At 33.4% G+C, this 132,667-nt stretch overlaps 18 protein-coding genes across 40 annotated transcripts in view; 10 read left to right on the top strand and 8 right to left on the bottom strand.

The window, feature by feature from the left end:
- Window positions 1-18,757: 18,757 nt before the first annotated feature.
- Window positions 18,758-24,774, bottom strand: LOC137834581 (uncharacterized). Of its 2 annotated transcripts, none has more exons than XM_068642623.1 (10): window positions 24,538-24,774; window positions 23,848-23,986; window positions 22,604-22,748; window positions 22,312-22,439; window positions 22,152-22,223; window positions 21,350-21,479; window positions 21,153-21,259; window positions 20,676-20,717; window positions 19,313-19,525; window positions 18,758-19,120 (listed from the first exon to the last, which is right to left on the bottom strand). In XM_068642623.1, the coding sequence occupies exons 1-10, from the start codon at window positions 24,639-24,641 to the stop codon at window positions 19,052-19,054; spliced, it is 1,149 nt and encodes a 382-aa protein (XP_068498724.1). In that variant the 5' UTR covers window positions 24,642-24,774; the 3' UTR covers window positions 18,758-19,051. The 2 variants fall into 2 exon arrangements, with proteins under 2 accessions (XP_068498724.1, XP_068498725.1); XM_068642624.1 differs by having other exon boundaries at window positions 23,848-23,981; window positions 24,538-24,701.
- A 692-nt stretch (window positions 24,775-25,466) lies between these two features.
- On the bottom strand, window positions 25,467-31,534 carry LOC137834577 (mitochondrial import inner membrane translocase subunit TIM44-2). Its single transcript, XM_068642619.1, has 14 exons — window positions 31,196-31,534; window positions 31,013-31,113; window positions 30,313-30,396; window positions 30,099-30,174; window positions 29,652-29,696; window positions 29,168-29,572; window positions 29,018-29,086; window positions 28,726-28,790; window positions 28,482-28,550; window positions 28,314-28,386; window positions 27,372-27,476; window positions 26,539-26,610; window positions 26,373-26,435; window positions 25,467-25,865 (listed from the first exon to the last, which is right to left on the bottom strand). Exons 1-14 carry the CDS (start codon window positions 31,274-31,276, stop codon window positions 25,734-25,736), a joined length of 1,440 nt encoding a protein of 479 aa, XP_068498720.1. The 5' UTR covers window positions 31,277-31,534; the 3' UTR covers window positions 25,467-25,733.
- A 1,272-nt stretch (window positions 31,535-32,806) lies between these two features.
- On the top strand, window positions 32,807-43,123 carry LOC137834579 (DNA mismatch repair protein MLH1). Its single transcript, XM_068642621.1, has 16 exons — window positions 32,807-33,100; window positions 33,195-33,367; window positions 33,818-33,890; window positions 34,484-34,618; window positions 34,713-34,923; window positions 35,573-35,721; window positions 36,605-36,703; window positions 37,108-37,177; window positions 37,278-37,413; window positions 38,715-38,809; window positions 38,904-39,012; window positions 39,113-39,278; window positions 39,892-40,053; window positions 40,385-40,553; window positions 41,787-41,947; window positions 42,822-43,123. Exons 1-16 carry the CDS (start codon window positions 32,900-32,902, stop codon window positions 42,864-42,866), a joined length of 2,154 nt encoding a protein of 717 aa, XP_068498722.1. The 5' UTR covers window positions 32,807-32,899; the 3' UTR covers window positions 42,867-43,123.
- Window positions 43,124-44,009: 886 nt separating this feature from the next.
- Window positions 44,010-44,343, bottom strand: LOC137834580 (dolichyl-diphosphooligosaccharide--protein glycosyltransferase subunit 4A). Its single transcript, XM_068642622.1, has one exon. It carries the CDS (start codon window positions 44,341-44,343, stop codon window positions 44,230-44,232), a length of 114 nt encoding a protein of 37 aa, XP_068498723.1. The 3' UTR covers window positions 44,010-44,229.
- A 2,840-nt stretch (window positions 44,344-47,183) lies between these two features.
- Window positions 47,184-49,231, bottom strand: LOC137834578 (uncharacterized). Its single transcript, XM_068642620.1, has 5 exons — window positions 48,995-49,231; window positions 48,719-48,918; window positions 48,540-48,641; window positions 47,645-47,696; window positions 47,184-47,549 (listed from the first exon to the last, which is right to left on the bottom strand). Exons 1-5 carry the CDS (start codon window positions 49,086-49,088, stop codon window positions 47,437-47,439), a joined length of 561 nt encoding a protein of 186 aa, XP_068498721.1. The 5' UTR covers window positions 49,089-49,231; the 3' UTR covers window positions 47,184-47,436.
- A 2,101-nt stretch (window positions 49,232-51,332) lies between these two features.
- Window positions 51,333-53,806, top strand: LOC137836181 (lysine histidine transporter-like 5). Its single transcript, XM_068645034.1, has 8 exons — window positions 51,333-51,383; window positions 51,500-51,675; window positions 52,042-52,425; window positions 52,512-52,911; window positions 53,000-53,105; window positions 53,201-53,292; window positions 53,395-53,463; window positions 53,554-53,806. The coding sequence occupies exons 1-8, from the start codon at window positions 51,381-51,383 to the stop codon at window positions 53,650-53,652; spliced, it is 1,329 nt and encodes a 442-aa protein (XP_068501135.1). The 5' UTR covers window positions 51,333-51,380; the 3' UTR covers window positions 53,653-53,806.
- Window positions 53,807-54,137: 331 nt separating this feature from the next.
- LOC137834574 (putative methyltransferase At1g22800, mitochondrial) lies at window positions 54,138-59,834 on the bottom strand. Of its 2 annotated transcripts, XM_068642614.1 has the most exons (11): window positions 59,695-59,834; window positions 59,203-59,484; window positions 59,047-59,134; window positions 58,767-58,908; window positions 58,381-58,450; window positions 56,611-56,675; window positions 56,449-56,527; window positions 55,281-55,368; window positions 54,697-54,761; window positions 54,486-54,575; window positions 54,138-54,389 (listed from the first exon to the last, which is right to left on the bottom strand). In XM_068642614.1, the coding sequence occupies exons 2-11, from the start codon at window positions 59,407-59,409 to the stop codon at window positions 54,276-54,278; spliced, it is 1,008 nt and encodes a 335-aa protein (XP_068498715.1). In that variant the 5' UTR covers window positions 59,410-59,484; window positions 59,695-59,834; the 3' UTR covers window positions 54,138-54,275. The 2 variants fall into 2 exon arrangements, with proteins under 2 accessions (XP_068498715.1, XP_068498714.1); XM_068642613.1 differs by lacking the exon at window positions 59,695-59,834 and having other exon boundaries at window positions 59,203-59,657.
- On the top strand, window positions 59,752-63,986 carry LOC137834575 (uncharacterized). Of its 3 annotated transcripts, XM_068642616.1 has the most exons (11): window positions 59,752-59,957; window positions 60,048-60,086; window positions 60,457-60,580; window positions 60,899-60,960; window positions 61,344-61,411; window positions 61,731-61,780; window positions 62,134-62,203; window positions 62,589-62,712; window positions 63,074-63,190; window positions 63,370-63,467; window positions 63,609-63,986. In XM_068642616.1, exons 1-10 carry the CDS (start codon window positions 59,763-59,765, stop codon window positions 63,385-63,387), a joined length of 867 nt encoding a protein of 288 aa, XP_068498717.1. In that variant the 5' UTR covers window positions 59,752-59,762; the 3' UTR covers window positions 63,388-63,467; window positions 63,609-63,986. The 3 variants fall into 3 exon arrangements, with proteins under 3 accessions (XP_068498717.1, XP_068498716.1, XP_068498718.1); XM_068642615.1 differs by lacking the exon at window positions 63,370-63,467; XM_068642617.1 differs by lacking the exons at window positions 63,074-63,190; window positions 63,370-63,467.
- Window positions 63,987-65,384: 1,398 nt separating this feature from the next.
- On the top strand, window positions 65,385-67,123 carry LOC137834576 (glucuronoxylan 4-O-methyltransferase 1-like). The gene is made up of 2 exons (XM_068642618.1): window positions 65,385-66,371; window positions 66,548-67,123. The coding sequence occupies exons 1-2, from the start codon at window positions 65,835-65,837 to the stop codon at window positions 66,941-66,943; spliced, it is 933 nt and encodes a 310-aa protein (XP_068498719.1). The 5' UTR covers window positions 65,385-65,834; the 3' UTR covers window positions 66,944-67,123.
- A 2,254-nt stretch (window positions 67,124-69,377) lies between these two features.
- LOC137834573 (splicing factor U2af large subunit B-like) lies at window positions 69,378-74,340 on the top strand. Of its 11 annotated transcripts, none has more exons than XM_068642604.1 (13): window positions 69,378-69,623; window positions 70,249-70,574; window positions 70,759-70,878; window positions 71,329-71,399; window positions 72,024-72,094; window positions 72,186-72,239; window positions 72,334-72,393; window positions 72,494-72,554; window positions 72,626-72,738; window positions 72,845-73,297; window positions 73,392-73,527; window positions 73,777-73,844; window positions 73,996-74,340. In XM_068642604.1, exons 1-13 carry the CDS (start codon window positions 69,495-69,497, stop codon window positions 74,131-74,133), a joined length of 1,800 nt encoding a protein of 599 aa, XP_068498705.1. In that variant the 5' UTR covers window positions 69,378-69,494; the 3' UTR covers window positions 74,134-74,340. The 11 variants fall into 11 exon arrangements, 9 of the variants coding, with proteins under 9 accessions (XP_068498705.1, XP_068498706.1, XP_068498708.1 ...); XR_011084924.1 differs by having other exon boundaries at window positions 69,387-69,623; window positions 72,192-72,239; window positions 73,627-73,844; XR_011084923.1 differs by having other exon boundaries at window positions 69,387-69,623; window positions 73,627-73,844.
- Window positions 74,341-76,653: 2,313 nt separating this feature from the next.
- On the top strand, window positions 76,654-79,014 carry LOC137834572 (GDSL esterase/lipase At1g33811). Its single transcript, XM_068642603.1, has 5 exons — window positions 76,654-77,094; window positions 77,430-77,554; window positions 77,664-77,912; window positions 78,217-78,475; window positions 78,570-79,014. Exons 1-5 carry the CDS (start codon window positions 76,830-76,832, stop codon window positions 78,785-78,787), a joined length of 1,116 nt encoding a protein of 371 aa, XP_068498704.1. The 5' UTR covers window positions 76,654-76,829; the 3' UTR covers window positions 78,788-79,014.
- An 894-nt stretch (window positions 79,015-79,908) lies between these two features.
- LOC137834571 (GDSL esterase/lipase At1g71691) lies at window positions 79,909-83,021 on the bottom strand. 3 transcript variants are annotated; one of them, XM_068642602.1, is made up of 6 exons: window positions 82,881-83,021; window positions 82,487-82,762; window positions 81,265-81,386; window positions 80,816-81,055; window positions 80,496-80,745; window positions 79,909-80,325 (listed from the first exon to the last, which is right to left on the bottom strand). In XM_068642602.1, the coding sequence occupies exons 2-6, from the start codon at window positions 82,731-82,733 to the stop codon at window positions 80,105-80,107; spliced, it is 1,080 nt and encodes a 359-aa protein (XP_068498703.1). In that variant the 5' UTR covers window positions 82,734-82,762; window positions 82,881-83,021; the 3' UTR covers window positions 79,909-80,104. The 3 variants fall into 3 exon arrangements, with proteins under 3 accessions (XP_068498703.1, XP_068498702.1, XP_068498701.1); XM_068642601.1 differs by having other exon boundaries at window positions 82,870-83,013; XM_068642600.1 differs by lacking the exon at window positions 82,881-83,021 and having other exon boundaries at window positions 82,487-82,806.
- A 2,952-nt stretch (window positions 83,022-85,973) lies between these two features.
- LOC137834570 (cellulose synthase-like protein G2) lies at window positions 85,974-90,507 on the bottom strand. The gene is made up of 8 exons (XM_068642599.1): window positions 89,778-90,507; window positions 89,459-89,551; window positions 87,939-88,040; window positions 87,643-87,855; window positions 87,432-87,534; window positions 87,145-87,323; window positions 86,674-87,021; window positions 85,974-86,538 (listed from the first exon to the last, which is right to left on the bottom strand). Exons 1-8 carry the CDS (start codon window positions 90,372-90,374, stop codon window positions 86,071-86,073), a joined length of 2,103 nt encoding a protein of 700 aa, XP_068498700.1. The 5' UTR covers window positions 90,375-90,507; the 3' UTR covers window positions 85,974-86,070.
- A 7,278-nt stretch (window positions 90,508-97,785) lies between these two features.
- Window positions 97,786-103,236, top strand: LOC137834569 (agamous-like MADS-box protein AGL11). Of its 4 annotated transcripts, none has more exons than XM_068642596.1 (9): window positions 97,786-97,915; window positions 98,746-98,934; window positions 101,931-102,012; window positions 102,097-102,158; window positions 102,252-102,351; window positions 102,472-102,513; window positions 102,598-102,639; window positions 102,717-102,871; window positions 102,986-103,236. In XM_068642596.1, exons 2-9 carry the CDS (start codon window positions 98,753-98,755, stop codon window positions 102,987-102,989), a joined length of 669 nt encoding a protein of 222 aa, XP_068498697.1. In that variant the 5' UTR covers window positions 97,786-97,915; window positions 98,746-98,752; the 3' UTR covers window positions 102,990-103,236. The 4 variants fall into 4 exon arrangements, with proteins under 4 accessions (XP_068498697.1, XP_068498696.1, XP_068498698.1 ...); XM_068642595.1 differs by having other exon boundaries at window positions 98,740-98,934; XM_068642597.1 differs by lacking the exon at window positions 97,786-97,915 and adding an exon at window positions 98,277-98,505 and having other exon boundaries at window positions 98,740-98,934.
- A 5,765-nt stretch (window positions 103,237-109,001) lies between these two features.
- On the top strand, window positions 109,002-118,072 carry LOC137834567 (regulator of nonsense transcripts UPF3). 4 transcript variants are annotated; one of them, XM_068642592.1, is made up of 14 exons: window positions 109,002-109,294; window positions 109,385-109,491; window positions 109,581-109,676; window positions 109,782-109,880; window positions 110,154-110,233; window positions 111,300-111,398; window positions 113,100-113,232; window positions 114,094-114,194; window positions 114,562-115,057; window positions 115,198-115,287; window positions 115,392-115,507; window positions 115,589-115,635; window positions 117,284-117,400; window positions 117,677-118,072. In XM_068642592.1, the coding sequence occupies exons 1-12, from the start codon at window positions 109,131-109,133 to the stop codon at window positions 115,625-115,627; spliced, it is 1,620 nt and encodes a 539-aa protein (XP_068498693.1). In that variant the 5' UTR covers window positions 109,002-109,130; the 3' UTR covers window positions 115,628-115,635; window positions 117,284-117,400; window positions 117,677-118,072. The 4 variants fall into 4 exon arrangements, with proteins under 4 accessions (XP_068498693.1, XP_068498690.1, XP_068498694.1 ...); XM_068642593.1 differs by having other exon boundaries at window positions 109,007-109,294; window positions 113,100-113,202; XM_068642589.1 differs by having other exon boundaries at window positions 109,003-109,294; window positions 115,392-115,635.
- A 1,216-nt stretch (window positions 118,073-119,288) lies between these two features.
- On the top strand, window positions 119,289-120,994 carry LOC137834568 (B3 domain-containing transcription factor VRN1-like). The gene is made up of 3 exons (XM_068642594.1): window positions 119,289-119,448; window positions 119,868-120,437; window positions 120,546-120,994. The coding sequence occupies exons 1-3, from the start codon at window positions 119,341-119,343 to the stop codon at window positions 120,810-120,812; spliced, it is 945 nt and encodes a 314-aa protein (XP_068498695.1). The 5' UTR covers window positions 119,289-119,340; the 3' UTR covers window positions 120,813-120,994.
- A 1,077-nt stretch (window positions 120,995-122,071) lies between these two features.
- On the bottom strand, window positions 122,072-126,340 carry LOC137834566 (putative methylesterase 12, chloroplastic). Its single transcript, XM_068642588.1, has 5 exons — window positions 125,607-126,340; window positions 124,577-124,816; window positions 124,342-124,485; window positions 123,889-124,023; window positions 122,072-122,598 (listed from the first exon to the last, which is right to left on the bottom strand). Exons 1-5 carry the CDS (start codon window positions 125,838-125,840, stop codon window positions 122,326-122,328), a joined length of 1,026 nt encoding a protein of 341 aa, XP_068498689.1. The 5' UTR covers window positions 125,841-126,340; the 3' UTR covers window positions 122,072-122,325.
- Window positions 126,341-131,524: 5,184 nt separating this feature from the next.
- Window positions 131,525-132,667, top strand: part of LOC137834565 (uncharacterized) — a 4,119-nt gene continuing 2,976 nt past the window's right edge. The window contains exon 1 of the mRNA XM_068642587.1: window positions 131,525-132,280. Within this exon, the coding sequence (XP_068498688.1) occupies window positions 131,711-132,280 (570 nt within the window). The 5' untranslated portion in view covers window positions 131,525-131,710. The remainder of the gene's footprint in view (window positions 132,281-132,667) is intronic.

The following is a 132,667-nucleotide window of genomic DNA, read 5'->3' as shown; positions in this document are numbered from 1 at the left end:
CTCAAATCTCATCCAAAAATCAATAGACACAGTGAGAAATGTGTGGTAAAAATTTGAGACCGAAATACCCAAGGAGTAAGGTGTAGTAAGTCCCAGACCGAGAGTGAACAAAAATGGTTTTCCAAAAACAAAACGTCCTGGCTTTTCTTCCCCGTATCTTCTTTTTGTGATCTGTTTATGGACGTGCCTCCTTACCTGGGTGCAAACAACATATGAAAGTACTTGTGCGAACTTTTTTAACGCAATACGCACCCAAATAAAATTGCAGAAAGTAGGGCGAATTTCACGAGTTTCGGTAGAAGATAGCCTTGGTTTTAAATAAAATTTCTGAAAAATTCTCCCGAAATAGTTTTTTCCTAAATTTCCACGTTAGAATCTCGATTGAATTTGGGACAGAACGCAACAAATTTCAGGTCAAACAGGTGAGTATTCAGCTAGGAAACAAAACAAACAGTTTAACACACAAACGAACCTTCCTTTCGGCCATGGCAGTGATGAATAAAAAAATTATTGCAAATCTTGTAGGACGAATTTAGGGCTCAAATCTTAGCCAAAAGTCAATAGAAACCGTGAGGAATGTCTGGTAAAAATTTCAGACCGAAATACCCAAGGAGTTAGGCGTAGTAAGTCTCAGACCGATAGTGAACAAAACTGGTTTTCCGAAAACAAAATGTCCTGGCTTTTGTTCCCCGTATCTTCTTTTTGTGATCTGTTTATGGACGTGCCTCCTTACTTGGGTGCAATCACATATGAAAGTAATTGTGTGGACTTTTTCAACGCAATATGCACCCAGAATAAAATTGCATAAAGTAGGGCGAAATTTTACGAGTTTCGGTAGAGGATAGCCTTGGTTTTCAATAAATTTTTTGAAAAATTCTCCCGAAGTAGTTTTTTTCCTGAAATTCCACGTAAGAATCTCGACTGAGTTTGGGACAGAATGCAAGAAATTTCAGTTCAACTGGATGAGTATTCACCTATGAAAAAAAATCAAACAACTTCACACACGAACGAACCTTCCTTTCGGTCCTAGCAGTGATGAATAAAAAATTTATTACAAATCCTGTGGGACGAATCTGGGGCTCAAATCTCAGACAAAACTCAACAGACACAGTGAGGAATGTCTGGTAAAAATTTCAGACCAAAATATCCAAGGAGTAAGGCAAAATAAGTCCGAGACCGTGCGAATTTTTTCAGCACAAACAACATATGAAAGTAGGGCAATGCGGACGCAGAATAAAAATTGCAGAAAGTAGGGCGAAATTTCACAAGTTTTGGTAGAGGATAGCCTTGGTTTGAGCGAAAATTTCTGAAAATTTCTCCTGAAATAGTTTTTTCCCGAAATTTCACGTAAGAATCTCCACTGAATTCGGGACAAAACGCGACAAATTTCAGGTCAAACAGATGAGTATTGACCACGAAAAAAATCAAACAGTTTCACACACGAACGAACCTTCCTTTCAGCCCTGGCAGTGATCAATAAAAAATTTATTGGCAATCTTGTGGGACGAATCTGGGGCTCAAATCTCAGCCAAAACTCAATAGACACAGTGACGAACGTCTGGTAAAAATTTCAGACCAAAACACCCAAGGAGTAAGGCGTAGTAAGTCCAAGACCGAGAGTGAACAAAACTGGGTTTCCGAAAACAAAACGTCCTGGCTTTTCTTCCCTGTATCTTCTTTTTGTGATTCGTTTATGGACGTGCCGCCTTACTTGGGTGCAAACAACCTATGAAAGTACTCGTGCGAATTTTTTCAGCGCAATACGGACGCAGAATAAAAATTGCAGAAAGTAGGGCGAAATTTCACAAGTTTTGGTAGAGGATAGCCTTGGTTTGAGCGAAAATTTCTGAAAAATTCTCCTGAAATAGTTTTTTCCCGAAATTTCACGTAAGAATCTCCACTGAATTCGGGACAAAACGCGACAAATTTCAGGTCAAACAGATGAGTATTGACCCACGAAAAAAATCAAACAGTTTCACACAAGAACGAACCTTCCTTTCAGCCCTGGCAGTGATCAATAAAAAATTTATTGGCAATCTTGTGGGACGAATCTGGGGCTCAAATCTCAGCCAAAACTCAATAGACACAGTGACGAACGTCTGGTAAAAATTTCAGACCAAAACACCCAAGGAGTAAGGCGTAGTAAGTCCAAGACCGAGAGTGAACAAAATTGGGTTTCCGAAAACAAAACGTCCTGGCTTTTCTTCCCTGTATCTTCTTTTTGTGATTCGTTTATGGACGTGCCGCCTTACCTGGGTGCAAACAACCTTTGAAAGTACTCGTGCGAATTTTTTCAGCGCAATACGGACGCAGAATAAAAATTGCAGAAAGTAGGGCGAAATTTCACAAGTTTTGGTAGATCACCTTTGTTTGAGGGAAAATTTCTGAAAAATTCTCCTGAAATATTTTTTTCCCGAAATTTCACGTAAGAATCTCCACTGAATTCGGGACAAAACGCGACAAATTTCAGGTCAAACGGATGAGTATTAACCCACAATAAAAATCAAACAGTTTCACACACGAACGAACCTTCCTTTCAGCCCTGGCAGTGATCAATAAAAAATTTATTGCCAATCTTGTGGGACGAATTTGGGGCTCAAATCTCAGCCAAAACTCAATAGACACAGTGACGAACGTCTGGTAAAAATTTAAGACCAAAATACCCAAGGAGTAAGGCAAAGTAAGTCCGAGACCGAGAGTGAACAAAATTGGTTTTCGAAAACAAAACGTCCTGGGTTTTCTTCCCCGTATCTTCTTTTTGTGATCTGTTTAAGGACGTGCCGTCCTTACCTGGGTGCAAACAACATATGAAAGTACTTGTGCGAACTTTTTCAACGCAATACGCACCCAAAATAAAATAGTAGAAAGTAGAGCGAAATTTGACGAGTTTCGGTAGAGGATAGCCTTGATTTTCAATAAATTTCTAAAAAATTCTCCCGAAATAGTTTTTTCCGGAAATTCCACGTAAGAATCTCCACTGAATTCGGGAAAAAACGCGACAAATTTCAGGTCAAACGGATGAGTATTGACCCACGAAAAAAATCAAAGAGTTTCACACAAGAACGAACTTTCCTTTCAGCCCTGGCAGTGATCAATAAAAAATTTATTGGAAATCTTGTGGGACGAGTCTGGGGCTCAAATCTAAGCCAAAACTCAATAGACACAGTGACGAACGTCTGGTAAAAATTTCAGAGCAAAACACCCAAGGAGTAAGGCGTAGTAAGTCCAAGACCGAGAGTGAACAAAACTGGGTTTCCAAAAACAAAACGTCCTGGCTTTTCTTCCCCGTATCTTCTTTTTGTGATTCGTTTATGGACGTGCCTCCTTACCTGGATGCAAACAACCTAAGAAAGTACTCGTGCGAATTTTTTCAGCGCAATACGGACGCAGAATAAATATTGCAGAAAGTAGGGCGAAATTTCACAAGTTTTGGTAGAGGATAGCCTTGGATTGAGGGAAAATTTCTGAAAAATTCTCCTGAAATAGTTTTTTCCCGAAATTTCACGTAAGAATCTCCACTGAATTCTGGACAAAACGCAACAAATTTCAGGTCAAACGGATGAGTATTGACCCACGAAAAAAATCAAACAGTTTCACACAAGAACGAACCTTCCTTTCAGCCCTGGCAGTGATCAATAAAAAATTTATTGCCAATCTTGTGGGAGGAATCTGGGGCTCAAATCTCAGCCAAAACTCAATAGACACAGTGAAGAACGTCTGGTAAAAATTTCAGACCAAAACACCCAAGGAGTAAGGCGTAGTAAGTCCATGACCGAGTGTGAACAAAACTGGGTTTCCGAAAAAAAAACGTCTTGGCTTTTGTTCCCCGTATCTTCTTTTTGTGATTCGTTTATGGACGTGCCTCCTTACCTGGGTGCAAAAAACCTCTGAAAGTACTCGTGCGAATTTTTTCAGCGCAATACAGACGCAGAATAAAAGTTGCAGAAAGTAGGGTGAAATTTCACAAGTTTTGGTAGAGGATAGCCTTGGTTTGAGCGAAAATTTCTGAAAAATTCTCCTGAAATAGTTTTTTTCCGAAATTTCACGTAAGAATCTCCACTGAATTCGGGACAAAACACGACAAATTTCAGGTCAAACGGATGAGTATTGACCCACGAAAAAAATCAAACAGTTTCACACACGAACGAACCTTCCTTTCAGCCCTGGCAGTGATCAATAAAAAATTTATTGCCAATCTTGTGGGACGAATCTGGGGCTCAAATCTCAGCCAAAACTCAATAGACACAGTGACGAACGTCTGGTAAAAATTTAAGACCAAAATACCCAAGGAGTAAGGCAAAGTAAGTCCGAGACCGAGAGTGAACAAAATTGGTTTTCGAAAACAAAACGTCATGGGTTTTCTTCCCCGTATCTTCTTTTTGTGATATGTTTAAGGACGTGCCCTCCTTACCTGGGTGCAAACAACATATGAAAGTACTTGTGCGAATTTTTTCAACGCAATACGCACCCAAAATAAAATAGTAGAAAGTAGGGCGAAATTTGACGAGTTTCGGTAGACGATAGCCTTGGTTTTTACAAAATTTCTCAAAAATTCTCCCGAAATGGTTTTTTCCTGAAATTCCGCGTAAGAATCTCCACTGAATTTGGGACAAAACGCGACAGATTTCAGGTCAAACGGATGAGTATTCACCCAGGAAAAAAATCAAACAGTTTCACACACGAACGAACCTTCCTTTCAGCCCGGGCAGTGATGAATAAAAAATTTATTGCGAATCTTGTGGGACGAGTCTGGGGTTCAAATCTCAGCCAAAACTCAATAGACATAGCGACTGATGTCTGGTAAAAATTTCAGACCAAAATACCCAAGGAGTAAGGCGCGGTAAGTCCCAGACCGAGAGTGAAGAAAACCGGTTTTCCGAAAACAAAACGTCCTGGCTTTTCTTCCCCGAATCTCCTTTCTGTGATCCGTTTATGGACGTGCCTCCTTACTTGGGTGCAAACAACACACGAAAGTACTTGCGTGAATTTTTTCAGCGCAATACGGACCCGGAAAAAAATTGCAGAAAGCAGGGCGAAATTTCACAAGTTTTGCTAAAGGATAGCCTTGGTTTTCACAAAATTTCTCAAAAATTCTCCCAAAATGGTTTTCTCCTGAAATTCCGCGTAAGAATCTCCACTGAATTTGGGACAAAACGCGACAGATTTCAGGTCAAACGGATGAGTATTCACCCAGGAAAAAAATCAAACAGTTTCACACACGAACGAACCTTCTTTTCAGCCCGGGCAGTGATGAATAAAAAATTTATTGCGAATCTTGTGGGACGAGTCTGGGGCTCAAATCTCAGCCAAAACTCAATAGGCACAGCGACGGATGTCTGGTAAAAATTTCAGTCCAAAATACCCAAGGAGTAAGGCGCGGTAAGTCCCAGACCGAGAGTGAACAAAACCGGTTTTCCGAAAACAAAACGTCCTGGCTTTTCTTCCCCGTAACTCCTTTCTGTGATCCGTTTATGGACGTGCCTCCTTACCTGGGTGCAAACAACACGCGAAAGTACTTGCGTGAATTTTTTCAGCGCAATACGAACCCGGAAAAAAATTGCCGAAAGTAGGGCGAAATTTCACAAGTTTTGCTAGAGGATAGCCTTGGTTTTCACAAAATTTCTCAAAAATTCTCCCGAAATGGTACATCAAATCTGTTGCATCTACACAAAATCCAATTAGTTAGGATACCCACACATTAATTTGCATGGATCTGCTGGTCAATAACCGTAAAAGCAGTCAACAATAAAGTGAGAGAGAGAAAAATAAATCTTTCTCTTTCCTAGTCACAGCTGTGATTTCTGAAACAGGGAACGAAACATGTTAAAACATAAAGCAACAGATTGAAATTTTCACTGCAGAGGACAATTCAAGCTAATTATACCCAGTTCATTTAAAAGAAAGTGAAACCTGTCTTTAGCAAGTGGTTTAGTGAATAAATCAGCTAATTGAAACTCAGTACCAATGAATTGTATATCACATGTTCCATTAGCTATATGTTCTCTTAAAAAGTGATGTCTAATTTCAATATGTTTAGTTCTAGAATGCATGACAGGATTCCTAGACAAATTTATGGCACTTGTATTATCACACTTTATAGGTATGTTATTTATCAGAATACCAAAATCACTTAGCTGCTGCCTTAGCCATAAGGTTTGAGCACAACAACTTCCAGCAGCTATGTATTTTGCTTCTGCTGTGGAGAGAGCAACACAAGCTTGCTTCTTGCAATGCCAAGAGATTAGACTTGATCCAAGCATGTGACAAGTCCCACTTGTGCTCTTCCTATCAACTTTGCAACCTGCAAAATCAGAATCTGAAAAACCAATCAAGTTCAAGGATACCTTGTTAGGATACCACAATCCAACATCCTTAGATCCTTGCAAATATTTCAGAATTCTCTTTGTTGCATTGTAGTGTGATTCCTTTGGATCAGATTGATATCTAGCACATAGACATACAGCAAACATAATGTCAGGCCTGCTGGCAGTTAGATATAATAGGGAACCAATTAAACCCCTATACTTAGTTTGGTCCACTGATTTTCCTGCAGAATCTTGATCCAGCTGACAATTTGTTGAAATAGGAGTGCTATTGCTTTGCATTGGTCCATATCAAACTTCTTGAGTAGTTCCTTGCAGTATTTTTCTTGGCTTATGAAAATCCCATCCTTGAGTTGCTTAACTTGTAGACCAAGGAAGAAATTCATTTCCCCTAACATTGACATCTCAAACTCACTTTTCATGGTTTTCACAAAGTCTTCACACATCTCTTCATTTGTGGATCCAAAGATAATATCATCTACATAGACTTGCACAAGTATGATATCTTCACTTTTCTTCTTTAGAAAGAGAGTTTTATCTGAATTGCCACGGCTATAACCTTGAGACAGCAGAAATTCACTTAGCCTTTCATACCATTGCCTAGGTGCTTGCTTTAATCCATATAAGGCTTTCTTAAGCCTGAACACATGTTCTGGATGCTTGTGATCTTCAAATCCTGGAGGCTGAGATACATACACTTCTTCATTGATGTAGCCATTTAGAAATGCACTATTGACATCCGTTTGAAATAGCTTGAAGCCTTGTATGCTGGAAAATGCTAGAAGAAGTCTGACAGCTTCAAGACGTGCTACTGGTGCATAGGTTTCACCAAAGTCAATACCTTCTTCTTGGTTATACCCTTTAGCAACCAGTCTTGCTTTATTTCTAGTGATAGCTCCATGTTCATCCATCTTGTTCCTGTACACCCACTTGGTTCCTATGATGTTCATCTCATGCTTCCTTGGAACCAAAGTCCACACTTCATTGTATTCAAACTGGTTCAGCTCTTCCTGCATTGCTGTTATCCAATTGCTGTCTTGCAGTGCTTCTTCCAGGCTTTTAGGTTCAATCTGAGACACAAAAGCTACTGTTCTGCAGAAGTTATTGAGTGAATTCCTTGTTGAGACTCCTTTCTCAATTTTACCAATCACATTGTCAAGAGTGAGATCCCTTGGAGTCTTCCATTCTTTAGGTAGTCCTGCATTCACAGTAGATTCTTTGACAGAATTTGGATTAGTAGCATCAAGCTCACTGGATTGATTCTGTTGCATAATTGTTCTTAAATCATCCATACCAGGTTCATCCACAACAGATTTGGGCACAGAAAAATCTGTTTCATCAAACACAACATGTATAGATTCTTCAACAGCAAGCAATCTTTTGTTATATACTCTATAAGCATGACCATTTATAGCATAACCAATGTGTATTCCTTCATCTGATTTAGGATCAAACTTCCCTAGATTATCCTTACCATTATTTAAAACAAAACATTTGCAGCCAAACACCCTAAGATGACTAATGTTAGGCTTCCTTCCTTTATACAATTCATAGGGAGTTTTCTTAAGGATTGGTCTAATCAATGTTCTGTTAAGCACATAAGAAGCAGTATATACAGCATCAGCCCAAAAATATTTAGGTAAACCAGATTCATTTAGCATAGTCCTAGCTAACTCTTCTAGAGATCTATTCTTTCTTTCAACAACACCATTTTGTTGGGGTGTCCTAGGAGCAGAATAACTATGTATGATCCCATGTTTTTCACAATATTTGTCAAACTTTGCATTTTGAAATTCTCCCCCATGATCACTACGAATCTGTTTTATCCTATTTTCATTCTCATTATGCAGAACCTTAGCAAGTTTCTTAAAGGCTTTATATGCATCATTTTTAGAAGCAAGAAACAAGGTCCATGTATATCTTGAAAAGTCATCAACAATCACCAAAGCATAGTAATTTCCAGCTAAGCTAGCAGTCCTAGATGGTCCAAACAAATCCATATGCAAAACATCCAAAGCTTTATTTGAGGAAACCATATCTTTTGATTTAAAAGAAGTTCTAATCTGTTTTCCCTTTACACAAGCATCACACAATCTGTTATTTTGAAACTTTATGTTTGGTAAGCCAGAAACAAGTTCCTTAGATTTTAGCATATTCAAGTGATTTGTGTGAATGTGAGCTAGTCTCCTATGCCACAGCCATGACTCATCATTTTTAGATAGCAAACACTCATTTTCAGAACAGCTCTTAATAATGTCTAGGAGATAAATGTTGTTTACCCTTTTTCCAGTGAACAGCACCTTACCAGAATTTTCATTTGCAATTGTACAAGTATTTGCTTCGAAATTGACCTTGTATCCCTTGTCACAGCTGGCTAATGCTTAGAAGACTATGTTTTAGCCCTTCAACATATAGAACATTCTCAATTGTAGTTGAGTCTTTAGTGCCAACATCTCCTCTTCCAAGAATTTTTCCTCTATTGTTATCTCCATATGTGACATGCCCTTCAGCTTTGAGTTTCAGATTTATAAACTGAGTCACATCACCAGTCATGTGCTTTGAGCAGCCACTGTCTAGATACCACTGGTTTCTCCTGCTGTTTTTCTGCAACAAAACAGATTTAGCACATATGGTACCTTTTTAGTCTAGGGTCCAGCATGATTAACACCTTTCCTTAGGAAGCCATTTGGCTAAACCTTTAGGAACAAAATATTTCCTAGCCTTACATGTTCTAGATACATGACCAGATTTCATACAATAAAAACATGTTGCAGTATGCATTGTTTTTGAATTACTAAAAGAGGAAAAACCTGTTTTGGAAGGAACAAAGAAACTTGACAGCTTTTTCACATTTCCTTTCATTCCAGGATTATATCCTAAACCATTTTTATTGAAAACAGCATTTTGCGAACCTAATAAGGTTTCAAGATTTTCTCTTCCCTTAGTGAAATTTGAAAGTGTTTTTAACAAATACTCAACCTGTTTTTCCAGCTTTTTGCAATTATCACAAGTTTTAATTGATGCATGCAAACATGTCAATTCAAGACTAATTAATTCAGTTTTAGCTTTGTGCAGTTCTTCTTCAAGAGTTTTAACCTTTGGTTCAAGTACCTTATTTACTTTATTTAATCTGTTGCACATAACAGCCAACCTGTTTGCTTCATCATGTGTTTCCCTAAAGGCTAATAGCAGTTGATCATAGTTTTCAGAATCAGTGGAGAAATTACTTACTGAGTCAGAGTTGGATCCCTCACCATTCACCATGAAGCAAAGATTTGCTTTTTCACTTTCAGTTGAAGAATCACTAGATGAGGATACATCATTTTCTTCCCATGAGATATATGCTCTTCTACCTTTCCCTTTGTCACTCCTCTTGCTTGCTGATTTTTCTTTACTTTGATTGTTTGGACAATCAGCTTTTATATGACCTGGTTTACCACATCCAAAACACGTGTAATTTGAAGAATTTGAATCAATAGGTTGTTTGGAATACCTCTTTCTCTGCTGAGTTCTGTCACGGTTTTTCTTTCTAAGAAATCTGCTGAATTTCCTGGTGAGCAGACTCACAGTCTCATCATGTTCTGGATCGCCTTCTTCCTCACTTGCATCATGTTCTATGGTAGTTTTTAGAGCAATTCATTTGGCCTTCTTTTCCACTGTTTCTTGTTCTTTCAATCTTTTCAGCTCAATTTCATGTTCTATCAGCTTTCCAAAAGTGCAGCAGTGGAGATCTTGGATAAATCTCTGGATTCTGAGATTGCTGTTACCTTAGGCTGCCAGCTCCTATCAAGGCATTTTAATACCTTTATGTTGAGCTCTTCCTTATCAAAGACTTTACCAAGGCCAATGAGGTGATTTACAATATGTGTAAATCGTTTCTGCACATCTGCAATACTTTCTTCAGATTGCATTCTGAATAGCTCATACTCCTGAATGAGTGAGTGCTTCCTTGCCCGTTTCACATCATCAGTTCCTTCATGAGTCACCTCTAGTACATCCCACATCTCCTTTGCTGAGTTACATTGAGAGACTCTAAAGAACTCATCCATATTCAGTGCAGAGGTGATGATATTCTTGGCTAAGGAGTCATATTGGGCCTTTTTCTTCTTAGTTTCACTCCATTCGGACCAAGGCTTCTTTATTGTTTCATCTTTGACAACCTGCATAGGTATAAAAGGTCCACTGACCACTGCATCCCAGATTCCCATGTCAATAGATTCCATAAAGATCTTCATCCTGATTTTCCAGAAAGCATAGTTAACACCACCAAACATAGGAGGTCTATTAATAGATGCACCTTCAGCAAAAGGCATTTTAAACTCAGACATCATACACACACTTGAGCAAAATACAAGCCCTAGCTCTTGATACCAATTGATGGGTCTATTAGTGTCTAAGTTCAAGAGGGGAGGGGTGAATTGAGCTTATAAAATTTTCGCAAGAACACACAATTTTTCAGTATTCCAGAGGCAAAAAGAACAGATTGTTTTTACATGAAACAGATTGATTTTTCAGAGCAGTATTGGCACAATCTGAATTTTGTTCACTGTAAAATTGTGATCAACAGAGAATCAGAACAGAACCAGATCAGCTTATTATTGTGAGGATAAAGGATATAGCTATGCTTAGAGATCAACCAAAATTACACAACACAAGATCTCAAGAAAAATGATCCTTTCACAGGTTTTAATGAATGGTCAGTTTGTTCACAATTCACTTAAGCCATTATATGCAGCAACCTTGTTTATGATCAGAAACCTTTAACAAGACAGGAAGAACAACTTTCACTTAACCCAGAATTAACAGATTCAATTTAAAAAGAACAGATTTAGTTCTTGACAGGATTAAGCAAAGACAGAAAAGAGTGCAGGGATGAGAATGCAAGATACACACGTTTTTATACTGGTTCACTCATACAGAGCTACATCCAGTCTCACCTTACCCCAAGGTGGAATTCACTAAAAAACAGTGCCAATTACTTACAAAACCAGCAGTTCTTGAACCTTACAAGAACACCACATACAATGCTGAAAAACCCTATTTCAGCACACCTTGCACTCCAAGAAACCCTATCAAGGAGTGACTAACACTTACACCTTTACAAAACAGAATAAAGGAAAGATTACACCTGAAAAGAAGATGCAAGAACTCAAAACCAGTAGTTCAATTTGCTGCAAAAACTGCACCAGCACCTTCACCAAGATTCAAGGTTTCCTAGAACAAGCACACTTGAAAATCTCTTTGGAAACCTTTCAAAAACTCTTTTCAATCCTTCTTCTCACATGGAAATTGTTTAATCTCTGTTAAAAGCGTAATTCCTCAGCACTTGTTCATGTGAGAGAGACATTGTTTATATAGAAAACAGTTTCTAACTTCTTTTCAAAAAACAGTTGAAAAGCAGTTAAGAAAACAACAGATTCAGTTTTGAACATAACAGATTTATTTTGTGAAATCTGCCAACTCAGCTTAACAGAAATAACTGTCTGAGTGGTACCTTTGGAGCCCTAACTAACTTGTGAAAAACCTTTCAACTCACCAAGGAATAAACCTGTTCTTTCACAGTAAAACAGATTGAAGTATCACACACAGGCCAGCTCAGCTTAACTGAAATAAAGAACTGAGCTTTCCCTTGGTGCCTTAACAGAAATTTAGAAAAGCCTTTTAACAGAGAAGAAATAAACAGATTCTTTCTCCATAAAACAGATTTATTTGTGTACTGTTTTAAAACTGTTAAAACCATTTTAAAAAGCTTTTCAAAAACCATTAAACGAAAGCCTTTTTAACAGAGAAGAAATAAACAGATTCTTTCTCCATAAAACAGATTTATTTGTGTACTGTTTTAAAACTTTTAAAAACATTTCAAAATACTTTTCAAAAACCATTTAACCACACCATGTGCTTGATCTAGACTTGGTTAGGCATCTAGGATAGGTTACACAGCAAAAGGCAATCATACACACTTACAAGCCTAATTACAAATGAATCTAAAAACCTATTACAATCTTCAAAGCACTCAAGCCATTTTCTTCATCAAACACACATCAAGCCTTGGTAAGGAAGAAGCTTCCTCCAGCTTCAACAGGAATAAGGCGTAGTAAGTCTCAGACCGAGAGTGAACCAAACTGGTTTTCCGAAAACAAAACGTCCTGGCTTTTCTTCCCCGTATCTTCTTTTTGTGATTCCTTTATGGACGTGCCTCCTTACTTGGGTGCAAACAACATATGAAAGTACTCGTGCGAATTTTTTCAGCGCAATACAGACGCAGAATAAAAATTGCAGAAAGTAGGGCGAAATTTCACAAGTTTTGCTAGAGGATAGCCTTGGTTTGCACAAAATTTCTGAAAAGTTCTCCCGAAATATTTTTCTCCTGAAATTCCACGTAAGAATCTCCACTGAATTCGGGACAAAACGCGACAAATTTCAGGTCAAACGGATGACTATTGACCCACGAAAAAAATCAAACAGTTTCACACACGAACGAACCTTCCTTTCAACCCTGGCAAGGATCAATAAAAAATTTATTGCCAATCTTGTGGGACGAATCTGGGGCTCAAATCTTAGCCAAAACTCAATAGACACAGTGACGAACGTCTGGTAAAAATTTCAGACCAAAACATCCTAGGAGTATGGCGTAGTAAGTCCCAGACCGAGAGTGAAGAAAACTGGTTTTCCGAAAACAAAATGTCCTTGCTTTTCTTCGCCGTATCCTCTTTTTGTGATTCGTTTATGGACGTGCCTCCTTAACTGAATGCAAACAACATATGAAAGGACTCGTGCGAATTTTTTCAGCGCAATACGGACGCAGAGTAAAAATTGCAGAATGTAGGGCGAAATTTCACATGTTTTGGTAGAGGATAGCCTTGGTTTGAGCGAAAGTTTCTGAAAAATTCTCCCGAAATAGTTTCTTCCTGAAAGTCCATGTAAGAATCTCCACTGAATTCGGGACAATATGCGACAAATTTCAGGTCAAACGGATGAGTATTGACCCACGCAAAAAATCAAACAGTTTCACACAAAAACGAACCTTCCTTTCAGCCCTGGCAGTGATCAATAAAAAATTTATTGTCAATCTTGTGGGACGAATCTGGAACTCAAATCTCAGCCAAAACTCAATAGACACAGTGATGAACGTCTGGTAAAAATTTCAGACCAAAACACCCAAGGAGTAAGGCGTAGTAATTCCCAGACCGAGAGTGAACAAAACTGGTTTTCCGAAAACAAAACATCCTAGCTTTTCTTCCCCGTATCTTCTTTTTGTGATCGTTTATGGACGTGCCTCCTTACCTGGGTGCAAACAACATATGAAAGTACTCGTGCGAATTTTTTCAGCGCAATACGGGCGCAGAATAAAAACTGCAGAAAGTGGGGCGAAATTTAACAAGTTTTGGTAGATAGCCTTCGTTTGAGCGAAAATTTCTGAAAAATTCTGCTGAAATAGTTTTTTCCTGAAATTCCACGTAAGAATCTCTATTGAATTCGGGACAAAACACGACAAATTTCAGGTCAAACGGATGAGTATTGACCCACGAAAAAAATCAAACAGTTTAACACACGAACGAACCGTCCTTTCAGCCCTGGCAGTGATCAATAAAAGATTTATTTTCAATCTTGTGGGACGAATCTGGGACTCAAATCTCAGCCAAAACTCAATAGACACAGTGACGAACGTCTGGTAAAAATTTCAGACCAAAACACCCATGGAGTAAGGTGTAGTAAGTCCCAGACCGAGAGTCAAAAAAACTGGTTTTCCGAAAACAAAACGTCCTGGCTTTTCTTCCCCGTATCTTCTTTTTGTGATTCTTTTATGGACGTGCCTCCTTACCTGGGTGCAAACAACATATGAAAGTACTCGTGCGAATTTTTTCATCGCAATACAGACGCAGAATAAAAATTGAAGAAAGTGAGGCGAAATTTCACAAGTTTTGGTAGAGGATAGCCTTGGTTTGAGCGAAAATTTCTGAAAAATTCTCCCGAAATAGTTTTTTTCCTGAAATTCCACGTAAAAATCTCCACTGAATTCGGGACAAAACGCGAAAAATTTCAGGTCAAACGGATGAGTATTGGCCCATGAAAGAAATGAAACAGTTTCACACACGAACGTACCTTCCTTTCAGCCCTGTCAGTGATCAATAAAAAAATTATTTTCAATCTTGTGGGACGAATCTGGGGCTCAAATCTCAGCCAAAACTCAATAGACACAGTGACGAACGTCTTGTAAAAATTTCAGACCAAAACACCCAAGGAGTAAGGCGTAGTAAGTCCTAGACCGAGAGTGAACAAAACTGATTTTGCAAAAATAAAACGTGCTGGCTTTTCTTCCCCGTATCTTCTTTTTGTGATTCGTTTATGGACGTGCCTCCTTACCTGGGTGCAAACAACATATGAAAGTACTCATGCGAATTTTTTTAGTGCAATACGGACACAATAAAAACTGCAAAAAGTGGGGCAAAATTTCACAAGTTTTGGTAGAGGATAGCCTTGGTTTGAGCGAAAATTTCTGAAAAATTCTCCCGAAATAGTTTTTTCCTGAAATTTCACGTAAGAATCTCCACTGAATTCGGGACAAAACGCGATAAATTTCAGGTCAAACAGATTAGTATTCACCTAGGAAAACCATGAAACAAAATCACACACAAACGAACCTTCCTTTCGGCCCTGGCAGTGATGAATAAAAAATTTATTACAAATCCTGTGGGACGAATTTGGGGCTCAAATATTAGCCAAAACTCAATAGACACAGTGAGGAATGTCTGGTAAAAATTTGAGACCGAAATACCGAAGGAGTAAGGCGTATATAAGTCCCGAACCGAGAGTAAACAAAACTGGTTTTCCGAAAACAAAACGTCTTTGGTTTTCTTTTCCGTATCTTCTTTATGTGATTTGTTTATGGACGTGCCTCCTTAGCTGGGTGCAAACAACATATGAAAGTACTTGTGCAAATTTTTCAATGCAATACGCACCCAGAATAAAATTGGAGAAAGTATGGTGAAATTTCACGAGTTTCGGTAGAGGATAGCCTTGGTTTTAAATAAAATTTATGAAAAATTCTCCCAAAATAGTTTTTTCCTGAAATTCCATATAAGAATCTCAACTGAATTTGGGACAAAACGCAACAAATTTCAGGTCAAACGAATGAGTATTCACCTAGGAAAAAAATCAAACAGTTTCACACACAAACGAACCTTCCTTTCGGCCCTGGCAGTGATGAATAAAAAATTTATTTCAAATCCTGTGGTTCAAAATTGGGACTCAAATCTTAGCCAAACCTCAATAGACACAGTTAGGGATGTCAATAGACACAATGAGGAATGTCTGGTAATAATTTGAGACCGAAATACCCAAGGAGTAAGGCGTAGTAAGTCCTAGACCGAGAGTGAAAAAACTTGGTTTTCTGAAAACAAAATGTTCTTGCTTTTCTTCCCCGTATCTTCTTTTTGTGATTTGTTTATGGTCGTGCCTCCTTACTTGGGTGCAAACAACATATGAAAGTACTTGTGCGAATTTTTTCAATGCAATACGCTCCCAGAATAAAATTGCAGAAAGTAGGACGAAATTTCACGAGTTTCGGTAGAGGATAGCCTTGGTTTTCAATAAAATTTCTGAAAAATTCTCCCGAAATAGTTTTTTTCCTGAAATTCCACTTAAGAATCTCGTCTGAATTTGGGACAAAACGCAACAAATTTCAGGTCTAACGGATGAGTATTCACCTAGAAAAAATATCAAACAGTTTCACACACAAACAAAACTTCTTTTCGACCCTGGCATAAAAAGTTTATTGCGAATCTTTTCTTTCGAATTTGGGACTCAAATCTTCGCCAAAACTCGATACACACAATGACGAATGTTTGTTAAAATTTTAAGACCAAAAGACTTAAGGAATAAGGCGTAGTAAGTCTCAGACTGAGAGTGAAGAAAACCTGTTTTCTGAAAAGAAAAAAAACGTCCTGAAATTTCTTCCCTATATCTCATTTTTGTGATTTGTTTATGTGCGTGCCTTCTTAGCTGGGTGAAAACATCATGTGAAAGTATTTGGATGATTTTTTTCAACTCAATATGGACGCAGAATAAAATTGCAGAAAGTATGGCGAAATTTCAAAATTTGTAGTAGAGGATAATAACCTTGGTTTGCAAAAAAAAAAAATCTGAAAAATTCTCTCGAAATGATTTTTTGTAGAAAATCCATGTAAGAATCTCGACTGAACTTGGGACAGAACGTGACAAATTTCAGGTCAAACAGATGAGTATTCACCTAGAAAAAAACCAAACAATTTCACACACAAACGAATCTCCCTTTTAGCCCTGACACTGATGAATAAAAAATTTATTGCAAATCTTGTGGGTGCGAATTTGGGGCTCAAATCTCAACCAAAACTCTAAACACACAATGTCGAATGCCTGATAAAAATTTCAGACCCAAAGAACAAAGGAATAAGGCATAGTAAGTCCCAGTTCGAGAGTGAACAAAACCGGTTTTTCGAGAAAAAACGTCCTGGCTTTTCTTCCCTGTATCTCCTTTTTGTGATTTGTTTATGGACGTGCCTCCTTAGCTAGGTGCAAACAACATGTAAAAGTACTTGTGTGAAACAAAATATGGACGCAGAATAAAATTGCATAAAATAGGGCAAAATTTGATAGAAAATGACCTTAGTTTGCACAAAATTTCTCAAAAAATTCTTCCGAAATGATTTTTCGTAGAAATTTCATGTAAGAATCTTGCGAGTGTCTTTATTGCTGTCAGTTTTCTCACTCTTTCACTTCATTTCTTGTTGTCTGCCCTTCATCATTTTGGGTATTCTATTCATAGTACTTTTACCATGCTTCAAAATTCTGGTACATTCTCAAGTGTTCCTTCAAGTCCAAAGAAGCCCCTCCATCCACACTTAGAAACAAAGTAGCATAGCAACAATAGTCATAGTGAACATTCATTCACTCATGTGTTCTTGTCTGACATAAATTGTACAAAATTAACAAAGACTTGTAATGCTGAGATTGATAACAATGTATCCTATCTGTAAACTATGGCTTTGTAAGGTATGTAATGTGAAGTTATTACCAAATATAGTATCTTGTTATCTCCTTCAAGTTGTAGTGTGTTTTACTAAGCCCCACCAATGTATAAGAAAAAAAGAAATCAACTTTGTTAGATAAAAGTTGTAAAAAGCTCAGAAAGATGTAAAGCATATGCATAATTTGTTTTTAAAATGTTCTAAAAATAGTTCTTTGTTTTGGGTGATTTTCCAACCAACATATCCAAATTCAGTAAAGCCACTTTTGTGTCAGAAGTTGGAATATGTTGTCACATTAATCTCTGGATTAAAAGAAATTAAGAAAAAAAATATTGTGAAAACATTTGTAGAGAATCATATTTGGTCTGAAATTATAAAAAAAAAAGGTTTTTCATTTAAAAGACTTATTAAACATTTTCTTAATTTTTAGAAGCTAATGTGATAACACTTATCACCTTTCAGAAACTTTGTTCACTTGAACGAGAACCCTTGATGAAGTCAAAGCTTACGGATTAATGATATAAATGTTCTCTATCTTTAATTTTAAGTATTATTTACATTATTGTGATGTTATCTCTATAAGGTGTCTTCAATAACTTTTTTTTTTCTTTTTTTTTTTTCTTTTTTTTACCAATAACTTAACATTCAATTATTCTTTGAAATATAAAATACAAAAAGTCAAGTAAAATAAAAGCATTTTCACGAAACGCTAAATAAATAATGAAAGAATAGATTAAGTATGTATTTCGTCTCACTATTATTGATTTTTGTTCTTATACAAACTTTAATAGACTTTCTATATAGTTTTACTAGTATTTCTAGAATCAATGAAATATTTTAAATCTTAGTCCACACTAAAGATATATGTTTGTAGTGTAAAAAAAATATATAAACGAAAAATATATTTAATCTTAAAAAAATTAAAATATTAATTAACTTGCAGGGTAAAAACAACTTTCAAAAAGATGAATTAAATATTAAAAGTGTCAACAAAATACTCTACTTTCAATCTTAACGTAAGTATCCATTATCTCAGTAAATAACGAAACTGATAATTTTCATTCATATTAATGACAGAAGTAATTAGAAACATGGAATTATTTCTTCCCTGCAATATGCTTTCATTATTTCTTTACAGAAAAGACCAAAAGTTAAACCATTGATATAACTTTGAAGTCAAAGCATAGAAAGAGTACGGAAATCAATTAACACTAAACCCTAAACCAATAATCACGGCAAAACATGTTTTCTAGTGCTCTAATTATAATATAACATCTTCATGTATTTCAGGTAACAATAAGCAAAATAGTATTAAGTTATTTTGTAACAAAATGCCAAGATTTTTTCCATTCTAAATCACAATTAGTCCTTCCTACAACTTAGAGTCATGCATTCCCAATCTCAATAATGGGATCCAAAATCAAACCATTACGTGTAATAAACATCATTATATCATATTAGTTGTCTGTATATAAATAGTAGCAAATAGAATTAGAAACTTTGTAAAATGGCATGCTGTAATATGCACTTTATTTGGTTTCCCACAACCCACTACTAAAGAACAATTGGTTAACCCCAACATAGAACAAGGAAATGGACAACACATAATATTGCCTCATCTCAATTTTCTTTTCAAAATGCAGTGTTTTGGCTGCTCAGAATTCTTCTTAGATTATAAAATTCAGGAAGTGGACCATAATGGAATGTTTTGTTTGCACTAAATCAATTAACTAACTCTATCCCTGTCAAAGGAACCCCAGCATGAAGCTGAAGAACAACATCACCAACAGCCTGCAATAGAACAACAGGCAAAAAAGTATCAGATTTGACAGGAGTTTATTGGTCCTCTCACTCTTTAATATATTCAATGGTAGCATATATAATTCAGAAAAATAAAAAATCAATGTGAGCATTGGGAAAATGACTTCTAATGGATTCAGATATACTTCAGAAGAAGGGCAAGTGTGAAATGGCTCCACACACCTTAGCCATGGATCTATAAGAATGTTCTGTGACGCCTGCAATGTGAGGAGTCATGATAACATTCTTAAATTTGAATATCTGGTCATCAGGGTTAAACGGCTCAGTCCAAGCAACATCAGTGCCTAACCCTCCTAAATGACCTGATTCAAGGTTGTTGATCACAGCCTCATACTCCACAAGACCACCTCTAGCAACATTCACCAGAAGGGCACCCTGAAATATACAATTGTATAATCACAAGGAAATTCATCAAAAGTTACAACTACCTAGCCAGTTAAACCAAAAGATATTTCATTAATGTTACATTTGCTTGTTTTCCTACAAATAATGTGGTGTTAGCAGGAAAACTGATAAATTTGTGATGACTTCACACTATCAGAAAACAAAACGAAAATGGTAAAAACAGTTGGAAAAAAAGGATCTGCAATAATCTTTCCCGCTATTTAAGACTATATGAGATAATTATTCACTTTTTCAACCATATATTCCAACTATGCATCCTCTCAGGTTAACATTTATTTCCCTTCCGTCAATCAAAAAACTCTTCTGTTACAATCTGCATTCCCTAGCCATCCTCTTTGCTTTACAGAACCCAACAAGAACAATTGATTGCTATGTGCCTCTTGTTGGGCTACCGTGTTGATTTCTGTGCTGCCCATCTAAAATTTTGAAAGGTTTTGATAAATTGACTTGACACTGAAGAAGTCTATTCTCATCTCCTTTGGGTTGCTCACAGGCTTTCTAGTTTCATTCAACCTTAATGGCTTGGACTAAACCATCTGCTATGATGAGTTCCATTTTCATCGGAGATAGTTCTCATCAATCATCAACAATCAAATAATCAAAACAATACCTTGCAAAAGTCTTTTTTGTTTAAAAAATGTTATTACGTTAACAATGTTATTACCCATTTGTCATTTGTGTAAGTCCTACTATTATAATTTATATTGCATACTGTTGTTAAGGAACTCACAAAAAGTAAAATAATTTATAATTTACAAATAAGTTTTATGATCAAGTTAGCAACTCAGAAAAAGAGAATGATAATTTCCACAAAATGATCAAGTAAACTCTTATTCTTCTCAAAATCCACTCTTCAGTCCAAAACTACACAGAGGACATTCATTATTGTTCCTTACTTTATTTACCACAGTCATTTAGCATAAAAAAGTAATAAGTCAGTGACATTAACAAAGTCAGGACTGAAGTGTGGGCTTTGAGAAGTCAGGGATTAGAATGGGGATTTACTTAAAAGAAGGAACAATACCCATCTCCCAAGATCTTGTACATGGATTATGAGCATAACTTCTATAAAAAGAAAAATAAGTAAATCAAAGAAGATCATCTGAAATGGTGAACACACCTTTTTCATAGAAGATACGAACTTATTGTTTATAATACCAGCCTGAAAAACATCATATCAAGTCAACAAGCATATACTGAAAAAAAAAGTCCATTAATATTATGCTTAGTTCACATAATGCATTTAAAAGCATTTAGAAAAAAGGCAGAACAAATGTCACTGAAGCTTTTAAGCACAAACAGATACATGCAATAATCAACTTAGATTCTGCATCAGTACATTGGTTACTGCTTAGGAAAAAGAAACAAGACTTTATAAATAATAACACATGTATCTAACCAAAAAAGGGAGAAGATAGGATAAAGAAATATACAAATAAAAAAATTGTTTACCCATTTGTCAACCATCTACCATAGGTTTTCACCAATCTCAAAAGCTTTAATAAAAAACAAAAAGGGAACCAAAGTAGCTAAAAGTAACTAAAGCAATGGAAGTTCAACAAAAACAAAATAAATGAAGGATTCTAAAAGGTCCAACCGTTTCATTGTTTAATCTTAGGCAGCAAACAACAATGTCAGCCTTCCTTGCAAAGTCATATATATCTTCATGACTACCCTTCACATCAACAAGATCATGTGCATCATCTTCAACAAATAATAAAAAACATGTTAAGAAATAGATAAACAAATGAGGCTTATAACAAGTATGTCCACAACAATTGGGAAGGAAAATACTTCTACTTAATTTGCTAGCCTCCTGTCCACATGAAGCCCAGCTACGCTTTGTAGCCATAACTTGTACACCAAATGGCTGCAAACGCTTTGCTAAATCCATTCCAATGTTCCCAAAGCCCAAAATGAATATCTACATTACCATTAAAAATTAGTTTTCTACCAACAGCACAGTCAATAATCACAAACATATCCTATAGAAATTCACTCTGGGAGGAAAACAAATGTAAAAGGACAAAATTTACTCACTTCATGATTGTTTTACCCTTGTACTGTTTAACATAACTGTATCACTTCAGCGTGTAGTACAGAAAATATTTGGTCTAGGAAGGAAACTGGGTATGACAATATACAAGTAAAAATGTAAGCAATTCTAGGGGGGTTCTAGGAAAGGACTCTCACTAGATACACAAAAACTGAAGTTTGAACTGAACATAATTTTCATAGCCCCTCAAATAGAACACCAATATTTATCATTATTGTTAACCCAATGCTATTTAACAAAATGAAACTTAATTCAATCAATTTTAGACTCCCAGAAAAGAAAATAGGTATCTATATACATGTTATCCATAATAATTTTATAAGCCCCAGGTAACATGTCAAATATATTGCATTGATCATCTATCCCCGTCTCCCGCTTTTAAAACTACAAGTCATAGCTCTTTTTTAGTTAGAATCGGCTGAGATTCATTTCTATTGAGGTATGTAACCATTACGAAAAACAATAACCAGGAACAAGAATAAAAAGTGGTTAGGATAACAGAATATTATTTTGTTTCCCAAAAAGAATCAATACACTCACAGTTTTCCCATATAAAGTTTCAGTAATTGGCTCTCCAAGCTTCTTCTGTTGTATGGAAAGTTGCAGTTCATTCTGCATGAACATTATTTTCTCTTCAAAAATAGAACAGCATTAATTTATAAAGAACGGAAACTTTTTATTTCAAATTGAAGTATCATACTTGCTTTCGGAGGAGACCTAGCATTAGATATATGGCCATTTCAGCACATGAAGCTGAATTTCCTGTAACGTCACTTGGGATCCTAGCAACTTTGATTCCATGCTTTGTTGCAGCATCAATATCAACACCTTGGAGAAAAAATCATGATTTATCAATTTGAAATTATGATGAGGTTTAACGGGACGGTAGGAACCAAAAAAATAAAATGCAAAATTACATCTACAATAAATAAGGAAAACATGAATCTTCCTTGAAATCCACATTCAACCTCAATTGACAGTAATAACAGTACCTTCCAGCCCAACACCATACTGCATTATAAGCTGCATCTGAACTGCACGAGAAATTATGTCTGAATTTAGCCTCATGCTTTTTACTATGCAGACATGATAGTTGGCAATATCCTTGGGCACATCTTCAAAAGAGAGAACATCAACCTAAAAACGCAACAGACAGCTTACTGATCTAAACTAAAATTAATGAGAACATTTTTCTCACTGTATTACAAAGATTGTATGACTGCCACGCTAGTAGTACTATCTAGAAATTTCATTAGCAGTTATCTTAAACCACAAGTAACTGTGGAGAAAAGAGTTACAATAATATAGAACAGATAGGGTAAAAACACAAACACAAGTTTTAGAAAGAAATAGAATGCTAAGGACACACTCATTTATTCAAGAAAGCTAAAAATCAAAGTACAAGGAACCAATGATTACTTCAAAGGTTTATTAATCTCCACCAATCTGGGCAAGTCTAAATCCCCTAAAATTTAATATATTCATTGCTCTTAGAAAGGAAATTCAGACATGTAGTCTCCATCCCATGCCAAAATTATTCTTATATATCGTCTGAAAGCAAGGTATCATGTTTTACCTATAAACTCTATCCTATATACTGCAAAATTTCAGAGGACTTGGAGATTCCTAAATGGGAAGAGACAACAATGGAAGAGATTAGAGCCTTGGAAAAGAATGAATCTTGGAGGTTATAGATCTACTGAGATGGAAGAGACCCAGTGGCTGCAAATGGTTTTCATATTGAAATACAAAGCTAGTATGAATTACATGTCATAGTACAATCTCACTTAAACTCTACTGAGACAAAGAAAAAAACAATCATATTTGTTACAATCCAGTTTAGCATGACTTGATCAATCACACAGAAATCGAAGGACATTTCATCAGCAAACTACAGTACAAACAAACATGTTCACCAAAGACGAGGAGCTATCTCAACAAAACTAGAGTAATTTAATTTGCTAGTTAAATACAACCAACATGCAGTATTGATTGCATTTTACCTTGTTAAATGAATGATTTTCAAAATACCATGCTGTATGTATATTTGTGCGAAGCAGGGAAGTGAGGTGCAAAAAACAGACCCAACAACAACAAAGTCTTGTCCCACTAGTGAGGTTGGCTAGATGGATCATTTGAAGCCATTCAACTTGGTTAAAAACACAGAACAGACAAAACCAGAGTAGTTCAATTGCTTTTTGGATATGATGAACACATCCTATCAATTCTATTTTACCTTGATATGGGCATGATTTTTCAAATACTCTATTGTATATTCATGAGAAGCAGGGAAATGGGGTCCACAAAACAAAACTCGAGTGGTTTGTTTCTCAACATGCTTTACCAAGTTCCCATTAATCTCCATGAGACCTGTCCTACAACATGAAGCAATATTGGAATAAGAAAATAATGAAATTCAAACACTGCAATAGAGTCAACTTTTTTGTATAGACTACAGGTATCCTGGACTGAAGACAATTCAACTCGAGTTGGATGAGTCCTGTATGCAACGGTGCGCAGCAAGTGGCATTGTGAAGGCAAACCAGTGTTTGAAAATCAAAATAAGTTAAGGAAATTACCACCAATTTACTGGGTTAAAAAATTGGAAATCATAAAAGATCTTTTTTTTTCTTTTGTAATTTAACAGTCACTCTGCACATGGAAGGTGGAATTAACTTGTTTCGAGGAAAAAGTCGCCATTTTTTGTAGTCCCAGAAAAGCATTTGAAGAACTACGATTCTCCTAAAAATTAATCTTTGGAAAACAACTGATATCTTGATTAATTGATGAGCAAACCCATTTAGTCAAACAGCAAGTCAATTTCATTTGGGAACCCTGGGACTGAGGTGAGTGTCAATTTCAAGGCATTTTAAGTTGGGAAAATCTGAATTGAAAATAGAAGGAAGGAGAGGAAGAAAGAACATACGAATGAAGGTATTGGGAAAATGATTTGGTTTCGGTGCGATGAAGATGATGGAAGTGTTGAGTTACCCTGGAAGAGCATGTGCGACCTAACAGAGCCCTCAACATAATATACCACTCTCCACATTAAAGTCTCTTTATCTGACTCTTTCTAGGATCAGAGTCCACTTTCTGTGCCGTTTTCTCTGTTCTTTTTAATCTTGTATACATATTTTAGGTCTCGTTAATATGATTTTATGTTATGCATACTTATGATTTGAATATTAATATAATTTAATGTAAATATTGCATTTTATTATATTAAATGAAATCTTCATCTTGTCTTTCAAGTAGAAACTAGAAAAGAAGGATTGAGAATAGCCTTTAGTTGAATTTCCCATGTTTGGTCGGAGGAGTTCATTCACGACATTGAGAGTGACCATGCAACTTACGTGTGGGATGTGTCAGAAACAGAGGATAGAGAAGCATTCAATTTTTCTGATAAAATTTAAATAATCTCAAAAGAAAGTAATACTATTATTAAGCCTATATTATTTCTGGTTGAATTATTAAGCATGCATTCGATTCGGTATTTCATTCTTTACATTAAAAGAAATTAAATAAAGGTGTTCTCCTAAAAGAAGTTTTACTGAAAAAACTAAGGCATAAATACGATATTTTTTTCATCTTTATTTTTTCTTTGTTTTAATTTTATTCTCATGTTACTTTTGCTCTATTTCTCCTACACCAAACAGCTGGAAAACCATGCAAGTGTCTTCTTGGTGTTCTACGCAGTGCTTTTATAATCACGAAATATATTTACAGTAAGAAAAAGTATACGATTCATGTTTTTATCTCGTTTAAAAATTGTAATTAAAAAATGGTTTCACTTTGCTTTTAATGTTGATTCTTAAATCAGATGAAATGTAGCAATAGTTATTTACAAATTCATAATTATTTAAAAAACAAAATAATTTGTCTCCACTATATTAACAATTTCTGGCTTGAGAGCAGAGCAAAAGCGTTGCCCAGCTCATGTATGTAACATACAACAACGAACTCAAAAGTACAAATTATTTGTCTAGTTAGTATGTAAAAGAACTAAAGGATTTAATCACCGGGATACAACAACTTGGCCCCAAGAAAAAATCAGAGAATATTGAGTGTAGAATATAAAGGCTCAATTATACAAATCCCTGGAAAAGGAAGTGATGTCAAAAACTAGATGAGGGCTTGGATGCCTTGCTGTTGCATCTCTCTTAGTCTCCACATTAGGTAAATGCCATCTTCTCCACGTTCTTCTTGATCCATCTGTTGTAATGCCCACAAATAGAATACAGTGTGGATTGTATCCTAGTAAAGAAATAAATCATAGTTAAAATTAGACAAATATGAAGACACCAAAAACCATAACCATAATCAAATATTTAGTATAGATAACAGAGCAGACAGCATTGAGACATGATAAGAGCCACAAGGAGAGATTGGGACAAGAGGTGTATAATTGTTACGCTATTTGCATGTCTTTCTCTATACAAAAAGAACATTTTATAACAGTGCAACTGTGAAACCAGCATTTCCACACAGTATACATTTAAATGTAAAAAATATACATCACACATCATTCACCTTAACTTGATACGTGCCTTCCATAACACCCAAGCATGGAATTGAATGATGAGATGGGATCGAATTACATCGAGATTATTAAGGGGAAAGGAAAGGCGAAATTTGTAAAGTAAAGTAGAAATGTTTACAGCATTAAGAGGTACCCACTCTCTCTTATGGGACGTAATAGCTTTTTCACATTGTACTTGTAGCAATTACAAAATATAAACCGTTAGAAAACACAGCTTTTACCTTGCCTCCTTCCGTAATTGCCCCATTCCTATCACGTACGCAATAGATTTGCTGTGTTTGAAACTGAAAATTCATTTGAACAGAATCATCCATGAAAGTTTTCATTCTACTTTATAAGAAATTTTATAAATTAGCAATGAACTTCTGGAAGTAATAATTTACATACCATTACAATGATTACTGGAGATGAACCCACCATCTTGGTCTCTCGTACATCCACCTCAGATACATGCAGAATCTGCATAAGTGTTAAATATTTAAAAAAACGAAATATCCTAGCAGGTACAGGAACCTAAACCATGTTTTGTTGCAGAAATAATTCTGTAGATTCGCAAGAGAACGTTGCACTATCTTAACTAAGATAAATTCGAATAAAAAAGGAAGTACTTAAACCAGAGTTGCACCATTTATGGGTAAAACTATGATCCAACCTTCAAAAAGTTTGCTTTTTTTTCCGAGCTTCATTTACATGAAGAGATAAAGGAGAAAACATCTGGAAAATAACTATTAACTTATGAAGGTTTGACACAAGATGAACGGAGTAAATAGTAGTACAACTATAGGCTTAACAACCACATTTCTACACTCGTCTAAATGGCACTTGGAGCACTTGTGCTGTTCTTCAGTGATAAAAACATATCTGTTTGATACCTCAGATTCCCAGTCCTTTTTCAGCTACAGCAATTAACTAAGTATAAATTATCATTTGCACACAAATCCATTACCTACATTATATTTATCAAGTTGATCAAGATTGAATTTTGGTTCAAAGCAAAGAAGACATGAAAGGTTATTTCATTCTATGAATTTTTTCCTTTACTTAAACCCTATGAAATATACTACCGAGACTTCAAGAAGTTGTGTTAAAAGGAAAAAACTTTTAGTTGGAACAATTTAACATGCTCAAAAATATATTATGATACAATCAACCTCATTCAAAACAAAAAGTCATCGAACAGAGAAAGCAAGATGAAAGATTAAAAAAATTGCAACTCTCACCTTGTTATCAAAGAATATGCCATTACTTTGGTAAGCATGACGCTCTGCTTTCAAGCGTTCAACCAGCTCAGGGCTACAATACTTCTTTAATGTTTCAACATCTCCCTGTACATATAATTAAAATCAAAGTCTGATTCATAAATCATAAACGAATCTGCCCAGCCAAAAAAATAGATTTAGAGTAAAGCTTAGACAAAAGTGTTTTATCCCTATCATGTTTTGTATTTAACAAGTGATACATGTAACAGTTTTTAACCACCTATCATTGATCAACTTCTTCTGCTTCAGTAGCCAACTTCTCCGACTTCAACTAACAACTGCCATTTTCAAACAACCATTTCATGCTAATGGACCCCCCCAAATCCAACCAGGCACATTGTTATCTTTCTTAACCCTAATTTGAAGACAATGCTTCACTTCTTTTTCACTAAAGTGATTCTCACTAAACATAGCATTAAATCCAAAGGTTTAACCTAATTGTTGGTTCCCCTTTTCAAAATGATTACTAAAAAAGTGTTCTTACCTGATGATGATTATTAAGACTCTTGTCAGTAACTGAGAAAATCTAGCAATTTAGTGTGCGTGTGTACATATTACTTAATTGTCTAAGATCTATAACTTAGAAATCAAACAGTATTAACCAATGCCACAAGTTATCATAATCATCATCCGGTTCTCCCTTTCTTATTTGATTACACTAGGCTTTCGGTTACAACTTACAACTGGTGATGATGTTGAGGATTTGTTCTAAAAGAAAGACAAGTGACCAGAGATGAACTAAAAATGAAATATAAAAGTGATTATAACTTTATAAGTCAAACATGTGTCACTTGTTAGAACAAGATAGCAAAAAAAATTATACCTAAGTATTATGCCTAATTCAAAAATGGAATGAAAAATCAATTGCACGTTTTAAGCATTCATGTTCAAACTATAACCAACCTTGATGTAAGCATTAAGCACTGGTTTTATTGCCTCCTGTACTTCCCCAATAAATTCTGGTAATGAGAAATAACTGGTCCATGTAACCAAATAAAAGAAAAGATGTTAGCAATTAAAATAACATAAAATGCTAAAACTAAAATAGAAACAAAAGTCATGATAGCCTACGGATCCCGTTGACGTATTTCCTTGTATGAAAGTGCAGCATCTGTTTCTTGAAACATGCTATCATTTATACTGAAAAATAAATGTGTAGCAAATTAGGGCTTAAATTTGCATCATACATTAATACTATTTAGACTATAATCAGACAAATGTAGCAGCATGCATAACTATTACCAGTAACCAATCATTTGATATATATAATTTCAAAAGAACAAGAATGAGTGCAAAGAGAAACTTGATGACATACTCCTGTATTTTGTGAACAATGGGGCTATCACTGGTCTCATATCTTTCCCGCAAGTCCTCTACTATCTGTCAATTCCAATAAATATATAAAACACCAACCCAAAAAATGTGATTTGGAAGTTAAACATGTAACATTTTCTCCATCCATAGTCATGAATTATCAAATAGGACACTAATGCTTAAGAATGCAAGTGAGACAAGCTGCATAATATATCATAATATAACAAAGCGCCATTAAAAAAATAATTGTTATAGTAGAATAAAGAACCCCAGGAGTCCAGAGTAGAACATACCTCCTGGCCCTTTGTCTTCACTGGGTCACTGTACTTAAGGAACCGCTTGGATACTGGATGACCTTTCACCTTTATGAAAAAGCAAAGAAGATAACTCAATGGAAAGTTTTTCAGGACAATCCAGTTAAAGAAGAACTACAACCAAGTTACCTTCTCCCTGAACTCATCAAACTTCTTACTCCACCAAGATTGTTGAGATGGCATAACAACAAGGTCTGTTCTTGTACTTGTTTCACCACTTGATGCGAAAGGAACACGCTTTCTCTTTGTTGGAGTACTGCTTAACTCCTCTTTTACTATGTCATAACTTTTCTTGGTTATGTCAACTAACTTTGCATCCTTTAATTTTTGGAAGGCAGCAGAAACATTTGGAGAGGAAATAGTTGATTTAAATTTCCCAAACAGAGAATCTGTAGCATTGCTAGATCCAGATTGCTGGTTTTTCTCTTCCTGAGATGATGTCTTGTTTCCTCCATTTACATCAGCACCCTGTTTGGTTGAAGAATCAGTTGACCCAGAAGAATCCTGCTTTCCTATCCCAAAAGTTCCCTTCACCTAATTTAAAAAGAGCAATATCAATAACCTATCAATTGTCAATCGCTTTCAACAACAAAGTTTTAAATCATGAACAGACCTCCTCAGTTGCAGCTGAAATCTTCTCTTTAACATTGTAAGAAACCTGCAAAACGTACAATTAAATTCCAGGAACATGTCAGCTTATTCAAAATAGATATATAGATACCAAGTTCCCATGACAAATTTAATAATAATGGCAATTAGCTGCACAAACAAAAAAGGGAAGAATGAGAACATAAATACAAAACTAACGTGCATCTTTTTACCTGACCAAAAAAAAAAACTATACCATGAAATTTGTATCAAGATCAGTGTAAGGTCACATTACACTTTCTACACAATTACACATCCAATGACTTCATACCCAATTAATGCATTGATGTATGTATATAGCATTGTCTGATAACACTACAGAGTATCAGAAGTGGAATCTTTTACTCCTTTTCTCATAACTAATTTCCATTACGAATCAAGAGTAGAAACTGAGGATGACCTTTGATTATACCTTCTTTGCCGCAGCTTCAGCTTCAGTCCAAACCTCATCCACTTGTTTGTACAGCTTCTCGGTTTTCTGCTTTGTTCTGTATTAGCCATTTAAGCATATCAGGCCTCCGTTGAAGAGTTGAGCCAGCCTTGACATACAATGGTACGTCTCAGCCTATTAATCAGTAACGCAAAAAACAAAACACTACGTCATGGTCACCACATACAACACTTACCTTTCTTTCAGCTCTTCTTTTACCCCTTTAAGCTCATCGGCTTTTTCCTTCAGCTCCTTGACAGACTGTTGGAATTCTTGGTTTCTGCAACCATCAAAGAAAAGAAACTGATAATGCAGACAGTAACACTCGTAACATAATATAAAACCTCAGAAAGAATCAACAGAACAAAACATACAAGGATTATATCAAAAGGTTAAGTCTATTTTTTCATTCAGTTTCAGGAAAGTGACTTGCATATAACCGCTACTGTCCCAACAAGCATTACAAAGGAATTAAATGGACCAGATTAGAACATACAATCCCATTGCCTATTATGTACAATTCTAACAATTATAAATTCTCTAGTAAGGTCAGGTGTCTCGGTATGTGTATGTGTGTGAGCGTGTATGTTCTAACATACTACACAAGTACATCAATATGGTAGCTAACGCCCATACCACATGTTTGCTTTAATTCCTTCTTTCTATGTCGCATGCTATAGTTTTGCCACATGTAGGTCCGAATTTATTGAGACTTCGGCATCTTCTATGATTAAATAATAAAAACTAAGAACATTGTTTAGGTAAAATCATGTTAAAACTAAGATTTAAAATACTCTATTATATTAATAAGCTCATTCGATTCACTAACCTAACGCGTTGGATTCGAACAGAGCAGTTATAAGTGTTACAGTGCAATTCAATTGAGAGAGGAATACCTAACAGCTTCGCCTTTAATCTTCTTGGAGAATTCATTGAAGACGCTGTAGCTACGCCTATCTTCCCAGTCCAAAGGAAACCTTCTACTCCTATTCCAAACCTATCGACGCAACAAATAGCAGCAATGATAAGTACACAAATAAACAATTTACAGAGAGATGAATTTGGGAAATGGAAGGAACCTTGTGGCGGTGGTGAGGGGAAGGAAGAAGAAGCGATCGTTCGGAGAGGAAGAAATCGCGAATCAGCTTTCGCGTGGCCATTGGAGTGAGGTATGAGAAAAGTTGCGTGTGATTCTTTCGTGAATTTTTCTCTTGCTTTGGTTTTGGTATTTATCTGTAATGAAGAGTGTTGAGGTGATTGAGGAAGAAGAAACGACGGTGCAAATTGGAATAGGAATGAAGAAACGAAACAGCTACATTCAAATACAATTACAACAATAGATTGAGTTCACACACTCAGAAAGGGATTCAATATTCTACTTTCTACGCCCATGCACACGCCAATGAACACCACTCTCTGCATCCTGCTTCTTGGGCTTAGGGTTCCTCTTATTGGGCCTACTGTTTTTTCTTTCCTTTTGCTAACTGCACCCATCAATTTAGACTGTTTATTCCTGCACCTCCATCACTTCTTCAGCCACTAAAAAGATAAAAAAAAAATAGAAGCAATGTTTTACACTACTGATTAACTAATCCGAAACTTATTTAAGAAAATAAACCTACCTGGACTTTGGAGGGGAGGTGGGCGCATAATCTGGAAGTGATAATTTTTTAGTTATGAATTACGTAACTATTGAGTGTTTAGTTAGGTTCCCGATTACAAAATCTAGTAAATTTATTTTTTTAAATAAGATTTTGATTACATAATTCGGTATTGTTAATTGTTAAATACGTTATGGATTACGTAGTCTAAAAGTGGTAATTTTTTACTTCCAAATTATGTAATCTGGTAGGTTTATTTTCTTAAATAAGAATTGGATTACATAATCCGATATTGTGAGTTATTAAATAGGTTTCAAATTACATAATCTAAAAATGGTAATTTTTTACTTTTGGATTACGTAATTTGATAGGTTTATTTTCTTAAATAAGTTATGGCTTACGTAATTGTGAGTTGTTAAATAAGTTTCAAATTACGTAATCAAAAAATTGTAATTTTTTAGTTCTAGATTTGGTAATCCGTTATGTAAAACATTGTTTCTATTTTTATCTCTTTGCTAAAAGGTAATTTTGAGAATTTTAAAATTTATGGAGGTGCCTTAAGAAATGATGGAGGTGCATGAAGAAGTAGTCGTCAAATTAATATTCTTCAGAAGCAAATACATTGTAGTTTTACTATTCCAATTATTCATAAACAAAGCTAATACCGAGAGTGGTAGATTCAACTATGGTTTATTTTTTAAGTTCAAGTGGTGATTTGCCTTTAATCTTACTCGTTATATTGTGATTTTTTTATTCTATTTAGACACTCACCAAATGATTACTCGTTATATTGCTTAAACACCTCCTAATCCAAAACTACCCAAAAAATTTAAATGTAATTTAGGTATTTTGAAAAAAAAATAGAAGTGCAAGAAGAAGAAGAATGCATGTAGGAAAGAAACACCCATCTATGTTTTATACACAAGATCTCAAATGAAAAAAATATATATAACAAATATAAGATTTTCTCTAAAATATACGAAGAATATTATCATAAGTGTTCTATGGAATAAATTTTAAATTTTAATTATGTTTGAATGTTAATTGCGAAACCAAATTAATTTAGTACATGTGATATTATTATGTTGGTAGCTTAAAATTGTAAACTATAAATACCTTTTGAGTAGAGTGAATTTGGCGTTTGGTTAAACCGGCGCCAACGAAGCAAGAGAAATTGAGCGCATGGAGCCTCCCAAAATCAAACGCCTAACTGAATCCGTTGTCAACCGGATCGCCGCCGGCGAGGTCATCCAGCGCCCTGTCTCCGCCGTCAAGGAGCTCCTGGAGAACAGCCTCGACGCCTCCGCCTCCTCCGTCAATCTCCTCATCAAGGATGGCGGCCTCAAGCTCATCCAAGTCTCCGACGACGGCCACGGAATCCGAGTAAGTCACTCGCTGTTCAATCTTCCGTTTATTTTTCATTCACTCGTCGTGTCATTTCACAATGCGCTCGCGTTTTGATTCCGCTCGTGTGCAGTTCGAGGACTTGCCGATTCTGTGCGAGCGCCACACCACGTCCAAGCTCTCCGCGTTTGAGGACCTGCAGAGCATCAAGTCCATGGGATTTCGCGGCGAGGCTCTCGCCAGCATGACGTACGTCGGTCACGTCACCGTCACCACCATTACCAAAGACCAGTTGCACGGTTACAGGTACTCGCTTCTTCTTGTTTTTATCCATCTCCCTACTTTTTTAGTGTGTTTTTGGTTATATATTAGCGCTTCAGGCGAAAAATGTTAGAAACAAACATTAAATAAACTTTTCCATTAAAATCATCTTTCAGAGAAGCTAATTTTAGCTTACATAGAAATTTATATTATTTTTCCTTTTTATTTTTTATTTCTTTCCTAGTAGTATTTACCGAGAAGTTTATCCTAACAGATACATGTATAATTGATTAAGATTCGATTAGATAAATACTTCCGGCAGAAGAAAATAAGAAAAAAAAATGGAACAAACTCATCTGTAAGTTTAGCTTAGATTATGTACATTTTTATTTATTTATTCTTAAAAATGCTTAACAAAGAGTTTATCCAAACAAACCTTAATAATAAGTTTGTTTCTTATATATGATATAATTGATTTACACTTCCGTGGTTCAGGGTGTCCTATAGAGATGGTGTCATGGAGCACGAACCCAGGCCATGTGCTGCTGTTAAAGGAACACAGATAATGGTTGGTAAAAGAATGCCTTCTCCATGGCTTCTTCTTTTGTTTCATTGTGATTTGTTTTCATGTAAATATTTATGTAATAAAGTAATGACATTGTCATTAATATGTGATATTATTAATGGTCTATTTATGTGTGAACAAAACTATGCATATTTTGTCTCGTTATTATTATGACTTGACCAATTTGATCTCTCCATCTTATTTTTGGCAAATTTTGATCTTGCTATTTGAATTATACAATTTTGGTTCACCTATTGATGTTAACTTGATACCTAATATTACAGAGATGTTGATGTGGCAGTAACATGACACTCTACTGTAGTCTAATTTCAGCACATCTGTGCTGACATGACAGGTCTTGCTTAGTTAAAATAGCGGGAACCAAGTGTGTGAAAAATAGCAGTAACGGGCCAAAATTGCAACTAAGTCATTTTTGTGTATATTTTAATTATTAATGGTCTGTAATGAAGCTGATTAGGATGTTGCTTTCTGATTACCTGAAGGCAAGACCTGTTACTAGGACTTGTTGGAGTTCTGAACTGGCATGTTCTTATGCTTTTGTTAATAAGCATTTGGCATTGTGAATCTGTTGACAGGTTGAGAATCTGTTCTATAACATGACTGCAAGGAGGAAGACACTGCAGAATTCTTCTGATGATTATTCAAAGATTGTAGACTTAGTAAGCCGGTTTGCTATTCATCATACAAAAGTTAGTTTCTCTTGCAGAAAGGTTGGTCTCTTGAGCAGCAAAACATATTTGCTACAGCATAGCTAGCTGCATTGTAAATTACATATGTTAATTTTTCGTTGGATGCTGCAATCAGCATGGAGCTGTTAGAGCTGATGTTCACACTGTTGCCACATCTTCAAGGCTCGATGCCATCAAATCTGTTTATGGGGTCTCAGTTGTTCGCAATTTGATTGAAATTGAAGCTTCGGATGATGATCCATCTTCTTCGGTTTTTGAGATGCATGGCTACATGTCCAATGCGAATTATGCTGCAAAGAAAATCACAATGGTGCTTTTCATCAATGGTATACATGAATTGTACAAACATTAACTATGGTGCTTTTAAAATTTTGAAGGTGTTTTCTAGTAGATTAATGCTACTGTATACATAAAATAGTATACACTGGTGCTAGAAGGATCTTCACCTTGCAAAGGTTTTCGGAAGGGTTATTTAATGCATCCTTATCCTTGCAACAGCAAAGAGGATTTTCCCAGAAAATGTAAAAAAATGTTCAGTTTTTATTTTTTACTTGCATCTGCTTGTCTCTTTCCCTCAAGTAATTGGACGTTCAACATCCTTATACTAATTCATGGGTGGGTGCACATGGAAACTTTAAATATGGAGTTTCACTTTCAATTTTAGCCAGTTTTGTGTGGTATATTATTTTGTTTAGAGTTTAATGGATATATACTTCTAGTGTAAATTATTTTTACACTGTCAATTAATTGAAATTCATCTTTGGTGGGACTATTGTGGTGTTTATTAGTCAAAGTAAACAAACTGACCACATATAGTCGTTTGTGATTAGATGACACTGTAAAAAAATATTGAATTGTCAGTGAATATTCCTCCCTCTTTTGTTAAGTGCTTATCTTTATTTACTTCAAATTTCTCATTATTCCACGCGATAATTGTTTATAGATTCTCATGAAAATCTTGTATATGTTCTTCAGATAGACTGGTTGAGTGCTCTGCACTGAAGAGAGCTATTGAGATTGTTTATGCAGCAACATTACCAAAAGCATCTAAGCCCTTCATATATATCTCAATTGTTTTACCACCAGAGAATATGGATGTCAATGTACATCCGACAAAGAGGGAGGTAAAAACCTAGTTATGAATATGCATGTTAGTGATTCTTTATGATTATTACTGCTAAAGTCATTGACTCAAGGTTCTGTGTTACTACTGGCAAAAAAACTTAGTTCTGAAGGTAGAAAATTGGTGGGTTAAAGTGTCTTAGATTATGTGTAGTCTTTTGGCTATTTGGGTGTGGTAAATATTGGCAATGAAATTATAATTTGGGGTTGGATGGTTCTGAACAGAATTGATGAAAGAATCGAATAAGCTTTTGATGTGTGATTGAATCATGATGTTTGCTAAGGAAATTGAATGTTGATGGTGTCATGAACCAACTAGCTCAAAAGCTTAAGTTGTAACTAGAAGATATATCAATATTTTGGTATCTAACATGACACCTTGCACAAGAGTCCTTTGAGCTTGAAACATGGACTATGCATGGGCTAACGACAATACATTGTGCTGAAATTCAATTTACATTTAGAAGAATGAGGATGGCATGGATTGAACTTCTAACCTCATGGTCATAGAGACTCTGATATCATGTCTTGAACTAACTTTCCAATTGGTAAAAATTCACGATGAGTTGTATTTCTAACATCTCCTCAGATAAATAAGAGCACTCTGAGCTTGAAATGCAGAAAGTATGCAGTCTCACTTTACCTTGTGTGGAAATTCAAGTTTATGTTTAGATGAATAACGATGGCAGGGATTGAATTTTTACGTCTTTGACACAGACACTTTAATAAAAGGATCATCAGTGGTAGTTGATGAACAAACTAGGAAGCTATTTTATTTAAGTTGTGTGGACTGGATGAAACTTCTATCCCTAGTAAATTATACCATCATGATACCCTATTTCTTCATTCTCTGATGTTGAAAATAGTGCATTTGTTTGCATACAGGTGAGTCTTTTAAATCAGGAAGTCATCATTGAGAAGATACAGTTGGTGGTTGAATCAACATTGAGGAGTTCCAATGAGACACGAACATTTCAAGAACAAGTATGTTTGCTACTTAATGCTTAATGTTTTTGGTTCATGTTTTAAGTATTTGATACATTCTTAGTATATTGTTTTTTGCTCCATCAATTGAATTCATAGATAGGAAAGGCAGGTGACAATATGTTGTTTTCATATAAAATTGGCAGTAAATGAAATTTTCTTAGAATTGTGCAGATTGACTCTTACAATTGTTCCAACGAGTTCTTAAATGAGTATTCATTTATCAAGTTATCCCCTCCTTTATCTCATGAACATATCCCATATCAACTTGAAATTCCAACATATCTCTTCATTTTTAGTAATTAACAGTTTATGCTATAACATGAATCTAGATTCTGCTCTGCATCATAAATTTTATCATACTAATACAAGCACTTTCTTTGCATATTTTTTTATTATGGCAGACTACCGTGCAATCCCCACTGCCTCGTATTAATATAAGTAAGGAGGTTAACCTCAGCCCTATGCCAACAGGTTTGAGGATTTTTCTTGTCTCTTATGTTGCATGCCTTTTGTTTCTGGCTTGTACTCTTAATTCATTTAATTTATCTTCTAATAACCTTTATGATGATAGGTTCAAGATCATTGAAAGTGCCTGTACATAAGATGGTTAGAACAGATTCATCAGATCCTGCTGGAAGATTACACGCCTACACGAAAATTACGTCTGATAGAAATCTTGAAAAGAGTGCTAGTTTGAATGCAGTAAGGTGGTTCCCATATATTTCATTTACGCTTTTGTATCTACTAAGCTAAAACTCATAATTTTAGTGTGTTTCAATAAGCAGTAAATTCTTAGTTATTTTAGTATGTTTTATTCAAGTTTTTTTATCTTGTTTTTGTTACTGTATGTATTTCTTGTGTTTTCTTTAGGATGAGTATGAACATATCCACCTCGTTCTATATATCTCCTTGTTTTAAATTACTAAAATACTCAGTTTGTTTTGTACTCTATTTTGAAATTTTGAAATTTATGCAATTATAATTTTTCATTGTTATTTGACATTGAAGAGAAGAAATTATGTCTTGTTGGCATTGAGTTCTTGATTATATCCGTCGGGAATTGATAACAGAGACGAGGATAAACTTTTACATCAGGGACAAAAAATTTATAGTCAAACCTACACCTGCCCTGCCTTTTTCTATACCTAAATGTAAAGTCTACCAAGTATCTAGAACTTATAAATTTTAGCAGGTAAACTACATCTATCCATTATCCATCGTCCATCTCTTGATTAAAATTTGTGGAAAATGATTTCAAATCTGAATTTGGGTTATCTCGACACCAAGAATAGAAGCATTGCATTTCCATACCCACCATGCTCATGAATGTATATTGGACCTTATGAATGAATCAATCTTTGAAATTTTCAGCCCTAGCAATCCAGCCAATTGGGGGTGTGCCTCAATAAACGCCAAAAGCTCTCTTTCTTGACCACATCGGCTATAAGTGAGTGCAAACCTCAACTCACAAGCCAATTTTGTGAGGTTAAGTCAGGATTAAAATCCATTTTCTAAGATAGTATCAAAGCCTATAGTGAAATTTGTTGGACTTATCATGCCAATTGTTATCAAACTGTTATCAAACCACCTACATTTATCTCGTATCATACTCGAGATGTCTAGTCTTCGAGGTGAGGAGGTGTGTTGGAGATCCCATATTGACTTTAGGTGAGTAAGTGCTAATCTCACCTTACAAATTGTGAAGCTGGGTTAGACTTAAAGTTCTTTCTAAGACATGTCTTTTATTTAATATAATCAAATCATATCTCTAACAACTATTAATGATTTGGATTTGATTTGTATGCTTTTTGGTATAGTTTCCTATTTGTCTTGTTTCCTAAACATTGTGGTTGTATTGCATGTTTAATGATTCTGAGGGTTTGTTTAAGCAATTTGGAATTTTTTTTATCTCTTTTCAAGTATATGTGGCTGTTAGAAGTTTGCAATTGTTAGATACCTGTTAATGACTGGAAAATATATATTGGTAATTTGCTTTGTCACTTACCAGGTCTTCCGTTAGACAAAGAAGGAACCCAAAAGATTCTTTGGAACTCACTAGTGTTCAAGAACTTCTTGATGAAATTAATAGCAACTGTGACCCTGGTATGATTCTAGTCTACTGATAATGAAGATTCTGTTCTGTGACCTACCAATGTAGGTTGATTTGGAAAATTTCCTACTGACCTCTATGGTGTAGGCATGATGGACATTGTAAGGCATTGCACATATGTTGGAATGGCAGATGATGTTTTCGCTTTGCTTCAACATAATACGTGTCTTTATCTTGCAAATGTTGTGAACTTGAGGTAGATATTATGTTTTTGTTAGTTTAAGCTATGAAATATTTAATGCAAAATTCTATAACAAAGGTTCCCAATTGACATTCTATCCTTAATTTATTTGTAGCAAAGAACTCATGTATCAGCAAGTTCTCAGCCGTTTTGGCCATTTCAATGCCATTCAACTAAATGATCCAGTCCCCCTGAAAGACTTGATTATATTGGCCCTGAAGGAAGAGGATGTAGATTCAACATGTAGTGATGATGACGTATTAAAAGAGAAGATTGCAGAAGTAATCTCCCTCTGGCCTTAAATAACTGATAGTTTTACTTGAATATTTGGTATCTTCAATAATTATAGCTTCTGTTTTCATTGGGTTAGTGTTATTGAAGCATAGTTGTATAGCTTTTGTTTACTAACATTTTATTTTACTTGTGCAGTACACACCAGTTCAATAGGTTTACGAGGTCTTTGACTGTTTAGTTCTCTAACAAACTGGGTTTTTTAGGGTCTGTCAATTGTTAGAATCCATTGCAAAACCCTTTTTTACAAAAGATATATTTGTGTCTTCATAGGATTTCATTGGCTATATTAGATTTTGAATTGGAGTAGGGGACTAAATAATGCATTTTTTATATAGTCAATATGACAAATTTAACTTCGTCTATAGTTGTATATGACTTGAACTATGTAAGGAAGTGAAGAATTATTTTATTAATAACAATCACACAACCTACATTCTCGTCACCTTTATTTGTTAACAATCAAGCTCTCTAAATAAAGAAATAAGAATATAAGATTCTAAAGATATTCTTCCCTTAATTATTGAGGATTTTTTTATCCTAATATTGCTTTTGAATTTCACATTTTAATATTTACAGATATTTTTTTTTACTTTTCCCCAGATGAATACAGAACTCCTGATACAAAAGACTGAAATGCTGGAGGAATATTTCGGCATTCATATTGATGAACATGGAAATGTCTCTAGACTTCCTGTGATACTTGATCAATACACTCCTGACATGGATCGGGTCCCAGAGTTTGCTCTTTGTTTGGGAAATGATGTTAGTTATAAATCTCTTGTTCTTTTTCTCTTCACCTTGCAGGAATGTCTGTTATTTTTTGTGTGCATATAGCTACTAAGAGTTATATTTTTGTTGCCTGAATTCATTTCATGTTCTATGGTCATAATAACATTTGTGCATTTTTTTTGTTTCTTGTTTACAGCTTGAGTAAGTACCATCTTGTTTATTCAGCTGTTATTCCATTGAGTTCATTGCCATTGAATATTCAAGGGCATGCTTATTTTATTAATAATTACAAATGCTTCATAATGTTTTGTGATCTCATCATTTTGCTTCACTGTTGAAAGATTGTGATTCGTTTTTATGATAGGTTGACTGGGAAGATGAAAGGAAATGCATTCAAACAATTTCAGCTGCTCTGGGAAACTTCTATGCTATGCATCCATTGATGTTACCCAATCCATCTGGTGAAGGATTTCTTTTTTACAAGAGAAAATTGATGGATGACTATGTTGAAGAGAACAACCATGATAATATTGGTATGGACTCATGCTTGTTTACCATGTTTATTTATAATTCTTGATACATGGAGAAATATAGAGGTATTACAGGGATATGCTTTTGGGAAAGGGAAAGATTGTGTTCCTAGCTGCAATCTGGGCCATATTAGAGAGAGTCCTAACAGGTTGTACAGGTTGGTGAGAATAGATAATTATTACTAGTTAGAGAACATAAATAAACTTCTCCCAATTATTTTAGTCATTGTTGACTTGTTTATTATATATCAAATTCAGTGGAACAATTGACAACGTAATGGATTAGGCACAGGATGTCAGTTGGGAACCTTGATTGTTTATAATAGAAGCAATTCCAATACCTGTCAATTGACAGTTTCAAATGATTAATTTGTGGTTTCCGTATTCGCAAGGAGTTCAATGTTTGAACAAGGGAAATGTCCAAATGGAGGGAGAGCATATCTGGGTCTTAGGAGGAGTAAGAGTGGGTAAATGTTATTGCTAAAGATTTCACTCTTTTAAGAGGTAGCCCACACCATTTTGGATGCAGAACTAATCCTTGCTTTGGGTTTTAGACTACATAAAAATATTTTATCATAGTTTAGAATATCCTAAATTATCCTTTAGGATTAACTTCTCTATGTCATCTTTATCTTTTTAGTGTAGTTATCATTTTTCTTATCATGTTTGTTTTCGAAATTAGTACAAGTAACAGTACAGTAAGTTTTATTTGTATAATATATATCTGTCTATCTATCTATCCATCAATGCAATGTAAACCATTTCTTACTTAGGCTGCCCTTCCTCACGTGTTTTGCATGGGCTTAAACTGATGTATTTGTAGAAATCTCTCAACTGCTGCGCTAAAAATTGTGCAATCCCTTTTGCCACACTAGACTATATCATTCTTCCCTCACTATTGTATTACAATATACGATGATACTTTAGGCTTATTATTTTGGATTAGAACACTTTCTATACTTCTAGTTATTGCTTATACTTTTTGTTTTAAGTGCAGCATGCTATTTTATTGTTCAACTTAAATCTACTTAAAGCTCATTGGGATTATTTCTACTAAAAATTCTACTTGATTCCATTTTTTTACCATGCTATTATTTCTACTAGAAAGATGAGGGGGTGGAGCTGGTTCTTGATTGGCAAGAAAAATAAAAAAGGAAACTGGTATTGAGAAAAAAAAAATATCATCGTGGTGGTGTTATATAATATAATAAACTTGACTGAGTTAGTTGTCTTCAGGGAGTGAAGTGATTGACAATAAGGTTGAACATGAACTGCTTTCTGAAGCTGAGACTGCTTGGGCGCAGCGTGAATGGTCAATACAACATGTGCTTTTTCCTTCTATGAGACTCTTTTTCAAACCACCTGCTTCTATGGCTACTGATGGAACCTTTGTACAGGTAATGATATACTTTAATCAACCTGGGAAGCTTACCTTTCTCTCCATGAAAATCTCATCCTTCGTATTCTCTCTCTATTATGAATGACAATTCTTAACTGTTTTATTTGCGTATTTGTATATGTTGGCTTGCCTGATTAAGAGTGCATGAAGACTAGAGTTTCTCAGTTATTCACAAAAAAGTCTAATTATATCTCTCTCCCTCCCTCTCTGGTTACAGAGGACGTCATAAAAAAGGGTGAGGAGAGGAGAAAATCTAGGCTATATTTGAGCATTGAATCTCTATCTAGCTCGTCAAATAATTATCCTGGACCTGTCCATGACAGTAGCTAGTAACTAAGAACTACGGATCTATAGCAGATAGTTGCTAGAAATTTAAGGGTTTTCGTAGTTGTGTTGTGGGTCGTAGTTGAGGGACACACCAAGAGATTTATATATTGAGAGAGAGAAAGAAAGTTTTCTTAATAATAATACCAAGTCCCTTAAATTTCAGAAGGTACCATAATTTTCTAATATAGTTTTGGTGGAATGGGGAGGAGGGTATATGTTCTTCCGAGGTGTGGAAGAGGAAAACTTCCTATTCCAGCTCTTTGGATGACCTGTGGAAGAATTCTGAATTGTAGTTGTCTAGAGAGAGGTTACTAAGATTTTTTTTATTATAGAAAATAGGTATTGATGTGTATTTATAGGTTCCGATAATAGGACTAAGTGTGTATATATATATATATATATATATATATATATATATATATATATATATATATATATATAAATCCGAGAATATGAGAGGAGGGTAGATATTCAATATTATCCTGGAGAAAGTATTTTAGCAGTTGCATCATTAATTTCTTCATTTTTAAATTGTTTTTTTACAGGTAACTTCGCTGGAGAAACTGTATAAGATTTTTGAAAGATGCTAGGCAATCATATGAACAGATGGGTCTGGACATTTTGGGTTTGGGATTAATTGTGTTCCATGATCCTTCTTTTTGTATTCTCTGTAAATACGTATCTAGGTTATTCAGGTGTTAGAGGAATTCTCGGTGTAGTGATTCGTCAAGTTGTTCCTTCGAAAGTGTTTTCAAATGTATAGGCATTACGTAAATGATGCGCACGTATTTTTCCAGAAACTGATGAAAGTGTACATTCTAACTTTTGAGTTGTGACATTTTTCTCACGAATCTTGCATCTGGCGTTTCTTAGAATCTCTTCACATGGCTCATCTGAGCGAAAGATGAAGTTTGATAAGCGTAAAATTGTATTGAAATTTTGTAGATGGATTTTGTTGGGTTCGGTTCGAGTATGATGTCAAGATTTCTCATATTTCTCACCTTTGAAATGGAGTGTAATTATCCTATTAGTCACTTCCAAGATCAGCATTATTTGCAATTGACACATCTCAAAGATGAAAGTGTTCTTCAAAAAGTTTAAGGAGGCAAAAGAAAAAAAAAAAGTGATTTTGTCACAGCATTGTCTCCTGTAACATTTCTCAGTCACAATATCTATGTCCCAATCAAATTTGAAACCGGAAACTATTTTATTTTCGCAAGTTGCAGGTATCATGCAACAGTCGTTAATCCAATGACATTTTGAATTCGATAGAAGTTTAGCAGTTTTACAGATACCTATTCCATATTCTGTGTTCCGGATCAAGGTTTTCAAAAAATTTAATTTTCATAACAGGTTTTTCAGGATATATTTTAAACTAATTGCGGAAACGTTATTCCAGAATTAAAAACATACATTATGCATGTTTCTGGAATGATCATGTCATCCAAATATATTTTGTCAGGGTGAAAATGAAAGAGCTACTTATATAGGAGAATCCTCAAGTCAAACAAACTTCAAAACAGTGTTTTTGTAAAGATGAAGCTACGTACTGACAGAAAATCTAGCAACATGACTACGAATTAACCATAATATGTATACAATATGTGCATAAATTCATCCAATTAAAAAGGTGGATCCAACTCCAACACATGATGTTTCAAGCATCCAAAGAAGAAAATTCAATACTTCATGTAGCATCCACCATGATTCTTCAAGGAACATCAAGAAAAATCTTCTAATCTCAAAATAAATTCAGTATTTTCATTACTTTTTCAATCAAAGTTCCATAAAAACAAAACAAAACTTACGGTAACGCACATAACTATAGCAAGAAACCTCTAGCATTAAGATTCGCATTCCCAAAGTAGAGAGTTCTTGATTGCATCAAATATCCATTTGCAATGCATCTCAGTCTACAACATGAAAATTACATCATTAACTTGAAAAGCTTTCCTAGTTTCCTTCAAACTTGGGGTCAGCCATAACAAAATGGTATGCTATCACCAGCACAAAGATGAAGACGCCAAGAAAATTGGCAAAGAAACCCAGATCTTGATCATCAATCATCTGCAACATCGCAGAAAACAAAATCAATACATGGCAGTACCCTGATTTGGGATATCAGAAAGAGGATTCACAACACAAACCTGAAATCTAAAAATTTGATTTTGTCATGGCAAAACAGTGCACAGTAAAAAAACACCAAGATTGAACAAAATGGGATGGTTGAATTTGATCGGAAAAGCAAAAAAGAAGCATGCGAAAGGGGAAAATGAAATTGAGAAATGGGTAATTGGGGATCGATCTGATGAAAGGGGAAATTGAAAAGAATGAGATTACCTTCGGTCGACGCGGTGGCAGTTGCTGTCACTTTTCTCTGTGCTCTCTCCCTTCTTCTCCCTCCGCAGCTCCCCACACTCCCTCTTTTCCAACACAAATAAGAACCCCACTATTCACTTCTTTTACCATTTTGCCCATCACTATTTTCCAAATCCCCAAATAATAATATAAAAAAATAATTTAAAATGTTATTTATAAAATCAACACATTCCAAAAATATGATATATTAAAAATAAAAGTACTATATCAATAAAATATACAAAACGATAATTTTATTTTCTTGATTTTTAATTTATACAATACAAGAAAATTATTAAATAATAAATAAATTTAGAGATAAAAAAAATTAATTATTATATTAATTAAATTATATACTAATTTATAAACTAAAAAAATTATTTTTATCTAAATAGTTTCTATTATTAATAAAAAATTATAAAATAAATTTTAAATTGGTATTTAAATTAGATATCTAGATTTTAGTTACTAATTTTAAATTATTTTTTAAAAGATTAATTTAAAATATAAAGTAATGAGTAACTGAGAATTATATCAATTTAAAATTATTTTATAAATTTTTATTTAGAAATTATTTAGAAATAAAAAATAAAAAATATATTTAATTTATAAAATATTTTTTACTTTAATCAATTAATTATTTTGGTTCAAGGCTTATCAACTCAAGTGCCCATCCTCACCAAAAATTGCCTACTCAGACTTTGACCAAAGAGTCAACCTTCTAATCACTTCAAAAAGTTATGACACTCAAAAAATATGAAGACTGCACTTGTGGTTTGTTCCAAAGATGATGTGATGTGATGTGATGGCAGTATCTCCTAGGGCACCCTAATTTTGGTTAATTGGAAAACTTGTTTCCCTCTTTATTTCATAAAAATTGAGGTATGTGAGAAGGGCAAACATGTTAAATCTCATTATTTCTCAGATTAACCATGTGTCTATTGAGAGGTTGTCACAGGAGTGCAGGGCTTTTGTCACCACCTTGGACTGCACCAATATATCTCAAAACTTCCATGAAGCAAATCAAGTACCTGAAGGCTGTGCTGAAGAACAAATCAAGGCTTTGGAGAAGAATGAGACTTGGAAGCTCTCAAAATTATTGCCAGAAGGAAAGAATATATAATGCTCCTTACTGAGATAGACATGCACAAATCAAGTTGTTGCAGGTTCATCATGTTATACATCACTGAATATAGGCACCACACATCATTAGTTTAAAGAGTTTCCCTGTTTCCTATTGAGAATTGAGCTCCTGTTACAAAGGGTAGGTAACAATCATCTCCTTTGCTGCACCACCCTGGAAAAAGTGGTGCTACAGCCGCATAGCATGAACTCTGAGGCACCTTAGTCTGTCTATGGGCTGCTTTTGCAACATCCCTCACTGCAAAATATATGTTTCTGTGTCTTCATAGGATTTCACTGTCTCTATTAGATTTTGAAATAGAGTAGGGGACTATATACTGCAATTTTTATCTGCCAATGTCACAAATTGAACTTCCTGTATGTGCACATATTCACTTGATAGTTTCTTTTTGGATTTTGCTTTTTGATATTTACGGGTATTTCTTTTGCTATTCCCAAGATGAACACAGAACTGCTGAAACAAAAGGCTGAAATGGTGGAGGAATATTTCGGCATTCATATAGATGAGCGTGGAAATGTCTCTAGACTTCCTGGTGATACTCCTGACAAGGATCGTGTCCTGGAGTTTTCTCTTTGTTTAGGTAATGATGTTAGTTATAAATCTCTTTGTTCTTTCTCTCTTTACCTATTTGCAGAAATGTCTGTTAATTTTTTTCCCGTTTAGATCTGACTCGTTGGTAATATTGTTAATATATATGTATATTTGCGTTGCCTGAATTCAGTTCGTGTACTATGATTAATATGGTCATTACATTTTATCATTTTTTGTGGATCTTGCTTATACTTAAGTAGCATCCTTTTTACTCAGTTGGTGTTTTGTTGAATTCATTGCCACTAAATATTCATGGACATGCTTCTTAATAGTTGTGAATGCTTCATAATGCTTTCTGATCACATCCTTTTTTGCTTTACTGTTGAAAGATTGTGAATCATTTTATGGTAGGTGGATTGGAAAGATGAAAAAAATTGCATTTAAAAATTTCAGCTGCTCTGTGAAACTTCTATCCTCTGCATTCATTTTACAGTGGAAAAATGAGGAATGGTATGGAATACTCATGATAATAATGCTGGTATGGAATTATGCTGGTTACTTTCTGGATCATTCATACCCACACATGTGCTGATATATCCTCACTTACCACTACAACACACACTTCTAATGTAAAGAAAAGTAAAAATCTGCCCAATGGGGTTTTGTCTGTGACAGAATGAAGTTTTGAAATTATTCTTGTTAAGGTTAGGGAAGCATTTAAGCTCAAATATTTCGTGCTATATCATGATACTTTCCAGCGATTACCCAAATTCTCAAAAGAAAACAAAATATGAAAGGGTAAAAAAAAGGCAAAACAGGTTGTGCTTGAAGAAAAAAAGGCATTTTAGCAAGTCATGGTAGGCAAGAGAAGAAATGCACAACGAAACAAAATGCTCATTGGTGTTTCCTAGTTGAAATTGTGTGATTCTTTTAGCCAGGCCAGTAGTATCCTTTTGTTCTGGTCAGCACCAATATTTTGACAACTTTTTTCTCAACAACTTTTCCATTACTAACTCCACTATTTGAAATTGAACTTGTCTATGTACATAAGAAACAAAGTAGAGTTCATCTTTAAATCCACATCAGGGCAACAACATGTTCAGGGATTGTAAATTTGTAGGACATGTTCAGGAACCTCCATGACGGAGGTAGAGAACTGATCTATAAAGGGCAGCAACATGTAGGAAGCAGATGAGCCCAATTAAGACATCATCTAAGAGACCAACTATTCCTAATACTCCTGGAACAAATATCAAAAAAAGAGAAAGACAGTTACTGTGAGAAATATTATACAAATTCCAACCAAAAAAGAAAATGGGTACAGTAACTACCTACCTTCAGGAATGAAGTCAATTGGGCTGAGGATGTATAGAAAACTTGCTATCATCTGTAAATAAAGGACCCATGCTCAAAGACAAACCAATATGACCCTTCTCTTACATATTAATATAAAATGATAAATTTATCAAGATTGTTAGAAAACTAAATTACAACAAATCTGGCATCTAAAAGGATCTTCCTTAATTTTAAAAGGAAAACACAAACAAAGAAAGGGAAAGCAAACTTCACCAATGTATGGACCCCAAAACACTTGACACACTTCATTCTTTTCTCTTTTCTTGTCACAGCACTTTTTTCTATTCTATCTTTGAGTAAGTGAGCCAAACACTACCCTGTCCCTTCTTAACATGTTTGATGTGTCTGATTGAGAATTTATTGGAGATCTTCAACTAGAAATTAATACGTGAGTACAAATCTCACCTTATAAACCAGTATTATTATGAGGTTGAGTTGTACTTAAAATTCATTTCTTAATAGAATTTGTCATCACCTTCTCTACGCTATCAGTGAAAAGCACCATTAACACATGTTTTCTAATATAAGTGAAACTCTATGGTACTTGTTATTGAGAATTTAATTGGTTTAGTCCTATTATTGGGAATTTCCTCGTTCTCTCCTCCCCTTAGCCTGCTTAAACTCATATTCAACAATTAGCCCAGTACCAAAACCCTTAAATTTGAAAGGGTACCATAAAAACAATCTTATTAGTAGTATCCCATGTCATGAGTTTTTAACTGCTAAAGAAAAAGTTATGAAACAAACATACCCAAAACCTAAATTATCAGTTTCATCAAAATTGAAGAGCATATAAGAAAATAAGGGACAATCGGTTGAGGAAGGTAGTTAGGGCAGACAGCAAGAAATGAAGTGAAAGAGTGAGGAAACTGACAGCAATAAAGACACGGGCACGGACGACAAGAGGAAGGGATCTGTGAGGGTCGAGGAACTCCCGCAAGAGCCTGTGCAGCAGAAAAGGAAGATCTTGCAGTCTCTGCAATGACCCTTTGGAATGAATTTGGCAGAAGAGTGATGAAAGGGAAGAAAGCAAGAAAGAAATAGGATGGGTACCTGAAAAAAAGAGGAGGGTTGGCCACCGAAGACACGGTTGTAAGCATGAATTTTGGAGAGAATCTGAGCAACTTCAGGGTCGTGACGCTGCCTGAGAGAGTGTTCGGTGGGGACTAAGAGAGTGATGGGTCGCCGACAAAGAGGGCATTTGCAAGAGCTTGTCCCTGATCCGTGCTGCCACACCAGCATGATGCAATTTGCTGCAAGAATGAAAAGGTTGAGAATTGAAGAAGGGTGTTGAGAGAGAGAGAGAGAAAGAGAATTGATGAACTTTACCACAAAACCAGTGAGAGCAATTGGCTTGGCAGGGAAGGTGAAAGTTGCCATGACACACTGAACACAGATCGTTGGAAGGAGGAGCAGCCTCCATTGCCACTCCTTTTTCTTCTTCTTGTTCTTCTTTTTCTTCCTCCTCTTCTTCTTACATTCACTTTGCTTCCTAATTTTATGAATTTTTTCTCTTTATATATCATTGCTTCATTTTTTGGCGATTTCACCCAACACTATGTCATTTAACACATATCTTTTAACGCACAATACAAAATTTAAAATTCACATTGCTACTTATTTTTTTTACATTTTTTTTCTTAATGTAGAAATCTATATATTTTGGATTTTTATATTCTAAAAATCATTTCCGTATTTTATTTAAGTTTTCGAATGTTTATATCTAGAAGTAAGTTATTAATTTTGGATTTTTATATCAAAATGTTATTATTGATGATTGAAATTTAGAATTTATTTATGTTTTTCTATGGATATTAGCGTCCGAATTATATTATTTAGGTAAACTTCTGAATGCAAAATCCAAAAATCACATATTTATTTTGTAATTCAGAATTTTCTGACTGACTTATGAATATAAATATGTGAAAGACAAAAAAATTTAAATCACAAAACAGACATAGTGTTGGTGCATATTTGGACTAATATGGTACCAGGAGAATCAACCTATTTTTTAATCTAAAATTCCAACTTACATTTTTCAACCATCTTTCTCTCAAATTTCTTTCCATATAAATAAATAAAAACTTAACTTTATTAATGAATAAATCAACATGTTTAAAGAGTATGAGCTAGGAACTAATAACAATTTGTAATAAGAAATAATATATAAATAATAGAACAAAACATATTTAATATAAGAATTGAATTTAACTTATTTAGTAACTAGTTCCAACAGTATATTTTCAACCAAATCCATGATTAATAAATTAAAATATCCTCCAACTACTTTAGATATATTTACTTAAATAATATAAATTCAGTTTTAATCAGATAAATGTAGTGTTCTTAAATTAATCATTTTTAGAATAATTAATTAATTTTGGGTTCCTTAGTTATTTTCCATCCAAATTATAACAATCCTCGTTGTTATTCCTTATTGTTAAGTGTTAATTTGGCAGTAAAATTGCTAAATCACAATATTTTTTTTTGAAGTTTTTGTGTTATGAAAGAGGAATGTGATGAGGACTGAAACTGCTTGAAAAAGACAAAGCATTTCAAAGATTCAGTCTTTTTCTTTTGTTTGGTCTGCTCTGTAAAGTTGTGAAGGTTAAGTTTTATCGTTGATAGTAATTTTTGATGAAGTTTTTGTGTGAAACTATCTAATAAACACTACAAGAAAATCATGAAATAGAAATCAACTTGTAGAAATCAAAATAATTAGTTGCAATAGTAACTAAATTAGAGACCATTTTAGAAACTAAAAAAAAATTGGTTTCTAAATTAGTTTATATTAGTTTCTATTATTGTTAAATAGTTTCTAAATTGGTATCTAATTAGCAACCAAGGTTTTTCTTACCAAATTTAGAAACCAAATAATTGGTAGTTAAAACCTTAGTTGTTAATTAGATACCAATTTAGAAACTATTTAACAATAATAGAAACTAATTTAGAAACCAATTTTTTGTTTAGTTTCTAAAATGGTCTCTATTTAGTTTTTATTGTACCTGATTATTTTGGTATCTAAAAATTGGTTTCTATTTCATGATTGTCTTGTGAAATAATATTAATCTATAGAAAACAACAAAGACATTTATATAATTTGATGCTCATATTATATCAACAATTAAAACTTCTAAAAAATATCTGAAAAATTAAAAGTAAAATATACATTTCACACCAATAATCATAAACTTATTTTTCTGATGTATAAAATATGAAATTATTTACATATAACGTAACATTGTGGAAGTTTTAGAACAACTCATGGTGAATCTATTTTTGGGTAAACACATTTGTAGTGATAACTGTTATTCCCTTAGTTTAGGATGTTGCAGATGACCAAAGTATATGTTGAATATATGACTATTTTGTTTCCAAGATTCAGCTTCTGAATTATTTCACAGTAACTGGTTTGTGGCCATTTGAAAATAGAGATATTAGTTAGTTTTATGAAAGAAAAAGAATGATAAAAGATGGCATAAATAAAAAGGGAGTGAAATGTGGAAGAAGTAGGCAAATAAGGTAAGGAAAAGAGAGAAAAAGTCTCTGTTGAATTTTCTTGCCCTAAACGTCCTCTCCTTAAGATTCGGACTTGATGCCATGACTGATCCAGCAAGAACCATCTCACTAATATATATATCTTTATATAAACTTAGTAAACACCTTCATTAAAAAAAAAAAAAAGGAGTTCACATCCTTTACAACCTTAGCGAAAATGGTATGTGTGCATGCATGCATGCAAAGCAAGCAAGCTAAGCTACACTCTCATAATCACCATCTTCTGAATTACTTCATGTGATGTGATGTGTGTTCCATTGATTGATGTTGTTTCAGGAGCACGCCGATTGGAATGGTGGAAGGTCACCAATGGAAACTCAGAAAGTTGAAAATTGGATGCCCGTAGAAACATCTAGGGAGGCAAAGTGGTGGTATTCATCTTTCCACAATGTCACGGCTATGGTGGGTGCTGGCGTGCTTGGATTACCTTATGCTCTTGCCCAACTTGGATGGTTCGTGCGTGTTTGGTTTAGTTCTGTTTGCCGGCAAATAATGAGTTTAGTTGTTGTTGAACTTTTGTATCTTCTCTTGAAAAAGTGTTTATGTAATTGTATATTGATGTGTTTGTGTATTTATGTTATGTTAATGTAGTTGATGTATTGTAATGTCTGTCGGATCACGTTAGGTTAAGGGATAAGGGATAAGAAGTTTATGTTGAGATTATTTGTATAAGAGTTACGTCCCCTAAAGTGTTTGAAGATCAGTGTCATTGTTGTAGGTAACATGAGATCATCAAGACTCAGTTTTTTTAAGCAAAATCTGATGTTGACAGATACCCTTTTGTGTTGTGTTGTGTGATTGATGGATGTTTTTTACAGGGTTCCAGGTATTGTAATGCTGGTGATTTCATGGCTTCTGACATTTTACACGTTGTGGCAACTTGTTGAGATGCATGAGATGGATGGGAAGAGGTTTGATCGATACTTTGAAATGGGAGAGCACGTTTATGGTCCCAAGAAAGGGGTTTGGATGGTGATGCCACAGCAGCTAACGGTTCAGGTGGCTTCCACCATTGTTTACAGTGTGACTGGTGGGAAATCCCTCAAGAAGTTCTTCCAAATACTCAGTGTTCGTGGCCTCAGTGACATCAAACAAACATATTACATTCTAGTATTTGTAATCATACAGTTGTTGCTTTCCCAAACTCCTAACTTCCACAAACTGAAAGCAGTTTCTTCTCTCGCAGCCGTCATGTCAATCTGGTACGTATGTTCCTTTCTTTGGTTTCAGATTGTTATGTAATTGTGTTGAAATTTAACATGGTGTGTGTGTGTGTGGATGCATGCAGCTATTCAATGGTGGCATTTGTCATGTCTGCTGTGGAGGGGTCGAAGCTGCATTATCCTAGGAACTATGGAGTTCGATCTCACACACCTGCAGGGATAACTTTTGATGCTTTCACTGCCCTTGGAACCGTGGCATTTGCCTTTGCTGGGCACAGTGTTGTCTCGGAGATTCAAGCCACATTGCCCTCAACAGAAGAAAAACCTTCAAAGGTTCCAATGTGGCAAGGTGTGGTGGTGGCATACTTCATAGTCATTTTCTGCTATATGACAGTTGCAGTAACTGGATTCTGGGCATTTGGAAACGCTGTTGAGGATGATGTCCTTATCACACTCGAACACCCCTATTGGCTCATTGCCATTGCTAACTTAATGGTCTTTATTCATGTCGTGGGAAGCTTCCAGGTATATATATATATACGAAAATTTGTTCATGCATACCTAAATCAAAATCAAAATCAAAAGTTGTTTCCTTAATCTGTTTCTTGTGAAGGTTTTTGCCATGCCTGTGTTTGATATAATAGAGACAACTTTGGTGAAAAAACTCAATTGTTCTCCCTCAAAGATCCTTCGCATGGCTAGTCGAAGCGCTTTTGTTTGTAAGAATTGATAGTCTCAAACGGCTTTTGAGTTCTTAACTGTTTCTTTTGATTATATATTACAGGTATAATCTGTGTCTAAAATTTGGTTGCAGGTTTGGTGGGATTTATTGGCATGTGCGTTCCATTTTTTGGAGGACTCTTGGGGTTTTTTGGAGGACTTGCTTTCACGTCAACATCATATATTGTAAGATCTGAAATTATGCTATGAACCATGTTTGAATCTGAAGAAGAAGAAGAAGAAGAAGAAGAAGAAGTAGGCTAACAAGTTTGAAACGTTTGATTGCAGATTCCTAGTGTGTTATGGCTTGGGTCATCAAAACCTAAAAGATGGAGTTTCCATTGGTTTGCATCATGGGTATGTATGTTTGGATCATGTTAATTGATGAAGTGATTGAAACACAAGTTTAATGTTTGGATTGATTTATGTTTGTGAATTTTGTTACAGGCGAGCATCACAGTTGGACTTATAATAGCAGCTCTTGCTCCGATTGGAGGAATACGAACAATTGTGGTTTCCGCAAAGACTTACAAATTATTTTCCTAATGGAAGATTTGTGTTGTTAATATGTTAAACACATTGATTCCTTGTTCTGATTTGTAGAAGATTTTGCGATGAAGTTTTACTAGAGTTAGCTATTAGTTGCCAAATTATTCGCATTTATTAATGCGCGACTAAGGTCTTTAGGATAAACAATTTTGTCCAACAGGAGTGTATTTACTTCCCAATTTACTATAATTATTGTAATCAATATATTTGCACTTCTGTTTCTTGGTATCCAAAAGCCTTCTATGTATATATATTAATGTATGTATGTATATATATTCATGTATAAATAGCCTTATGGAATTTTTTATTTTACAAATATAATTGAATTTATTGTAATTAATAAAAGAACTAAATTACTTATATTCATTTCATTTTATTTACTACTATCATTAATTTTCATATTAGGTAATAATATGCTGTCTATTATATAATTTTGATGTATAAATATTTATATTAATATTTCTTATATAAAAATGGACATCTCATCGAATAGAATAATAATAATAATAAGCAAGAAATGAAAATTATACATTTGAATAATTCAACAGTACTTTAGTTTTAAAATAAGTAATGATAAAAAGTAAGAAATGAATTGTTATTTTATATAATGATATAGTTAATCAACTTTGGCTTCCAAATTGCTTCTGAATATCCTTGAAAGATACAGTGGCTGATCCTCTTCGTTTTGCTTTCTGCTGAGAAGAATGTTCCCTCCAACCCGTCATGTATATAACCTATGAAGGAAGAATCACCATACAACATGTGACCACAGTTTTCATATAAACTACACTGCTGGTTTTCTTATAAAATGATTCCTCCATTTTCATTACCTGGAAGGTTGCAGGTACAGTTCCATCTTCTGAAGAAAACATTGAATCATAAATAGCTGCAGTTGCTAAAGCAGTGTCCCTCTTTAGGATCTGTTCATATATGCATAACCCTTTTGTCAAAAATGTAATGCAACATCCATGGCTCAACATTTTATAAAGGGAATTTTATTTAATATCTATTGGTATGAAAAAAGAAAAAAAAATACTTTACATTGTTCATTTGAGAAAGAGCATTTGTTTCACCCATTGCACGGAGATGTTCTATAAGCTCTAGAGCTGCACAAAACATAGACAAGAATCACCGTGACGAAAATGTATCAGAAGAGCTGAGGTAAGAAATTCACATTATTCAATGAACAAGTGACAACTTGTTGAAACAACTTAAAATGGAAATTCAATTATAAAAAAAGGAAACCACTATTTCTCTCAACTTTTGCCACCCCTCCTCACTCTCTTCTTTTGAAGATTTTCGGTGAAAAAATTCAAACCATCTTCACTCCTTCCGGTCAAGCGGAAATTTTGTTATTCTAGCATTGGATATTCTTTTAGCCAGCAAATTGTCTATGAGGTGATATGGTTTTTGTGGCTTTTACTTACTACACCCTAACAGTGAACAATAAAAAGTCACCATGCTCATCTCAGCAGATTTCTTATCTGCCTTTGGTCATCTACCAGAACTGAAATTCCAAACTAAGGAAGAATAAATCTAAAACAAATTAGGGAGAAGTCATAACTAAATTAATTCACATGTATATGTGGAATAATTCAATTGTTAAACCAAATGAAAATTCTTACCACTTTCATATTTAACTATGTATTCATCAACATCAACACCTGGAAGGGTGAAACCTGCCCTGGTCAAAAGATTCCCAGCATCTCGAACCTGGAAATGGAGGACAAAAGAACTTCTCAATTCCATCTTTATCATTCTATTTGGACAAAATACACGTCTTCATTACAAGACTTAAAGTTACAACAAGCCACCAGATCAACTAACTGATATTTTAAAAATGCCTCCTTGCTTTAAATTAACCACGAACAATGATGGGGCGTTACTTTCAAACAAAATAACAGATTTCATTATTGAATTGCCACAAGACAATGACTACTGTTAGAAAACCACCTTAATTGTGGTCACCTCTAGCCCACCTTAGTTTACTCTCACATCGACTAGAGATACGACATACATAAAGGTTACAAAGCTTGAACAATTCTAATCTTACAAGTTGGTTTTATAAAATTGAGTTATACTCTATGCTTTAATTCTATGATAGTATTTGAGTATATCTTAGATCCATTATTGAACTACCTACCATATTAGTTATGTACAAAACCCAATAGTGTTGGGCATGAACTGGTTAATTAGGAAAACAAGTCTTACATTTACTAGAATCAGCTTCAAAATAACATATACAAGTGGGGACCAACCCCACCCTATGAACGAGTTTTTGGGTTGAGTTAAATCTAAACCCAAATTCTAAAAACAGGTAACATGAAACCACATGATCCTATTCAAAAGTGACAGTGAAGCATTCATTCAAAATAAGGTGATATTAACTATTGAATATCTCACATTTATTAGAGATATGATCAAACTTTAGTATATTGATAGATGTAAACCTCACCTTGCAAGCTAGTTTTGTAGGGTTAAGTTACACTTAAAGTTCACTTTCTAAGATAGTATTAAAATCTATTCCTAACTAGGTTTGTTGAGTCTATCATATCATACTCTACTGGACCTCCTACAAAATCTCTACTCCCATGCTTGAGATGTTCAATCGTTGGCAGGAAAACACATTTATTCGAGATATGATCGAACTGTAGTATATTAGTGGTTGCCGATGCAAACCTCACTTTTCAAACTGGTTTTGTTGGTTTGAGCTAGACTAGACTTAAAGTCCACTTTCTAAGATTAACTAATTAATATAAAAATTTAAAATAATACTTTTGCAATAACACATGCCTGTGCCAAAGGTGATACTCGGGGACTGATCCCTCCTTCCCGCTCCATTTGTGCTAACGTACAAGCTATTCTGAGCTCCCTGGTACCAAAACAAATATCATTAAAATGCTCCATCAATTTTTGTTGCAAAGAAACCTTAAAAAACAAAAATAGCATTGTCACTTTAATGTTTCTCCACCAAGAATAGCTGCTAAAAATAAGCCATCAGGCTTCAATGCCAATCTAGACTGCAAAACATTAAAAAAATTAGATAATAAAAAATTATATTAAAACTGGCATTTTGATAAGGATAAAGACATATGATTTGCACATTGAAGTTTTCTCTATGTTGGCAAAGCAAATATTCCAACATTATTGATAACTATAAATCAATTATAATCCAAATAAATTAGCCATAAATTACAATTAGGCCCTTCACAACTAAGAGGCTTTAACTAATTCTTTTTGGTTTCTTCTTTTACTCAATCATTTGAAGATGTTATGAATGTAAACATAGTTGAGCACAGAACCCAGTCAGTAATGTTGCTATTATAGGGTTTAGAAAGGAAAGGAAAAAAACAGAGAGAAACATAGCTCATAATACTATAATATACTGTTAATAGCTAGTTCTAACAATTAGACTAACAACCGTAATATTCTAACAAGTAGTTATCGGGTGTGGTCCCCAAACTCATTTCAAGATCCATTATCAAGTTCATGTTAATCTCCATTTAGACACAATATAGCATTTACTTTTATTGAATTCATGTTCAGCGCATATCACAATTTCAACATCTTGCAATTTAATCTATCTACTCAAATTTCAAAAGCCAACTCAAGGATAACTATAATTCAACATGCACCAAAACCTTAGCCAAAGTACCATGAAAGTTCAATTTTCATAAATGCAACCAAATAACCATCCTTCCAATTAAAATATCCAATCTATTTCCAACAACAGAAGATCATTTTCCTTACCTGAAATTCTTGCTACTCCAACAAGTTCTGGTTTAACACATGAAGCTTACACAATAGTGCAACATCATAGATGGGAGCACTAAGTGCCTACGCTCCTGCTCACAAATAGTGCTTCAATACTCTTTCTACAAACATTACTTTGACCCATACTAAGAGGTCTTTTGATGACTTCCCATGTCATCTATTGTTGAGTGGGTTGTATTTGTAGCTTTGAAAGAGTAATGAACTAGCTCATTACTCATGACTTTAGCAAGGATCAATCTTTTGCTCCTCAAGTCAGACTAACTTCCAGAATTCCTAGGCAATATCATGATCCATTATAACTAGATTACAATTGTTAAGTGTTACAAAGAGGTTTACTACTTGCACATAGGGAATATCCGGTAGGGAAAAAGCCCCTAGAAGGCACAAGCCTACACTTGAGTATGTTATGCTATGAAATACTTCCCTCATCATTTTTATTAGTTGCTCTGGGTATTATTTAACTTAGAGAAATATTATGACCAAATGACACAGAGGACATAAAAGGAAGGAATTAAAGCATAAACATGTAACTGTATGATTTGATTACATTAAATAAGAAAATATGATATAATTTGATTATGTCAAATAGGGGAAATATCTTAGCAAATATTTCTCACTTTAATTGTTGATTTTGTTCCTTATTACTGGGTCTTTTATTTATTATAAGTAAGAATGTGTGTACACAACATACAGTTACAAGCAATCCTTCAATACTACTCAGCTATGCTATAGAACCTGTGAACTGCATAAACTTCTCTAATAGTTTTCTTTCCACTAAGCATATAAATCTAAGTCATTTAAAATGTTCAGTATTGTAAATATCTAAACAAATGTACCAAACAATTTGCAATCACTTTATGCTTTTTCTGTGAACATTAACTTTTGTTGAACACACCATTAGAAAAGAACCAACTTAGACACAAAGAAGCCACAAACAAGAGGAATAAAAACCTGTATCATTGCTCCAGGAAGATCATTAGTCCAGTGTAGTCCCAAGCAACTAACAACCAAATCCACAGAGCTGCAAACCAATATCAATAATAATTCAAACAATAAAAAAAACAGAAAACCCTGACATATGAAATAAACAAGACAAATGCCCAATTGGATAGATAATGTGCAAGCCACGATCAATTAGTCCATAAAAGAACAAATAATAAGATTTAGTCCCAATTTGACACGACAATTTGTCTTTAAGCTATAATATCCAGAAACTAATTATATTTTTTAAGTAATCAGTAACTAAATCAGGTTTTTCGTTCTTTGAAGAACTAAATTGACAGCCTACCACAAGTTGAGAAACCAAAAAAATAAATAAGAATCGAAAATTGGATCACCTCTCTTTAATAGGCAGGAACTCTTCGTCAGCAACCAGAAATTCTGTCTTGACGGCATTGTCGGATGAGGCACGGCGAGTATTCCTACAAGCTTGAACCATATCATAGGAGGCATCCATGACAATAAGCTTTTCCACGCCACCTGAGACGAAGCAATGAATGATGAATGAAGCAACGAATGAGGAATGAAGCAATGAATGAGGAATGAAGCAATGAATGAAGAATGAAGCAATGCAACTTAACAGGATGTCAAGAGAGTGATGGATCGTTAAATTGCTACCGTTAACCGGAGGAGTGGAAAGAGAGCTGACGATAGGTTGCAAGGAGCCTCCCAAACACAGTGCGGTTGGAAAAGTCTTCTTGCAGTCCTGAAGAAAGAGAATCGGAATCGGAATTGAAATCGGAAAGAGAATGTGACCACCAACCTTAACCTCACCTGCAAGCGATCCACGAGGTTCTGAGAGACGGAGTGAAGGAGAGGATCCTGTGCCGGCGAAAACCACGCGGCTCGGTCGCGCTGTGCGCGCTTCCGTTGGCGATCGAAGATTTGGAGCTTGGAAGCGGAATCGGCGACGAATGTGCGACTGCAACATCGACATGCCAATGAAAACGGTTGTTTCCGCCAGAGACTCACTGCTCTCATCTTCTCAACTCAGTAACTGATTCACATAATACTCACTCCGTTCAGCCTTTCACTCACCAGACTCCAACAAACACACTGACCAAATCAAAGTATCCACATGAACACTATTTTTAATATAATTAATAATTAATTAATATAATTTATTTCTTAATTTCAAAATTTCATTCTATATTTACTTTATAAACTATATTTAAACTATGTGAGAGTTTTAACCAACTCAATAATCACAGAAGATTTTAATTTCACATTGGATAAGGTAAAAATAAGTGTTTAAATAACTAAAACCTAAGAAGCAGAATATTATTTTGGGCAGTGTGGGACATAAGTTGGGTGTGGTGAAGAGAAGCAGAGGCATGTCGCTGGGCTCCGTTCTCCCACTGTTCATCTCCACACCTTCAACCACTGCCAAGAGCCTTCAATGGGGGAATAGGAATTGGGCCTCGCAGAGACTCAGAATCGTTGCAAAATCAAAATCAGATGCGTCGCCATCATCGTCTACACCCACCTCCCTTCTTTCTTTTCTCTGTCCCCTACTCACGCTCTTCTCTGTATGCATACTAATTCACTTTTTCTATGCTTTTCTCTACCAGTTATGATTGACAGTTCACAATGGCTTCTTTATTTATTGATTCTGGCAGGGAAAGGATCCTTCTCAACCACGCAATCTCCCTTTCGAGGTGATTTCTCAGAGGTCTTAAGTAGCAGTAATTGCCTTAAAATCATTAAGTCCGTGTAAAAATTGTTAAAAATTTAACAAATATTTTTAAATTCTACATTTTTCGGATATGATTCCACGAGTGTCAGTGTGTTTGATAAGTGTGTCCGACATTTAAAGTGTAAGTGTGTTTGATAAGTGTGTCCGACATTTAAGAAACCTATCCGAGTCTAGGAGGTATATGAAAAATTATATGAAAACAATCATTGTCCCTGTGATGTGGAGCTGGGGGCCATGTAATGAAGTCTCTGACAAATTTATGCAAATCATTCTTTAGATTCTGCATGCACCTCATATCAGACTTACCTTTACGTTTTGTTGATGAATGGTAGCTAGCGACATCTTCCTTGGCTAGCTTGTCAAGGTTTGCATGGGGAAACAAATCCATAGCTGAGACTTCACTCTGCAAAGAAATCACTTCAGAACATCCTTTTAGTTTGCAGCTTTTTGAATTTGGTACGCCTCTTCCACTCTAGAAAGGTTTAGGAAGAACCCTTGATGATGCTATTGCTTTTGTTAATAATAGGCAAACGTATGTTTCTTCTTTGACTTAATTATTGAAATTGATTAACATCCACAAGTTTATTTATTTTAAGTCTATTACTATTACTATTGCTAAAGCACCATGTGGCCTCAATTTTATTAACACTATTCATACTATGATTCTCAAACATGTTTTGGTTTTTGATCACTTACATATTGCTCTGATTTTATTTTATTGTTGAATTTTGTGATTGTCCCATCTTAAATCTTTTAAACATTATTTTTTAACAGAGGCGTGCCCCTTTTGTAGAAGGGTCCGAGAAGCTTTGACTGAACTAGATCTTTCTGTAGAGGTTAGCTATGAATGCTTCACACACACACACTTACCACCACATTCAGTATCCAATACTCCCTTCCCTAGACTGAGTTTTTTCTGTTTCAATGGAGTGCTATTTTTTGTTACCAATAAGGTATACTCCTACAAATTTGGGGTCTATGTCTACTCTCTTCCATAGTTGAGTTTTAGAATGCTGAATTACAAGAAAGTGCTGAATGGCAGTATGGCTTGCATTGAACTTTGCTAAAGTTCAAGGGAAAAGATTTTATTTTGTATGAAAATTAATGTTAATCATTCAGTAATATACTCAGTTATGATAAGAGATTGTGAGAAACTGATTTCTGGTTGATTTTTGTGAATCGGCTCTCCTAATATTACTCCTGTGGGTGTCATCGACAGGTTTATCCATGTCCTAAGGGTTCTGTAAGACACAGAGAGGTGGTCAGCATAACAGGTGGCAAAGAACAGTACGCAGCTCTCCATCATATATTGTTTCTTTGATATGTGAATGAATTTTCTTGCAGTAGTACGGAACTTTGAAAATTTAAAATCAGTTTTTTGGTATCATGTCTCAATTTTGTCAGTATATCACTTGTTGTATTATATGCCGATTAATCCTGATGAAGAAGCAATTGCTACAAGACAGATTTCATTTTCTTTTACATTTTTTTTTTTCTTATTTGTATCTTGCAACATGTTTAATACTAGTGAAATAGTTTGATGTTGTGCTTGTCTTTTCAAATGTTATTTCTATTTAAAATATGTTGCAATGATGTTCTTTTGCAGGTTTCCTTTCCTCATTGATAAAAAAAAGGGTATTTCTATGTATGAAAGTGGTAAGCAAGCAAGTCTCTCGCTGCTCTTTCTCCAAATGGTTTCTGATTGTCCTGTTTTGAGGCAATGACATAAATAAGCACCATTTTTATAGTTGTTTACTGGTTTAGGTTGATTCATGTTAAAGGTTTATTACTCCTATCTGCATTTTCTTACCTAAACTTCCATTTTGTTCTGTTTCAGTTGTGTTAGTAAAGGATTTTAACTAGTTCATTTTCAATCCTTTAATGTTGTGAACTAGAGTTTGTCATTTAAATAGTAAATGCAATTGTAGTCTTAATTCCAACCTCTAAACTAATGCTGATTGTGTGTTTCCCCCTCTTCAATCTTTCTACTCTTTGGTGTCTTACTGCAGGTGATATTGTAAAATACTTGTTTGAGCAATACGGAGAAGGCAGAAGTCCATCATCAGGACTTTTAGAGAGGTATTAGATGCAAATCACTTTTTTGATGAGCATGTAAAATATTATTTATCACATCGTGGGAGGGAAATTCGATTTCCATCTTCACCATACAAAATTGCTGCATTTATTGGTTAGGTGGAAAGGAACCATAATCCTTTCATGAAAGCATGTTAGCATTTAAACAAATTGTATATGATTCCTGCGACACAAACAGTGTGCTACTCATCTTAGGGTGACTCAGAAAGTGATTGTTAAGGAACAGTGAAACATATACAAAAGATTATTGAGAGTCATGTGTGGCAGAGATCACTAAATAAAGAATGTCTACTGGTTGTTCCATAATTTATGATTTCGACTAGGAGACACTTTGAAATTAATGTGTTCTTTACATCCCATTTCTGTGCAGCACTATTTTTACTGGATGGATGCCAACAATCCTTCGAGCAGGTAGAGGAATGACCCGGTGGGTTTATTCCAGGCCTGACCCTCCTCCAGGAAAGTTGGAGCTCTTCTCATATGAAAATAATCCTGTAAGATAATGTTTTTTTTTTATATAAGTTTTCATGTTAGGTGTCACTATGCAACTTGACATCTCAGCTAAGTTAACACCTCAAGTAACAACAATCTGTAAGATAATGCTTAACATTTAGACAACATTACATGTCTACTCAACCTACTTTCAGTTTTCAGTTGGCCTAAATCGTAGTCTGAAAAGAGAAGCAGCTTGGTATTTTTTTCCTTCAAATTCAATCTTTATTGGAAGATGAAATTCACATAATATATATGCTGAAACCACTCTTTTATTTTCAAGTATCATACACATACTATTCCACTAAGTGATTGGGCATATTTCTTCTACTGACTTCATAGATTTCAAATTCCACTTTTCAGAAAGCACGAATAGTCCGTGAGGCATTATGTGAATTGGAACTTCCTTACATTCTTCAAAACGTAGGAGAAGGGTCTCATCGAATGAACTTACTCTTGGATGCTTCTGGATCTAAAGAGGTTAGAATTTTGTGGTACATTCAAAGCTTCATCAAAGTTTTATTAAAATGAAATGGGTTTGCTATACATCTTAAGTAGGATTTGACTTTTATAAACTAAGAGAATTTGGTAATTAAATACCTGAACCTGCATAACAAGCTCAGAAATTGTTAAAATCCCCTCCTTGTTCTCCCATGCAGGAAGACTATGAGCATTAATAATAATAATGTATAAAAGCAAAATAGTAGGTTCATGTGATGGCAGATGATTGTTGTTACTTGAGGTGTCAGCCTAGCTGGTATGTCTAACATGAAAGTTTTTATAAAAAAAATTAGTAGGAGTTGAAGTTTTTATTTATATGTTGGTTGATATTTTGTTTTTTGATTATTTAATGGTTTATCAAAACAAATCCTTGTATGAATAAAGTTGTCCTCTACAGGTTCCTTTCTTTATTGATCACAGCACCGGATTTCAATCTGGAGACTGCACAACAATCTTATCGTATTTGTTCGAAACCTATTCAACAGTTATTTTATAACTTCCACATTCTGTAAATGAAAACTTGTGGTTTGAAATCACTACAGAGAGTGCTTATTGTCAGATATTGTGCTATGAACCAAGGCCCTTGGTATATGCTAGACCACTAGAGAAAATAGTAAAAAATTAATGGAACAAAGTAGTTAAGTCCACTGAATCTGTTGACATTGTTTCAAGATATTGTGATTGGATTATTATGTCACTTGCACAAGTTAAACTTTCTGATTAATGGAAACTATTGTGCCAAAATGAAGAAAATGTACTTCAACTTTTGTTTTCACTATTCTGCAGAACTTTGTTCAACTTGTTTATTTCCTTTATCATTACAGTAGCAGGATCTCTTCTTTGCAAGCTGCTTCCACAAATATTACAAAAAATTTGGCTGCAAAAAGTAATTCTTACATTTTTTCACCTTGCACACTAATCATCTGGTATATATGTTAAAATCATCATCTATTCAACTGGTATTTTTAACAAATTGAAATTTTCAAACTGACATTTTGATGGAAAAATTACTCAAAAATATGAAAAATTGAATATTGTAAAAAGCAACAAGAGATCACCACAAAAGGCAACAAGGATTTTGTTTGAGGTACATAGCCAATCCTAAGCAGGGGAAAACCACTTTGTTGTTGTAAGGATAACAAGTGATTGAGGAGAAAAATCAATTTGATAAGTGTAATTAACCATTTAAGTTAATAATAAAGTTGAAATATTATATATTGACAAAGGAATAACTAAATAAATATCTTTTATGTATTTTTGTTTTCAAAGTCATTGAAACTAATTATAATACCATAATGTGTTTGGACAAAATTAAAAATATTTTTTTAAGAAAAATTATAAAATATTTTTCTTAAGAAAAATTATAAAATATCTTTTACAGCTAAGCTTATACATAAATTAATATTTAACAAATAAGTTCATTTTATTTTATTATATATGTCCATCCAAGCTTGTTATTGTAAAAAATATAATGAAGAATTTAAGCTTGCACATATTTCTATTATTATTAAACAAATAATGTAATGATAAAAAAACAAATCTTGTGTTTTTTTTAATTCTCTCTTTACATATATTAATATAATTTAACCACTCTGCTTTATTTATTTTTTGGTAGTTGAATTAAGATATGATTATCAATGTGAAGACGACAAAATTATTCTTAAACATCAACTTTGGACCCCATTTCAGTTCTACCAACTCTAACAAATACATAATTAGCTCCAAAAGTTGCTTCAGTAGCTCTTTTGTCAACATCATTGCTCCAAATTTCTTCCTCTCTACCTTCTTTATACAACTAATGCATGTTTCCAAAAATCATAACCTATAAAGCTAGGATATTTTTTTAAAATGATGTGTCAAACACAAGTATCAGATATCAACACTCGTAAAACACGTATCAGTGTAATGTCCAATTCAAAAAATATTTATTAGATTTTTGACAAAATCTAATATAATTTTAAAAATGATAAATACATTATTATGATTATAAAAATAAGTAACAAATGTGTTTAAACAAGTCATACAACATATTTTTCTACTAAAAAACTGAAACATTCTTAATATAAATAAATCTTTATTGTCAATTTATATAAATCATAATTATATAATATATAGATCCGTATTTCCGTATTCTACATTTTATGATGTCGTATGAGTATTTTAATCTGTTTCTAACAACATCAATGATCACCATTTCTGTCACTTATTTCCTTCCCTTCTTCTAGACTTCAACAAAAATATATACACTTATCTCAATTCTGAAGATACCATGTCTGTGTAACCCCAACAACCCCACAACAAACGGTTGGTGATCTCACCAAATCATTCCCTCAGTAGGTACTAAATAAAGATTAAATGTTTGCCACCTCAACACTAAATTGACCACAAATCTTGTTCACAAACTGTTGCTGCTTTTCTCTTTCTCTTTTAATATCAGTTGACTTCACTTTACTCTCAAGCAAATTCAGAACTCCAACACAACTTTTCCCCCATAAATGTCCAAATTCCTGTTCAGGTGAATCTGGTGTCTTCCTTCAGTTAAGATCTCATCACCCTCTTCCCATCTTTCTTGCTCCTGAGAAAGATCAAAAGAAAAAGCATCAGCTTTCTGCATAAACCAACCATGAGGTCCAAAACCCAGTTCACATGCAGCCTCAAGGTAGCCATTCTCTCCATTGCCTTTCTCTGCCTCTTCATCTTGCTGTTCCGGTCATCCATATTCTCTCTGTCTCCCCAACTCATCCCACAAACAAACTTGTCAAACTCAAATGCAGTAGCAGTAGAAGAATCTCATCACCCCACAACAGAAACACCAGAAACAACAGAAACTGCAGCTACACCATCATCATGCCCTCCAATCCCTCTCAACCCCACATGCAACAAGGCCCCTCCTTCTTTATCCAATGCTCTCATCCACTATGTCACCACCAACATCACCCCTCAGCAGACCCTCCGTGAGATCTCAGTCTCAGCAAGGGTCCTTCAGAAGAAGTCACCCTGCAACTTCCTTGTGTTTGGCCTTGGCCATGACAGCCTCATGTGGACATCTCTCAACTATGGTGGCCGCACTGTCTTCCTTGAGGAGGACAAGTCCTGGATCGACCAAATCCAACAGAAGATACCCTCTTTGGAGTCCTACCATGTCATGTATGACACACAGGTTCTGATTCTGTAAACAGAGAATATAACTTTTATTTCACTGTTATTTTTCAAATGATCTAACAATAGACTTATCTTGTCAGATTCTACCTTCTCTTTCATAAAACTTATCTTGAGTTTAATGCTAACAGGTTTTCAAAATAAGACTGATGATGGTTTTGAGTTTAATGCTAACAGGTTCACCAGGCTGAGGAGCTCTTGAAGGTCGGAATGGAAGCAGACTGCAAAAAAGTGAGTGATCCAAGATTTTCTCAGTGCCAACTAGCACACAAGGGGTTCCCAAGTGAGGTTTATGACATAGATTGGGATGTGATCATGGTGGATGCCCCCACAGGGTACTTTGAAGGTGCACCAGGGAGGATGACTGCAATCTACACTGCAGGGTTGATTGCTAGGAACAAAGGGCATGGTGAAACTGATGTGTTTGTGCACGATGTGGATAGGGATGTGGAGGACAAGTTCTCTAAGGCTTTTCTGTGTGAAGGGTATTTGAAGGAACAAGAAGGGAGGATCAGGCACTTCAACATTCCAAGCCACAGGTCTCGTTTATGGAGGCCATTTTGCCCACACTAGTTCATCCACCACAATAATTTCTTCCCTTTACATCACCCATTTACACTTGTTATATCAATCATTGTCAAGGAAACTCATACAATTCCCAACATTAGTACATTATTCCTCTGATGTGTGAACTCCTATTTTTTGCCATTCATCATTCTGATTTATATACAACTCTGCTGTTGATTTTTTCAATTGATTCTGATTTATATACAACTCATCATTCCCATTGCTGTTTTCAATAAGAGATATCAATGGAGAGAAGGATTTAAGTTTAATGATCTGCATAATCAATAGTGCTTATAAAATGTTAGCAACCTTAAACACTGTAATGATTTTTTTCCTAAACTAAATTATAAATAGAAAATGATAGTTTTACTAAACTCTTAAAATGGTATACAATTCTTAATATAATAAATTTATAAATAAATATATATAATAAAAGATAAATTTGTAGTTAAATGATATAAAAATATTAAAATAATAGCATTGAATATAAATTAAATAAGTCAACTGACTCCTATTTCTATGCAAAGGTAAAACTGTTTATTGAAAAATTCAGTAAAAAAACTTTGAAAACCATTTCTACATGGAGCTGTAGAATATAAAGAGAACGGTGATTTTAATCTCACCTTGAATATTTTTGTCCACTTACTTTTTTGCAATTTTTTTGCAATTTTTTTCTACTCTTAAATTTTCATATATTTCACTCAGATCAACATGAAATGTCACATTAATAATTTCCGTATATTCTCACGTAAATATAAAAAACTAATTGTGTAAAAATAAAAAGAGGGGTAGACGTGAGAAAAAAAAAATATTTGTAGCAAAATTCATAATGAAAGTTAGGATTTTTCTCCCGTATATATCTTTTTTTAATTTGTTCAATTAAACTTTTTATCAGTTTATTTATTTATCTAGATCGATTCACTTTAAAAAGTAATTATTTTTACATCTCATGATTTCTTCCTTCATCTTCGTGGATATTTTGAAAAGCTTAAAATATCCATATTTTATATTTTTATATTATAAAATTTGAAAACATGTTCTAGACTACTTAGTTTGAAAATATATTTGCGATTGCATAGTTTAAAAATGTATTATACGTTACTAAACTTTTGATATATGGTCAAGTTATGGGGGTTTATTAGATGATCTCGTCATTCATAAGACGATTTTGGCGGAGACATCTATTAGACGCATGCCAAAAGTGTCCACTATACGGTATAGCCAAGAGCATTATCATACGGTTTTGCATGAACGTTTTATGTTTTTTGTTCTTTTGTCACTTTGTGTTTTTTCATTTATTTATTTTGTGACACTTATACTTTTCAAGTTAATGAATGAGAATTTCATCTTTCTTTATTTTCTCGATTCTTTCTTTCTATTCTCTTATTTCCGACATATAATGATTGTATGAGAATAGTGAATGTACCTATGAAATTAATTTTTATTTGAACTAATTCATGGATGACTTACCTTGAGGTGAATGTTGATATTTTATTTTAATGACTTATTTTCGATCATAGTAATATTCTTGTGTGACATTTTGGAATAGGTCAACTAAAATATAAGTTTATTAGAACATTATTGTTCTTTAAGTTAAAAGTAATTGCATTTTATGTTGTAACTAGGGCCTTAACCAATGGTAACAAGCCTAAAACATCATTTTTATTGACCTAAAACTTGTTATTTTACGTAGTAACTATTAGGAATTTGACTAATTACAATACCTTGAACATAACCATCAAGAAAAACTATTTTTATATTTGAAGTCATGGAATTGGAACTTTGCAAAGAGTTTGTAATAGGTGACAATGTTAAAGAAAATAAGATATTGCATTGCTCTAAATGTTTGTGTGTATACTAATAGCATTCATGACTTATTATAGATAAAGTGAGACGACACTAATTATTCATTTGTACATTGAGAAATAATAATTAAGAGAATAATTCATTATGAAATAATATTGTTTTGAATTGTGACAAAGATTCTCTCGTTTGTATTAAGTTCATCACACTAATCAAAACATTGAAGTGAAATTTCTCACTTATGAATAGAAAATTCATGGGATACAATTCATTAATGGCCAACACATATATCCATAAAAGATGGTCAACTACTTTGTTATGCCATAAATGATGATTTTTTGCATTTTAACATAAAACTTCCAATTTCTTCCATAGTGATGAGTGTTGAACACTACACACAAAAAAATGTTTAGCTTAGAAATAAAAAACCAAACAACTTTCCTTCTTCACACTTTACCAAAAGATTAACTTACTAATATTAAAAAAATGAAATCAATGTTTTGAAAGTTTATAATTTAGCATTAACAATGGAAGTGTGTGGGGGTGCAGGAAGTAAAAGGAGGAATGGGCCGAAAATGGGAATGGAGCAATGGGTTATTGGGCCAGAGAGGAGAGGAATAAGAAGAAAAGAAAAGGGTATTTGAGCAGAGAATGGTGGTGCTGTGACACATTCACATCACAGACATTACACACACTCTCTCTCCCATTTCATATCCATCATTCCACAGAGAAAAGCACAGAGAAAGTGAAGAAAATGGCTGAATACGATGAAAGATACGAAGGCAACGGAGAAGAAGAAGACCTTCACAATTCCCATCCTCATCCTCATCTCGATTCCTCTCCTCAGCCCACTCACGACGATCTCATCGATTCCAAATCTCACGTATGTTTTCTCTCTCTTTCTGCTCCACCACTCTCTCTTTTCTTTCCAATTAAGGTTTTTTCCACTGCTTTTTCTCTTTCCCCAAACTGGGGTTTCAAGGGTTTTTCTCTTTCCCAACCTTAACACCACAAATCTTCTGTCTGCCTTTTCGTTCCACTGTTCCCTCTGAAACTAACTACGCCTCTGTTAGTTATGGCGAGATTCCGGGTTGGATTTTGTTTCGTGTTTCCCCCTTTTTGTAATTCCCGCTTCACTTTGTAATTAGAGATGCTTAGGTTTTCGCTAGGTATTTTCTATGTTGCTGTATTTTTTCCTGCCAAGCTATCACTGAATCTTGATGCTTTGCCATGGTTTTATGCGGTGCTCTCTCGTGTTTCTTTTAAAATGTTATATAAATATTTTGAAAAGGGGGTTTTGAATTTGCCTGCTTTTCGGGTTTTTTTTTTATGTGTGATTGTGATTATTCTTTGGAGGTTGTTTTGTGAAGTGTTTTTTTGATCTTGTGTGTGCTGAGTGTGAAGTATATTGTTTGAACTATGATTGCTTTTTACCTTACTTTCACATGCATCGTTGCCTGTTAAGCTTGAAGATGTGGCCCTGTTAACTTTTGATTGTCTTTTGGCAGCATGGATCTCGTGATTACGACAGAGAATCTTCCAGAAGCAGAGATAAGGAGCGGGAGAAAGGGAGAGACCGTGAGAGAAAAAGGGAAAAGGGGAGGGAAAGGGAGAGAAGTAGGGATAGAGATTCGGAGAGAAGCAGGGACAAGGACAGAGATAGGGAGAGAAGCAAAGACATGGAGCGGGACCGAGAGCGTGATGGTGAGAAGGAAAGGGACCGTGATAGGGACCGCCACCACAGAGATCGCCACAGGGATCGTGGTGAACGGAGGGAAAGGACAAGGGATAGAGGAGACGAAGATGATTTTTACAGAAGCCGTGACTTTGACAGGTAAAATTGTCTGGGATCTTACTGCCTTGTATTCGAGTTGGAGCTTGAGGATTTTCATCAGCATTTGATTTTCAGTTCCATGCGATGCATTACATTAATTCTGAATTCGTTCTAAGCTACATTTTTTAAGTAACGTTTTTCCTGTTCTTTTTCTATTTTTATCTGAAATTATGTGAATTTACAGAAGAAGGGATTTTGAAAGAGACGATAGGCATAGGCGCAGGTCTCGGTCTAGATCTCAATCCAGGTCAGGGGGTAGGTCTGAGCATAGATCAAAGTCGCGTTCTCGCTCACGCTCAAAGAGGTAAATCCTGGAAAGATCCTTAACATACAGTATATAGATGCCTGCTAAACATATAATGTATATGGCTTTCTTTTGTAAATTCTGTTTTGTCTATAAAATAAAATAGTTGGTGGATGTGCAAGTGGAACTAGTATAATATTGTGAATACATAATTTGGATAGATAATTAAAAATCCATTTTAATTCAGTTCGGATACGCCCTAAATGATTTAAGTTTGAGGAAATAACAATTGGATAACCTAATATGGCCATATCATAGGGGACATCTATCATTGTTTATAATTTTATTGGTGGCAGGGCACCCCTTGCTCTTCATTCATAATTTCAGAACTTCTTGTTTTAAGAATTTTGATAGTCGTGTTTGATTTTTACTTAAGTTCATCAATTGATACATGTTATTGGTTTGAAAAGTAGCATTCATTATTTTATAACTAATTCAACTCACTTACAGCAAAAGGACTAGTGGTTTTGATATGGCTCCCCCTGCCTCTGCTATGTTGGCTGGTGCTTCTGCTGTTACAGGTACATTTACACATGTATATTTTATGAAATTTCTCATCTTAACTGTTTTTTTCCTTTTGTTTGTCCTAGTATGGAAAATTCATATCAAATTGCATGGTGTTAACTTGGTAAGCTTTGTTCAGTTACTATCTGAGTATATAGCCTTTGAGGACTGGTTTCCCATGGTGTGTAATTTTGTCTTTCTTTTTACTTAGATATAATTCTGGAACTAAAAGATGCTTTGGTTTTTTGTCTTGTGTTTGGTGTTTGTTTGTTTTGTTTCTATGTCTTGTCATATGTTCTAAGAAGGCAATGTTGGGCTACTAGCCCCACTGTGCTGACAATGGGCGTGAGCCGACATCTGTAGCTTTTATGTCCACGGAGGAATCAATGCACCTGTTTTTGGTGGGTCTTGTTCGTCTTCAACTGGAAACTATTACCTACTTTGGTAGACACAAATATTATCTCTAAAGCTTGTTTACAATGCTCCTTTAATATTATTGATACAATATATGCCACGAGGTATAATTACACTTAAGCTCGAGCCAATTGGAGTAAAAGGAGGCATTTGATTCTTATGTACTATGGTTGCGAAAAGTGAAAACAATGAGCTTGTTCTGAGACGCAATATTCCTTTATTTGCAGGTCAGATCACTGGTGCAAATCCTGCAATTCCTGGAATGTTTCCAAATATGTTTCCATTGGCTACAAGCCAGGTATTTTTTTATTCCTTTTTCTCCAGCAGTTGTTGTGCAATTTGAGGTTAATATTAATTTCTCTTTATTCTTGTTTCTTTCTTTTTTTAAGTTGCAGCCGTTCAGTGCTCTCCCTGTCATGCCAGTTCAGGCTATGACACAACAGGTAAAAATGCTTTTCAGTGAGATGAAATTACATTCTTTACTCTTTAACATGACTTTCCTTGATTATGGATTGTCTGGATGTACTGAATTTACAGGCTACACGACATGCTAGGCGGGTGTATGTTGGGGGCCTTCCTCCTACAGCCAATGAGCAGGTAATAAGAATATCATGATTTCTTGCTCAGAAGGTTAAGTTAAGTCTTTTAGATGGTTGTGACAATTTAGCTCGTTTTTTCTATTTTTGTTATACTGCAGTCAGTTGCAACTTTCTTCAGTCAAGTTATGGCTAAGATCGGGGGAAACACTGCTGGCCCAGGTACATAATAACTTCAGTGAATTGTGCCAGTGTGCTGACATTATAACGGGGCTAATTTAGTTTGTGTGCAGGTGATGCTGTGGTCAATGTTTACATTAACCATGACAAGAAGTTTGCTTTTGTGGAGATGAGGTCTGTTGAGGAAGCAAGCAACGCAATGGCCTTAGATGGGATTATTTTCGAGGTATCTTTTTGACTGTTATAAAAACGCCTGGGTTCCTTTTCTCATTTTGTTGTTCAAGAAAATGAGTATATCCATTGGCGCTAATCCAAATTTCTTTTTTTACTAGGGGGCACCTGTTAAGGTCAGGAGACCCACTGATTATAATCCTTCCTTAGCTGCTACCCTAGGCCCAAGCCAGCCTAACCCAAACCTTAATCTGGCTGCTGTTGGCTTGACACCTGGGTCTGCTGGTGGACTTGATGGTCCAGATCGAATTTTTGTTGGTGGACTTCCTTATTACTTTACAGAAACACAGATCAGAGAGCTTTTAGAGACTTTTGGTCCTCTAAGGGGTTTTGATCTAGTGAAAGATAGAGAAACGGGAAACTCTAAGGGTTATGCATTTTGTGTTTACCAGGATCTTGCAGTTACTGATATTGCATGTGCTGCTCTGAATGGAATAAAAATGGGAGACAAGACTCTCACAGTTAGACGAGCTAATCAAGGTGCAAACCCACAACAGCCTAAACCTGAACAAGAGAGCATCTTAATGCATGCACAGCAGCAGATTGCACTGCAGGTTTGATGGATTGTCCCTTGAATTGTTTTTGTTTCCATGATCATCCGTGCACGTGTTTAAAACTCTAACTGCTAGAGGCCTTTGATTTTTGTAGAAACTTATGTTGCAGCCAGCTTTAGTGGCAACGAAGGTGGTGTGCTTAACTCACGCAGTTTCTGCTGATGAGCTCAAAGATGATGAAGACTATGAAGAAATTGTTGATGATATGAGACAAGAGTGCTCCAAATTTGGTAATTTCGGATTTATTTTGCTTGTCTATCTCTCTAAACGAGAACACATCCATATTAATTTTATGGCTTATCTGTTTTCCTGTCTTATTTGTTTTACAGCCATTTGTAGTCCCACATTCTCATATAGAGAATCAGGCCTAAATTACAGACTGAAGTCTCCATAACCTTCTTTGTCCTCACATGTTTGTTCATTGCATGTCTATGAAAATTCCATTGCATAATTCACTGTTTTCTTTTCACTTTATGCAGGTACTTTGGTGAATGTGGTTATCCCACGTCCACCGCATGATGGTGAACCTGCGGCTGGAGTTGGAAAGGTATATATATTTATTTTTATCAGTTGAAATTAAGAACACAGATTTTGTTCACTTCCCTCCTTTTTCAATGCCATTGGTGCACGTGCATCTGTGCCAATTTGCTCTGTTTTTAGTGTGTATATGGTATAAAGTGTAAGTGTTGTATTTGCAGGTGTTTTTGGAGTATGTTGACGTGGATGGTGCTACAAAAGCTCGTGCTGGATTGAATGGACGAAAATTTGATGGGAACCAAGTGGTAGCAGTTTTCTACCCAGAGAACAAATTTGCGCAGGGAGATTATGAAGGCTAATCTGGTTTTATTTGGTTTTTACTTTGTTTAGCGATATCTTAGTAAGGATTATCTTTTGTATTAATCATAAACTTGTAAGCTAGAGTTGTGGTCATAATAGTACAGAAACTGTTCTATTTAGATGCGAGTAGTAGCAATAGTGATCATGGATAATTTGTTGAGAAATTCTTTATCTGCATTAATCAAATTATAGCTTCTTGCTGGACATCCCCCACATTTTTTACATCAATTTCTGTTTTTCTTTTTATTTTCTCTTCTCTCCTTTCTCACATGTCTTTATTGGAGACTATTAATGTTGATAGGTTAGTTGTTGGTCAGAGAGAAACAATAATTCAAAAATTATATAGTCATAATCATATATATCTTCAATCAAATGAAATCTTTTTTTTTTGGTAAATTAAAATATAATACTATTATTCTTTGCGTACGAATTTATTTTAATTTACAAAAGAGCATAGCATATTGAAACTTCAAAGCATTCTTAGATGACTACAGAAGAAGGAATAACAGAAGTAGAGACCCTAAGAATAACTAAAGAGAATTTTTAATGACTATTTTATTCTCAAATTTTATATATAAAATATTTATATGAAGAAGGAAGGTTAATTAAAGTCTTGCAATAAGAACAAACATAAGTTCCCAAACTATCTTTAGCCTTTTAGCCTTTGTAATTGTATAATGGTGAGGAAGAACCCTATTTGTGTTCTATAGTATCCTAAAAAAGTGTACAAGTCTTGTATCCGTCGTATGCCAAGTAATCGTGAACTCAGATCAATTTCTTTGTGAATCTTTTTGTTTTAAACAGTAGCTATTGTCAAAAGAACGCTTGTATTTATCCAAGACTCGATTGTTTCAGAGAATACTTATGATTGAATGCACTGCAAATAATACTCTAATACTTGTGATTTTTAACTTAATATTTTGAACTAAGGTCTAAATAATATTTTGACTTGTGTTTAAAAATACTCGTTTGTATTTTTACAACATTAGTTTGTCAATTTATTATATACTAATGAACTAGTATAAAAATATTTAGAATAATTTTTTTTTCTCTTAAATACTTTTATATTGTAGGTTTGCGAACTTAAATAAGTTACATCACAAAATACAAGTTTTGAAAAACTAATACTTTAAAAAAAATACAAATTAATTTCTCAAAACAATTATTCAATATTTAATATTTCTCTTACCAATAACTTTATTTTGATAACTTGATTTTTTAAATACAAATAAAGTTTACTAACAAGTACTTACCTTTTTAATAAATGAATAATTAAAATAGTCTTACTCTTTACCTAATATATTCATTAAAAACGTCTATTTAGTATTAACATAGTTCTACTCATTACCTACTATATTCATCTATTTAGTATTATTAGTTACATATTTTACCCACAAAATTTCATCGATACGATTATTTTTTGTCATCGATGCATATACCTTAAAAAAAATTATCAATATTTGCAAAAGCGAAAACATGTGATTTTGCTTATGCACCATTTGTATTACATTTCAAACATATAAAATTTTCTAATAATGATATTAAAATGTTAAAATAATAGAGTTTATAAATACATAAATTTTATAAAAATAATATTAAAATAATATAGTTGTCATTTTTAAGGAAATAAATAATGTAATTAAATAAAGAAATTGTTCAATTGCTTATGTTATTAAATAAAGACATTATTTGTATTCATTAAAAGATAAATTTCCTAAATAAAATATGATACCAATAAAGAGTTATCAAAATGTGTAATTATTTGATAACCTTAATATTTAGAGTCTCTTTTTTTGTTAGTGTTTATAAAAAAAACATGGTTTGCGCCTTCACTCTGACTCGTAATACCTTGGATTCGTTACTAAAAATGTTAGTTTTTTTTTTTCTTACAAACTGTTAGTAGTTTTTTTTTTTTAAATATATGAATAAACGACTTTATTACATTTTAATAGATATTTTAATTTTATAAAATTTGATAAAAAAATTTGAAGTAAAGTAAAATATATACTTATATATTCGTTGAAGACATCTCTGTTTTACATCCAGATCAATACATTTTAATAGAATTTATTATCTGAAACTACTATTGAATATTCGATATTGATTTGAGTGTTAGAGGACCTTTTTACAAATGACTTCAGATAAAGAGACTTGTTTGAAGTAAAGATCAAGGAGACTAAGGTAAATGAGAATCCAAAATTAGATAACTTCCTAACTTATACAATAACAATTTTAACAGTTATGAATTGTGTATGGTGCAAGATGAAATTTCAGAATGGCAGAAATGTATGGTATCAGTTTTGTTAAAAAACAACAACTTAAATGTTGCAACTACTTCATAATTAACTTGGCAAAATAACACAACTTAGTAAGTGTATCTCATGCATTTGTGGAAAGTGTCTTAGCATGTTCTAGTAAGTATGTGGATGAGATCCAGTTGTTGGTCACGAGATGAGGCTCCATTCACCGATGATAAAGGACCTCTCATACATATGTGAGGTAAAAGGCATTAATACTCTACCAAAAAGCCTCTTTCTCATTGTCTCACTTACCCAACAAATCATCAAATAGGCCAATACTAGACCTATCTCATGAATGCCATAAATATGCTCACACAACTATGTCTAAGAAGAAGAATATAAGAAGGCATGTCCATAAGAGCCATTTTTGTAAGAAAAATAGTAGTGAGTGAGTGATGAAGATGAAGCATTTGGTTTTGACACTGACATGGATGTTGTGGCTGAGCCTATGTGGCAGATGCTTGTCTCAGGTGCAGCCAAGGCTTCCTCCGGGGCAACAGGTGCCATGCTTCTTCATATTTGGTGACTCTTTGGTTGACAATGGAAACAACAATGGGATCCTAACCCTTGCCAGGGCCAACTACAGGCCTTATGGCATAGACTTCCCAGGGGGTGCCACTGGTCGCTTCACCAATGGCAGAACTTATGTTGATGCCTTAGGTATAATTCTATACTTCCTTCATTCCATCATTAAGTTAGCACTACTAATAAGGGATATGCTGATATTTTAGTTCCATCATATTAAAAATCTAGATTTTGGGGATTTGAATACAAGTAGTACAAAGAAAATGTTCCATACTTCTGTTACATGCTTACTCCTACCTACCATTAGGATTTATTTTGTAGCTAACAACTGTAAAAATAGCAATATACTGAGTTTTTGTTTGGTTCTAACTTGTGTGTTATTTGCACCATTTGATGTAGTTTTGTTGAAAGTTTTATATACCACTTGACTATAGCTGTATTACTCAAGACTACAATGTTGAAAATTGCAGCTCAGCTTCTAGGTTTCCCAACATATATTCCTCCAAACTCAAGAGCAAGGGGTTTGGAACTTTTAAGAGGAGCTAACTATGCATCTGGAGCTGCAGGCATTAGAGACGAAACAGGCAATAACCTTGTATGTATGCACTCACATATGTTGAAGATTCTTTTGAGAAAACACATATTATTGTACATGTTATTCCTGTGCTTTGGCTACCTCCTCTGATTTTCTTATTTGCTTTCAGGGTGGTCATACTTCAATGAATGATCAAGTGGCAAACTTTGGCAACACAGTACAGCAGCTGAGAAGGTTCTTCAGAGGAGACAATGACTCACTTAATAGCTACCTAAGCAAATGTCTATTCTTTTCAGGGATGGGAAGCAATGATTACCTGAATAACTACTTTATGCCAGATTTTTATTCAACTAGCTCAGATTTTACAGTTAAAGCTTTTGCATCTGCCCTTCTTCAAGATTATTCTCGCCAGCTATCTGTATGTTCACATCTAATTCTAAATCACTCTACATATTGCTACTGCATTACTACAATCATTTCATTCCTATGAACACAATGTTGTGACAAGGTAAATTGAGGATCTAATGTGGTTCAAACCCAACCATTTTTGACAAAATATGGTGACCTTTTATGCACAAGTTAGTTTAAATTAAAAAAGGTGCTTGTAATTGTAACAACCGATTCCATGATAACTAATTTGCAATAACATTTAGCTATGCGGTTTCTCTATTGTTGTTTCTCTCATCAGACATTATTAATGCTTTTCACTTCAAATTGTGAAGCAATTATATTCACTAGGAGCACGAAAAGTGATGGTCACAGCAGTTGGTCAAATTGGCTGCATACCATATCAACTAGCCCGTTTTCATGGTAACAGCACCAAATGCAATGAAAAGATCAACAGTGCCATCTTGCTATTTAATTCAGGCCTTAAGAAAATGGTTCAAAACTTCAACGGAGGGCAGCTTCCAGGAGCAAAGTTTGTGTTTCTTGATTTTTATCAGAGCAGTTCAGATTTATCTTCAAATGGAACATCATATGGTAATTATCTTTTCTTTAGACATGCCCTTTATTCATGATAAAGCACATGCTTTCAGAAGCTGATTTTGCACTCTATATATATTGTTTCACATAGGATTTGATGTGATGGACAAGGGCTGCTGTGGAGTTGGCAAGAACAATGGACAAATTACTTGCCTTCCTCTGCAACAACCATGTGAGAATCGTCAGAAGTACTTGTTCTGGGATGCTTTCCACCCTACTGAGGTGGCCAATATTTTACTAGCGAAGGCAACATACAGTTCACAATCATACACTTATCCCATTAATATTCAACAATTGGCAACCCAGTAAAAGTTTAGTTTATGTTGGATTTTGTCTGTTTCTGTGGCATTTATGCAGTGCATGCACTCTGCTGATTGATCAGTGTTCATAATCTTGTGCTGTAAGAATGCGTTGTTGTTGCTTAATCCATTTGATTTCCTTTGTACACCTGTGATTCCATTGTGTAGGAATAATATTACATTAAGGATGCTTCATTCTAAACATATATGAAACACCTCAGGCTGCTTTTGATTTTATTTTATTTTGTGCATTTTTCTTCCTTCTCCAGTATTTAATTTGTGTCAGTTATGGTTCATAAATTATTATTGCTGCAGCAGAAAGTAGTATCTAATATATTGAATTAGATTAATGTTTAGCTAAAAAATACTATGTGTGGTTTAAACCAAAATATATGTTGGTTGGAAAGGATTTAAAGAGTAGAAATGTGCACCATGTCTTTGAAATGTGGATATACATTTTTTTAGGCTTAATTCACTCTCAGAACCAATGATCAGACTTGGATTGATTTTACAAAGAATTTCTTTGAGAGAATTCCCTTCTAAATACAATGAAGATCCTTAAGTATCTCTTGCACTAGTAAAACTCAAGCAATGACTGATGGTTATTTTAAAACACTGTTGGTTGGTGTTGAGGAATAAAAGGTAGACAGCAAAATAAAGGAATAAAATACTAAAGAAAAAAATATATTAAGTGAAACAAAACAAAACAAGATATTCTTGTGAATAAAGAATATAACTTTTATTCAAGTGTTACTTTTCAAATGAGAATACAATCTCTCTTAATAGTCTTACAATAGACTTCTCAAATTCTACCTTCTCTTTCATAAAACTATACTATAAATTACATTTAAAATCATAATATAAATGACATTAAAAAACTAGAATTAAAGATAATAACTATTGACTATTCAATTTCAAAATAAAACTGATGACGGCTTTGAGTTTAATGCTAACAAGCACGTGTACTACTAAAATTACCAAAGATAACGATGGAAAGCCTATACATTTGTCTAGGAAGCTAATTTCAACACACTGTTCCAGTGATCATCAAGAATATATAAATCTGGTTAAAATGTCTGAAGAAAAGAGCAATATTCAATTACCATATTATAATAAAAATAGACAAAAAGAGAAGGTAAGCACTAATTCATATGACAGTTGTGATTGTAAATGTAGGTAGCAGTACATTGAAGCCATTCTGACTATCATATAGATTCCTATACTAAATTTGTTGTTCCACACACTTCTAGTAATTAATAATGTAAACTTGATCATTGAAGCTATAAGGGACAGTGACATGGCGAGATTCCCACTTAAGAGGCTCAATTCATAGCTCAGCAAGTTGCCTTACATTTATTGGATAAACAAAATTGAGGTTCCCATCGAAAGCCATTCTTCCCATCAGAATGTTCACTGCTTCTGTTGGGTGGAATGCATCCCAGAACACATACTGATTTCTGTTAGGGCATGGTGTTTGGAATGGAAGACATGTTATTTGGCCTCTATTTCTTCCAATGCCACAGCACCCTCTATTTACAACACTAAACCCTACACAGAAGGCAAGTTAACTATGAGTCTCATCATGAAAGACATGTTGAAAATGTTCATTGAAAAGAGCTAAACTAGACCAATTATAAGAGCAAAAGAATGAACACCACTAAGTTTTATTTCTGTGATTTTGTGCTGCAATGCAGTATTGTGTTTTGGTTCATTCATACCGTAAGATCTTGCATTGAGAAGGATGTCCTGGAACATGCGGGAACTGTCAGCAAATATGAATCTGGCACCAGGTAGATTAGCATTGAAATTTCCCAAGATGGTCTTCAAATTTTCATTGAAGGGTTGCACTAGCATGTTCACTTCTTCAGAGCAGCTTCCTGTCGTGCTTTGAGCCAGAATGCTTGGAATGCACCCCATTTTCCCCAGTCCAGCAATCACAAATTTCCTTGCTCCAAGATTGTAAAGCCTCTATAACACATGTCATCATGAACAATTAATTGTTTCTCAAAATTAACTGACAAAAACTAAGAAATCTTACTGTGAGCTGGTGGCTATATGTTTGAACCAAGAGATCAGCATACTGCTGTCCATTGTACTGATTTCTGGTGGGGTAATTAGGCATAAGGTAGTTGTTAAGGTAGTCATTGCTGCCCATTCCAACAAAGAATATGCATCGTGCAAGCTCTGTAGCCATATTGTCTGGTCCAATATTCCCAGTTATTTGATTTAATGTGTTCTGAAAGTTGTTTATTTGCTGATCAAATGGTATCCGCCCAACCTGCTCAAAGAGAATCCATTCTAATTCAGCCTCTACCTATTGTGTTTTAATCAATGAGTTGGAAAGTGAAAATAGAAAAAACAACTCTAAAATTGAGGTTTTGATGTTTCTTTAAAATACTGAAAAGCAGCTGAATGTCAATTATCATAAAAAGACAATTAGTAGCTAAATGACAATTAGTAGCTAAATGATGAATGGATGTTACACACAAAGTTTCTGCCAGTGGCATCAAGGATTCCAGCAGCAGCTGAAGCATAGTTTACTCCATGAAGCACTTGATTCCCCGAGGCTTCTGAGTATGCAGGAATCAAGGGAAGTCCAAGCAGTTCAGCTGCATTAATATGAACACATCAGACTCAAATTCAGTTGAAATTGTACATATTATTCAAAATCACTAGGGATACTGTTAAGGTAAATCATATGAGTGCTTAACAAGAATATCTTAATTACAGTCTAGTGAGAAAAACTTGTAGGTTCTGTCTACACAAGATAGGTGAGAGGATATATTCCTCAAGTCTACTTAACACTAATTATTTATCATGTTACACTAACAAAGGTTTATATTACTATTATTAAGTAGGAGGTGACAATGTGTTATTGATTGGTTTAATCTACCAACTTGGGTAGGCTGAGAGTCTGTCCACACAAGTATTTTTCTGGTTCAAGGGATGTGTGTGTAGCTAAAAGTATAGGAGGAGCCTTCATATCCTCTTTAATGCATCATTACTGCAAGAAAATTCCATGACACAAGTTTATCTACCCTTTTTGCTACATACACCAACCACATACAAAGTAGAATTCCCATTGTAGGAGAAAATAGAAATTTACAGCAAGCAATTACTTCATGTAATTAATAGCCTGTAGCCAAGACATAGGTCGTTAGGTGTATAGCAGTTATTCACCTCATTGATGGTAGCCTTGGTAGGCTTCCCAAGTAAGAAGTTCATGGCAAAGGTGATAAAATTGGCAGCATGTCCTCAAAAGACAATTTTGTGCCAAAAAGATAATGGAAAAGAAAATGAACAATTCAACTGCTTTACTTTATCTTTCGAAATCTGTCTCAACAATCGGTTATAAAGAGAGGAATCTGAAATTTGTGATTAACTAGTCAAATTAAGCACGTACTTTAAGCCTAACTCAACATGAACATGACTGACTGATATATATAATTTTCCTTGTAGAAAATTATGCTTCATTCCAAAAGCTTTTGCTCTTAATTCCTATGCTTGCAAGAGTAGTCAATGCCAAGAGAAGAGGGTGCAATAATTTGTGAATAGTGAGTAGTCTCATACTCTTATTAGAAAATGACACTAATGCATATTCTATTTGCTTGGACTCAAACGAACTAACCACATAATCTAGTTTTGCTTTTGTCATGTGACTTGCAGTTGGAAAAAGAAAAAAAGAGTTGATAAGGGAGAGAGGGTATACCTATTTCATCAACCATGGTGTAGCCATTTGAGAAGCGACCAGTAGGGCCTCCATTGAAGTCGATGCCATAAGGGTAATAGTTGGCCTTAGCTAAGGAAGGAATGTTATTGTTGTTGCCATTGTCAATGAGAGAGTCACCAAATATGAACATGGCAGGCACCATTTCTCTCCCACTCCCATTTTGGCCTATCACTGCACTAAGCAACATGAAAAGCACCAAGAATGGGGACAGTCCAAACTTAGCCATAAAAGTGTGAGAGAGTGAAGAGAGGGTATCTGTAAGAAAGAACAGAAACAAGTTGACATGGCTTTGAAAGGAGAGGGAAGAGGATTTAATACATGATGGCAAATGGCGGTGGTTGAAACACAATCAATACATTCACCTGCTCTCTACCTTGCAGTAATTATGCATACATATTGAAGCATCCAACATTGTTGCAGGCCATTTCAAACACTCAACTGGTACCATTTATTTACTACTTTCATGAATTTTCCACACACATTCAAGCACCCTCTCTCACTATTTTTCCGTGACTGTCTCTGTGGGGACTTGAGGATAATGTATATAAAAACTTTACTTAGAATTGTTTCCCATGTGAACTACATGTTTGCAGAAGATAAAGTCAAACCAGTTATTACTGCATTTGTTCATGATTTTTTTTATATACATAATGTGTATTTTTTTTAAAATTATCCTTAAAAATGTATATCTATGATAAAGTTTAAGTTTTGATGCATAGGAAAGTAGAATTTTTTCTTTGAAACAATGGAAGGAAATCCAAAGTATGGTATTAATAATTGGAAGTTTGTGGTTATGGTTGGTGAAATGAAGTTTCATCACATTCCCAATTCTTCATCCATCAATTCTTGTCATTTATTTATCAGCTTACTCAGTTGTTTCTGCTATTATCACAACATGCTTCTTCTTCTCCTAATTCATCTACCTTTTCTCTATTCATTCCAAAACTAACTTCATTGGACTGTCATTACTTAATGCTATTAATTCAAGAACTTCAAATCATATAAATTTTAAATAAAACTCTAAGCCATAACAATAAAAGATCTTTTTTCTATCTTAAAAATAATTATTCCCAACAAATTCAGAGAGAAAAAAGTTCATAGAAATCTTAAAACAGATATAACACAATAATGAAATAAAAAAAATTGAAATTTTATTTGATGGCCCTACTAATTTTAATGAAATTAGTTATAGGTGAATTCTCCCTAAACATTCATACCTTCTCCCTACACCTCCATATATTTTTTTACTTCCAATCCTAGATTTTTCGTTCACTTTTTTTTTTCTCTTAAAACCTGTAACATTTCTTACTATAATATTTATTATGCATTGTACAATCTAGAAGATAAGTCAGGATTTGAAAATATCTTATGGATTGTACAATCCTTACATTTTTAAATTACATTATGGATTGTACAATCTAAAAGGTATTTTTGGATCCAGAAATACTTTCTAGATTGTACAATCTGGAATGCATATTATAGTAGGAGTATTATGGATTGTACATTTTGGAAGATCCGAAATTACCTTCCAGATCTATAGAATTCAGAAGTTATTTTCGTATCCAGAAATACTTTTTGAATTGTAGAATCCAGGAGGTGTAAATAGAAAAAAAAATACTTTTAGATTGTAGATTCCTAAAGTATTTTTTTAAGGACAAAATAGTTTTTTCACCTAACCTATAGAGATGCCTGGTAAAATATGGAGGTGCAAGAAGAAAGAACCTATCCTTAATTTTACTGCAAGTAAAAACTTATTATTGAACCAGAAAATCATTCTTAATTTTACTGCCAGTAAAAACTTACTATTTAACTAGAAAATCATTCTACTTTTCCAAAAATATCAATATACACATAAATCATAGTGATTCTCATATTCGCATATTTCATAGAAATTAGAGTTTTTATTCATACATATATTCCTCAAATTTTTCTAAAAATTCAACAAATATTTCAAATTCATACACCACAATTACAAGAAACGTGCGAAATTAACAAAGAGGATTTGACACAATTAATATTACGATAAAATTTATTCTAAGATAATAATTAATGCAAATATAATTTTTATGAGATAAACAGATTTTATTAAAAACATAAACTCATATTTCAAGAAGTAAATTAATTTTATGAGGAAATTAAATTATTTTAAGCAACACTTCAAAACAAAAAGTAGACTCCATAAAAGTTTTGTACTGAAATTAGTTACTCTAATTGATTATTTTGGTTTAAACTAACTAAATTTGTCATTAAATTTCTGTTTTTTTTTCTCAGATTGGCCAAAAGACATATATAACAAACAGCGATTGAGTCTTATTAGAAAAAAAGTGAAAATTGCGCTGAACTTGCTCAAGTAATGCTAAATGTCACAACTTTTTAATTTTAAAATATACATTAAAAATTCTCATTTATATTTTTTAATAAAATGATATTGAATTATATTTTTTAATACATTCTCATTCTCATTTATAATAATTGAATACTTAACAAAATTTTAATTTGGAGTTTCTGTTGTAATTTCTCAACTTTGTTTTAAATTCTTCTAATTCATTAAATAATTTGACAAGTGAATTCATAAGCCTATTTCTACTATTTGGAAAGGCAAAGAAAGACACACGTGAATGCAATTACTGTGTGGTCATCTTCTCCCAACAAATGCCATTCAAATTTTGTGTTGTTAACCATTTTCATAGGTATGTTCAGTATAAAATGCTTCAAGATTTCTTAAAAGTTACGTAATAAAATAATATCTTTGATAAAAATGGCATATCAATGGTATTGGTGTATTTGCAACATTTTTACACAAAACAAATTCTCTTCTAGTTTTTATAGACACTTGTTTTAGAGCTAGTCAATCACTTGTATAGTATACCAATTACACTTCTTCTACTTTTATTTATTATTAAAAATAATAATTAAAATTTTAAAATCCACAAAAATGTATTGGGAAAATATAGAAGACACCAAGTTTAAGTATAATTTTTTTTTTGATGTAGAGTCCTTGGATGTTCGTTTGAGGAGTGCTTGACTCATGGTTCAATCGAAACTAGGAGGAGGAGTGTTTGATTCTTTACTTAGTCTGAACTTGAAAACAACCTCATATCGAAAGGATTGAATGAAAGAAAGGATAAGAGTGCATGTAAAAATCTTGTACACTGATCGAACACCATACTAAATAATCATCCTATATATGAAGGACTATCAAGAAAAAAGTGAAATAACCACCATCGTAAGAGGGAATACCCGATAGAAAAAGAAAGAAAAACAAAAAATAAGAATAAATTTTCAAATTTTGTAAAAACCCTTTATTCATTTTCATTAAAATGTCACTCATATTTATTAAAAAATAATAATCATGTCAAAGCTCATTATTGATAGTGCTAGAAAGAGGGTTGTTAAGGTAGCAAGATTCTTCTAGAAAAATAATGGTGACACTTAGTCATTGGTAACTAAGCAATAAACTAGTAGATTAATCTAGAGTGAGAAGATGTTATTAAGCAATTTGATTACAAGATACAAATGCAACATAGACTCTTGAATGAGGCTATTATTATGACAAAATTTCACTACTCACTCTTGCTTTTCATGGTTACTATGCCCTCAAAAATGGGATAACTGAGAAGCATTACATAAGTGACTAGGAAAAGTTGAGCAAACATTTCTTGAAAATCCTTCTCATTGAACACTCTCCATATCCCACCAAAGAACCCAACAATGTTGATTATGAGTAACAGAACCATTGGAGCCATGAACACAGCTGCACCTTGGAAATCGAACTTACCTTCCTCGTACTTCTTCACCTTCTCTTCGTCCACTACTTTGTTTGACAAGGAGAACTTCACCTTGTTCAGCCCCAACCACTTCTTCACTGCATCTATGATTGCAAATATGCTAGTCACTGACTTCAGAATCCAAATTCTTTGTTCATCCCACCACATTGCCACAGACCCTTCCCCAGAAACAACCTCAACCAAATGCTGAACCTGAGTGGATACATACACAAATGCAAACACTGCAAACCAAGGCTCTGTCACCTGTCATAACATCAGCAAATCAAACCATCTCATTTTTCACAACTTCACATCTGAATCTCAAGTAAAAACAATCATCTATCATCACATGGACTGATATCTTCGTTATGTTACATATTATTGGTATAGGAAATATACCTTTGGGAAGAGAGAGATTCCTTTGAGGAGGCATATTTGAGGTACAATGCCGTATATGATGAAGACAATAGCATATAAGGATGACATTGTGATGAAGCAATAAGTGAAGGAATGGATTATGGACATGCTTGCAAATCCATGAGTGAAAGGGCTGTATTTGGAGAAACCAAGCAAGAGAAGTTCAGACAGCCACTTGACCAGTTGAAGCATGCCTTCCTTGATGTCAGTGGGGGCACATCCTAAGAAACATGGTGTTTTGGGGTAAAGATAAACTGATCTCCATCCTCTGGTGTGAAGAATATACCCTGTTGCACTACTCTCTAGTAAGATTGCATATGAGAATCCCACCTGCATGTACCAACCAAATCATCAATAATCATAACTAATTCTCCCTCTTTAATATAGATATAAAATGTACACTTGTGGATAAAAGATAATGACGAGAATTTTATGCATATCATCAACACTTGCCTCTGTACCCCATTTTGTGTTGTTTTCGTAGGAACAGGAGCACACTGCAAGAGCTTCTCTTAACATTTCTTCCCTTGAAATGCTCTTTTTGCTAGTTTTCTGTCCACGCATCACCTTCATTGTTTCAATGAGCCCAGTAGAGTTGCCAAAGTACTTTTCTGCATCTGCCAAATAGTCATCTGCAATCATAGATTAAAAAACAACACACAAACTGCAAAATTAGATCAAATTTCTTTAGTGGAATGTGACATAAAAAGTTAAACCTTGTAGAGGCCATAATTACGTACTCTTTTGGTTAGGACTTCCAAATAATAACGAACTTTTACTCAAGTAATTGCCACTGCCAGAAAGACCAGGACCTCTTAGTCCATCCATGCCTTGCCACATTGTCTAAAAGAAAGTACAGAATTTCACTACACAAGTGATGAAACAAAAGGGAACAAAGGAAATCAAAAGGGCCTAATGGTTTTTTTGTTTGTTTGTATGTGTGATTATTACCTTAAAAGCAGTTCTGGTTTGACTGTCATAGATGTCCTTTTTGCTAAGGTTGTGAAACATTTGAGGGAATTGAACAAATGAAGTGTCTTTGGAGGTTTGAGGATCAAGGAAGAAGCACATGGCTTGTTTGGCAGATGTTGGATCATTGCAATACATATCACAATCCACTACCAGAAAATAAGGTGCATTACTGATAAAACCAGAGACTCTGAGCTGCAAAACCACAGTTGAAATTAATGAAGCAAGAAACTGATAAAAGAGAAGAGATGATGAAATTGAATTAGTAGACTACACACCAATGTGTTGAGAGCTCCTCCTTTGAATTTGTGAGGAAGAGATGGTCTTCTTTCCCGAGACACATAAACAAGAAGTGGCAATCCTGGTTCCTCATTTATGATCTGATGAACACAACACATACTCATTAGTTTTTTCTGTTTCTCTTCCACTAACAACCAAAACTTTGATCATGTTCTATCATTCATTGCAAAGGCTGCATATTCAACCACTCAAAACCATAACTTGCATATCCTCTGGTTCACTCAATCTATCATTCAAGAAATCTTTCACAAACCAATGGTTGCATCAACTGAGATTATTCAGTAAACAATTTTTACTGGAATTAAGCCATCCAACAAATTTTTTTTTAAAATAAATATAAAAATAATAATTAATCATTATATTAACTAAATTAAATATTATTTTAGATACTAAAAAAATTATTAATAATATTTATTTTTAATAAAAAATTATAAAATGATTTATAACACTACAAGGAAATCATCAAATAAAAATCAATTTTAGAGACAAAAAGTAATTAGTCGTTAGAGTGACTAAATTAAAGACCATTTAGAAACTAAAAAAAAAATAGTTATGTTTTTAAATTAATTTCTATTATTGATAAATAGTTTTTAAATTGGTATCTAATTAGTTACCAATGTTTTAACTATCCATTATTTATTATTTAGATTCTAAATTTGATAAAAAAAAATCTTAATAGCTAATTAGATACCAATTTAAAAACTATTTATAAGTAATGGAAATTTAAAAACTAATTTAGCAACCAATAATTTTTTTTTTCTGATGGTAGCTTAACATTTTTTAATTAAAAAAATAATAAACTAAATGAGTATACCTCCTCATACAATAATATTAAATTAGATCTGATAGATGTTAGAGAGCTCTCAAAGCAAGTGTCAACCTTTATTTTTAAGAAGTTTTAAGTCTTAATACTATACTTTTATCACTAGATTTCCATTAATTTATGACTTTTTATGTTATTATACCATAAAAATTTTAATTTTCACATTTTGACCAATCTCTTCAATTTCCAATAGAGTAATGAAATTTCAAAAAAAAAATCTAAAATGTATTATTCTATCATAAACTTTTAGGGAAGACATTTTGATTTTAATTTTTAAAATTTTATTTTTTTATCGATTTGTAACTTGAAGAACCAGTAAAGTAAAGGACACAAAAATTAAGAGTAAAATGGATGAAAAATTTATATAAACCGTAAAACATAATATCTATATATGGTGGTTAAATGTAAAATATGTAGTAATTAAGTGTGGTTTAAATTATGTAAGTATATGTTGAAAAGTCAAAGCCAAATCACATATCACAAAAGTAGTGAAGTGATCTATGCAAATTTTCCCTCACACCATACCAATAAGCACCCAATTTGTCATTAAAAATAATAAAAATAATCTTAAATAAAAATAATTTTCAGAATTTTTTATTCGAACATATTTTGGATTTAAATTTTGGGAACACGTATTTTAATTGTAGAACAGAGTTTGGAGGAGAAGGATTATACCTCAATAAGTGGGGCCCTGTCGCTCACAATACGAACATTGTTTGGGTCTGAACCAAATTTGTCGATATTGTTCTGCATTTTCTCGTATTTACCCTGAAAAACAACAGTACCAAACAAACACACCCTTCAGCTCAATACTATTTCAGCAGCACTAAACCAAGAAACAAACAACACTCTAAGTTCATGTCCAACTCATGAAATTCAAAGTGACGTATACGTGATGTTGATCTCCGAGGAAAGCGAAGAGTGAGAAGAAGAAGAAGAAGAAGAAGAAGAAGATGATGAAGAAGAAGAAGAAGAAGAAGAAGAAGATGGGTACCTCGATGAGGTCACGATGAGCCTTGAATCCTGCATCTTGGTGAAGAAGGTGTTCATCATCTTCTCCCATGGGAGAGAAGAACACCCTGGGACACCTCAACTTCACCCCATACTTTCGGCAGAAGGGAACCCACTCCCGAGCGAATGCACCCGCCTCTCTCATGGCGTACAGCGTCACCGGACAACCACCGTCGTCGGAGAGATACACGGCCAGCTTATCAGAGGGGTAGTCCATGGCAATGGCGGAGACAACCGTGTCGATGACCTGCAGCGTGGGCTCCTTCTCGGGGTCGAGAGTGCAGACGAAGATGTCGAGGCCCGGCAGTTTGTCCTCCCGCGGGAGCTTGTCGGTGAAGGGAGTCCGGGAGACGGGGCGCCAGCGGAAGGCCTGGTTGAAGAACCAGAGCACGGAGAGAAGAACCTCGGCGGCAGTGATGAGTATCCACGGCGGTGACGGTGGGTGGAGGAAGAGGTGCGATATGCGGTAGTAACAGAGGAAGAGAACTCCGATGAAGTGTATGAGTATGTGAATTCTGGTGAGTGGCAACCATTCTTGAAGCGTTTCCTTGTGGTAAGTGTATGTGTAGCTTCTTCCCATCTTTCTTCTTCACTCTTCTTCTTCTTCACTCTCCATGCTTCCATTCCTTTATATACTCCATCTTATTTTCATCTTCAATTTTATTCAAATTAAAAAACATTTTTATTTTTGGAAAAGAGTAATGATATTTTCACAAATCAATAAGTTTAAAAATAAATATATATAATAAAAATAAATTTATAATTAAATGATGAGATATAAATAATAGTATTAAGAGTTATTTTTTAATACTTAATATATCAGACTAATATATATTGACAATCATATTTTTTTTATACAATCACATATAACCTTCAATACTATTATTTTAATATTTTTTTATATTATTTAATTACAAATATTACAACCTCCAATACTATTATTTTAATATTTTTTCATATAATTTAATTACAAAAATTACAATCTACAATACTATTATTTTAATAGTTTTCATATCATTTAATTACAAATTTAATTGTTATATATAAATCAAATCACACTATACATTTGTCATATTTCTCTAAATATATCATGTGATGTGATTTGTAAGGTAAATAGGAAGTTTATGCACGAACCAATATACCAAGAAAAACATTTAATAATATGTTAAAAAGTGTTGGAAATTCATGAAAATTAAAGACTAATATTTTATATACGTGAGTATAATTTTCTAAAAGTATTAAAAATTTATAAAAAATTAAGATTAATATTTTATAATATATAAATGAGGATAAACTTTTAAAATAATAAATATTTTATAATATATAACTAAGTCTCTAATCTTCATGAATTCCAATACTATATTGTTAAGTGTTTTTGTTCGTATATAGGTTGAACTCAGAGTGCATAAACTTCCTACTTGCAAATCACATCATCATATGATATATTAAGTATTAAAACACATGGGTATTTAAAATTTATTATTTAATATAACATTAAATCATTAATATTATTTTCTTGAAATTAAAATAGTTAGTGTGATTTAGTTGGTTGAGTCCCCAATAGTAATGTGCGTGGAACAAAAAAAAAACATTATTTTGGAAGGCATCGCGAGGGCCTCGTTTCACCATTATTTAAATCTGACTCACAAATGTGGATGTCGCGTGGCCCTTTTTTTATATCACTATTTCTTGACCATCAAATCCAAACTCTAGGGTTAGGTAACAACATTATCCCACATTATTCTTGCACACTCAATGCCAAACTCACATCTTCAATCTTCAGTGATGATATATTAACAATTAAGACTGAATTGCTTCAAATTATAATGGTTAAAGAAAAAAAAAATCTATGAATTTATGTAAAAAATGAAGAAATTTTGAAATCAAAAGAAGTATTCAACTTTTTCGATTGGTCAGCTAACTCTTCTTACATCTCATCTTTTTCATTCTGAACTCCAGCTTCGGATGGTACTTACAAAAGGTACTCCGACGTTCAAGTTAAACTTTGGCACTCCGACATTCAAGTCAAACTTCAACATTTGATACTCAATATGTTTAGTACTAGATGATGACGTACCCGATCCTTTAAGATTTGTGTTTATTTATATAATTATTGTGAACTCTTTGTTATTGGGTCTTATTAAAGATTTAATCTGTAATTAAAAATACATTATTTAATGTTTAATCTTTGATTAGTCATTAATCATCTGTTTATGTGTTATGGTCTCGGTCGAGAAATAGAGCTGTCTTTTCATATAGACATCCCTTCAACACAACATAGGTCATCAAAGAATCTCGAAGACCCACCAACGCACGAAAGCTGGGATCGGTCTTGACCGAAACTGTAACAACAAACTGACCGGTACAGATAAACTTAAATAACAGCATAAAAACACTTTAATGAAAAAGAAAATTTGAAAGATTGTAAATTGGTGGAGTTTTGACTAAGAGAATAAAAACACGATAACGCATAGTGAAAGAAAGAGAGTGAGTTGTAGAATTAGAGTGATGAAGTTATGGATAATGTGAAGTTACAAATATATGCTTAAAATCACCTAAGAGGTTTCCACTTTCTTATGGAAGTACTCTCCTTCGAGTTCTGTGTGTGAAGGTTACAAATGTTTAACTTGTTAGAGTGAAGATAAGAGTTTTCATAATTTTTCCATTTTATTTCTTTTCATCATTCACAACTACTCTTTTTATTCTACAATTAACTCTTAGCCCTTAATAAATATTCATATTTAATTCATTTATTTCTTTTTATTCATTTTACTTATGTCAACAGTTTTCGCAACTATCAATGAGAGTATGTTTAATTATTCAAAAAATATATAAATTAATATATATTTAAATTAACTTAGTTATACCTTGAAAGTAATACACCTTCATACTATATATATAAATTTACCTTTAAAGAGAACTAATAATTCTTGTTAAAAGAATAGCTTAAGCCTGAAATTTTTCTTATCAATTAATTAATCTCAAAATTTAAGCTTTTTCTTGTTTTAATTATTGTTTCTCTTTGAATTATTTCTTTATAAATCAATCCTCAAAGTTAATTATTCTTGCGGTTGTTTTAACTTTGCATTATTGTGGTGATTATAAATTAAAAAAAAAAAAATTGGTCCTTAAGAATTCAATCTTTATTACTTGACGATGTTATGCATTTGTGATTTTCTCACAAGAAGTTTATGGCTTCATTTTTGCGGATAGAACTAGTCCTCGTGAGAGAGAAAAATACTTACCATTATGCTATGCAATTGAGCAAAAGTTAGTGCTCATAACACATGCAGAAAATTTGAAAAAAAAAATATTTTTTATGGCTAAAATATATCACAACAACAAAAGTGAGAGAAGATTAAAATTGTTACCAGCTGTTATGTTGGAGATCCACATATATAAGTGGGTGCAAACCTCAACCTCATGAGTCGGTTTTATGGGGTTAAGTTAGGCTTAAAGTCCACTTTGTAATATGGTATCATAGTCATTTCGATCATATCCTAGCGAGTGTTTGTGTTGAACTTATCGTGTCACCCGTTATCGGGCCGCTATCGGACCACCCATAATATATACTCCCACGCACGAGTTGGCAGTCTCGGTGTGAGGGAGTGTGTTGGAGATCCCACATATATAAGTGGGTGCAAACCTCAACCTTATGAGCCAGTTTTATGGGGTTGAGTTAGACTTAAAGTCCACTTTGTAATATGAAAAAAACAAGTCAAGTCAGGTTTACTCATTTAAATTATACAGTATGAAATTGGTAATTCATTTTGTAATAGGATTTACGGATTAGACGGACCAAACCAATATAACTTGACGGATTTAAAAAATTGACCTGCTCTATCTAAATGATGAAAGGTTGACGGACCGACCACCAAATCTAATACTCTCACCCTAACTTTTTGAGGAGTGAACAATTAAAAAAAAAAACTTTATAATTTTTTTTATCCAAAATGAATTATGAAATAATTAATATGGATTTTTTTTTCAGCGTAATTAACATGGAGTGGAGTGACATTGGTGTTCCTTTTAAATAGAAAACAATTTTGAGCAAAATTTTGATCCTTCAAGTTCAAGTTGCAAACTTGGGCTACAAAAATAAGCATAATAGTATTTTCATATCCTCCCTTTTGAAAATTTGCTTCCAATCCTTCAAAATTTTACGAAGAGATTTTGTGTATTTAATTTGGAGAAACGTTGTACAATATGGGTTAATTTCAAGGAGATATTAGTAGATAATCATGAATAATTTTATATAATGAACTCTTTGTGATTTTTGCAAAGTAGAATTGAACTTAGTTTTGGATGAATTAGTATAAAAGAATGACATTTATCTTGAAAAAACAATCAACAAAAAATATTTACTCTCTTTCATTTGATCTCTAAGTTAAAGTGTTATAATAGATTATTGTTAAGCTCTAATAATTTGACACCTTATATAATACCAATGAATAAATTAAGAAGCTAATTTCTTTTTTCATTAATTTTTCTTACCAAGTTCTTAATTTTTTTAGAACTCAAAACTCCTTACCAAAATTGATGGATTTTGTTTTGATTAATCATTAATCCAACTATGTAATCACATTGAGTGTCAATTCAACTAGTTTTTTTTTGAGACATTAGGGTTCAAAATTAAATTTATTATTACAATCTAATATGAAAAGAATGTATTATCTTTATTGTTGAGACTTTTCTTAAAGTAGCAGATGAAGGTCCACACAGAGAGTAATCAAGGAACATGTCAAATTAATAATTGAATGAAACAATAAATATAAAGAAGAATTTTTCATTTAAAATTGGATCTTGGAGTATATATTAAAAGAGTATAATATTTTTATATATTAAAAAATAAAACTATATATTTACAAAAACCACTTTTGAAAAGCATAATAAGTAAGCAATCCTCTCTTGTAGCAGAAACACATTAAAGAGTGGGCAGGCCCAGGCCCAGGCCCATTGGAGTATTTGGTCGGTTGTAATATGATTATGAGTGTGGCACTTTCCACCAACCACACAGCAACACTTGTGCACTCAATTTCCCACTACATTCATCAAATCTCTACCTTTAGGAACTCCTTTTCCACTATGTAACTATTTCTTATCATTCAACCTTCTAGATTCAATAACCAACTATCATTTATAATATAGGGCTAATGTACTCATGCTTTGGGTAATCATTTCATTTCAGAATCAAAATGTTTTATATATGTATATATATATCCACTCTCCTTACAAGAGGAATGGAGAATGCATCTTAGACTCCATAGGGAAATGGAGAATGCATCTTAGACTCCATAGGGAAGAAGAACAACACATATATCATATGAGAGAAGGTATTCTAGAGTAATCTTCGTCTTTATAAAAATCATTAACATCCACCATGAAGTCTCTAAGTGAATTCTCAAATATTATATGGTATAAATCAAAGAACATAATGAGCAACAAACGACAACAATTACTTGTTATACAAGAGAACCACGCAAGTGAGACAATATTACTGGTTGAACTTAGAAATGAGTTAGTTGCACTCAAGAAATGAAGCGAAGAGAAGATGAACACAATAAAGTGGTAAAATCTCCAAATAAAGATAAAGTTAGATAAAGAATCCAAACACCTTGTATGAGCCAAGTTGTCTCTCAGGGGAGATAGAAACTCCAAGCTACTCTCGACCGACACCACTGTCTCCATCCCTTATGTTTATAGGGCGTAAAGGTCAGCAATAGTCAAAAGATCGGATCATATGACTACATTTTAGTTCATACTCAAGTAACTACAAGAGGATCTCCTCGATACTCCTTTGGAGATGAGATTATGGAAATTCCATCTCTAAATTGAAAAAACTTATCAATTAATGAAGATTAAAGATAAATATAATAGTCTTATATTTTAAGTCAATATATGATTTATACTTGAGAAAAATATTCAAAATACAGTTACCTTTTAAAAATAAAAATTGTGATATATTTGAAAATACTAAAGATAAAAAAAACAATAAAACTCTACTCGGAGCACCTACTTATTCCACTTACACCCCCACATCGTATAAGAGGTTTTCCTATACATCAAAACCTGATACAAAGTATTTTAGGATTATTTTATCTAAGATAAAGTTAAAATATTTAACATTTTCTTTAAAAATACAATTATTTGCATATATATGGTGAGTCTTCTCTTGGTTTTACTAACTTTCGTAAGAAAAAAAATACAATTATATATTTTCAAGTATTTATTATAAGTTTAATACTAATTCGATGGCTGATAAGAAATAATTGTTGGTAGGCTTTTTAAGATAATTACAACAAAAGTTAATCAACCACTTTTCAGGATAATTTGTAATTTAATGATAATGTAAATTTTTTTTTCATTTGGAGAGTTTCACTTTTTAGTGTCTAATGATTATGCATTGGTGAATGTGGGTTGATAAAAAATTGGTGCATAGAAATAATATTAATTGTTTTAATAGTTAATAAAAAATAAATCTTACATATATATTGATAAAAAAAAATAGCTTGATATAAAAGTTTGTAAACATATCTCTCGAATATGGGTTGATACCCTTATATAATTATATATTTGTCGTTTTTTTCCGATAAGAAGAAAAAACAAAAGAATGAGATTTCAAAATTAATATATGGGAATGTCCAACTTTATTAGTAAATATGTACTTTCAAAGTATAAAATAATAATAATATAATTTTATATCCTTTCTTTTGTTATTTTTTCCCTCTCTTTTTTCTTGTAAAATTATCCTTATTTTACGATCAATCTTTATATAATATATAGCTAATTATTTTTTATAAATTAAAAACATACTTATTAATTCAAATTTTTGTTCCCGTATTTTATAAAATTGGCAATTTCGGTTCTTAACATTGTTTCTCTGTAATTTTAATTCCTAATTTTTAATTTAAGTATAATTTTGTTTTATGCAATTTTGATACTTTAAGTTTTAATTTTTCATAATTTTATGTTTTTAAAAATATATTGAATCAATCTCAAATTATATTTGTAACACTAACCATGCAATTATTATCATTTTCAATGATATAGAAAAGCTGTAAGTAATCATATGTTTTTCATCTCTATAATGTCTAAAAAATTTTATTTTTTTTACAAATAACTGAACTAAAAATTGAATAAAATTACGAATAATTAAAAGTTAGATCATCAAAATTTTATTAAAAAGTTATAAATAACTAAAATCACAAGAATTTTACAAAATATGGAACTAAAATTACAAATCATCCTTGAAAATATTAGTTAGTAAAAATTGAGTGATACAACAAATTTCTGCACCTTGTAGGATTGTCTGTGTTATGTGTTCAAATTTTCAAATTAACCCTAAAAATTGTATTATATTCCGAATATTTGGCACCTACAGAATTTATTAGACTGAAAATGATAGATTCTCTAGATCTGTAGGGCCTGTTAGTTGTCAAACCTAGAAAACTTTTAATAGAAAAATTTCCTATTATATATCAGATAAAAAAAAACTCTCAGTTATCTCAAATTATCTTTTTTTTTTAAATTTTTTATCTTAACTGTTTCTCTCTTTCAACCTACTTTCTTTTAACATTTATGATTAATTAATGTTGATAAATAATGTTATATTAAGTGGTATATATATATATATATATGGAGTGTGGTGGAGACAGAAGAGAAGAGAAGAGAGTAGAAATTTAGAGTAACAGTGAAAGGTTAAAATGTTGATGATGATGGAGGAGAGAAGAGGAGAGGGGATTTTACTGAATGGCCCTTGAAGTTGAGGGTTTCATTTTTACTACGTCATGGTGAGAGAGGTGGAGAAAATTGAAAATGTAAAAGCAAAACAAAAGTTGCTGTTTATGGTGGTAATTTGCACCTGGAAAGATGCATTGTTTAGCTAAAACATCGATGTCGAGTGCATGGTTTGGGCAAAAAACCATTCCAGCTTAGCTCCTCCTTTTTCCTTCTTCACACCTTCTCTCTCTCTCTCTCTCATGCACTCCTTTCAAACATACACAAACAAAGAAAGGGCTATAAATAGGAGGGGATGGAAGTGGAACAAAGTCTATAGTGCAGTTTGATTTCTTTGGGATTACAAATTTTTCCGAAAGCTGAACTTGCCGGAGTGAGACACAGGTTAGCCACCTCTCTGCTTCTTTTCTCATTTTATTATTTTCATTCTCTTTTCTCTTCTTCATATAACCAACCCTTCTTTTTTCTCACAACCACATCACTTTCCAAGTTTTCTTTCTGCTTCACAGAAGAAAAAAAATGGAATATTTCATCTCTCAAGGGTCATCTATTCTTCTGCATATTTTTGTGTTTCAAGAAAAGGGTCTCTTTGTGAGTTGAGAAGATCCACCTCACAAATCACAAGGGTTTCTTTCTGCTTGCTTGCTCCTGGAGGGAGTGGGTGGATTTTGTTGTTTTTCATATATAGGCAAAGAAAGAGAGGAACACTGACACATACATATACATAGATACAAACAAAAACACCGATGAAGGAAAAGTCTTGTAACTTAACCTGCTCTTTCATCAAAGGGGCTACACCTGCACCATCTCCAAATCTTGTTCATTATCTTAGATCTTGCTCTTCATTTTCATCTCAAACTAAAACAATATACATCTGCCTTTACCCTATTTAGCCACATGGTATATTTACAAATATAAACCACACACAACTTCTCATATATCATATGTGTTTCTCTAGTTTTTGGACGGGTTAGGTATGTATAAGGGTTGCTGATCTTTATTTCTTTATTCTTTCTTACTGATAGATAAAAAAATATGTATTTCTCTAAGTTATATATAATTCCTTAATTTTGAAGTTTTGTGGAAGTAAGATCTAACCTGGATTTGATCAGATCTAGTTTTGTAGGAGGTGTTTGATGTTATAAAGATATGATCTGGTGTTTAAGTTTATATATAAGTTGATGATTCCCTTGGTTTGTTTTGAGAAGGAACAGTTGAAGAATGGGGAGAGGAAAGATTGAAATCAAAAGGATTGAGAACACCACAAATCGGCAGGTAACCTTCTGCAAGAGAAGAAACGGGCTTCTGAAGAAAGCTTATGAGTTATCAGTGCTGTGTGATGCAGAAGTGGCTCTCATTGTCTTCTCCAGCCGTGGCAGACTCTATGAGTATTCAAACAACAAGTCAGTGTTTTACCTTCTTCTTCCCTCCATTTTCTCTTCCTTTATCATTATATACATGTCTACACTTTGCATGACTTTGCAGATTCTTCTTTTTCTCTGTGAAGCTCAACTATAATAATTGGAACTATCTGTTGTAATTAAAATGCTTAATTAATGATTCCATTAGTACAATAACTTGCATTATTGCTGTCAGACTGCGTAGATCTGCAAAATTCAAACGTGACCCAGTGAAACAATGACACCCCTAAACAACATTTTTACAAAATAGGAAAAATAAAAAACTTAAAATATTTAGGTTTAGGAAATTAATTAGGGTTTATGCTAACTGGTGGTTAAGGGTTAAGCGTATTTAATATTCTGTATACGTTCCTTAACTAATGCATTAAAAGCACTCATTACTATAAGGTTAACTTATTATCTCTTATTATTATAATTAGAAGCTTCTAATTTGTAACCTTTAATGTTCATTTTCAGGCAAATGCTTCTTCCAAAATCTTGTTAATCATGTGTATTAGTAGCCAATAAATATTAGGGTATATACTTTACCATAGTTTATTCACCTTCCATTTGTTGAAGTCATACGTAAATCAATACCAGTAATATGTATTTGTGTATCAGTTTTACGTTGTTATGAAAAAAAACTCTATAACTAAATTATTAAGCATATTAAGAACATTCTAAAACGATAATCTATGAAATCCAAAGTGCAAACATGCGTATATTTAAACCAGAATAAATAGTTATTAAAGGGTTTCACTGCAACCAGCTCAGAGAATTAAGTGATCCACCCCATTAATGTTTGTAAAAGCTTGAAATGAAGAAGGAATTAAAGAGAGAAATGGCTATGGAGCATGCATGTGTAGTATAGTGATGATTTAATGATAAGGTGGACCTGCAACTTCAGTCCCTTGTAAGTAACCAAAGACTCAGAGCAGACCTTGTAACGGTACACTTACTTTCTTTTCTTCTTGTACTTGTGGAGATATCATAACTTGTCTTTCCTTCTTCTCTGTTCATGTTGAAGTGACAGAGAGTGATTCTTTCAGTTCCCCTTAGTTAGGGTTTGCTTCTCTCTCAAACCTTATACCTTTTTCCCTTTGCATCAAAATAGTCAAACACTGTACTTTCCTTAGATTTCCAACACAACCATTATAATTTCACATCTAATATTAATATTATTTTATTTTAAAATTCTGGTGCATGGTAAAATATTATTATTTTAATTATATTTCTTTTATTTTTTTAATATAAATTAGGTTCTACAGTGGAACTTGAAACTATAGTTTATTTTTCAGTAACACTGTTTACAGCTTATACTACTACACACTATCACATATTTGAAAACACTACTAGCATTACTATTCTAGACTATGAATTTATGTTTGATGCACCATATTGGTTCTTAAAAGTAATTAGTTGTTGTAACTTTACACCATCCATAACAATTAATGATGAAGATGATAATGGGTGTGAGCATTATATTAATTATGTGTATAATTGGACTCACCTACTATGCTGGCCAACAAAGTTGTAAGAGACACTGAGTTTGTATCAGTGAGTCAGATGAGATCCAATGAGCCAACCTCTGCTTCACAATGCTCATCTATTTCTTTCCTTTTGAGTGATAACACATCAGAATCTGTGCATGCATGCATGTGTATATGTATGTATATATATATATATATATATATATATATGCATAGAGAGAGAGAGAGAGAAAAGTGAATGAAAAAGTTTGGGTCAATAAATCAGTTGTGCTCGATTCAAATTTCTCTGATATCCAATTTGCTTCCTCAAACTTCTTTGCCTTCTTCAGTGAAAGCAACTCACTTTTTTCTCTTCTCTTTTATCCACACACTCTCTGTCCCTTCATGTATTTTTCTACCTTTTAGTTTCACTCCCTCGTCAGGTTAAGTTCTGAAAGGAAGACAAGAAAAAAGCGAGTTTCATGTGCAGATGATTGTACGTTTGTCCCCTACAAGTTTTTTTTCATCTATTCTCTTCAAAATATAAAGATTCCAAGTTTCTTTTCAAAGATATGATGAACTTAAAAAGTAAAGAAGTTGCAGCTTAAGATCTTGATACGCATAGTTAGTATATATATAGATAGATAGATAGATATATTTTGTTTTGTTGTGATTGTTAAGAATATCATAGCTAAATACAATAACAAACTATGAGTGAAACTTCCCTTTAGGGTGAGACATTAACTGCGTACGGATCAAACAAAATTGCATGAAAAGGAACAAATAAAAAGAGAAAAACAGTAATGAAGTGGAACGTGACCATTCTACTTACATTAGAGGTGGTATTCAAATTAGAGAAGAAAAACATTAAAATCACTAAGAGAAAATATGCTTTTGAAAATTCTGATATAACTCTATAACTCAGTTTAGATATAAATATATATAATAAATGATAAATTTATAATTAAATAATATGATTAAAATAATAATATTAGTGATTGTATTGTAGTTGTATAAAAAATGTGGATTGTTATTATGTATGTTTGTTTTCGGCTCGAACACGAAATCCTTTATTCTCCATCAGATCATCAGAATAATAAGCACACACCATTGTTCAACCATCACCTGTGTTCTTGTGCACATCACGAAGTCTTTCTAGGGTTTATAACGTTGTGAAATGGAATTTGAAGCACGTTGTTAGGGTCTTTAAAATTGGAGTGTTATATTGTTTTAAAGTTAACATATATTCATAACGTATTGTTATGAAAGATGTGATATTTTCAGACTGATTATTAGCATGTACTTTATTTAGTGTAACCAATTAGTGATCATAATTAGTGAATCAGATTAGTGAAGTTGAAAAAAACTTCCCTTATTAAAGGAATTTAATATAATTATAGTTGAATGAGCAAATCAGGTCTAAAAATGTCTGAAAACAAGAATCTGTGAATGTAGAAAAATGAATTATGCAGCATAAGATCAACTCCTAGTACATGATTTTTTTTTGTATGTTGGCGTTTGTGATTGCAGCATAAGATCAACAATTGAGAGGTACAAAAAGGCATGTTCAGATCATTCAAGCACCAGCACTACGACAGAAATCAATGCTCAGGTAGTTTCATGCACTTTTCATCTCATTAATATCACTGTTAATGAAATTGAATTACTTATAGTCTTGTGTGTCATTGTAAAACAGTATTATCAACAAGAATCTGCAAAGCTGAGACAGCAAATACAGATGCTGCAAAATTCAAACAGGTGATTTTTTATTATTATCATCTCTCTTCTTCTCTTAATCAAATGACATGTATGTTGTTTGATTCATTGATCCACACATGACATATTTTGCAGGCACCTAATGGGTGATGCTTTAAGCACATTGACTGTGAAGGAACTTAAGCAGTTGGAGAATAGACTTGAAAGAGGAATCACTAGAATCAGATCTAAGAAAGTAAGATTAATCTTAAGCTTCTCATAGTGATTATTATGCATAGAGTGATCGAATCTTGTTGCCCTCTCTATTTGCTAATAATGTCTTGTTACTTTCTTCCCTTTTTCTCTAACTACACAGCATGAGATGCTACTGGCAGAAATTGAATACTTCCAGAAAAGGGTAATTCATTGAACCTTCATTAGCCAAAATTTGTAGCTATTATCTTCATTAATCTCACTGCTAACTAATACCATGCATGCATAGGAAATTGAACTGGAAAACGAAAATCTTTGCCTTCGGACTAAGGTAAGTTGATTCAGTTTCCTAGATTAATTAAACAGATGAAATTGTTCTGACAAGAGAAGAATATTGAAAATTTTCAGATAACTGACGTTGAGAGGATTCAGCAAGTAAACATGGTTTCTGGACCAGAGCTGAATGCCATTCAGGCATTGGCTTCTCGTAACTTCTTCAATCCAAACATGATGGAGGGTGGATCTGTTTACCCTCAGTCAGACAAGAAGATTCTTCATCTTGGGTATGTTCCTTTATCATCATTTTCTTCATTTCATACATCATTTGCAGCTTTTGATCATTTTGAAACTTGTGATCAATTTGAATGATAATGGTTTGTTGGTTTTGGTGAATGCAGGTGATGAATATATAATATTAGCCAACTACGGCTAAATGCATTATTACTACTTCTTCTTCGATTGCTCATTATTAGACCAACTCATCTCTTTTAAATTCTCTTTTTCAATATATAATATATATGGATACTTATATTATTATATATATATATGTATTGATGATTCTATCATATATAACCATCTATGTTGCTAGAACAATAATTAAAAAATAGTTGTGTATGAAGACATTAAGCTATTATTATGGCATTTTATGAACGACTCTTTTTTTTCTATCTTATAAGTGAATTTTCTTGTTAGAGTTTGTGATACTTAGGGTTAGGTATTGAAATTTTTGGATTTGATGGGATCACGTGCTTCATTCAGTTAATAATATAAATTAAGGTTGATCATACAAAGAGTTAAAATCTTATTATCACACGAGTTCAACAACTAATTAGTTTGATCGTACAAATTTAATTGATTAAAAATAATTTAAGAGGGATCACAATGAATACAATAAAATAAATAAATCTAATTAAGTGATAATATATTAAAAAATAAATTAGGATTCAAGAGAGAAACTATGACACATCCGTAGTAGAACAATTTAGCCACACATATTGAGAATATTTTTTTTATTGGTAGTAAAAAATAAATAAATGTGGCCTCCTTTAAGGATGGTCTAACTGTTATATAGATCAAAATTGACAAAAGAAAGAGAAAGAGTAAAAATATATATAAGAATTTGTCTCTACTTCATCTTTGGGATTCACCTATTTTGTTTCCTAGAAAGCTAATAAAACTAAAAGGTATATTGAAAAGTAAAAGTTTGAATGTCTAAAATTTATAGCATAAAGGGCTTTAAATAAAATTAAATTATGGGTTTGGGTCTTATTATATTTAACATTCTCATGTTAAGATAAACAATGTGTTTTGAATTACTCTAGGTTGTGTTGCACTATTGAAAAAACTCTAGTAAAAATCTCCGTCTTTAGGGTTTAGGGTTTAGAGTATAATAAATATGTTGTAGGTTTATCCTACATCATATTGTTTAAATTAAAAAAAACATAAAATCTTCATCTTCTAGGAAGATTGTGCTAGTTGTTGACATGATTATGTAGTTTGGAGACTTTTTTTCATCAATAAAAAAAAGAATAAAGTAAATATGAAATATTCAAGGGATGTTTCAACCCTATTACAAAGAAACATGTTATGTATATGCATAATTTCAAGAAAAAAGTCCTTGATTACATCAATCTCCCACCTTTACAAAATAATTGTCATGGTCTTAGTTGTTATAATTACACAAAATCAAACAAAAACAACAAAACACAAAAATTCCAAAATGACTTACTAATAAGTTTATTATGATTTAACTAAAATAACAATTTTGAACCTTAAAAAAAAAACATCTCGAGAGGATTTATATAGTTGTAGAAAGAAATAAAAAACTGCAAAGTTTACCCTGCTCATGCAGCCTCAAATAATACATTTCCCATGAGATTTTTTCCCTTATATGAACTAATTTTGACTTTTTTTTATTAAGAACAACAATAAATTTTGTTAATAAAATTATAATAAAAAAATCACTAAAGTTATAGTAAATTACTTTTATAAAATCCCTAAATTGTTGCTTATTGTTAAGCTTTCAAATGATTATGGAGTTTGAAATAATTATTTTTGATGGCTTGATCACTTTTATTCATATAAACATGATTATTAATTTCAACAAGGTTCCAAATTTTTCATCCTAAAAATAAACTAAATACTCTGATCATTTTCATAAGCATGCATAAAGCAATTGTACGGAGAGAAATCTGATGTTTGAGATGCAACATAATAAGAAAATTAAAGTTCGAATTGGTAATGGTAATATACTTCATCACACACTAATACGGATTTTATCTTACGAAATCTTTTTAATGTTCCTCACATCACAAAGAATTTACTTAGTGTATCTCAGTTTGTCAAAGATAATAATGTCTACTTTGAATTTTTTCGTAAAGATTGCTATGTGAAACATTAGGTAACCAAACAGACTCTGCTTCACGGAACTGTTAAAGATGGCATCTATGTTTTTCTTGAGCCTCTTTTTTCTGTTTCTGCTAATGCAAACAACATTGTTGTTAAATCTATAAATTCTGATATACAACTTTGGCATGCTAGACTAGGCCATTGTAATTACAATATTGTCAAAACAGTTTTACAAACATGTAATATTCATTTGATGGTTGCAAATAGTTTTGTGATGCGTGTGTGTTTGCAAAGCTACTTAAATGCCTTTTAAAGATTCGACTACTATTTATATCTCTCCTTTGCAATTGATCTATATTGATATTTGGGGTCATGCACCCATTCTGTTTTCCACTGGAGCATGTTATTATATCTCTTTTCTTGATGATTTTTCTAAGTATACGTGGTTGTATGTCTTACATAGTAAATCTCAGGCTTTCTCCATTTTTAAATAGTTTAAGTCTTTAGTTGAAAATCAAACTGGTAACCGTCTTCAGGCTATACAAACTAACAATGCTAAAGAATTTTTATGTTTTAAATCTTTCTTGCATGAGCATGGTATTCACCATAGACTAACTTGTGCTTACACTCATGAACAAAATGGTACCATAGAACGTAAACATAGGCATGTGGTTGATACTGGTTTAACCATTCTTGTTGCAACCTCTTTACCTTTAAAATTTTGGGCTGAAGCGTTTCATGTCGTTGTTTATATTATTAATATTTTACCTACCTCTGTGCTTAACAGCAAAAATCCATATGAAACTTTATTTGGTATTAAACCTTGTTATGCTCACTTAAAACCTTTTGGTTGTGCATGCTATCCTCTTCTACGTCATATCATAAGCATAAGTTCAATTTTCGCTCTACATGTTGTGTTTTTCTTGGGTATAGTTTACAAAACAAAGGATATATTTGTTTATCTAATATTGGAAAACTATATGTATCTCACCATGTTGTTTTTAATGAAAAATTATTTCCTTACTCTCTTCCTGAGTACAATTTTCACGTCTCTTCTAATTCTATGGATTTTTCTTCTCATACTCCTTCTATGCTTATGCTCTTACCTGCTCCTTCTCATAACACTTTACATGTTCCAACACCTGTTTCACACACTACACCATCTATATCTTCAGAAACTGTTTTTCCTTCTTCTGTTATTAATGAGGTTTCCATTAATCCTCCTATAGTCAACAATGCTCATCCTATGATAACTCGATCCAAAGCTCGAGTGTTGAAACCTAAGACTTATACAACTACTGTCTCTTATGCTCACGAATCGGTCTCTCTTAAAGTTGCCTTATCATCCTCATCTTGGTTACAAGCTATGGAAGATGAATATCGAGCTCTTCTTCAAAATAGAACATGAAGTCTCACTTCTCTGCCTTCTGGTGCTAAAGTTGTGGATTACAAATGGATTTTCAAAAACAAGTTCAGTGCAGATGACACGTTTCAACGACATAAAGCACGGTTAGTGGCAAAAGGCTTCACCCAATCTCCAGGTTTGGACTATAATGAAACTTTTAGCCCTGTTGTCAAACCTATTACCATTAGAGTTCTGTTATCTCATGTTGTTTCAAACAATTGGCCTATACATCAAATTGATGTTAATAAGGCTTTTCTGAATGGAGATCTCACAGAAGATGTCTACATGAATCAACCTCCAGGTTTTGAATCCTCTAATTCTACTTTTGTTTGTAAGTTACATAAAGCTATATATGGTTTAAAACAGGCACCGCGGTCCTGGTCTAAGTTAAGTTTCACTCTTGAAGACCTTGGTTTTCATTCTACAAAAAATGATAATTCTCTGTTTATTCAGTTTACTAATACTTCTACATTATTTGTGCTCATTTATGTGGATGATATAATCATCACTAGATCATCTACGCATGCCATTAAATCTCTTATTTCTCATTTAAGTTCCAGATTTGCTCTTAAGGATCTCGGTCCACTGCATTATTTTCTTGGCATTGAAGTTTCAAAGGTTGTTGATGGAAGTCTTCACCTTTCTCAGACTAAATATATCAATGATATTTTGCAACGTACTGATATGACCACTGCAAAAGCTCAACCAACCCCTATGTTGTCTACTCTTCGCCTTCAACGGGATGGCTCCACTGCTGTTTCAGATGCTACTCTATATCAATCTGTGGTAGGAGCTTTACAATATATTCTCATCACTCGACCTGATTTATCTTATGCAGTGAACAAAGCATGTCAGTTCATGCATAACCCACAAGATCATCATTGGAAAGCAGTTAAAAGAATTCTTCGGTACCTTGCCGGTACCACCAATCATGGTCTTCTTATCAAACAAAATTCTCATTCCTTCATCCTTGGTTTTGCTGATGCTGATTGGGGCACAGATCTGGATGATAGAAAATCAATGATGGGATATTCGGTTTTTCTTGGTTCAAACATTATATCATGGAGTTCTCATAAACAAAAAGTTGTGTCACGGAGCACTACAAAAGGTGAGTATAGAAGCATTGCGGCAATTTTAGCAGATATTATATGGCTTTTGTATTTACTCAATGAGCTACACATTCACCCTTCTTTGCCTAAAATTTTTTCTGATAATTTGGGAGCTGTTCTTTTAAGTGCTAACCTAATTATGCACTCCAGGACCAAACACTTTCAATTGGATATGCATTTTGTTCGAGACTATGTTCAAAAGAAGAAAGTTTCTTTGGTTCACCTTCCTACACGATATCAAGTAGCTGATGTGCTTACCAAACCACTCTCTAAGTCAGCTTTTACTCATTTCAGAGATAAACTTATGGTAGTTATTAATCCTACCATAGGTTTAAAGTGAGATGTTAAGTATGTATGTGAACCCATCTAATACTTGCCTTATACAAGGGTGTTTAGGGGTATATTTATAAGTTGTATTTAGTTTTTTGAACATACAGTATTGTTGTACTCTATAAATATACCCTTGATGATATATTTTAACATAATAAAGAGTTATTATTTTTAGCTTCTTAAATTTGTTTCTTTATACTTATGTTATATGAAAGGAAAATAAACTACAATGTAAGAGTGGGCCAATCAATAGTAATATTCCTAACCCCACATATACAAAGTACAATAAATATATATATATATATATATATATATATATATATATAATACAACCAACAACACTATCTCCTATACTAGCAAGACAATTAATGATAGTATTGCATATATGTGAATAAGCTTGTAATTGACTGCACATGTACAAGCTGGTATACTATGAACATTTTAAATGATTTCTTTGTGAAAATGGAGGTGAACCAAGTCATCTTAAACCTAAAATGCATAACTATGAGTTTGAGAGCAATTTCACTCACATTACATTGGACTCACAGATACCCTAAGGACCAAACATGACCAAGACTCACTTCATAGCTTCCACTTTTGTGAGCAAGATATTTTTTAGTCCATAAAATTTATAAAAATCAAAGACCTAATCCTATTTATCATAATTCCATATATTCTTATTGTTTCTAATCTTAACCAAACTCCATTAATATTTAGTTTTACAAAATAAATGTAGAAGGGTTTGAATATTAATTGTAGGTTGATCTTAATTATATTTATGCAATACACAATGAAGTTCCAATAGATTTGTTATTTTGTCATTTATAAGTGTACTAAAGGATTGTCAAAATTCAAGAATACTAATTAATAAAAAAATAAATACTCATTAGTTTTGAATTAGGGTAATTCTTTAATTCGTGAATAGTTATCTCAATATTAAGAATCATCATTTTTTTTATTTAAAATATTAGGTACTTCTATATTAAAATCGAAAGTATAACTTTTTGAGTAGATTGAAAAATATCTATATTAATTGGTAAAGAAAAAAAATATTCATTTTAGGACAATTCTAATATCAATTAACATTCTTTTATTTTTATTACTTTTTTAATTCTCCAAAATTCATACCGAGAAGAAGAAAAAAAATATTAATTAATCTTTAAAAAATTGCAAAAAAGTGATTTTAAATAATATATATTAATATTTTGATTAGTAGAAAGTAAAAAATGATCGTAAAAGAGGAAGCTTAATCGTTAGGAATTAGGTTAGGAGAGAGAGAGATTGAAAGAGGGAATTGGTTAAGAAATTAAGAAAGGAAGGAAGAGAATGATGTGAAAGAAAAAGGGAGTGATGATGGAAGAAAGGAAGATGAAGGTTCGTTCCGAAAGGGAGAAGACGAAAGTGGTGATTAGGCATTTGCCTCCTTCTCTCACTCAATCCGATCTCTTCCAACACATCGACTCACACTTCGATTCACGCTACAATTGGTTCTCTTTCAGACCCGGCAACACCAGGTTCATCTTCCTTTCAATCGCTTTTTCTTCCTTTCAATCGCTTTTTCTTCCTTTGTTTTTTTCCTAACAAAACCCTAACCGTTTTTGCAGCCTCAAGCGTCAGAGGCATTCCCGAGCCTATATAGACTTCAATTCTCCTCATGATGTGTTCGACTTTGCTCACTTCTTCCATGGACATGTTTTTGTTAACGAGAGAGGTAATTTTTTTTTTTCTGTTTTTTTTTCTCTCTTGCACTTCACGTCTTTAACTCACTTTGTAACTGCTCAATGGTGAATCTTCAATCAGGTGCTCAACATAAAGCTATTGTTGAGTACGCCCCTTCCCAGCGTGTTCCGAAGCCTACTACCAAGAAGGATGGACGTGAAGGGACCATATACAAAGGTTCTTATAGTTCTGATTTTTGTTCTCTGATTGTGTTAAATGCTACATATTGTGCTCTTTTTTTATTTATGATTATCATTTTTTTTTTATATTTCACAAGGACAGATCCTGACTATCTGGAGTTCCTCAAACTCATTGCAAAGCCACATGAACATCTTCCCAGTGCAGAGATACAATTGGAAAGAAAAGAAGCTGAACAAGCTGGTTAGTTATTATTACTTCACCAACTACACTTTTTTTTACTTTTATTTAAGTGTGTTGGTACATAAACATTAGAAACAGCATAATGATTCTTCTGTCTCTGCCATTATGTGTTCATCTGCCATTGCTGTGTTTTTTCTCCGTTTTTTCTATTATAAATGTGTTTTGGAGGATCTTAGCACTAGGTTCTAGGCTAAACGTGTCGGTGGGGATTTATCTGTGATTCTGATGACAAATTTCAGTACCATTGGTCTCATTCTATATCTTCCTTTCCAGGGGCTAACAAGGAAACACCTATTGTCACACCCTTGATGGAATATGTTCGACAGAAACGAGCTGTTGACACTGGTATGCAGGTAATATTCTGGGTCTGCAGAGCTTTTTGGCTGTTTCTTTTGCGTCATGTTTAGATATCGAGGGTCCATTTAATTCATAGCTTATTACTTTATTGATTAAAAGAACGCTTTACTTGTATCTTTTGTTTTTTTTTTGTTTGTTTCAGTCTGGCATTGGCCCTTTAGATGTATAGTGAATAATTCATTTTGGCATGCATGTGCTTGTTTGCTGAGAAATTCAAAATTTAGAACAATCATATGTCAAAGGTTAAGATATATATAGCCCATTTTTAACATTTCAAAGACAGCAGCGCACATTAAGGACAACAAATAGGACTGTTACATATTATGAACGGGATTTAGGAGCTAGTTTAGATGTTTGTTTATTGCTTATTAAAGGCTTTGCTAGAAGAGAGTTTTAAGTGAAAATTACCACATGCTGTATAATATAGGTAATCAATATTATGTAAAAGTGATATTAATTTATCTGAATAATATTGCTCAAACATGTTCTCATTCGTGAAACTTTGTGCCACTAACTCTTCTGAAGCTAGGATAAATTCCGTGTCATGATTTATGCTAGATATTTTCCTCTCATAACATACTTGGATCATAAATTGGTATTGGGAAGGGGATGAGGGCTTCAAAAGTGAAGCTTGTAGTTACAGCCGTTTCATATTGTTGACAGGCTCTGTGTTTTGTTCTTTCCAATTGGTTGTTCTGGATTTCTCAAGATTAATCATATACATTTTTCAAATTTTGGGCACTTTATTTAGCTTTCTCAATAAATTTTTGGGCCTTCAGTATGTGTGATAAACTTTTTACTGCATAAAATTATGGCAAATGCACTACCTACCTCAAAATATTTGCAGTTTATCACGTGCACCCTTCGTTTAAATTATGCATGTAAACATACATAATTATAGCTTATAACTTACTCTCCTGCTGGGCTGGGTGAAAGAAATTATTCTGTTATTATATCTTTGTAATTTATTATATCACAAATGAATATAGGCTTAGGCGTTTTCCCCACTTGTGTATATGTTGTTGACATTACTTCACTTGTATTTATAACAATCAATGATAGGCTTCCTCAGCAGTGGCAAAAGTTAGCAGAAGATCCAGAGCGGCTTTGCCTGGCAAGCCTGGCTCAGGCAATACTAAACGAGGATCTGAAAAGAAAAAGGTAAACCTTTGTAATTGAATGCACATGTACTGTTATTGCTGTTCTGGATCCATAATCACTTAAGTCATTTTGAAGCTTTGACTTCATCTCATAAACCAATCTGTTTGTGAACTGTCAAGTGCATAGAAATGGTTGAATATGTGTATGGGCATACTGGTTGTTATCTATTTGCTTGATAGTACCCGCTCAATCTTTTTATCACTAGTATAAAACTGTAAAAAAAAATATTCATAGTTGTCAATAGTGGCTAGAGCAGCTGCTATCATCATGATGATGCACATCAGAATCTGTCAAAAGTAACAGAGCAGGGCTACCTCAGTCACGCTTCCGGGATTTTATGCCTGTGTGAAATCCCATCCACTGGAAAGCCTTTGTGACCTCCCTCATGCCGCTGCCGGCTTCCCCACTCTTCCATTTGGATGCTCTGTTAGTTGTTAGGGGTCTTTTTTTTTCACTGATAGGGGTGGTATTGTTTCACTTGAGAAAAGTACAAAAGAATTAAAATGAATTTGAGAGTGAATTTCCCTCTCTTAGGATCTCATATTTATAATAACTTTGGATATGACAGATACAATGAATGAGAGGGAAGAGAAGAAAATACAAAAAGATATATCTAGGAATAGGTACAACACAGCACAAAACACCTTTATGATAAGTTCTATTTAAGACTATTTATTCTAACAGTTTCAAAACCTGGATTTGTTTCACGATTGTCTTGGTTAGGTTTCAGCTCTATTTTTGTATTTGTTGGGCCTCAAGTTGTCTCCAATTTGAGTCGCAACATTTTTGTGCCAAATTTTTTCTTGGGTGGGTTCTTAACTTTAGTTTGATTTGTTATTTATGTTATGATATAATAATGTACTAAAGAATATCAATAGAAAAATAGAAAAAAATATTTAAAGCATAACATATAAAATGATAAAATAAATGATAATAATTAGCTACATAAAGCATAATATATGATATAATAAATTAAAAATGACAGGAAAACAAATAAATAAACTAAATAATTATAGTAATAAAAATAAAACAATATTTAATACGTAATAATAAAAAAAGTATAAATATTTTAAAAATAAGAAGAAAAAAAAGAAATATATATATATAATAATAATAAGTAAAAATGAATGCAAAATACTATTAAGCAATGGATGCAAACAAACACAATCACACATAAGAAGGGACTAAGTTACTCCTAGACTAACTCATTCTCCCCAATCATTTTCTTTTAATCTCACTGTTATAATAAGAGTATGTCTTGGTTCTCGCCCCTTAACAACTAGCTTTTATGAGAGGGTTTCCCAAATGCTGGGTGTTTATCGTTATGTTCTAACATGTGAAGATAACATTTAAGAGCAACTGTTGAATATTTCTTGATCTTGATACATGACCAAGGTGTTTAGTTTTACTCTCTGTAGCATTTGAAAATACTATCAAGCTTATCTTTTTGCATACATCTACTTGTGAAGCTACACAATCCTTCAACATATAAACTTATTTTCTTCTCAACTTTCTTTTTTCTTTGCATTTGGACTTCTTATTTTGTTGTTCTAATGCTAATAATTTTGAAGAATTTTGTTCTTTTTTCCCTTAGTAGTCTGACTTTTACTTTGCTTGATTGATATATAGATGTGCTATTTATGCTTGCAAAAAGAACAGTGAACTTTGTTACTTACTGATAATTGGCTTTGATTATGTCAGTATGTTCAGAAGGACAATGCCAAGAGTGCTGCTCGCAAAGAGTCAAAAGATAAATCAGCCTTTATTGTGGTTCCCCGGCGAGAGGATCTATCAGCTGAATCAAGTATGAAAGGAATTTCTGAAATTGAAGCATGTAACTCATCTTTTCTGACTTTCGATTTTTAGTTATTCTACATCTCCACATCTAATGTTGTATTATCAACTTTCACTTCGTGAACAGAATGCCTTGTTGTTACAAATCAATGTGTATGTTGTATTTAGTTGCATTCATATTTGAGTTAAGATGCCTGACATACAGCCTGGCATGACCTCAGTTTTTTTGTCTCTGTAGTATCTTGCAACTCAATTATTTTTGTTTGCTGCTTGTGGTTTAGTTCCTAGATTGTACTTATAAAATGCTGTATGATTGACATGATGTCTTATTTAATAAGTGTGTTTGTTTTACTCTAATCCCGATTTCCAAAGACACAATCAACGAAACTTTACTTACATTGTGTTTCTGTTCAATGTATCTGACCTCACTTCAAACGCAGTCTGAGTTTTGTGGCATCTCTTGAGTTTCATTCTTGTTCTTCATTAGCATTAATATAATCATGTATCATATTAAATGGACTATACCAATGGTTTGCTTCAAATTCTAAGAACTCCAAGTCTAGCATCTTTGCTCTGGATTGAGTTCTGAAACTAGTTTCCATTTGTTTACATGGTTCAGTAGTTTACTCTTTCTTTTTTGAATGTTATATCTATTTTATGGAACGATCTGGGTCCCCTGCCATCATACTTTCTCTAAATGATAGTGGACCTGACAAATGAAAGTGGTGGTTGGAACATGCGTGCTGTTCTTAGAACTAAGATTAGCAGGGGATTCAATCATCTGTCTTTAATTTGCATTTTCTTTAAGATTTAGCAATAGTGCTTAAGTTTCTAATTGAATTTCATATATTTTTGCTGGTAAGTGTTTTAATTTTCTTATTTGTGACTGATGAATTTGCAGTGCATGGCATTGAAGGTCCCATTTCTGGAATTCCACTGTCTTCTGACTCAGGAAAGAAAAAAATCCTTCTTCTGAAAGGGAAACAGCGGGAAATTCCCAGTGTAGGTTTTGTTTTACCTATAAAGGTTTCATTTCTTTTCAACAATATATGGTATTCCCATTTTTCTGCATTTTTTAATCATGTTAATATGATGATATCTCTTATTTGCTTTAAAAATGATGTTCTTCGTAATAAACAAGACTAAATAAAAGTATATTTTTCATGCCTGCGATACAAGGGTTTAGTTGGTGTGTTCAAGTAGACACCAGAAAACTATTTTCTGGTAGGAAGTAATTGAGTGTGACTTATTCCTGAAATTATTTTGAAGCTGTTTAATCACTCAAATGCACTGTGAAACCTGCATTCAAATGATAATAAGCTCATCATTGTAAATTTGTTATTATGAACATTTTTTACGGAATTTTCAGGCCACTGAGGGTACAGTAAAACAGCAAATCGTACAATCTGGAAATTCTCCCATTTCAACTCCTGCGAAACAGAACCAGAGACGTGAAAATAGTGGAAGATTGATCAGGAGCATACTTCTAAATAATGAATCTCGTCAAAGTCAGTCTATTACTGGGACACAACATAAAATTCAAATTTTAAGCTCAGAGAATGGGAAGAGACCACCTCGTTCTTTTGGCTCAAGGTCTGGGTTAAATGATCAACATCCAAATCATGATATTGCACAAGTTAATTCTGACGGGGATTCTAAAAGGGCTTTGGATGAAAAATTCGTAAAAAGGGATCCTCATGGTTTAGGTAGCGGTGAGAAAACAGAAAAGCGTACTAGAAACAAGGATAGACCTGATCGTGGTGTTTGGACACCCCTTCGTCGTTCTGATGTTTCACATGCTGGTAGTGACTACTCGTCATCCTCAATGGCACAACCTACTCTGTCAAATCCTGAATCTGCTGAAGGTATGACTATTGACTAGGCTATTATGAGATGTTTACAAACAAAATAAATGATATATTTCTTTCAATATTTAGTATAAATATTATGAATCATTGCCACAAAAATAAAGCTGAGTCTGGTGGTGATTTTCTTGCCCAAACAGGAGAACTAAAAGAAAATGTTACTTCTGGGAACAGGGGCAGTGAATTCTCTGCTTCTGCAGGTGGAAGAGGCAATCCTTCTATTGAGAATGGTTGGAGTCTCTTTACTAATTGTTGTTTATAAATTAAAGACTGATAATAGAGTTTATTTGTTATTTTAGTTGAAATGTTTCAACCATACTTTCGAACTCTCTAGGTTCCCAAAGAAATTTTGCACGCCGTGGAGCTTCCTATGTAGTGAAGGATGATGGTGCAGTCAGTATAAGTGAAGGGAAACCTTCCAAGAAAAGTGTTGGGCACAGTGCTCATGAGGTATACATGTCATATGTTGATCTATTTTGGATTGTCTATTTTGTTGATTCATCGTGTGTAAGGTACTTATTATGTCTGCAGAAGCAAGTCTGGGTTCAGAAATCTTCTTCAGGGTCTTAAAATATGTGGTAAGCCTGATTTCCATTTGTTGTATGTTGCCTCTTGTACCTGAGATTCAGTGGTTATTGTACTGGGGGGATTAGCACCTCATTCTGATATTATTATTTATCACTTTGAAAATGATGGAAAGGCCATGGTGTGGAATTTACACCATACTCAACAATTTTTCTTTATCAGTATTAGTGACTAAATCATCTGCCCATCTTCCTCTTCAGTATAATTTCATTTCACGTTGATTTTTTCATGTTTTATTTCATTCCCAAGTATTTTGCATATATTTGTCCCAAGGGAGTCTACTATTTCTTTATGTGATTAAATTATCAAATTCAACATGTTTACCGATTTTCAATCATGAAACTGAATTACTATTTGATGATGGCTTCATAAGTGTATACTTAATTGATTGACGAAGATTATGATTATAGGAATATCACATCAAAATAGAAATAATTATCTAACCAGTTGAAGTCTAAGTGAATGATTGTATATTCACAAAACCTTGATCTGTACCCAATCCTCTGACCTCATGATATCATATGAAATGTATTCAATCAGGTATTTGCAAAATCCAAAGTAGCATTTGGTGTTGAAAACTAGAACATTGGGAAAACCTTGAAATATGATTTGACATGTGATTAAAAGCTTTTGAATCATTATATTCTGTGTATATATGAACGTGTTTTTAAAAGCAAATGCAAAACAATGTCTCAAGTAGTTATTTTAGGAGCTTATTGCTTAAATCTTTGTTTATTATGACAACAAAGTGTAGAAGTTTTCGCTTCTTCACATAGGGTGATGAGCTTTGAAAATGTAGGTTTTGTCATTCTGAAGTGAGATTTGAAACTTACCGTGGTTAGCCATTTAAAAAAATAGGCTGAGCCTGTGAATGGTAAGAGCTATAAGAGGAGACTCCAGGAGAAATTAGAGGAGCCCTTGAACCTTGGTTCTCCTCATTTACTGATTAGGGTAGGAGATGATAGATTCAAACTTGCTTTATAGATGGCAATGTCAATAAATAAAAATATTAGATTCTCTAACTATATCATTTGTCGTCAACCCATGGTTTGGACTTCTGTAATACAGTGATAAAGAATATGTAATGTCATGCAAAATAGGTTGTTGCAGCATGTGAGAATTAGAATTGTCATCTCATAATCTTCTTTGTAATTGAAAATATGCTATCTGTACCTTAGAATTGATTGTTTTGTAACTGAATGTCACTTTCCATGCTTATTTTCTCTCTCATTTGAAGAAAATAAAAACTAGTGGGTCCCACATAACTGCACCGAGTTTATGTAAGAATTTTTCTGTTTCCAATGATAGGATTATTTGATATACTATTTTGTTGGATAAAATCTATTAAGGTAAGGTGATTGCTTTACTAAGTTTCTTTACCATTTACTCTGATAAGTTGATCCGATGCCTCTAACTATCAATATTTGACATCTGGTATTGTTGATCATTACGTCCATACTGAAAGATTTGACAAAGGATTTTGTTACTGTAAATTTAACTGTGTATTTATTTTGTTTAACAAATGTGCCCGCGTACAAAAATATGCTGCTTTACCTTTAATTTGTTTGGACATTCATCTAGTTGTTTAAGAGTATTGCTTGCATTCAATATTACAATTAACTTTAGTAATGTTATAAACAGATTATGTCTACTCAGTCGGGACATCATTCCTGCAACGTTGAGCTACGGTCTCTGTTAAGGACATCATTCATCATGCACAACTAATTAAGGTCAACCTGAGTCTAAGAGACTTGAAAGGTATGTGCATTATGTAATACTTTTATTAAAATGACTCTAATTGAATAGTTGAACGTTGATTCTTAAGAGGGATGACTCAGGGTTTAGAAACCCCACCCATGCAACCTGAGAGATCGATTGTAGAAATATAACCCGTAACCTTCAAAGTCTCAAGGCTACTAGTAACCTTACGGGGTCTCGTAATCGAGGGATCAATTTGTTTTATATGTGATTAATATCATTCTTACTTTCTGAAATTTGTTTGGCTTTTGATCTTGTGACATCTGGATTTTGCAGTAAAATGATCCAGTTGTTTGCCTGACGGAGCCTGCACAATAAAGGGAATGCAAAGTTACAGACCTGGTTGACATGATTATCTACTGAAAACAGATTGGCATTGTTAACCATATGGGTGGAGTTAAGACTCATTATGGTTCGTGTCTCCTTGAATTGAAAATATTTCAGTGTTGGGAAATGTTTGTGTTTGGGATGTAACTGTAAAGTTATTGGTACATAACATGGGACAGTATGTTGGAAAGAGTGAAAAATCTTGTCCTGTTCGGTGGACAAGTAGTTGGTTATATAGTATTTTGTAAGGCTAATAGTGTTTATTTTTAGCGTGCACATGGTGTACGTGTTATTGTAAGGATATTATAAACTCCCTTGGTCCTCAAAAGGAGGATTTTTTCTCTACTTTCTTTTTTTCCCCCTTTTGTCACACCTCACCCCTCTTTTAACCCTTTTTTCCTCCTTTCTTTGCTCAATGCATGCCTTGATGAAAAGTAATTTCTATTTTGTTTAAAAATATAACATAACATAAATTTGTTTTTAGTTAATTATTTTTGTAAAAAGTTTAGCAGTAGAAATATGGTTACATTATAATGATTTTCTTTCGTTTAGTTTATTTGAAAATTAGTTACCTGTTTTTATCAAAAATCTTATAATAGTAATTGAATTTATTAGGTAGTAGTGATGCCAAACACGATTTATTAAAAAACATTGAATTTATGAAGTAGTTGATAAGGAAGATTAACATCATAAGAAACAAAACCTTTCTTTTAGCTTAAAAAGACAGACAGAATAAAAGCATGTTCGTGATATAACATTTCTCTTATTTCAATTTGAAGTATTGTTTTTTTAATAAATAACTTTTAAGTTGTGTCAAGTCATTGAATGGAAGACTAAAAATAATATAATCCATAAAAATCATTATTTGATAATATTTTTAAAAAATTAACAAATTATAGATAAGTTACATACTTATTTTATTTATAATAAATGACATAAATATGATTTAATTGAATTTTACACCTAAAATATATTAATTTAAATTATTTTATAATCTCTAATATCTTTATTAATATATTTTGTTTTAGTATTAAAGCTAAACTGAATCATATTTACAGGATTGAAAATATATTAAGTTTAGATAATATTTCTATTTTCCATCATACGTCAGATAAATATGTATTACAAAATATATTACTTTTTATGATAATCTCTTGATTGTTTTAATTTTTAACATATTTTTTCCTTTCTATATCACTGTATCATAAAAGAATACTTCTTTAGACGTTAAGTATTAAATATTTTTTATTTAAAAGAAAATGAAATTATTTAATATAGCCAAAAGATCATATTCAGATTATAAATCTCATACAATGAAGTAAAATAAATAAAATAATTTATAATATTTATTACTCTTAGTGGTCCTAATTATTCCAGTAAAATTATCTCCAATGAAAGATATTTGTAATCAATGTAAAAAAGAGAAAAATAAATTTTGAAAAAAAAGATGTATTAGTTTTATTAATTTAAAATGATTTTATATTTAATTATCTAAGACTACAACTCAAATCGGGTTAAAATTAATTTACTTTTTTAAGTGTGATTGGATATATTATATTACGATATGTTGTCAACCAAAGAAGTGGTGGGTGTGGGTAGAATCCCCTATTCCAATGGAGGGTCGGCAGAGAAACTACGGCGGAGGGTCGGCGCCGGCGGAGAGGGAATCTAAGCATTTTCTGAAGATCATACTTCCCTCTGCCATTCATGCTACCCAAATGGTAACAAACAAATCTAAGCATTTTCTGTTTGCCTTTTCTTTTCGTTCTTTCACCTCCATCATGCATCATTTTGCATGCTTCCTTCTTTTTTTAGATCAAAGTTTGGAAATTTGTCTTTGTTCTGTAAGCGCACAACTGGGAACTTGGAGGAAGATTAGCTTAATTGTTTGTACTTATAAAAATGTTTTTTTTTACTTATCTCTTTTTTGTTTCTTTTTCTCACTGTTGAGATACTCTGAAACTTCTTTGCATGTTGGACATTTGATGCTGATGATTAAGCTAAACAGTTATAACTGGCATTGCACGTGAGCTGGGGAGCATGTTCTTCTTTGCTCTTCTTTTCTTCACTAGAGAAGAAAGTGTTGCAGTTTAACTATCTACTTAGTGTGAGTAACTAATTTAAGAAGTGATCAATGCAGAGAATTCCCGAGGAGTTTATAAAGAGATTTGGAGATGAACTATCAACTGTTGCTACAATTACTGTTCCTGATGGTCGTGTTTGGAAAATGAGGCTGAAGAAATGTGGAAAAGATGTTTTCTTCAGCAGCAAATGGCGAGAGTTTGTAAACTACTATTCTCTGGGGTATGGTTCCCATCTAATTTTCAGATATGTAGGGAACTCAAAATTTTGTGTTCTTATATTTGATATTACTGCTGCTGAGATTTGTTATCCTCCCCAAACACGGGGCACTAATGAACCAAACTCGGAGAATTGGAAGAGATCCAAGTTTGAGGATCAGCAGCAGCACCAAGAGCTTGTGGTGGGGAATGGGGTAGAAACTACTGATGAAGATTATGTGAATTTAATACGTCCGAGTCAGACTAAAGGAAGGAAGAAAAAATGTTATTATTCTCATGGGAAACAACTCAAAAGTGGATGCAGTGAAAACCACTCTTCTTGGGAGATAACAAAGGATGTTGCTACTGCTAGTGATAGATTAATTGCAAAAAACCCTTTTGTTACTTGTACCATCAAGTCTTCTCGATTGGTGAGAATAATTTAGCTTCAATATAGAGTTAAAATAAAGTACTGAATTATAATTATTCATGCATAATGTTTTGCACGGATCAAATTAAAGTTGGTCTTCCTTGTGCAGTATGTGTCAAGTGAATTTGCTGGCAAGTATCTGAAGCCAGGTGTTGGTACGATGCTCCAAAATAGTAATGGAGAGCAGTGGGAAGTTTCTTGCTCATGTCATAGCCGTAGCAGAGCAATGATAATATCTAAGGGATGGGCTAAATTTGTGAGGGACAACGATCTATCAGAAGGAGATTTATGTGTGTTGGAGTTGATAAAGAGGGACCCCATTGTGCTAAAATTTACTGTGCGTGGCGAAGCTCAATATTATGACGTTGATGTTTGATCAGCACCAAGTAGTTTATTGATATCTAGCCTTTTTTTCCATTGTAATACCAGCTGTTAATTGGTTGCTGAATGGTTGGTGAGAAATTATCATCTTGGTGGTGTTTAATAAACATCTTGTATCAGAACTCTAATCCACTAAACTACAAACTTTAATCAATTAGTATGTATTTGTGTGTGTAATGATTCCTTATTTTCCGTGTAGACATAGCACTAACACCTGTTGATTGCTTACATGGTTAAGACTTCCTCGTATTCGTACACGGATTTGCTAGAACCCCACCACCATTCCTGCATCTTCCCCAACTGAAATGTCCTTTAGGAACCTGTTAAGGTACTTTGATTTATGTTGGAGGGTCCTTCTATGTTTTGTCTTGCTAAAATGTATATAATCTTGGACAGTAAACAAACACTGCATAATTTCTTAAAAAGTACAAGAACCAGTAAAATGATTTAACTTCTATTTCCTTGTAAGAAGTTTCCTACAAGATTATAGAATTTTGAAAGAAGATTCCTTAAGTACAGATGGGAAGGATGATAGATCACAGGCACTTTCACATTGCGTGTGCAAATGGATTGGACATTCTTTTTCTTTTTAGTCTACGATCATAGTGTTGGACCACTATATAGCAGTAGACTGACACTAGAAAATGTTTAAGACTGGTACATTCTTATGGGTTTGATCAAGATTGAAGAAATGTTTGGCAGGATAATATACTCATTTAGTATTTAAAAGATTACATTTTGAGTACTATTGTCAGAGTTTGTGTATAGGCTATTTTGATACTCAACTGGGTTTAGCAAATTTAGTAAGGTGTAAATTTACTAGCTTGCCTAACTCAACGCATAGCAGCATGATTCCACCCTTAAGTTTGTTCTTTTTAAAAAAATTAACTTTTTAAACTCCATTTTCATTATGAAAATTTAAGATAAACCTTTGTTTGTTCTGGTTTTCAAATTCAATTTACCTTTTCCTTTTACTGATGTTTTTGTTAGTTTTAGCCCCAAAACCAAAGATCAAACCCAAATAAACAAGACCAACATTAGACTAGGTATAATTGTAGTTTAAACCATGTAAACAAAATTGGACCAGTTGGTCAATCCAACTCATTGCCAGATTCAAGTTTGATTAAATTGGCCTAAAATTAATTTGGGTATAAAATTTTCAAATTCGATCCATATACAAAATGTATAAAGAGAATATTTTCCCATTTTACTCTATCATGAACTTGCAACAAAAATTAGTTGTCAAAGCAGAACTAGAGCTAGAAAATATTTCTATACACATGAAACAAAAAAACTTACAGCAGTCACTTACTAATTGAATAATATTTTTGTCTTAAATGGGATGAAATCATGCTTCTTCCTATATTATATTTCAAGATTATAAAAAATAAAAATACTTCTCCCAATTGGGCCTCTTGTTTCATGGTCAATGTAGAAAAGCAATATCAACTCTACAATTCTGTAATCCTAAGAGATGAAAGATAAAACAAATCATGTTGTGCATTAAGCTATGGAATTTGAGCTATTTCCACCAAAATTTTGTGGAGAGATTGTGGCTTGGAGAAGAATGGACAATGATCACTGCCTTTGATCTTGAAAACTCCCTCAGGTGGATTTTCCCTCACAAGCTTCTCTTGGACATCTGGTGAAAGTGCATGATCATCCAATGTTTGAATGTAAAACCTGCGTCCGGTGCCATATTTATCAGCAGATAAAGACAGCTTCTCCATGATTGGACCAAGAGGGCTGTGTCTCATGGAAACCATGGCTAAAGCAACATCCTGAAATACAACTCATTTCACATATTATCAGAACTTAGAAAGTGTTAATGCAACAACCAGGAATAAAAATGTAATAAATAGAAACAGAAATAGAAGAAAAAAATTCATCTGGGTATAAGGAAAATAACAAATACCACCTTAACATAACAATACTTAGTATCTTTTAGACAAATTTCTCAAGAAGCCCTTTTCCAAAAGAAAAATAAGAAAACAAATGAAATAAGCTTCTTCATAAGCTAAAATGTATGCATAAGCTAATTTGTAGAAACTCTTTTATTTCTGGATAAATATGTCCAAATAGACTCTTAGAAACATAAAAGCTAATGCTTGAATATATATGAACATTTTCACCCATGCTTGAATAATTCCATAACATTTGTCACAACGCCAACAAGTTCAAACGGATCCGAAATGGACTAAAGAAAAAGAAAAAAATTAGGAACCTACAAATTCAACAATTCTGCTCCTTCTCGGTCTTAAAAAGCAAACCAAGAGTCAGGTCAAATTCTCCTATTTTGTTAAAGGAATAAAAGTGACAAGAATCAAGTAAAAGGGATTGAATCCGAATGCTCTAACTATCATTCAGGTCACCTGTGTGTGAAAATCACAATCAATAAGAATCCTGAATTGACCACCTATAGAAGCACATACACTTTCAAGGATTCACTTGACTACTTTCTGCTTAATCTTCCTTAAGAAATCCTTTCCTTTTCTGGGGCAATTAAACAACTTTCAAAATAAAAAAAAACAGAAGTTTAAGAAATCATTTCGAATATTTGTCCATAAAGAACCGTCTATCTTAAAGAATGCAGTTAAAAATTATAAATGAAATAAGAACTCTGTCCTAAAGCATTTGGAAAGGGGGATAACACAACTACAACACATGAGCTTTTAGAGGACGGGGTTTAGTTCTTCAACTTAAAGCCAGGTTGGTTGAATACCAGCAAGCTAATTTTGAGTTCTGAGGGCATTATCTACCTCACTCAGAGCTCATAGATCAACAACAATTACAAAATTGCCTTTCAGTTCCACTATAGGTGGGGGAACAAAAGTTGTGTTTTCCTTATTGCACTAATGGGGATAGTCATTCAGTTACTCAATTTAAATCTTCTACAAGCATGAAGCTTGCAAGTGGAGTAAACAGTGAAGATAAAAGGTATGATCATCATTGAAGGTATACGGGCACAAATCATACAACTTCAAGTATCTAATTTGAATGGGCAGTCAGAATATAGCAGTTAAAAGAAGTTGGAGGAAAAGAAGTTAGAAATAGTCTTAAATCCTGTGTACCTTCGCTTGGGATTGGTTAAAATATAACCCTTTCATCTGCTCCTTCTCAAACATAAATCCTGTAGGGGGCTTTTCTTTACCATTCCCATGTATCAAAAACTTTGATTCTTGCATAAATCGTTCAGCAGATCCCAGCTGCAGTGTAGATAACTGGTTAGAACTTCCAAAAAAAAAGTGAAATGGGATGGAATCAAAATGATAGAAATAATAAATTAAGTAAAACATGTTCACTCAAGGATGAAAATACAAGATAAAGAACCTTTTCCTCCGGAAATAGTATATTATAGGTTTAGGAAAGGATGAAGTGCAATATATGCCCCACATATAACATAATTGGTAAGATATGGTTCCAAACTTGAGAAGCTTTTGTGAATAATTTAAGTTGGATTGTATTGCACCAATCTAAAAATTCAACTGATCACATAAGTAAACAAAAAGAAGCGAACTAGATACCTCATCGGCATAAACATCAAATGGTTTTTGACCATCAGACACCATTGTAGCACAAAGGAAAATTGCTTTTGAGATCTTCTGAGGATAATTTTCCAGCGCATAAGAAATACATGCACCACCAATGCTATGACCAACAAGAATAACCTGCAAAGTTTCCATCTTCATCAAATATAACAGAATGGTAGACAATAACATGCTTCAAGTTAAAACTATGTTCAATGTCACACATCCAAACCTTTTCATCCTCAGGAAGGTTTTCAAGATAAACAGTTAAAGGTTTTGAATAATCAGCCAATGTAGTGACACTGTTAGTGTCTGTGAGATCAATTCCAGAGCCAGTAAGATCTAAGGCAACTGGGAGCAGCCCTGCTTCTTCTAGAAGGGCAACAGTCTTGTACCAGCACCATGCTCCAAAACCTTCTCCATGGATTAGTACAAACCTTTTTATTTTAATGTTCTCCAGATTTACTGGAACCTGCACATGATACGCTAGCAAGTCAGGCAAATATTTCAAACAAAATACAGGGGCAAACAGATTTTAACATGCACAATCAAAAAGAGATAGCATTATGATACCCTATAGACTATAGCTAATGTCTGACCACCAACAATGCTTCCTAACCAATTTTCTTGGCAAAAACAAGGTTGTGAAATGCTAAGTACTGATTACACGTTTCCTTTCCATTGTAGGTCTCAAAACAATCTGTCTCCAAACATGAAACAACAATTTTTTCTTTAGACAATTGTGCTAGACTGCCTAAAAAACTAGAAGAAAAGAATTTTCCCATGAAGCTTAAGAACAAATAGGGTCAAAATGCACAAGAATATAGCAGAGTCAAGGAAAGTGGGGCATGCTAACCAGTACAGAATACAGGCAACTAATCATAAACAAATCGCATCTTCTTTTGAAAGCACAGTGAATTGGTCATGTACTTTTCTAGATGCACCTTTTGAGGCACAAAAGGAACAACCCCTCTTTTTAGCCAAAAATAAAATAAAACCGAAAAAAAGTAGCCCTTTGATTTCTTTTTGTATGTTCACTTTTCAGTCCTGGCTTGATATGTTGAGTCAACATGCATGCTCCCACTCATCACAAACACTAGTTTTGACTTCCACCCAACCCATATACACAAAGATCTTAATCATGATAAGCTACTTTTTGGCAGTGATGAAATGATTCAAAAATCAAAACTTTTCAATCAAAACCCACAAATCATGGCAAATATAATATAGTAAACAATTGAATAAACAAAAGAGGCACACACCTGCTTGGCTGAAAAAGATTCAGACACAGCATGCCTTCTAGAGGAGCCAATTCTCCGAGACATAGAGCCTTCAAACCTCTGAGACAATTGATGCTGCTGAAGTGCCATAGACAGGGCCTGAAGATGCAGCTCTTCCTCACTCACAGGCTTCCTCTGTGATCTACCCATTCTCTTGCTTCTCGATCCAACATCTTTCGAATCCTTCTTAGTCCTGCAAATAAAACTGTTACCCATCTTTCACTTTCTTCACTGCACCTCGGAAACCGAAGAAAGCCCAAGTTTTTCTTCCTTTATCGCTATGTCTTTGTCTTTTTGTTTAATTTTTCGTGGTGAGGGAGGGTTGGAGAAGTTGTGAAGTTGTTGGGTATGAATGCCAAAAATATAAAAAGGCAAAATATGCTAAGAAACCAACTGATTTTAGAGCTTATTAAATGCGTTGGATTTCAACGACTCCAGACTTTCAAATCATAATTCACTTCTCTCTCTTTTTCTTTCAACTTCAACCTAACCCAAACAAAAAAAAATACACCTTTTTCTTAATTACTCTGCTTAACAAGTGTTTGCTTAATAAGTGTTTTTTTACTTTTACAGAACAGTGGCAACCCAAACAGAACAGTGGAGACAAACTCAGCTCAAAATAAGCACATATTCTGTAGATGGTTTTCAACGTGCAGACAAGTGCAACCCATGTCATCATTTTGAAAAAAAAATACATAAATTGCTTCTAAAAGGTCAAGTTTTTCGTCTTCTACTGTGCTCTTGTATAAAGGCTCAAGGAAACTCTGTTTCTTGGACCAAAAAGTACCTTTTCTTACGTTAAACCTTTCTTTTAGATTATTAAGGAAGGATTCCATTGAAAATGAGTATATTAAGGTGCAAATAAGATTCTTTTTTCTTGTTTCACTTTTATTTAACCGATTTTAATTAATAATAAGATATGTATTGAAAAATTGTGTGAAAGAGTAGATTGTTAACACCTTGATTTGCAATAAAAACTGTAACATTAATTAATATTTGCAATTATAACTATTATTTTTTATTTGTTCAAAGCTAAATACATTTTTTAAAATAAATGAGTAAATAATAATTTCGTGTAATACTCCTTTATATTGGCAAGTCAGATTTCTTAGACTTGTAGCTGTGAATTAAGATTCTTTACTAATTAAAAGTATGCCTAATGTAGAAATCATGATATTAATTTTACTTTATCTTATTAAAGAAACTCTTATTATGTTAATGTGTTAGAACAAATAATAAGTATAACAAACAAGAGTTTGAAGTATTTAATAGTGCATATCAGTCATTAATGAATGTTTATTTTATGTTTTTAGAATTTATACATTTTTTTCTTTTTTAAGAAGAACTTGCTGAAAAGTTGCTTCTTGTAAACATTTTTTTTTCTTCTCAAAAGGTGGCTATCAATGTTAATGTTAAGAGTCAGTTGGTTATATCAAACCTTACACTTTGTTCAAAAAGATAAAGGGAAGTCACCTGCCTTGACGTGTAAAGCTTTGTCATGCTTTATAGGCATTGCCGAAGAAGTCTCACACATTAAATGCTAACTCAAAAACTTTTAATGCGTCTTGAAGCTTTAAAACACGCTTATGAAGAAGCACTAGTAAAAGAAGACCCTCACAACAGTCACAAAGGACGTGCAATGACTATTTTCTTCCCAATACTGTATATAAAATATCTCTTTGAAGAAGGAAGAAGGAAGAAGGAAGAAAGTCTTCCAACAGGAACAAACACAAAATCATCTTGAGTTAACTTTAGCATTTATAGTTGTGAGGAAGAACATTGTTCATGTTTAAGAGCAAGCTAAAAGAGTGAACCTATCATGTATTTGTCGTAAGACATAACATCTATTTTATTGAGCAATCTAGAGATTTTTATATCACTTCCTTTGTAAACCTTGACCTTTTTAGTTGGGAGTGACGGTTGTCCAAAAAATACTCAGTAAGAATCAATTGTATTTCAAAGAATATTTAGTCTTAGTCAATAATGATTGTGTTTCAAAAACAACTCAATTTAAACTATTAGTGGTTGTGTTTCAAATAATACTCAACAAATTAAGTAGGAGAGACTAAAATTCGAATTATACGTGGAATATTTAGTCTGAAATAGTTTAAGTTTCAAATAATATAAGAGTTTTTAGTTAGGAGGCTTTGGTGGTTGCATTTGGATTTACAATCACATCATAATTATATATACTTTTTAATCTCAAAACATTAAGAAAAAAATAAAATATAGTAATATTTTTAAACTAAAAATAACATATTTTGATTTATAATTTAATTAAAAAATATTTACTTAATTTTAATTGTAGTTTTAGAGAAAATTGAATGTCGAAATCTTGTTAAATAATACTCCACGTATTTTTAGCAAGTGAAGTTTTTTTTTTTTTTAAAGTAACATATTTAATAAAATTTAAATAATTGTTTTAAAATATATTGAATTGATATAATTATTATATATTGATATATTAGTAATATAAAAAATTACATTATTATATTATTTTATTTCAAATCAAGTGTTTTGTAATCTTTAATTATTTAATGGTTTTAAGTTGTTTATTCTCTAAAAAAAATATCTAATTTAAAAATTTCACACATTTCATAAATTTTCTCTAAGTCATGAAATCTGACCATATTATATAACATTTTTATTCTACTTTATTATTTGTTTGGTGTTATTTTCTTTGAACAATATTTCTTACTTTATTGTTAATACATAAATTATATTTGTGACAAAGGGGTTATTATCATGCTGACATTCAATGAAAGTGACTTAAATATTATCAATGACTGTGATTTAATTTTTTGTAACCATGTTATTGTATTTTGTGATGTACATAGATGCTTTATAGTTTGAAATATTTTTTAATAATGTAAGTTTATATTTTTATTTATGAATGTGTATCTCATTTCATTGAAAGTTAGTTTCAATATTTCTATCTCATCAAGATAAAACCATGTTTTAAAACTTATTAATAGATCATATAACAGTTAAAAATGCTTTTATAAAAGTTTTAGGATTTAAGGTTTAGAAAATAAGTTAAATAGGTCACTTCTTTAATATAGTTCATAATTTGAATAATTTATATATTTTTAAATTAGGTAATGATATTTTTAATAAATATATTGTAAAAACACTATTTCGTCTTATATTTCATGAAATGAAAACTATATTAAAAAGCTTATATATATAGAGAGAGAGAGGAATTTGAAGAGTTAACTTTTTTATGAACATCATTACAACAAGTATTTATTTCTGTTACATAAATTTTAGTGTCCTTGTAGAATAAATATTTAATACTTTATTGTATTTAATGAGTTTAATTCAGATAGATTATCTTAATTATTGTATTGGAAGGGAGAATAACTAATTTGAATAATTGGTTAAAATCCATTAAGGAAGATAATTGGTTATGACTGTTCTTTATTCACATTAATTATCTTAATTTAAGAAACTAATTAAAGTTATTGACAACTTTGTTTCGTTCTAAAAAAGCGAAGAGAAATTAAAATATTATTTATTTTCGTGATTTAGATTATAAATTTTAATGTTTAATGGTATGAATTTAAAAGATTTTAAACTGTTAGCTAAATTAGGTTTAAAAATGTTTAGATAAATATATAAAGCAATTTTAATAATAGTTTCTAAATATTATACTCTTATAAAACTATAAAATATTATTGAAAGTCATTTAAGTTACAATTGAGATTAATTGAAGGTGGAATATTTGGGGTTTTCGATTTAATTACACACAGTGACATATTAATAATAATTTTTATACTAGCTAGTAAATAGGATATTTGTTGCTGCATCCCAGGATTTGTTATTGCATCCTCTTTAATTTTAAAATTACAACTTTATGTTTTGTATTTTGTAACAATTATGATTTTTTAAGATGTAAAATTTGAAATAAAAAATTAATTTCATAGTAGTTATGAATTTTGCAAGTACTATTATTAAGTTTTAAGAGTTAAAATTTTGATTGCATAATGGAAAATTTACTAATTGTAAAATCTGTAACATAATCTAAATCCACAACATAATTTTGAAAATATATACGTTCTGAATAAATTGCTCGAAAAATGTATTTTTCACCATCTAAAAATTCAGCAATATTAAAGTAAATAAGTGTGGATTGTGCATTCTAAAAGAGAACATCCAAACTTTTTAAATCGAATATTTGCACTGGAATGAAATTGTTTGATTTAATTACTAACTTTCTTTTTTTCCTTTTGATTTTGTTGAAACTTAGATAGATATATTCCTTATGTTATAATTTTTCATATTCAATTTTTTTTATGTGAAATAACAAAAATCTCTTAAATAAAAGGAATGTGGTAAAAATACACTGTGGAATTTCTTTTCTTAAATATTTTTTTTTATTTGGATTTCAGGAACACTTTTTACAATTCTAAACTCTCTTTTACAATGTGTTTTCGCCGGTTGACTCGCTGGCCGTTGACTTAAACTCCTTCTGTTGAAAAATCTCTCACCTGCAAAGACAAAGGTGTCTTAACGGCTGTTTGCACTCCGACGCTCAAGTCAGTATTAGGACAAAGAAACACCAAGTATATAAAGTAATTTCAGTCTTAGAAACTGTGTACCTTGTTAGGGCTCTTAGCACCCTTTATATAGGTCGAAACTAGAGTTTACCTTTGTGTTGTTACCCATGTCTAGGGTTCCTTGGGGAATGTCCTTGCGCCGCCATTACATAATCTTAGCATAATCTGACACATAGAACTTCCCTTAACTGGAGTGCAACGACTAACAGAGTGCCCGCCTGGGTACCAACTTGTGCACCTAATCTCTGCCGCCATCTGTTCTGAGGGTGCCCTAAGTATTCACGTGCCATGCATGCAACTTCCCTTGGAATCCCTAACCCTAATGGGCCTTAGTGCCTCTAAGGATTACTCACTCGTGTCGTGCCTGAATGCGCTATGCACACCACCTGCATGGATCCCTCGTGACTTAGGTTTTCCTCATATCTGATGTTTTAACTGATAACTTAGTATAATAGGCCCACCTTACGTGGTCCAATATAACTGTTCAGACCGTCGACGTCCGATCTCTCCCTCTTCTGGCGGAGTCTGATGTCGATCTCCAACGTCGATATCTATGGTATCGATATCCGAAGATCGACCAACATCCTGATATGTGTATCTGAAATCCACCTTACGTGACCCATCTTTACTTTCAGGCACTGGTGTGCTATCTGAGATCAGTCAATGAAGTCGATAACCGATGACTGGTCGGTACATTATGTTTTTAAATTTTGTTTTCATTAACGTATTTTTCTGCATTTCAAAATTACACTTTAGAAACACAATAATTCATTCAAAATCTGCTTTACAATAATGTATTTTTTTAATTATGGATTTTTATTTCCATAACTAGGGGTATTTTTGAAAATTCAAAAATTCATTGGATTGGATGCATGTTTCAAAAAGTTGGTGTAAGAAAAATTGGTATGAATTTCATTGTTTCAATTTTATAAATTTAATATTACTAATTTGTATACGTATGTGGTTTAAATAATTTTCCCTTATGTTTAATTAAACATATATATATATATATATATATATATTGATTATTACTATCATGCCATTAGTGACACACATATCAATTTAATAACTTTAGTCTATACTATTAAACTCATTAAGAATCCATTAAGTAATTCTTAATATTATTCAAGGACAATGAAATTTGAACACAGGCTTTAAAATTATACAATCTTCTTCCATGATAGATGATAACAGATTTTATTCATAATCCGTTCTTAAGAAAACAGTAAATTGATAGAATAAATAAAAATTAAGATTTTATAAAAAAAAGAAAAACAGGTTTAAAAAAATGTTTAATTAAATAAAAAATGAGTATAAGTTAGATTAGAGTAATTTGATTCCGTTGGACAGTTACAGAATGATCTGAAGTATGGTTTTTCATTGGGGAATGTGAATGGGTATCCAATTTTGTTGGGTAATAGAAAAATAGAAGATTGAGAGAGTGATAACACAACATAACAGTGAAAGAGGCTAAACCTAAAACCCTTCCCGCTCTAACAACTATGAGGAAAACACAGCTTCACTGAAATGCAGAAACTGCTTAACCCTTCTGCTTCTTCTTCTTCTTCTTCTTCATCTTCTCTCCCCTTCTTCTCCATTTCTGTTCTCTCCTTTCCCAAAGTTTCTAACTTTCTACCAATGTCGGCACCGCCGCACCCTCCTCCTGCTGTTTCTTCCCTCTCCGACAAGAAGAAGCCTTTCGCAGCCCTTATGCCCCATCTCTCTTCTCGCTATCTCTCCTTTTCTTCCAATACTTGTTGTGGCTGTAGGCTAAGTCTAAACCCCACCCCCACCAGGACTAACACCCTTCTTCTCCTTAACCACTCCCCCAACCGCTCCCTCTTTTCGGCTTCTCACGGCTCCTTTATCTCCCACTCTCTTCACGGTGTTTCTGTGGAGAGCGACCACGCAAAGGAGAAGAGACCCTTTAGCCTCAGGCTAAATAGGAGGCAAAAGGGTCCTACCCCCTCTTCCTCTCCCGCTCCGTCAAATCCTGATTTGTTGGCCATCCCCGGTGTGGGTCCCAGAAATCTCAGAAAGCTCGTTCAGAAAGGTATCGCTGGTGTTGCCCAACTCAAGCAACTCTACAAGGATAAGGTCTCCCCCTCTCTCTTAAAACGTCTTTCTTCGTTACACATGCTGTTTTAGTGTATCCTGTTCTGGTTGTTTAATGTACAAAATCTTCCCAGGAAATCACTTTTGGAACACCACATTTCTTGGAACACGTTTAAAATATATATATTCCTAGGAACTTGGATAAATTTGTTTTTTCTAAAGTGATTATAGGAATGTTAAGAGTTATCGGAATTATTTTTAAAATTGTCATGCTAATGATAGGAATCTAACGTTCCTAACATTAGATTCATAGGAAAGGTAAAATAAATCTCCTACCAAACGACCCTTTTGTGTTTTTTTTCTCCTTCTGAATTTGGCTATGCTGAGTGTCTTCCAACTCAATTTATAGGAATGGTATTAATAATAAAT

Source organism: Phaseolus vulgaris, chromosome 5, assembly GCF_000499845.2.
Source record: "Phaseolus vulgaris cultivar G19833 chromosome 5, P. vulgaris v2.0, whole genome shotgun sequence".
NCBI lineage: Eukaryota > Viridiplantae > Streptophyta > Magnoliopsida > Fabales > Fabaceae > Phaseolus > Phaseolus vulgaris.
This window is presented reverse-complemented; position numbering and strand designations above follow the sequence as displayed.

What these genes read in the sequence shown, in the direction of transcription:
- LOC137834581 (XM_068642623.1), bottom strand. Translation starts at nt 24,641, where the DNA reads ATGTTGAGGGCTCTGTTAGGTCGCACATGCTCTTCCAGGGTAACTCAA. An exon ending in TAGGTCTCCTCCGAAAGCAA is followed by an intron (nt 22,224 to 22,311) that starts GTATGATACTTC and finishes ATGTTCATGCAG; the next exon opens with AATGAACTGCAACTTTCCAT. An exon ending in CTTATAGATCCATGGCTAAG is followed by an intron (nt 19,121 to 19,312) that starts GTGTGTGGAGCC and finishes GTTCTATTGCAG; the next exon opens with GCTGTTGGTGATGTTGTTCT.
- LOC137834577 (XM_068642619.1), bottom strand. Translation starts at nt 31,276, where the DNA reads ATGGCCACGCGAAAGCTGATTCGCGATTTCTTCCTCTCCGAACGATCG. An exon ending in TTGATGAGTTCAGGGAGAAG is followed by an intron (nt 29,087 to 29,167) that starts GTAACTTGGTTG and finishes TTTTTCATAAAG; the next exon opens with GTGAAAGGTCATCCAGTATC. An exon ending in ATTGTTCACAAAATACAGGA is followed by an intron (nt 28,551 to 28,725) that starts GTATGTCATCAA and finishes TTTATTTTTCAG; the next exon opens with TATAAATGATAGCATGTTTC.
- LOC137834579 (XM_068642621.1), top strand. Translation starts at nt 32,900, where the DNA reads ATGGAGCCTCCCAAAATCAAACGCCTAACTGAATCCGTTGTCAACCGG. An exon ending in TAAAAGAGAAGATTGCAGAA is followed by an intron (nt 39,279 to 39,891) that starts GTAATCTCCCTC and finishes ACTTTTCCCCAG; the next exon opens with ATGAATACAGAACTCCTGAT. An exon ending in CTGATGGAACCTTTGTACAG is followed by an intron (nt 41,948 to 42,821) that starts GTAATGATATAC and finishes GTTTTTTTACAG; the next exon opens with GTAACTTCGCTGGAGAAACT.
- LOC137834580 (XM_068642622.1), bottom strand. Translation starts at nt 44,343, where the DNA reads ATGATTGATGATCAAGATCTGGGTTTCTTTGCCAATTTTCTTGGCGTC.
- LOC137834578 (XM_068642620.1), bottom strand. Translation starts at nt 49,088, where the DNA reads ATGGAGGCTGCTCCTCCTTCCAACGATCTGTGTTCAGTGTGTCATGGC. An exon ending in TTGCTCTCACTGGTTTTGTG is followed by an intron (nt 48,919 to 48,994) that starts GTAAAGTTCATC and finishes TCATTCTTGCAG; the next exon opens with CAAATTGCATCATGCTGGTG. An exon ending in GTGCCCGTGTCTTTATTGCT is followed by an intron (nt 47,697 to 48,539) that starts GTCAGTTTCCTC and finishes CTTTATTTACAG; the next exon opens with ATGATAGCAAGTTTTCTATA.
- LOC137836181 (XM_068645034.1), top strand. An exon ending in ATGTCGTGGGAAGCTTCCAG is followed by an intron (nt 52,912 to 52,999) that starts GTATATATATAT and finishes TTTCTTGTGAAG; the next exon opens with GTTTTTGCCATGCCTGTGTT. An exon ending in TCACGTCAACATCATATATT is followed by an intron (nt 53,293 to 53,394) that starts GTAAGATCTGAA and finishes GTTTGATTGCAG; the next exon opens with ATTCCTAGTGTGTTATGGCT.
- LOC137834574 (XM_068642614.1), bottom strand. Translation starts at nt 59,409, where the DNA reads ATGAGAGCAGTGAGTCTCTGGCGGAAACAACCGTTTTCATTGGCATGT. An exon ending in ACCTCGTGGATCGCTTGCAG is followed by an intron (nt 59,135 to 59,202) that starts GTGAGGTTAAGG and finishes CTCTTTCTTCAG; the next exon opens with GACTGCAAGAAGACTTTTCC. An exon ending in CTGTACCTGCAACCTTCCAG is followed by an intron (nt 54,390 to 54,485) that starts GTAATGAAAATG and finishes CTTCCTTCATAG; the next exon opens with GTTATATACATGACGGGTTG.
- LOC137834575 (XM_068642615.1), top strand. Translation starts at nt 59,763, where the DNA reads ATGTCGCTGGGCTCCGTTCTCCCACTGTTCATCTCCACACCTTCAACC. An exon ending in TATTTCTATGTATGAAAGTG is followed by an intron (nt 61,781 to 62,133) that starts GTAAGCAAGCAA and finishes GTCTTACTGCAG; the next exon opens with GTGATATTGTAAAATACTTG. An exon ending in TCATCAGGACTTTTAGAGAG is followed by an intron (nt 62,204 to 62,588) that starts GTATTAGATGCA and finishes ATTTCTGTGCAG; the next exon opens with CACTATTTTTACTGGATGGA.
- LOC137834576 (XM_068642618.1), top strand. Translation starts at nt 65,835, where the DNA reads ATGAGGTCCAAAACCCAGTTCACATGCAGCCTCAAGGTAGCCATTCTC. An exon ending in ATGTCATGTATGACACACAG is followed by an intron (nt 66,372 to 66,547) that starts GTTCTGATTCTG and finishes TAATGCTAACAG; the next exon opens with GTTCACCAGGCTGAGGAGCT.
- LOC137834573 (XM_068642604.1), top strand. Translation starts at nt 69,495, where the DNA reads ATGGCTGAATACGATGAAAGATACGAAGGCAACGGAGAAGAAGAAGAC. An exon ending in TGGTGCTTCTGCTGTTACAG is followed by an intron (nt 71,400 to 72,023) that starts GTACATTTACAC and finishes CTTTATTTGCAG; the next exon opens with GTCAGATCACTGGTGCAAAT. An exon ending in TTCCATTGGCTACAAGCCAG is followed by an intron (nt 72,095 to 72,185) that starts GTATTTTTTTAT and finishes TCTTTTTTTAAG; the next exon opens with TTGCAGCCGTTCAGTGCTCT.
- LOC137834572 (XM_068642603.1), top strand. Translation starts at nt 76,830, where the DNA reads ATGAAGATGAAGCATTTGGTTTTGACACTGACATGGATGTTGTGGCTG. An exon ending in AACTTATGTTGATGCCTTAG is followed by an intron (nt 77,095 to 77,429) that starts GTATAATTCTAT and finishes TGAAAATTGCAG; the next exon opens with CTCAGCTTCTAGGTTTCCCA. An exon ending in ACGAAACAGGCAATAACCTT is followed by an intron (nt 77,555 to 77,663) that starts GTATGTATGCAC and finishes ATTTGCTTTCAG; the next exon opens with GGTGGTCATACTTCAATGAA.
- LOC137834571 (XM_068642602.1), bottom strand. Translation starts at nt 82,733, where the DNA reads ATGGCTAAGTTTGGACTGTCCCCATTCTTGGTGCTTTTCATGTTGCTT. An exon ending in CATATAGCCACCAGCTCACA is followed by an intron (nt 80,746 to 80,815) that starts GTAAGATTTCTT and finishes CATGTGTTATAG; the next exon opens with AGGCTTTACAATCTTGGAGC. An exon ending in TCTCAATGCAAGATCTTACG is followed by an intron (nt 80,326 to 80,495) that starts GTATGAATGAAC and finishes CCTTCTGTGTAG; the next exon opens with GGTTTAGTGTTGTAAATAGA.
- LOC137834570 (XM_068642599.1), bottom strand. Translation starts at nt 90,374, where the DNA reads ATGGGAAGAAGCTACACATACACTTACCACAAGGAAACGCTTCAAGAA. An exon ending in GAGGAGCTCTCAACACATTG is followed by an intron (nt 87,856 to 87,938) that starts GTGTGTAGTCTA and finishes GTGGTTTTGCAG; the next exon opens with CTCAGAGTCTCTGGTTTTAT. An exon ending in ACACAAAATGGGGTACAGAG is followed by an intron (nt 87,022 to 87,144) that starts GCAAGTGTTGAT and finishes TGGTACATGCAG; the next exon opens with GTGGGATTCTCATATGCAAT.
- LOC137834569 (XM_068642596.1), top strand. Translation starts at nt 98,753, where the DNA reads ATGGGGAGAGGAAAGATTGAAATCAAAAGGATTGAGAACACCACAAAT. An exon ending in TATGAGTATTCAAACAACAA is followed by an intron (nt 98,935 to 101,930) that starts GTCAGTGTTTTA and finishes TTGTGATTGCAG; the next exon opens with CATAAGATCAACAATTGAGA. An exon ending in TTGAATACTTCCAGAAAAGG is followed by an intron (nt 102,514 to 102,597) that starts GTAATTCATTGA and finishes ATGCATGCATAG; the next exon opens with GAAATTGAACTGGAAAACGA.
- LOC137834567 (XM_068642589.1), top strand. Translation starts at nt 109,131, where the DNA reads ATGATGGAAGAAAGGAAGATGAAGGTTCGTTCCGAAAGGGAGAAGACG. An exon ending in TTCAGACCCGGCAACACCAG is followed by an intron (nt 109,295 to 109,384) that starts GTTCATCTTCCT and finishes CCGTTTTTGCAG; the next exon opens with CCTCAAGCGTCAGAGGCATT. An exon ending in TGAAGGGACCATATACAAAG is followed by an intron (nt 109,677 to 109,781) that starts GTTCTTATAGTT and finishes TCACAAGGACAG; the next exon opens with ATCCTGACTATCTGGAGTTC.
- LOC137834568 (XM_068642594.1), top strand. Translation starts at nt 119,341, where the DNA reads ATGGAGGGTCGGCAGAGAAACTACGGCGGAGGGTCGGCGCCGGCGGAG. An exon ending in CCATTCATGCTACCCAAATG is followed by an intron (nt 119,449 to 119,867) that starts GTAACAAACAAA and finishes TGATCAATGCAG; the next exon opens with AGAATTCCCGAGGAGTTTAT. An exon ending in CCATCAAGTCTTCTCGATTG is followed by an intron (nt 120,438 to 120,545) that starts GTGAGAATAATT and finishes TTCCTTGTGCAG; the next exon opens with TATGTGTCAAGTGAATTTGC.
- LOC137834566 (XM_068642588.1), bottom strand. Translation starts at nt 125,840, where the DNA reads ATGGGTAACAGTTTTATTTGCAGGACTAAGAAGGATTCGAAAGATGTT. An exon ending in ACCTTCCTGAGGATGAAAAG is followed by an intron (nt 124,486 to 124,576) that starts GTTTGGATGTGT and finishes GAAACTTTGCAG; the next exon opens with GTTATTCTTGTTGGTCATAG. An exon ending in TTAACCAATCCCAAGCGAAG is followed by an intron (nt 122,599 to 123,888) that starts GTACACAGGATT and finishes GTTGTATTTCAG; the next exon opens with GATGTTGCTTTAGCCATGGT.